The following is a 109,702-nucleotide window of genomic DNA, read 5'->3' as shown; positions in this document are numbered from 1 at the left end:
CAAGGACTTTAGCCGATAGGCCACCGCGGCACTGAGCCATCTTTTGCTGCTTTCCCAGGCACGTTCCCAGGGCATTGAATCAGAGGGAAAGCAGCCAGAACTTGAACCTGTGTTCTGATGTGAGCTGGTTGGAATTCTAGCTACTCTACTTCTGATCCAGCTTCCTGCTAATTGTTCTGGAAAGGCAGGGGAAGATAATACAAGTGCTTGGGTCCCTGCAACCTTATGGGAGACCTGAATGAAGCTCCTGGCTTCATCTTGGTCCAGCTCTGGCTGTTGTAGCCATTGAAAGAGTAATCAGTGGGGCCTGGCGTGATAGCCCAGTGGCTAAATCCTTGCCTTGCTTGCACTTTGATCCCATATGTGTCCTGGTTTGTAGCCTGGCCCCTTCACTTCCCATCCAGCTCCCTGCTTGCGGCCTGGGAAAGCAGTCAAGGACAGGCCAAAGCCTTGAGACCCTGCACCCATGTGGGAGACGTGGAAGAAGCTCTTGGCTTAGCTTCAGCTGTTACGGTCACTTCGGGAGTGAATAATGGATGGGAGATCTTTCTCTCTGTATCACCTTCCCTTTGTATAATTTGATTTGCCTTTCCAATAAAGTAATCTTTAAAAAAAAAAAAAAGAAAACAAGGGAGAATAAATGGGTGGGGGCAGTATGGTGGCTCAGTGGTTTAGGCTGCTCCTGGCTTTGCCAGTGTTTCATAATGGAATACCAGTTTGAGTCCCAGCGGTTCCACTTCTGGTCCATCTCCCTACTAAAGCAACTGGGTAAGCATAGAAGATGGCTCCAGTGTTTGGATTCTGGTAGATCAGGATGGACTTCTGACTGCTGGTTTTAGCCTGTTCCAGCTCTGACCAGCCACTTGGGGAGTGAATTAGTAGATGATAGATAACACACACTGTCTCTTCTATCTATGTTTTTCAACCAACATGTATGAACTAAACAAATAAAGTCTGGAGTAGTTAGGAATACAGTTTATTGTGTTTGCCAATTATACAGACATCCCATTTGCAACGGCTTCTTATTCAGCTCTTTCCTATGCATATAGAATTCACCTGCACATAAGTATTTAGTGACTTCTAAGATGTATGTGTCTACAGTTAAGCATTTCTGAAGTTGAAATGTTTTAAAATCAAAAGTGTTGTAATTTGGCACAAATGTGAGTTGTTATCAGTCCTTGTGTGTTGGGAGGATCTGGAAGGGTGTGTAAGGGAAGAAAGGATAGTTGGTCTGGGGTGAGGGGGTACAGGGTCCCAGAGGGCCACTGAGAGCTGGGTGGTTCATTGGTGATGGTTCATTGGTGATGGTTAGTTTTTGGTGCCAGCTTGGCCAGGCTGTGATGCTCAGCTGTTAGGGCAAACACCAGTCTGCTGTGGCCCTGAAGACTTTTGTATATGTGTAGGCTACAAAAGAAGTTACAAGCTAGTCATCCTCTGTATTGGTCATCCTCTGTATTGGGCATTCTCTGTATTGGCCATGGCCCCCATGCAGTCGGTTGAAGGTCTGGAGAGACGACCCACTGAGAGTCCCTGGGGAGGAGTCATTTCTACTTCAAGATTGAAACTTGGGACCCTGCCTGCCTGAGACACCCACCTGCTGCTCTGCCCTACACATTTAGGACTTAACAGTCCCCATGAATTATGTGAGCCAATTTCTTTGCATGAACCGTGCCTCTAATAGAGATAGGCATCTCCTAAACTCGTATATATACTTGCATACAAGGAGGTTTTCAAAAAGCTCAGGGAGAATGCACCTTATGAGAAAAACACATAATGGATTATAAAATGTTTGGCACCAAAATACATCTCTCTTTTAAAAATTATTATTACTTATTTGAAAGGCAGACAGTCAGGTAGAGCTTTGATCCAGAACTGGATGAGCAGCTGGGAACCCCATCTGAGTTTCCCACGTGGGTGGCAGGGCCCCAAGGACTTTGAGCCATCACTGTCACCTCTCAGAGTGAGTGTTCCAGGGAGCTGGATTGGAAGTAGAGCCGGGATTGAACGTGGGCACTTTGATCCAGGGAATGAGAGGCCTAGGCAGTGTCTCAAACCCCAACACCTATTTCTAAATGTATCTTTTAAGCATTTTTTCCTTAAATTTGGAAGGCAGAGTAAGAGCAAGAGAGAGCACATGCATGAGGGAGAAACTATTCTTTCTATTTCTCTTAATAATTCTGGCATGAGACTGTGGAGCAAGAATTAGAAAGCACGGCTTGTCACAAGTTTAGTCCAAACGATCCAAGACTCTGTCCTGTCTGCTTCAGATCTTCAGCTCTCTGGTGTCTTTGGCCACACAACAGGACGAGCCATCTCCATGACTTTCTGCTGCAGTGGCTCCTATGGGTGTCCTCATCTTTATGAATGCCGAGTCTGTAAGAACAGCAGGTTCTACGGAGCCTGGTACTCCATCCGGGTCTCCTACATGGATGGCAGAGGCCCAAAAGTTTGGTGTCATCTGCTGTTACCTTCCTAGGCACATTAGCAGGGAGCTGGATTGGAGGCAGAACAGCTACAAAAAGCAAAGCAAACAAGCAAAAAACTAACTTTGCCACTAGTCACTAGTTAGTCTCAGAGACTTGGCCACTAATTTCTGCACATCTCATGTTTTTCTAGTCCTTCCTTATGACCCTCAGAAACCTTTGCTGCTAGTCTTACCCTCCACGCTGATAATTCTTTGCTTGTTAAGTCCCTTGGGGCCTGCTGTTGTGGCACCGTGGGTTAAGTTGTACATCAACATCCCTTTATAGGAGTGCTTGTTCAAGCCCCAACTGCTCTGCTTCCAATCCAACGCCCTGATAATGTGCTTGGGAAAGTCGTGGAGGATGGTCCAGGTGCTTGGGTCCTTACCACCTATGTGGATGACCCGGATAGAGTTTGTGGCTCCTGGACTCAGCCTGGGCCAGAACCGGCTGTTGTGACGATTTGGGAGTGAATCAGCAAGTGGAAGATCTCTCCCTCTGTGGTACTGCCTTTCAAATAAATTAACCCCCCCACCTTTTTTTTTTTTTAAAGAAAAGTAAAATGGTTCCTTGGTGTTTTGAGTGCTGATATAAATATCCATTCCAGGAGAATCTTGGTCAAGTTTTCTTTTATGTAATTAAAGACTACTAATATGGTAGAATTATTTTCCCCTATCCCAGGAAACACATAGGATTGACAACTATGACTGGGACTTTTCCAGTGAAATCACCCAGGCCATCTTTAAATGATATTCTAGAACCCCCCACATACAACAAGTCAGTTGGAGATATTGGGGTGATGGAGGAAAGTAGGAATATTACAACATGCAGAGCAAGGAGCTGATCAACTATTATTGCTTAACTACCAGGCTCTTTGAGGGGTTGGGGATAACTTACGGCTCTTAGAGACAAGAGCTGACTTTGAGATGCTTTGTGGGTCTCTGCTGGATCCCAAGTTCTCATTGTCCCTCTTTGGACAATGGTGTTCTTTGATGACACCATTTTTGATTATGACAACATGGCCTCTAGTTAGGTGTTAGTCATTTCTTGTTTGGGGCATCCCAGATGAGCGTGGATTTGAGTCACACAGCTCCACTTCTGATCCAGCTCCCTACTAATATGTGTGAAAAGGCAGCAGATGATGGCCCAAGTGCTGGGGCCCCTGCCATCCATGCCGGAGACTCAGAATGAGTTCCAGGCTCCTGGCTTTGGGCTGTCCCAGTCCAACTGGAGTGAACATTTGAGGTGTGAATTAGTGGAAAGAAGATCTCTCTCTCTCTCTCTTTCTCTCTAACTCTTTGTCACTCTGCATTTCAAATAAATAAACACATTTTTAAAAGTTGATTTGCAAGTAAGATGTTTAAGAAAAGGTTTTATTTATTTTTCTTGGAAAGGCAGATTCACAGAGAGGAGTGACAGAGAGATCTATCCTCTGGTTCACTCCCCAAGTGGTTGCAATGGCTGAAGATGAGCCAAGCCAAAGCCAGGAGCCAGGAGTTTCTTCTAGGTCTCCCATGGGGATGCAGGATCCCAGGCTTTGGGCCATCTTCAACTGCTTTCCCAGGTCACAAGTAGGGAGCTGAATGGGAAGGGAAGCAGAGCAGCCAGGGCATGAACTGGCACCTACATGGGATCCAGGTGCATGCAAGGTGGGGATCTAACCACCAAGGTATCACACTGGTCCCTGCAAGTAAATTTTACTTTTTAAATTAAAAGCATTTTTATTTTTACCATTGTTTACATAGCTGAGAGGGATGCACATCTGTTTGGGTCCCCGGTTAGGGTGGGCAGGGTCAGGGTATTGGGGAAAGTGGGTGGGACAAATGTTTCAGCTTGGGGAGAGGAGGGAGCCACTCCTTACTTTCAAACTACATCAGCACCCAAGGATGGAGGGATGGTCATGTGATCACTTAGAGACCCTGATGTGGGAAGGATGTTCTGAGGGTGTTATTTGAGCAGTTTTGATAATTCTGAGACATTGTTGGCTTTATTATACCAGGGTTGAGGAAAGTCTTTGCAAGGTTTGTTGGCTAAGTCCATGTCATTGTGCTTCCCCTGGACCCAGACACTATGTTCTTGGCCAGGAGAGTTGTTGAACCTGTTCTGCTTTTCATCCTCTGCTGGGGGCACCCAGTGTCCTCTGCTGGCCCAGATGAGCTGGCCATCATGTTCTTCATGCCTATCTGGACATGCTGTCCGCTGCACAGGCATCTGCAACTGAGGAGGCCCAGTCCCTGAACATGCATTGCAAGTTTGGGCCAAATATCTTGTGATTTCTCTCTGTGGCCAGGGTCTGAGTCCAGCGATCTTATTGGGGAGTCCCCCCCAGAAATCTCATTTGGGGTGACCTCAGGCTTGACTCTTGTGTGCACCAACTAGTGTAGGTTCTGGTTTAATCTGTCAGCAGCCAATGCACACCCTGATGAATGCAATTATCTGGTTCTACTCCCAGCCCCATCGCTCAAGCAAAGTGATGGGTGCTACAACTTAGCCTAGCCCAGCTTGCCACAGGCCCAGTCTTCACACGTACCAGTGGTTACTGCAGTCTAGTCAGGTCAACCCCCAAAAAGCCCCACCAAGTCTGCCCCCAGCTCCACTATTTGCCCTGTCTGGCATATGATACGGCCTAGCCTGATCTATCCCACATTCCATCTGGCCCTCATGCATGCCCATGGATGCTGCAGCTTAGTTCAACTGGACCCACCCCCAGACCCAACCCACACATATGCTAAAGGATGCTGCCACCTTGCCCAACCTCTTACATTCACCAGCAGGAGCTACAGCCTAGCAGATTAGTGCCTTAAGTTCCCCTATCAGGCCCACTCCCAACCCTGGATCTTGCGCTTGCCAGGGGGTAGAGTGGTCCAGCCTGACATGACTTACAACCAGTCCTAGCACTTGCCAATGGGTGCTATGGCCTATCCTGGCTGTCCCACACCCATTCTAACTCTCTTACATGTCTAGCCCAGCTTGACTGCCCTCAGACTGGCTTGCCCTCAGTCCCAGCTCTCATGCTCACCAGTGGAAGCAGCAGCCCAGCAGAGAAGACTCCAAAGTTCCCCTACCAGGCTTGTTCCCAGGGCTGGGTCTTGCATTTATTAGCAGGTGCTATGACCCAGTCTGGGTCTGCCCCTAGTCTCGGCATTCACCAGCAGTTGCTACAACCTGGCTTAGCCTGACTTACCTCTAGTCCTAGCTCTTGCCAGTGAGTGCAGCAGCCTATCCCAACCAGACCCGTACCAGCCCCTACGTGGACTGGAGAGTGTTGTGGTCTAGCCCAGCTTGGTCAGTGCACTGTTTTGGCTCTGTTATGCCAATGTGCATTGTGGACTGGCCTAACCCCGTCTGCCCTCAGGTCTGGCCCATATGTATGCTTGCAGGGGCTGCAGCCTAGCCCAGCCCATACTGGATTTCCCCAACTCTGCCTCTCACATTTGCCAACAGGAGCTGCAGCCTAGCATGGGAGTTTCCCAGCTTCCCTTACCAGGCCTGCGCCCACCTATGGGTTTTGTGTATGCAGGTGGGTACCATGATCCAGTCCTGGCATTCACTGGCTGGCCTCACCTGACTGGCCTGCACCCATTCTGGCTCTCACCGGTGGGTGGGTACTACATCCTAGCTGAGCCTAGCCCATCTCCTGACCAGCTCTCATGTGAACTGGCATGTACCGTAGCCTAGCCCAGCCTAGCCCACACCAATTTTGGCTCTTGTGAGCATCAGCAGGTGCTAAAGCCTAGCCCAGTCTGGTCCACCCCCAGACCCAGCCCACATGCCTGGCAGCTCATCCCTGGCTTTTGCACTCACCAGTGGAAGTTGCAGCCTAGCAGGGGAGTCCCCAAAGTTCTACCAGGCCCATTCATAGCAACAATTCTTATGCATGCTAATGGGTGCTTCAACCCAGCCTGGTGTGGCTCATTGTGGTCTCAGCTCTTGCTGGCAGGTAAAGCCTAACCCAGCTGAGTGCGGTCCACCCTGGCCTAACGCTTGTGTGTGCGCCAGTGGGTGCTGTGGTCTGTCCCAGCCCAGCCTGCCCCTAGACCCATTCCATACAAATGATGAGGAATGCTGCCTGGTCTGCCTACCCCACCCAACTCCACCCAACTCCCAGCTTCAGCTATTGTGCTCCTCAGAGGGAGCTGTTGTCTAGCAGGGGACTTTCCCAAATCCCCCTACCAGGCCTGGTATCTTATGTGTACCGGCAGGTGCCACAGCCTTACTTGGCATGGTCTATCTTCTATCCTGGCCTTTGCAATGCACCAGTAGGTACTGGTAGCCTGGCCTGGCCTAGCTTCCTCCAAGCCTCAGATCCCACGAGTGGCAGGTGAATTCCACAGTCCAGTCTGGCTCCAGCTCTCCGCAAACTGGCTGGTGCTACAGGCCCACAGAAGGAAGCCCAACTGTGCCCCACCCCCCGCCCCCCAATCTGCCCTTAGATCTGGTTCTTTCATGTTCCAGTGGCTGCTGTGGCCCAGCCTGATGTGACCCATCCCCTGTTCTGACGCACATAGGTGGGTACTGTGGCCTACCCCAGCCAGGCATGCCCCCTAGCCTCAGCTTTTGTGTGTGCCAGTGGGCAGTAGGTGATGCTGTTTAGCCCAGCCCAGGTCTCCAATGCCTTGGCTTGACCCAATATGCCCTCTGATTTCCCCCCTTTAACTGCTCTGTCTCAGCTCCCTTGCCTACCTGCGAGTGCAGTGGATGGGTTTGTAGAACCCCCTAAAAGTCAATCTTCCCCTGTCAAACATGCCCTCAGTTGCTTCTACTCCAACATGTCCCCGGACTCCCTTCCCTGGGCAATTGACAGCTCTCCTGCCTGAAGGCTCCAGTAGCATGGCCTGGCCCTGTGCTCCCCACCTTCCACATATATCCTTATCTTTTTAAAAAAGATTTACTTATTTTTATTATAAAGGAAGATTAGTCTTCCTTTATAACAAAAGAAAAAATGTCTATTCTAATTCTATTTTTCTTTTTTTTTTAAAATATTGGGATGGGAGGGCCTGGCATCATAACTCGGTGGTTAAATCCTTGGTTTGTAAGCTCTGGGATCCTATATGGGCGCTGGTTCGTGTCCCAGTTGCTCCACTTCCCATCCCGCTCCCTGCTTCTGGCCTGGGAAAGCAGCAGACGATGGCTGAAGCTCTTGGTGCCTCGCACCCATGTGGGAGACATGGAAGAAGCTCCTGCTTTCAGATAGACTCAACTCCAGCGATGATGGCCATTGGGGAGTGAACCAAGGGCTAAAAGATCTTTCTCTGTCTCTCCTTCTTTCTAAATCTGCCTTTCCAATAAGAATAAGTAAATCTTTAAAAAAAAATTAAGGGAGAAGGGCCAGCACTATGGCAAAGCAGGGATAGCTCTCTATGGCACTGGCATCCCATATGGGTGCTGGTTCGAGTTCTGACCTGGGATGGCCAAATTGCTTAGGCCTCTGCACCTAAGTGGGAGACCCAGAAGAAGCTTCTGACTTTGGACCGGCCCAGGTCCTGCTGGCCATTGCGGCCTCTGGGGAGTAAACAAGTGGATGGAAGACCTCTCTGTCTCTTTTTCCTCTCTCTGTAACTCTGCCTTTCAAGTAAAATAGATCTTAATATTGAGGGAGTAGGTGAAATGGACAATGTGAAAAAAGAAAAAGTTGCAATTCAGAAGGTGGTTGAAAGAATTTTAGAAACCAGATTTTAAAATTAAAAATCAGTCTTCCTTCCTTCCTTCCCTCCTTCCCTCCTTCCCTCCTTCCCTCCTTCCCTTCTTCCCTCCTTTGTCTTGGAAGAGGGCCTGCACCACCCACTGGGATGGGGCCTAGATCCTAAAGCATGGGGCTGGGTGATCTGGGGACAGGTAATGAGGACCGTATAGGGGACACAGCCATTGGCATGACTGGACATTTCTGGCTCATGAGACGGACCTACTAGATAAGATAGGGAGAGAATTCCAAACTGGGGATAGGCCAGACCTCCATCCCTAATCAGCAAGAAGTAGATGTGATGAATCTTCATTTTTCAGCAACCCTTAAGATGAAGGGTCAGAAATCTTTGGGGCAGAATGAAATGGCAGAGGTAAGTAGCTAATTTAGGGTTATAATTTAGAAGCCGTGCCTCTTCTGTCGTAATTCTATCTGGCTGTCAATCAAATGACCCCGTCTCCAGGATATACTTTCCCTAATCTGGGAACTGGGGGTGGTTCCAGGTAATTATTCCCTTTCCAGGCTTGTAAAAGGGGAGGGGTGCTTCTCCCACAGACATCATTTATGGAACATGGAATCAAACCAGGAGAAGTTTATATCAGACTGGTCCAACAGGCTGCAATGGCTCAGCTCTGCAAGACTGTACTGCCTTCCTGCGGTAGAAGCAGCAGAAGATGACTCAAGGACATGGGCCCTGCCACCCACATGGGAGACCCAGAAGAAGCTCCTGGCTCCTGACTTCTTCTGCCTGGCCCATCCCTGGTTGTAGCAACCATCCCCAAATGGCTGTAGTGGCTGGATCTGGGTGGATCCAAAGCCAAGAGTCAGGAGCCAGGAGCTTCTTTCAGGTCTCCCATGTGGGTGCATGGACCCAAGCATTTGGGCCAACCTCTGTTGCTTTCCTGGGTGCATTAGCAGAAAGATTGCTCAAAAGTGGAGCTACTGGGACTCAAACCAATGCAAATATGGGATGTTGGCACCACGGGTGGAGGCTTAGCTTGTTATACCACAACACTGGCCTCCCTCCCCTGCTCCCACTTCCTCATTTTGTTTGTTTGTTTGTTTTAAATTAAAGCAGCTTACTTATCAAAGTTTTATTTAAGTGATGTGAACCAGTAAGCCTTTGGGTCCATCTGTCTTTTCTGCATCACTCATCTGGATAGAGTCCATTGTTTCTCTGTATGGGTTCACTTTGACATGGTAGTATATAAGCTTGCACACAGGAATTGCTCTGAGCTTTCCTTTCAGAGCTGTAGTTAGAAATCCGCTGAGTGTCTACTTCTCATTTGGGACCTAGGGAGGGCTGTTGGCCAAACTGTATGCTAGCAAAATATTTTTTCTTGTTTTTTTTTAACTGAAAAAAAAATAATTTTATCAAATATACTCCAGGGGATGCAATCAATAGAGCTATGATGACCCATTTCTATTTACTGTCAGACCTAGCAACCAAGAAACAGGTTTGAAACAATTGTTCTCGGTTCTTCCCTGAGATGCCCACCTGATCTGTCAGGTGTATTTCTTCATTCCACTTGGCTAACATGCTGACCGCTGGAAACAAAAGGCCAGAAACAAATCCATCAGGTTACAGAGCAGTCTTGCAGGGCTGTGATCTCTTCAGCTCCGAAAAGTGTGAGTCTCTTTAAACCCTGCTGGCCACACCCGAGCCAAGAACTCTTCCCTCGGGACCCTCACGAGCAGATAGCTAGCAAAAGTATCTCCACACTTCAAGCCATATTCAAATTCAGTGCTGTTTTCACCACGCTCCAAAAAGGACCTTGAACCAGTGACACCTGGTCCACAGGTGCCTGAGGCTAACAGGTGTGACTGTGGCTTGGGAGTTGGGGTGCCACTGGTGAGACGTCCCCTGGGGACCACAGTTCCATCATGGTCAGCAGTTTGTTGTAGAGCCCTCCAAAATATGAGTCTGCTGACCCAACACGCAGCAAGCCAATCACTGACATTGGAGTGGTGGAACAAAGTGGGCATTTACTGCAGCAAAGGACAGAGCAAGGAGCCGGATGGCTGTTCCTTGATGCCCAGGCTCCCTGAGGAGTTCAGGGTAGGGGATCTTGTGTGCCAAAGCTGGGATGGTGATGGGGAGGGGGTGGTACATGTCCAGCCTGGGTTCTGGTCTCTGATTGGTCCAGAGGTCTCATGGCTCTTCTTCGATTGGTTAGTGGTTTTATGTTCTTTTGGGAATTGTGATAATGGCAAAAATGGGCTTCACTGAGAAGGGAGTTGCTTCTTGTTGGGGGCCTGACATCCCTGGGAAAACTCTCAAGGCTGAAAATGAAGGTGTTATTGGAGGATGAAGGATCCTCTGGGGCTGGCTGCACCACGTCTCAGGGTAATGAGAGTTTCAGTAAGAGATGCATTTGCACAGAAACTGTAAGGGAGGGCTGCTGAGGGACTGTGGGAAAGGAGAGCCTGATCGTGTTTAGCATCTGCAGTAAAACACCATGTAAGGGTCTGGCATGGTAGCCCAGTGGCTAAAGTCCTCACCTCACATGTGCCTGGGATCCCATTTGGGCATCGGTTCTAATCCTAGCAGCCCCGCTTCCCATCCAGCTCCCTGCTTGTGGCCTGGGAAAGCAGTTGAGGATGGCCCAAAGCCTTGGGACCCTGCACCCATATGGGAGACGTGGAAGAAGCTCCAGGCTCCTGGCTTTGGATCAGCTCAGCACCGGCCATTGCGGTCACTTGGGGAGTGTATCATCAGATGGAAGATCTTCCTCTCTGGCTCTCCTCCTCTCTGTATATCTAATTTTCCAATAAAAAATAAAATAAATCTTAAAAAAGAAAACATGTAAGGGTTTTATTTCAAAGGTGCCTAACAGGACCCTGGTGTGATAGCTCAACTGACTAATCCTCCCTCTTTCAAGTGCCATGATCTCATATGGGCACCGGGTTCACGTCCTGGCTGCTCTACTTCCCATCCAGCTCCCTGCTTGTGGCCTGGGAAAGCAGTAGAGCATGGCCAAAAGCCTCGATACCCTGTATCACTGTGTGAGATCTGGAAGAAATTCCTGGCTCCTGGCTTTAGATTGGCTCAGCTCCAGCCGTTGCAACCATCTGGAAAGATAGATGGAAGATCTTTCTCTTTGTTTCTCCTTCTCTCTGTTAATCTACCTTTCCAATAAAAATAAATAAATCCTTTTAAAAACTTGTAAAAAAAATTTCATAGTTGCAATGAATAAAATATTAAATGCTCATAAAGGCTTCACTGTGAACATTCTTTCCACCCCAAATTACGATTTCTTATTACCTAATGTCTTTTTAAGAGAAAGAGGTGAGCACATTTAACCTTCTGAAATGGCAGCTTCCCTCCTGGAACAAGCTATCCTCTTGACCAAAAAGCAAAGCCTCTGTTATCTATTCCTATTAAAAAAAAAAAAAAAACAAAAAACAAAAAAACAGAGATGTTTCCTATCTTTGAAGGCTTCTGAAAAAAAAAATTAAGTTTCCATAGAGGGAGTTGAAATCTACCTCCCAGCCTCTGAATGTACTTAAGTTGAAATGATTTGAATTAAAAGTAGGTAGCCAGTGCCGTGGCACAGTGAGCTAAGCCTCTCCCCGTAGCACCAACTTCCCATATGGGCGCCAGTTTGAATTCTACCTGTTCCGCTTGTGATGCACCTGCCTGTCTGTGGTCTGGGAAGGCAGTGGAAGATGGTTCATGTGGGAGACTTGGAGGAGGCTCCTGGCTCCTGACTTTGGATGGGCTCAGCTCTGGCCACTGCAGCCATTTGGGAAGTGGACCAGCAGATGAAAGACCTCTTTGTGTCTATCTCTGTAGTTCTGCCTTTTAAATAAAAAGTAAAATGCACCCCCTCTTTTTTTTTTTAAAGGAGTGTGATACAGTTACTCATTGGCACATCTGGTATCCTCTTTTTCTTTAAAGATTAATTTTTATTTTTATTGGAAAGCCAGAAGGAGCATATGGGCTGCCCCAGCCCTGCAGTGACTGCAGCTCCTCCACAGCACTAAGCTATGGCTTTGAGCCTCTGAAGCTAGAATGTTCTACAGACCTTGGAAAGCTGTAATGGGGATATGCCCTACCTGGGAAGCCAGAGGATCTCAGAGAACAGAAAAAAAAATGAACCCTTTGACTCCAGTGACAGGACAAGTCCTGTCTGATGGACAGCTTAGCCTGCTGCCCGGGTGAGAGCTGCCCTGAGGCCCACAGAGGGGTGAAGGGCTCAAGCTGGGGCTTGGGCACTTCTTGTCTTTGCCCACTGAGCATCCTGGAGGTGCCAGATTGGGTCACGTGTTCTTCTCAGTATGTGAATCTGGGGGACCCTTGCTAGGGCTACCTCTTTCCAAAGGAGAGACCCAGAGGGATGGCAGGGAAGTCCCTCTGTTTAGCTAGCCATTATTCTGCAATTGTGGGCAGCTTGCTTAACCTGTTTTTCTTTTTAGAAAAGAGGATGTTGATACGGAACTATTGTGAAATTTAGGTGAGATAATGACCCTGTAAATCGCCAGGGACAAACTCAGGGCATAATCGGTGCTCTGTGTTCAAGAACAGCAGCTCTGGCCTGCAGGGCTACGCCTTCCCTCCATGGAAACCCAGGACAATGGAACATTGCAGACACACCTGTTCAGCCATTTGAGCCCAAAGAGAAGGATTCTAGGGGGTCAATAGGTACCTTCCTTGACCTGTGCCTGTTGCTTTCTAATTTCTGGAGTTTGGGCAGAACCCTCGAAAGCTCATGGAAAAAAGCCTGGCATGAAAGTTTGGTCTGAGTTTGAGAGTGGGCCAAGAACCTAACAAGGTCCTTCCATTCTGGTTTATACCCACAACAGCCGAGGACAGCTCAAAGAGTGAAAAAAAAAAAAAAAAAGAGGGAGAGAGAGACAAAGGTGCGCTTGCGGGTGGAGGTAAGATGGTGATTCTTCTCCGTGATCTCTGTGTTGATGCAGAGATATGCATTTCTGGAAGCTTGCCAACGCTGCCATTCCCGGGGCAGCAAGATGCCTGCCAGGCTGCAGGAACACAGCCCTGGTACTTCAACACCATCCTGCCCCGGCTGCACCACACCTAGGAGCAACAAAACACCTCACACGTAGTCATTCTGCTCCTTGAGCCATGTCACCAGGTCCAAAGTCCAGGCATTGAAGTGCCTGCCTGCAAGTAGTCATGCTTTATCGCTGCCCGTGCTGTAGGCAGGGCAATTGTGAGCCCACAGCAGCACTGGGGGCACTCATGTTTCTTATTCTTTTCCCTTTTTTTTTTAAAGGCAGAGAGACAGAGATCTTCCATCTGTTGGTTCATCTCCCAAATGTGCCCCCCAACAGTCAGAAACATGCTCCATGCCACAACAGGACTGGCCCAGGACAGACCAAAACCAGGAACAAGGAACTCCATCCAGTTTGCTCACATGGGTGTCAGGGACCTGAAAACTTGAGTGATGATCTGCTTGCCAGAGTACACGTTGGCAGGCAGCTGGAATTGAGCAGAAAGGTGGCTCAAACCCACATAGCCTGATAGGGGATGCAGGTGTTCCAGGTAAAATCTTCATTTTTTAAAAAAGTTATTTATTTTTTATTGCAAAGTCAGATATACAGAGAGGAGGAGAAACAGAGAGGAACATCTTCCATCCGTTGATTCACTCCCCAGGTGGCTGCAATGGCCGGTGCTGCGCCGATCTGAAGCCAGGAGCCAGGAGCAAGGAGCCAGGAGCCTCTTCTGGGTCTCCCACACAGGTCCTGGGTCCTAAGGCTTTGGGTCGTCCTCCACTGCTTTCCCAGGCCACAGGCAGGGAGCTGGATGGGAAAGCAGGGCTGCCAGGTTTAGAACTGGCACCCATATAGGATTCTGGCGCATGCAAGGCGAGAACTTTATCTGCTAGGCCACCGTGCCGGGCACCATTTTTTAAATTTATTGATTTTATTTGAAAGACAGATTTTTAAAATATATTTTTATTGGAAAGGCAGATTTTACAGAGAGAAAGAGAGACAGAAAGATCTGCCGTCTGCTGATTCACTCTCAAATGACAACAACGGCCAGAACTGAGTCGATTTGAAGCCAGGAGCTTCTTCCAGGTCTCCGACGTGGGTGCTGGGTTCTAAGGCTTTGGACCGTCCTCAGCTGCTTTCCCAGGCCACAAGCAGAGGGTTGGATGGGAAGTGGAGCAGCCAGGACATGCACTGATGCCCATAAGGCATCTAGGTGTTTGCAAGGTGAGGATTTAGCCATTAAGCCATCATGCTGGGCCCTGAAAGGCAGATTTTACAGAGAAAGGAGAGACTGAGTGAGAAGGTCTTCTAACCACTGATTCACTCCTCAAATGGCTGCAACAACCAGAGCTGAGCTGATCTGAAGCCCGGAGCCAGGAGTCCGCTCTTGAGTTTCCTTCATAGGTACAGGTCCCAAGGCCCTGGGCCATCTTCCATTGCTTTCCCAGGCCACAATCAGAGAACTGAATTGGAAGTGGAGCAGCTGGGCACTGCAAGGAGAAGGATTAGCCTGTTGTACCTCTGTGCCAGCAATGTTCCACCTCCTCCCCAGCAGCAGGTGGCATCTTAACTGCTATTCACATGTTGGCCCTTACTGTGGTCATTGTTAAGAGGCATCACTGTAGCTCAGTATGATGGCTCAGTGGCTAAATCCTCACCTTGCAAGCACCAGGATCCCATATGGGCACCGGTTCATGTCCTGGCTGCCCCACTTTTCATCCAGCTCCCTGCTTGTGGGCTGGGAAACCAGTAGAGGATGGTCCAAAGCCTTGTGACCCGGCACCTGCATGGGAGACCCAGAAGAAGCTCCTGGCTCCTGCCTTTTGATTGGCTCAGTCCATCCTGGCCGTTGTGGCCATTTGGGGAATGAACCAGACATCGGAAGATCTCTTTGTCGTTCCTTCCCTTTGTAAATTTGCCTTTTCAATAAAAATTATAAATAAATCTCAGGGGTAAAAAACGAGGCACCGTTACCTCTGGGCACATGCAGGACCTAGAAATGAAGACTTTTCTGTGCTTGGAAGTCAAACTCCTGCAGTATGTGAGTGGCACGATCACATGGCACAGCTGTGACCTGGGCCTTGGCATTCTCATTTCTGGCACAGCAATCTCTACCTGAGGGTAGGCAAGACAAGCAGCTCTACCCAGGGGGAAGCATGACTTACAGGCTATTGTAGAATTCTTACTGTGTAGTTCCAATTGCTGCTGCTAGCTGCTACCTAGGAGCAGGTGCAAATGTGGTCCCAGGAGCTATAGGAAGGAGTGGGAGTTGTGGGTTGCCCCAAGTTGTCATTCTGGGGAAGTGGACCCTGACCAAGTGCTGGACAGACTGGGGCGTTGGACCACACACAGGAATGGGCAGGGATGGGGACAGGCCCAGCCAAGTATCCAGAACCTACAGCTTTCTGCATCTAATGTCTTTTGTTCTTAGTCTATGCAGTTTGGATGGGGCTTCCTTACTTCCCCAGTGCCAGTGAGGATCCTGTGACACCTTGGTCTCAGCGATTGGGGTGAGAAGGTGGAGCAACATTACTCCGGTGGGGCACTCAAGAATGTTCTTGAAGTCATTTCCTGAAACCTGGAAAAAATAAAAAAAAAAGAAAAAGAAAGAAAGAAAAGATGAGGCCTGGTGTGGTAGCCTAGTGGCTAGGGTCCTCACCTTGCACATGCCAGGATCCCATATGGGTGCAGGTTCTAATCTAAGCGTCCTACTTCCCATCCAGCTCCCTGCTTATGACCTGGGAAGGCAGTCGAGGATGGCCCAAAGCCTTGGGTTCCTGCACCCGTATGGGAGACCCAGAAGAAGCTCCTGACTTCAGATCAGCTCGGCACCAGCCATTGCGGTCACTTGGGGAATAAATCATCAGATGGAAGATCTTCCTTTCTGTCTCTCCTCCTCTCTGTATATCTGACTTTCCAATAAAAATACATAATTCTTTAAACATATATATTAAAAAACAAAAAGATGAACTCTTGCTCCTACCTGCGATGTCCCACTCCATGGCAAGCACCAATGGAACCACCAGCTGGAGGTGATGGAAGTTTGTGGGGCTCTTGACTGTTGCACGAGGAAGCAGAGTTGGCCTGGCAGATGGCAGAGAAGACAACAAGTTTGGGGACCCCAGTGACATCCTTTGCATGCCTGGACCTGGTTACTCCAGAAGTTATTGCTTCCTGGATGCCTCCCCTCCCACCCTGTGCCTTATTTTGCTTGAAATGTATCTGAGAATGTTGTCATTTCAACTAAAAGTGTCTGGCTAACTAACAAAACATTGCACTGTGTTGACTCACTGCTCCAGGAGAGTCGGCAAGGGAAGTCCCTGTTCCCTTACGCTGGGATGTGGCAGGAGGGAGGAAGTAGAGAGAAACTGTCAGAAAGAGCTAAGATTTCCCGGGAGCTGAACAAGGAAGTTGGGAAGTGGTTCACCCTGGGGAGGAGGGGACCGACTGCTTAGAGCTGGAGGGACCCCTTGTGTCCCTTCTAGGCTTTGTCCAGACAAGTGTCCTTCAACAAGGGGGAAGGGGAGGATGATGGGGTGTGGCATGGGGGAGGGGAGGATGTCTTGGAGTTGGAGGAGAGATCCTAGAACTGGAGGAATCCCCTTGGGAGAGGGACTCCAAGAATACAGAGAGGTGGGAGGCCAGGCCAGTATCTGGCCCCTCAGGGCAGCACTGCATCTCATCCCCACCAGGCACTGGCTTCAGTCACTGCACCCATAGGCACAGGTCTGCAACCTGCTATGGCTAACGCATTCCTTTGCTTTGCACTGGAGACATTGCTCCCCGATTCTGTCATGAAATAGCCCTGGATCTACCAGTGGGGCTGCTGTAAAACCCAATGCTATGCAGCTACAACCATTGTTTTCTCAAGAAGTGGATGTTTCTGGGCCCAAGACTACAAACCTGATTGAGGCTTTTGATTCATGTTCCAGGAAAGAACGGTTATGCCTTAGCCAGAAAAAAGACATAGAGATTTCCAACCGAGAGCAGGCTGATGGCCGAGTCAGTGCGGGAGGTGACCTGTTTCTTGGGAAAGCAGAGCCATGCTGCAATATCTATAATGAATTAAATTAAGACCCTCACATGTGGTGTTGGTGCAGTATGCCATGTGGCATTAAACAGATTTGGCCGTCTGGCTCCCTGGAGACACACAGGACACAAAGGCACCAAACAGATGACATAATGGGGGTTATCAGGGTGCTTCCTGGCAGGCAGCCGAGGGGAGCAAGTGTGGCCATTGTCGCAGATGAAGGGTGGTCGCAGTGCAAGTCTTCAGCGCCTGTATTTTATTGCTGGAATCTTCCTCTCAGTGGTTTGGAACCACAGGCGTTGCAGCTAGCTTGCTGCTAGAGGCAGGAATGGTGTCCATCGGGGGAGACAAGAAAGAGGAGAGAGTGGCTGTGGGTGACAAGCCCCAGGCGCAGGAGCAGGCTCTCGCCCTGCAGCCGCAAGGGGGAAAGTACCCAGAGTGAGGAGTCTTCAGGAGGCCGATGGAACTGAAACACCTGCATGAGGGCTGCCAGCCTCCCTGGGGTTCAGTGGAGGAAACCACCACAAAGAAACCACTCAGCAGGACTCTGAAGTCCCTTTAGGGGATAGGAGAGAATTCAACTGACATATAGACAGGTTTTAAGCTCGTTGTAATGGCGTCAGTCTTTGTCTCCTCCCCTGGGCAAAATGGATCATCTTTGCAGGTGTTCAGTGCTGAGGTGTTTTTTTTTTTTTTTCCCTCTGCTGGCCATCTTCCAGCCCTGGTTGTTTTTTGGCAGGTCTGACGAAGACTCGGATTTTCTGTTGGTTTGTGGAAAGGACCAGAAAAACTAAGTCTTCTTCCAAGAGGAAACTGACCTTTTTAATCTGACAAAAGGGTAGAGACAGAGGAAGGTGCACACAGGAGGCAGATTTATGTTCTGTGCCTCTTCCCATTAGCCCCCAGCCCGAGTGTCTGCATGGGCCTCTCTTCTGTTTTATTAGCGGTAAAATCAAAGGCCTCCAGGGAGGAATGGGTGAAAGCCAGAGCAGCTTGGATTATTTATCACCTGTGTCGGAGAGTGCGCCTGTGTCTAGAGATAAGCAGAAGAAACAGTTATTTCCCAGACTTCATGGGCGTTTGCTTGGTCTGCTAATGAAGGGGTATCACTTGCAAGCTTTCCAAAGTGAAAATTATAGGAAAGTCTCACCTGATGGGAAAGGGTAGTGGAGGAGGAGCCCTGAGATTTTTGGTGTGGAGGACCTGGCGGGTTAGAGACACACTTCCCGTGTCCGGTGGAAGCCAAATCAGGATTCTATCTCTGGGAAGCCACATCATGGAGTAAGAGAACTTGGGCGGTTCTTCATCCAGCTCCACTTACTAACAGGCCCAGGCAAGACCCAGCCACCCTTTACTCAGCTGCTTTCTAGCAACCGAAGACCAATGAGATGGTTAGGTGGAAAGCAACACACACAAGTTCAGCCACCCACGAGACCTTACAGCCACTCCAGGCCAACTGATTGAAGGTGAAGTCTGCACTTTCCTTACTTGTTTGTAACAAGCTCAGGCAGTCTTAATCCCCAGGCAGATAAGAAAGTAGAATGAAACCATTTTCATCGGGCTTTATTTCTAAGCAGGGCTAGGTGCGATTAGAAACTGATTAGATAAATATATTTAATCTGAAAGTGTTCAGATCTGGCATCAGGGCTTGGCAAGTGGTCCTCGCTTCACACCTGCTCCTCTCCAGTTCCTGCATGACTTCTCAGTGGCAGCTGGGTGACCCAGAGCTGCTTTCAAAGGCCTTGCATGTGTCTTTTCTGTTCTGTTATGCTGCCCCTGCAGGTCCTTCCTCTTTTTCTGCCTCTGTTCCAAGTATCTTAAATAAATATTTATTTATTTAAATGCTTATTTAAATCAATAAGAGAGAGGGAGACAGATCTTCTATCCCCTGGTTCACTCCTGCAAATGACTATACAATAGCCAAGTTTGGAACAAGTAGACGCCCAGAGCTTCATCCAGGTCTCTCAAGTGGGTGTAGGGACCCAAGCACTTGGACCATCCTCCGCTGCTTTCCCAGGCACAGTAGCAGGAAGCTTGATTATTGGAAATGGAGCAGCTGGGACTGGAACCAGTGTCCGCACGGGATGCTGGCACTCAAGGTGGCGGCTGAGTTACAGCACCAGCCTCAGTTCAAATATCTTAATTGTGATTCCAAAGAGGGGAGAGAAGGTATCTGCCTTCAGACCTGTCTTCTGCCTCAGAGCCTCACTTGTTCTGGAGCCAGGTGTGGCCAGGCACCATGTCACCAACTTCTATGGATGATGACGATGACAACAAAAGGAGGGGACGCAATTTGCGTAGGCAGGAGCTCCGCTCTTGGCTTTTGTGGCACTTCAGCCTTCTTCCCTGTAATGTGAGGCGTTCCAGGCTAGCAGCATGCTGCTGTGAACAAAGAAAATTGTCTTGCATGGTCTCCTTAGATGAGCCATAACTTGGCAAGGCTGAAAGCAAACCACATACCCATGGAACCTTCTTGGCGGGACCCCCTTTTGCCTCCCTTCCATAGGAGGCACTCCCAAACTCCAGTGCAAACAAGTCCTCAGTAAGCTTGTTCTCGGACATAACGTCTTTCTCCTCCAACTTTTGCTTGGATCGAGATATGTAAGTAGAGGGACGTGAAGAAACAAAACCAGGTGTAAGATGAAGCTGTAAACTGGGAGCTACATTGTGCTCAGTAGATAACAGCCGCTGCTTGCCACACTGTTAACCCACATCGGAGTGCCAGCTCAAGTCTGGCTGCCTGGCTTCTGGTCCAGTTTCCTGCTAATGCACCTGCCGGGCTGGCTGAAGATGGCTCGGGTAGTCAGGCCCCTGCCACCAGTGGGAGAGACCAGGTTAAAATTTTTGGCTCCTGGGTCCGGTACAATGGTTCAATTGGCTAATTATCTACCTACAAGCAACTGGGATCTCATATGGGGACTGGTTCTAATCCTGGCAGCTCACTTCCCATCCAGCTCCCTGCTCGTGGTCTGGGAAAGCAGCAGAGGATGGCCCAAAGCCTTGGGACACTGCCCCCACATGGGAGACCCAGAAGAGTCTACTGGCTCCTGGCTTTGGATTGGCTCAGCTCTGGCCATTGTAGCCATTTAGGGGAGTGAATCAATCAACAAACAGAGGATCTTTCTCTCTGTCTTTCCTTCTTTACATAAATCTACCTTTCAAAAAAAATTTAAAAATAAAAAGAATTGTTCCTGGTTTCAGTTCGGTCCAAAACTGGTTGTTGGAGCTTTTTTGCAGAAGTGGATCAGCAGGCGGAAGACCATTCTCTCTCTGAAACTCTGCCTTTCAAATGAATAAACAAACTTTTTGAGAAAGGGAGCTAGTTAAAGGCAAATAAAGATTAGGACCCCTCGCCTGTGTGGCTGTTTTTAGACAGTTCATTTTTGTAAGATTTATTTATTCATTTTAAAAGGTTTTTTTTTTTTATTTATTTAAAAGGCAGACTTACAGAGAGAGAAGGAGAGATAGAGGGATCTTTCATATGCTGGTTCACTCCGCAAATGGCTGCAATGGCTGGAGCTGAACCAATTCGAAGCCAGGAGCCAGGAGCTTCTTCCGGGTCTCCCACACTGGTGCAGAGTCCCAAGGACCTAAGCCTTCCTTTGCCACTTTCTCATTGGAGCTAGATTGGAAGTGGAGCAGCTGGGACTATAAACGGTGTCCATATGGGATCGTGGCACTGCAAGGCAGAGGATTCGCCTATTGAGCCACTGTGCTGGCCCTAGATTCTTCTGAGGGTTTAAACAGAGCCAGGGACATGGCACATGGTTGGAGGAATTAGGATGCTTTTAACAGAAGTATTTGCAATAATATGGGAACATTTTCTTAGAGGTTTCGAATTTCTCACATTTACACTTTAAAGCAGACATCACACTTCATGAGCACTTCCGGTCAATGATGGAGGTCTCCCATAATATGCTCTCACCCAGCCTGCTGGAGTTTGTAAGCACGCTCCCTGAGGGCCGTGTTTCTCAGCACATATTCCTGCCTTCAGCAACTTGTGCACTGGCTATGCAACATTCTGGGTGCTGTTGAGAAGCCAGTGCAGAGATTTCATTATCTCCCCTGAGGGTTCAATACCAGTCTCCTTCCCCAAGGTATGAAGAGCAAGAGGCACAGGGGGATACATTTGGCTGCAGAAGGGTGGGGTCTATGAAAGTTAGAGGAGGGTGGAATCCTCAGGCAGCTGCAGGGCAGGCAGCAGGGTGGTCAGACTCATGCACTGTGGACTGACACACATCTGAGCTCAGAGCCCAGCCTCTCCATTTACCCGTGCTGGGGGAGGGGGATGTATGGCTTTAAACTTAAGCTTTCTCTTCCGTAAAAATGGGATGCTAGAACTTTCCCAATGGCTTCCTTGTTGATTTGAGGATGATGATGTGTGGCCACTGTTTCTTCACATCTATTTTACATTTTCTTGTCTATTTGATGTCTTCTCCCAGGCCCCAGACAGTTCTGAGTTCTGTCTTGTTATCTGATTGTCCTGGCTTCTTTAGAAAAAGAAATCAATGTCCTTGACTGAAGACTTAATTTCTCAAGGCCTCTTTGTTGACCCAGTGGAGAGCCAGGCATTTGCACTTTTTCACTTTGCCGCCCTGGGTAGGCAAATCTAGGGGTCTGCGCTCTGAAAGAGACCACTCCAGGACTTGGAAGACAAGGTCCATAGAAGATGCATGCTGTGGCCCACCTTCCTTTTGTAATTTGCACAATAGGCCAGAAGATGGGGCTCTTGGTCCTGGAGTCTGGGGCCAGAGGCTCTGACTCTAACCACGAGGGGGACTGTAGGAGTATCATGCCCTCCAGAGCTTCAGGAATAAGCTCTCCCTCCTGGTCCTTGCCCCTACCTTGTCCATTTCACTGGGACCACAGCCAGGTCTGGTCATTGGGGGAATGGAGAGGGTGGGCACATATTCCTGTTGGCCATCATCCTTGGCCCCTCAGCCACCCTGCTCCCAAGGTAGATTTTGATAGCACAGAGAGGCGTCGTGGCCATGAACTAAGGACTCAGTTCCACTGGGGCTGGACTCACCTCCCTAGTGACTCAATAGGAACAACCCTAACGTGGACTGTCCCATTGGCTCACTTGTTTATTGTCCCCACGCTGCACTGTAAGGCCCAATTCAAGGCAAGCACACCACCCAGGGCTGGTGATGGGGCCCCAAAGAAATGTGTTTCGAATTAACAAATGCTTGAATTCCAGCTTTAATTAGTTGTCTGACCTTGAGCAACTGGCTTAACTTACTCTGTGTTTCAGTTTTCTTGATTAAAAAAAATATATGTGAAAGAAAGAGAGAGAGAGAGAGAGAGATCTTTCATCCAGTGATTCACTCCCCAAACCAGGCAGCAGTTAGGAGCTCCATTTGGGTGGCAGGGACCAAGTACCCAGATCATCACCTGTTACCTCCCAGGGTGCACATTGATGGGGAACTGGAATTACAACTCGGGCATTCTGATACGGGATGCAGGTGTCCTGTGTGGCATCTTGATCATTGTGCCCAACACCTGCCCTATATTATATTTCAGGATTTGTCTATTGCTTAAGTGCTCTTTGGGCCCGAACATAGTTGATGTTCAAAAATTTTAAACTAAGTATTTATTTTTAGATGAAAGCCAGGGTCACAGAGGCAGGGGGAGGGGGTGGAGGGAGAAATAAAGAGACAGAAATCTTGCATATGCTGGTTGACTCCTCAAATGGTTGCACTGGCCAGGACTTGGTGGTCAGCTGGAAGCTAGAAGCCTGAAACTCCATTAGGGTCCCCCACATGGGTGGCAGGGACCCAAGTGCTTGGCCATCCTCTGCTGCCTTCCCAGGCACATTAATAAGGAACTGTATCAGAAGTGGAGCAGCTGAGACTCAAACTGGAACCTGTAAGAGGTACTGGCATTGCAGGCAGCAGTTTAACCTGCGGCACCACCATACCAGCCACCATGATCAAAACATTTTTATTAGATTGTATTAAAAGCACCCAAAGGGACTCAAAAGTTTGTAGAAAATGCAATTAAAAATGTTTATTGTTGCATAAAAACTTTGAATATTTTTTCCTAGTATACACTTTGCAACCTTTTTGAAGACCCCTCTTACATTTGCTAACTACTTTCCATGAGTTTAGCATTCTTCAACGTTCTGTGACGTAACATTCCAAATCACAGGACCCTTGTTTGAGCCCCACCCCTCTGTTCCAATCCTGCTTCCTGCAATGTGTGCCTTGGGAGGTAGCAGATGACGGCACAAGTACTTGGGTCCCTGCCATCCATGTGGGAGACCTGGATGGAGTTCTGGGCTCTTGACTTTGATCTGGTCCAGTCTTTGTCCATTGCAGGCCTTTTGGGGAACAAATCAGCATATAGAAAATCTCCGTCTTTCTCTGTGTCTCTGCTTTTCCTACAAAGAATGAACCTTAATTTTAAAAATCAGTGCCTCCAGGGCCTGGTGGCGTGGCCTGGCGGCTGAAGTCCTCACCTTGAACACACCAGGATCCCATATGGACACTGGTTCTAATCCTGGCAGCTCCACTTCCCATCCAGCTCCCTGCCTGTGGCCTGGGAAGGCAGTCAAGGACGACCCAAAGCCTTGGGACCCTGCACCAGCGTGGGAGACCCCCTAAAGAAGCTCCTGGCTTCGGATTGGCTCAGCTCTGACCATTGTGGCCACTTGGAGAGAATCATCAGACAGAAGATCTTCTTCTCTGGTTCTCCTCCTCTCTGTATATCTGACTTTGCAATAAAAATAAATAAATCTTGAAAAAAAAAAATCAGTGCCTTCAGATACTTGCGTGGCCACAGCCGGGTATTCACTGTTAAGAAAGGTACAAGGATTCAGGGAGGAGAGCCAAAGGATGGTAAACATTAGGAACGAGGGAATTAGCGATGAGATGGACAGGGAGTGTGGCTATAAACTCTAAAAATTTGGTTCTGTTCAGGGACGCTGACGTTTGGCCTTGGTATTTACCCATCTCATGGCCAAGGCCAGCAACAGCATGTGGGAAGCAGAACTTGCACAGGTGATAAAGTGTCCCTACAGGAATGAGCTGCCTGGATACCCTCTCTGAGAGGGGCTGGCTGGCTGTCCTTGAGCCACCTTTTCTGCGGTTGTATGCGGCTAAGCAATACTTTCTAACTTGGCCCTGGCCAGCGGTTCTGTGGACCAACCGTGACCAGCTTTCAGCCATTTTTCTGGAAAAGTTGAAAGTGCTTGGGTGCAGTTACTTCCACCGGTCCTCGGGAGCTGGAGTCTAGCTGCGGAGGAGTCAGGTGGCGGAGCCGCCAAGCCACAGCTTGCAGGCAGCTCCTGGATGCTCTTTCTTCTGGTGGCCGGCTCGGGGCTTTACCAAGGCCCTCCCTGGCTCCCTCCGTCCCCACTGGCTTCCCACTCAAGAGGGACGCTGCCTCCCTCTCCCTCGCCCAGAACTTCAAAGCTCTTCTTCCAAGGATTACAATGAAAAGAGGCGACACCCAACACCTTCCGCAGCTTGCAAGCGTCAGGTGCAGCCGCCAGCAGCAGCAGCATCCAGAGCTTCCCGGGGCCAGCCAGAGGCGACCAAGGACCTTCCAGCCCTGAGGCCCCTGAGGGGAGGGAGGCGGTTTCCACGGCAACCGGGCCCGGGGCGGTAGCTCCGCCCCCATCGCCTGTGGTAACCCGGGGTACCGCCGGACGGCGTCCTCCGGTGCTCCGCGCCCTGATTGGCTGCCCGGGCTGCTCACTGGCTGCGGCGGACGCCTGGCGGGCCCGTGGCGATGGAGTCGGCGGCGGTCGAGGGGTGACCGCGGGCTCCGGGACACGGGGGTCGCCGTCCGGGTGATCCGCTCACACCCGAAGCGAGTGCGCCGCGGGCCGCTCGGCCTGGGGCGGCTGGCGAGCTCGGCGCCGCCATGCCGGCCGGCAGCAGCGAGGCGGACGGCGTCCTCAGCTATCAGGTAGGGCCCCGCCTCCCGCCCCTCCCCGGGGTTCGGCCTCCCGGTCCTCGGGCCCACCCCTCCTTGCTTCAGCCCCGGAGCCGGGGCTTGCCGGGCCACTCCCTGAAGGCGACCCGGGAGGGCCGGTCCGGGGGTGGGGGGCGCAGTGAGAGGGTGACCTTGGGCCGAACCGGGAGCCTGCTCCGTCTGTGCCGCATCCCTGGGCGCCGCCGAGCTGCCCTGAGGGCCGGCGGGCGGTGACCTCGTCCTTCCCGGCTCTTAACCTGCCGGGAGAGGCCACCATGCATACCCGGAACGCGGGGACCAAAGAAAGGGTAGCCAGGGACCTCGCTGTGGAGGGGGCAGATCTGGTCTTTGTTTTGTTTTGTTTTGATTTTCCCCTGGGGGCTTCCACAGAGGAGCAAGTGCCGGGAAGGCTGCTGAGGCTGGGACTCCCATTGCCCCAGTGAATGGAGACCAGGACAGGTGCCAGGGAGAGGAGCGCGAATGGGGCAGGAACAGGTGTTTATTTAGGGAGTGGGAGAGTCAGATTTCAGTAATTGGTAGGTAACGCAAGGGGGAGGGGAGGGGATGGCCAATGGCAGGAAGCACAAGGGACCAACACAAACAGTAGGTTCTCTCATCTGAGGTCAGCCCTCCTGCAGAAGGGGTGGCCTGGTGCTGGTGGCTGGCCCCTGGGAACCTCACGTTTCCCAGTCTGCTAAAATAGGAATGATAGGTAGGATTCGCTTTGCTCCCCCTGCAGAGATGCTTGGAGGACCACAGAGCTTGCGTCTGTGACTGGTCATTTTTTGCAAAAGCACCATTCTTGTGTGTTGGTGATTGGGGTCAAATTCTCTCACTCTGTGCCCCCTTCCCTGTGCTGTGGAGATGGTGGGATTGCTGTCCTGGAAAGAGGGGCTTGCAGGAAGGGTGGGGGGAGTCGAGGCTGAGGTAGAGGCTAGGAAAGGGACGATGGACTGGTTCAGGGAGGATGACAGGTTTTGGAAACAAATACCAAGTTGACGTCATCCATGGTTTCCAGGAGGCAGGGAAGACTTGCAGAGTTTGTAACAAAGTGGGCATCGGATGCCAATTTCTTTCCTTTTCTTCTTGTTCATGGTTTGTTACTGGGTCTGTTCTGTAAGGACACCTTTTCTTTGCTCAGTCGAAAAGGAAGCGATAGTCAAGCTTTTATTATTGCCTTCACTTAAAAGGCAGAGAGTAGGAGAGCTAGGTAGTCTCCCTTAGTGGGCCCATTCCCCAAAATGCTCACAAAACCCTGGTCTGGGCTGGGTTGGGCTGGGCCAGTCCAAAGCCAGAAGGTGAGAAAACTCCGTCTGGGCCTCCTAAGTGGGTGGCAGGCACCTATGTTGTGGGCCAGCACCTGCTGCCTCCCAGGGTGCAGGATTCTGGAAGTCCAGATCTGAACCCAGGCACTCTGACACGGGACGTCCACAGCAAGCAGCACAGCGCACGGCCACCCTGGCGTCTCAGATCTTAGACGGTCTTCCTGGATCTAATGCTGTCAAGGCCTGCTGTGTGTGCTTCCCCTGGGATTCGGTGCTTGGCAACAGTTGGCAGCATTCTTGCCTTCCTGAAGCTTCCCGTCTAGTGGGAAGAGAGAAGGAAGAACCAGTTTTTTAAATTATATAATCACCCAGTCATAAATGGAGACGTGCTTTGAAAGAAAGAGAACCAGTTCTATGTGTGTATAAGCACTGGTTGCAGCTTTGCTGTCGGATCAGAGGTTTTGCTGAGGAGGAACATTTTGGCAGAGGTCTAAAGGATGACTAAATGCCCACAGAGGGAGAAGGGAGATGGAAGGGCTGTGGAAACGGCAGAGTCAGAAGTGCTGCGGCAGGACAGGGCACGTCTGGCTGCAGGACCTGAAGGCCGGCCATGCCACTGGAGCCCACACCGAGGATTCTGGTTGTTCCAGGAAACAACAGGGACGCCATTGGAGGGGGTTAAACAGGAAAGGGAAATGGGACAGGAGATGGAGGGTGCAAGACAGCATGGATGAGATCACCAGCAGATTTGCCCTCTCGAAGCTTTCCTTGGGGCTGGCATTGTGGGTCAGTAGGTGAAGCTGCTGCCTACAACACCAGCATCTCATATGGGTGCCGGTTCAAGTCTCACCTGCTCCACTTCCAACCCGTCTCCTTGCCAATGCACCTGGAAAAGCAGTGGAAGAGGACCCGAGTGCTTGGGCCTCTACCACCCAGGTGGGAGACACTGAGTTCCTGCTGGCTCTGGCTGTGGCCCAGACCCAGCAAGCCATTGTGTCATTTGGGGAGTGAGCCAGCAAGATCTCTGTCCTTTCCTCCCTGCCTCTGCAACTTTCCCTGTTTGTGGTAGAGAGAACCGGCTGGAACAAATGAGGAGACCATGTGCTTAACATGCAGAAAGTATGCAGGCTGTGTTCCTGAGAACAGTAAGACCTGCAGGCTTCCAATAGAGTTCTGGGGAATTAATCATTTCTGAGTGTTCCTGGGGCAGGAGAGATAATAATTGCTTGCTTGACATGCAGTTGGTGAAACTTTGATGGGTGACGGGGTGAGGCGAGTCCCAATGGAAGCAGCCAGAACTCATGAAGGCTGTAGTCAGGCAAGGAGCAGATGGGCACTTGAGCTTTAGGAAAGAAAAAAGAATGAGGGGAAAACAGGAATGACCTACAGGAGGTGCAGTCACCTGCAGGGCACTGCTGGTTGAGCCTCTGTGCGCCAGCTAAGCTGGGCAGAGGGGAGAAGGACCTTGCAAAGTGAGTAGATTGTATTTGGTGTACACACAGAGGTTCTAGATTCACATCTAAATATCCTGAAGCTATGCCATATTCTGCCCTAGCCTTCTAACAGTTCCCTCTGCTTTATTTCTCTTCTCCCTTCTAAGAATTTATGATTACTTTTACCTTAAAAATTATGTGTTTGAGAGAGGTCAATGGAGGGAGACTTCATACCCAGTGGTTCCTTCCCCGGAAACAGCTGGAGGTCTCAGGCTGGAAGCCAAGGACTCTATCTAGGATCTCCCATGTGGGGGCAAAGAACCCAACTGCTTGAGGCATCACCTGCTGTTCCTCAGAGCCTATCATAGCAGGAGCCAGGAGCCAGAAGTAGGTGTGGAACATAGAACTTCTGAAATGGGCCATAGAACGTGTTAACTGCTAGCCTGGACAACTGTCCTTTGTTTTCTTTCATAGGCCCCGCATATGGCTCACACATGGCAGCCTGTGGGAGCTTTTAAAAACACAGATCAGAATGGGCGTTGTGGTGCCAACCCAGGTGGCAGCGCCTGGGATCAAGTCCCACCTCTGCTCTCAATGCAGCTTCCTGCCTATGCCTTTCTGGGAGGCAGCAGAGGATGGCCCAAGTACTTGGGTTCCTGCCACCCATGTAGGCAACCCGGATAGGATTCCTGGCTTCTGGGTTTCCCTGGTCTAGACTGGGCTGCTGCCGGCATTTGGGGAGTAAGCAGACAGATGAAAGATCCTTCTGTACTCCTCTGTCTTTCAAATAAATAAACATAAATAAACTTAAGAAAGAAGAGGCTGGGATTGTGGTTAATAAGGTCAACCATGGGTTAGCAGTAGATAAAAAGCTGCTGTTATGACACCACTGGTCCCAGTGGCTTCACTTTTGATCCTGTTCCTGTGAATGAAGTGTGTGTGGATGAGGGGTGCGGGGAGGAGGACAGGGTGGGACTTTGGTGCAGCAGAGAAGTCACCACTTGGGAAACCATATCAAAGTGCTGGGCCTAGTCACAGTTGCTCTGTTTCCAAATCGGCTTCCTGCTAACGCACCTGGGGAGCCATGGAGGCTGGCTCACATGCTCGAGTCCCTGCTGCCCCTGTGAGAGATCTGGATGGAGCTCCTGGCTACTGGCTGTGGCCTACCTTGGCTCTGGCTATCACCGCTGTTTGGGGAGTAAAGTGGGTCTCTTTGCTTTTCAGATAAAATGAAAATCTTAAAAAAACAGCCAACAAACAAGTGCATCAGATTAATGTCATAGCCTGTCTTCCTTGCATGTTTGAAAATAAAATTCAAGCGGGCCCAATGCAATGGCCTAGCAGCTAAAGTCCTCGCCCTGAAAGCGTTGGGATTCCATATGGGTGCTGGTTCTAATCCCGGCAGCTCCACTTCCCACCCAGCTTCCTGCTTGTGGCCTGGGAAAACAGTCAAAGATGGCCCAAAACTTTGGGACCCTGCACCCACGTGGGAGACTTGGAAGAGCTCCTGGCTCCTGGCTTCGGATTGGCTCAGCTCCAGCCATTGCAGCCGCTTGGGGAGTGAATCATCAGATGGAAGATCTCTCTGTCTCTCCTCCTCTCTGTATATCTGACCTCCCCCCTCCCCACATCCACTCCTTCGTATGGTCCTGTTTTCTTTTCTGAATATCAAAATAGCTAAAGCCTTCTGTTTTAATTTTCTTACCTTCTCACATAGAAGTTCCATGAGGATTAGGGACCAAGCTCAAAATCTTGTCTGTCACAGTGTGGTCTTCTAGAAGCCACATTCAGAGTCAAGGTGCCCAGAGCAGCCGATGCTCGTGCTTGATGGCACGAGGCGCTGCCTTCACAGCTGCTCTGCCCTTGCTCAGGTGTGGCCGCTGGACAGTCCCCACCCATCCTCTCCACCTCAAGTACGCTGTTTTGACCTTCAGAGGCTGAGACGGCATGGAGTTCTGTCAACATTCATCACTCCGTCTCGGCAGCTCACAGCATCTCCCAGGTTCAGTCATTTCTCCCACTCCTGTCTTGTGGGCTGTCCACGTCTGTCTCCAGGTCGCTTGTGTTGTTACTGGTGAGCTGACATGTTACCTCCCCCTGCCGAGTGCTGTGCTGTTTGCTGTGCAGCATTCCACTTGTAGATGTTGCAAATGCATCTTGAGGAAACCGAGACTTACAGGGGCTAAGTAGTGTCTTCCAAGTGGCAGAGCTGTCCGTGGCTCAGCTGGACCGCCTCTCTCCGGAGGACATGCCCTTCATCATGTGCGTTGCAGCAGCCATGTCTTTGGCATCTCAGTCTGTGCCCGGCAAGGTGCACCAAGGCTATGTTAGACTGGAAAGAGACCCCACTGAGTGAGGCCAGCTAGGGAGCTGGAGGTGTCATTTTGGCTGAGCTAATGACCTCTGGAGGTGGTTATTTAAATTTGAAGTCCGTGAACTCTAAGGGAGAGAGCAGCCCTAGGGAACTAAGCTCAGGCGGTTGTCAGGGGAGTGCTGTACTTTAGACTGGAGCTTGGAACCCCTTGAAGCTTCACGATTTTCTCAGTCAGCACTTTGAGAACCAAGCAGAAGGAAATGCTGGCGGAGAGGTTGGAGAGACTGACATGCTGTGACTCTGAGCCAAGCAGTTCTGGGAACTAAAGAGCAGTTCAGGGAGCTGCAAGGGGCAGAGGGGAGAAAAGTGAACGTGGGAAATTTCCAAGGCCTTTTGTAAGCACCCCAAATGGAAACTTTGTTGAAATCTCCAGCTCTGGTGCCTGGTGACTGGGACCTGCTGGAGTTCAGCACGTACTTACTGAGTGAATCAGTGACTGACTTGTAGAGAAAGAACAACCTCTGAGGGTCATGGTCCATGAATATCTGTGCGATGTTAGGGAGAAGAAGTAATAACCAGACACAGCAGGATGTGACCCACCGTCTGCCACCCCCTCCCAGTTGGCACACAGCAGGTGTTCTTGGGAGGACTGGGGAGTTTAGGGCATTCTCTTCCTCTGGCCCCACCGGCTATTCTCGGGAGCAAGACTTGGTGGGCAGTGCGTGCTGCAAATTTACTTCCTTCCTGTCCTGGAGATAATGGATGTAGTTTATGGCTTGCCTTGGCAGGTCACAGTAGCCATCCAGGTGCAGGAAAGCTACTGTATTTGTTCTGAGGGTGCTGCTAGGTAACAGCAACAATTCCTAGGCAATGGGTTGTTTCCCATAATGCAGTAGCAAGTTTATTCTGGTGTTGATAGTTAAGAAGTCATAATGTATGTACAGTACTAGCCTTTATTGTCTCAGTCGCACATTGACCACAGGTTTACTGGCTGACACGGTGCACATTTGGCATCCGACCATCGCAAGTGCCATTCAGGCCTCACTGCGCTAAAATGTTGACAGGGCTGTGTCCTTCTGGAGGGTTGCTTTGGCTTTCCATCTTTTAGGGACTGCCTCCATCGCTTGACCCATGATTCCCTGCCTCCATCCTTTCTTCTCTCCTCATGGCCAGAAACTTAGTGTGTCGTAGCTAACTTAGCATCTCCGGTTCTTGCTTGTGTCCTTATATGTCTCTCTCTGTCCCTGCTCTTCTGCCTATCTCTTCCATTTCTAAGGCTCCTTGCGATTACAGAGATTGCATGGTGTTGACATAATCCAGGATAATCTCTTTATTGTAAGGTAACGGAAGAGCAAGCTTATTTCCTTCTGCAACCTTAATGCCCCTTTGCCCTTCAAGGAACTACTCACAAATTCTAGGGATGGGATGTGTACTGCTTTGGGGGAGTGCTGTTCTCTCTAGCACACTGTACTAATCAGTCATCTGCACTGCTCCACACAGTGTTCAGTGGCACTGTAGGCCCCGAGCAGGCTGCTGCCAGGTCAGCATGGCAGGCTCCTGGGCACTCAGGAGCTCAAGACTGCTGAGCAGGGTCAGTGTGGGGCAATGGCACAGGTTCTCATGGAGCCTGCCTTTCCGCTGTGGAGTGTCTACACTCAGGGAGCGACTGGGGGCATTAGAAAGTTGGGGAGCCCTGGGTCAGGTTCAGAGGCTCTGCTGGATGCAGAGGAAGACGGAAATGAGTGAGGAGATGGAACATGAGGGTTCCGGAACACTAAGGATCGAAGAAAGTGCTGATAGGAGTCTTGGGCTGTTTTCACCGTGGGTATTAATCCATGGTGACGTGACCCGAGTCCTCCACAATTGCCTGGTTCTTTGATTTTGCAGTGTTAGCACATGGTGTGAGCAGCGGCACAGACAGGTTTCAGTTTGAAGTCTTCCCTTGAGTGCTTGTAAGAGTGTGCCAACCCTTAAGACTCTTTTGAGGGTATGCGGAGCACAATGTTAGGTATGCAGCAAATGCTCACTAAGTATTTGCCGATACTGTTGTACTAGTTGTATTGGCTTATATTTGCTGCTTAAAAGCCCAGCACATCATCTCTGTATTTGCTGATTTAAAAGTGGTTTGATGGGGCGGGCATTCAGCCTGGTGGTTAAGCTTAAGTAATGAGCCCTTGCCACGCCTGGGGGAGACCTGGATTCAGTTGCTAGCTGTTGGCCGGCCCTGTCCTTGCTGTTGGGGCTTCTGGGAGCTTGAACCAGTGATGGGAGTGCTCTCTCTCTCCTGTTTATCAAATAAAGAAGTAATTAAAAAAACAACAACCTGTGCTCAAAAAATGATTGACTATGCCAGAACTCAGTACTAATGGTTTTGGTTCTGATGAGGACGAAGGCGTGGGGGAAAAGGGAGGTTTTATATAAAATCTCTCTGAAAACATTGGATCTCTAGGGAAATGAACGCAAGGTATCTTCGAGGTAAAACGTCAGAAACCTACTGCTAGAAAAGAGATGGGATTGAGCTGTGCAGGTGCACATTCCGACAGGTCCGGAGTGGAACTGCAGGAGAGGTGTGTGGGAGAGGGCTCAGGGTGTGCTGTCCACTCCGCGCAGCTGTGGCTGCCTCCAGGGCCTGGAGCCCGTAGGGAGGACAGAGCTGCCCCTGCCTCTTCATTTGGTCATTCACAGGAGAATCTGACTGGCTACTCAGCCAGAGTTCATTCATTTTTCAAGGTTCAAAATACTACTTTCCTCAAGGCTTATCTTGCAATTTCAGTGTCTGATGTGCCTTGATTCACTATGTCTAACTTGACCTTGTGAAGTAGGTGCCCCACGTCAGTGTGCGTTTAGTGGGTCCTTGTCAGCAAGACAGGAGGAAGCACCGAAAAGAGGATACTTAGAAATAGCACGTTTTCTCTGCGTTTCCCTTTTCGTCTCTTTCCTCCTAGCTGTCTTTTCCTTTTTCTTTTTAGATTATATAATGTGATTCTCATGATTCAAATCTTTGAGTCACAAGCCTTTTCAGATGAATTTTATGCACGCTGCTAGAAAATGCACATTCGCATATGTTACCACAGATCCTTGAATGTCACCTGCAGGTCCCCTAGAACTCCGCAGAACCCAGGGTGAGAAGCCCTCTGCACCAGAGCAAGTACTAGCCAACAAGCGAGGACTCGGCGGCAGACCCAGATCAAGGAAGCCTAGCGTTCCTTTATTTTCATTTTTAATGATTTCAAACAGACTTTGCATATGCTAGAAATGTATGGAGCCTTTCCAGCAAAGCAGACAGATTTGCAGAATGAATCATCGTGTACCCGTAGCTCGGCTTCAGAACTGAACACGTCATCTTGTTCCATCTGTGTCTCCATTCATCCGCCAGATCCCAGACATCTTAACCATTTTATCACAACTTCAGTGTGTCACTCAGGATTAAAAGCCTTTTAAAAATAACGTTAACTGCTATATCACAAGATTATCCAGCTTTTAAAAGTAACAATTATCCCTTAATAGAACCAAACATCCCTTCAGTTGCTTAAATTTCTGTGCCATATAATTCTTCTTCTATGTGAATGCTTGGTTTATTTGAACCAGGATCCAAGTAAGAACCATACAGTCGCTTTTTTTTTTCAAGCCATACTTTTTCAGTGTTTTGACTATGACTCCCCCTACCCAATTCCCCTGCCTTTTTTTTTTTTTTTTTGAAAAACAAAGAAAATACAGTTTTTCGGAGGTGTGGGCTTTCGTTGCCAAGCTAAAAGAAAGAGACTAATGAAGAAGCCAGTTTGCCAGCTGAATATTTTTGATGCTCAATCTCGCTTGCTCTTTCTGTGTGGCTTGCTTTATTGGTGGAGTCAGCCCGCATTTGGAATCCCACCATGCTCTGCACTGTGTCAGGTGTCTGAGGACATAACCAGGTCTTGTGATTGGTGGAGCCCTTGCTGTAAAAACCAGTGGGAAAGCCAACGTGAGTGATTCTTCATATGTATAATAACACATACTCAACATATGGTTTTATGAGAAAATAATAAATATCGAATAAAAAGTTCACAAAACTATGCATTCGTTGACTTTTATTCATGATGTGTTGAGTGCAAGATAAGTAGTCTATGCATGAAACTCAGTTACCTGCCTTCCTGGGACTTAAGACAAATGGAAGCTACTGACACTGGTAAGCTGCTGCGCTGGGCTGTGGCAGAACGCAGGGTGGCACATACGTGGTTGCTGCTGTCAGCAGCTGCATGATCTAGAAGGTAAACAAATACTGAATAAATCTGAACGAAGCCAGATTATTTTCCACTTAAAGCTTATTTCTTAGAAAGCATGTCAGAACATAGCTGGGTGTGCTCCATCCTGTTGTAGTGACTCCAAGTCCCTAAGGAGGAGAGGAGCACACAGCTGTCAGAGGGGCAAGCGGCCATTTTGCATAACAGCGTTTTCTAAATGTGGAAAAAAAAAGATTCCCATTGTGATTTTTACATATGCAATTTTCAGTTTCATTTGTAAACATTTCAGTATGTATCCCTGAAGGATGATTCCTTAAAAATTAAATATATCACCTAAAGGGAAAACGAATTTTTAAGTATCCTGAAAGTTCTAGTTAGTATTCAAATTTACAGTTGTCATATAGGTTTCATATGTGTATATACATACATATATACATAAATCCTTTGTATGTGTTAGTGTGTGTATACATACACTTTATTTGTTTAGAACAGATTTATGTTCACAGTGAGACTGAATGGCAGGTACAGAGGTTTCCCTCCTACTGCTAAGCCTACACCTGCACTGTCTCTCCCGTTGTGAGCGTCGAATGGTCCTAGCCATTGGAGAATAGGCATTCACTCACCACTGTGATGCCCAGGTGTGGGTGAGGGGCGGCCTAGGATGAGGCTGAGAAGGAGAAGGCAGCTCCGTGCCGGCCAGCAGGGACAGATCCACCAAGGTCGAAGGGAGCCTGTAACACCTTAGAAGGCACATTTCTTTTGTCCCCCAAATCCCACCTCCACAGCCCCCTAATAAAAACAACCCCTCACATCTGCTGGGCGCGTCTTCCCTGGCCTGCTGTCTATACCGGACCAGGAACCTTGCCTGGGAGCGTTCCCAATAAAGCTTCTTTTAAGCTGAGCTCTGTTCTGTGTGGATTTCTGGTTCTGAACATGAATTCCAACCTTACAATCATTATCACCCAACATTCACAGTTTGCATCCGGGTTCACTTTTGGTGTTGGTCGTGGTCAAAAGTATCTTGACATATGAATATTAATATGAGTATTTTAACTGCCCTGGAAAATTCCCCTTCACCCCCTGCTGATGGTTTTACTGTCTCCTTAGATTTGTCTTCCAGAATGCTATGCAATTGGAAACATACAGAGCTTTTTCAGATTGGCTTGTTTTACTTCATGGCATGCATTTAAGGTTCTTCCAGGTTTTGATGGCTTATTTGTTTTTAGCCCTGAGTAATATTCCATCACCCTGCGGAATATCTTGATTCTTTCCACATCTTGGCAATTATGAATAAAGCTGCTCTAAACATCTGTGTTCAGGTTTTTGTGTGGACATAAGTTTTCAGTTCTTGTGGGTAAATACCAGGGAGACTGATTGTTGGATCATATGGTAAAAATGTGTTCCATTTGGTAAGAAACGTCTGTACCATTTTGCATCCCCACCAGCCGTGAACAGGAGTTTGTCTTCAGCCTGTGGTGGTGCTGGCGTCCTGGCTCTTGGCCACCATAGTAGGTGTGTCGCTAACTGAAAGACAAACCACAATCAAACACCTCACACCTTTCCAGTTGGTTGGTTTGGATCAGGATCCAAATGAAATTCACATGTTGCAGCTGGGTCACCGTCTCCTTGAACCGAGCTCTATTGAAGATGGAGTTTTGAAATGTTGCCATCTAAGTGTTAACGCTCGTGTTACTGGCTGGGCATTTTTTGCCTATGCCTTTTGTGTGGCTGGAATCTGGATTTTGTTGATTATTTTTCCATGGTGCTGTTTTCATGGAACTCTGTTTCATTGTATTTTCAGTAAATTAGCATTTGGAGTTAGAGACTTGATTAGATTGAAGAACAATTTATTTGATCCTATTGTCTCATGGTTGATGGTATGGTCTCCCATGAGGAGCTGTGTAATTCTTTTATTTTTTTGTGATGTTAGCAAGACTGTTAAAAATTATTACAACCCATTAGGGTTTGCAAAATGGCAAAGCTCTGTGACTCCTTTTTTATTTACTCTCTTCCATTGTGAGAAAATTTTCTCATCTAGTCGATGGTACCATTTTCTGGTATAATTTAACCTGGCAAGCCAAGGTAAATTATTTACTAGCTTTTAAACAAATGAATTGGTTTATTTATGTTATCCTCCAATGGTGACTAATTAATTTTTGTAGTAATGTGAACTCATGAATCTAAACATACTTGATATACCCAATCTCTTGCAGATATTACCATTATTGTCCTATTTTTGGCAGAGTACCTCTTTAAATTTTCCCCCGAGTTCTTTTAAGAATTTCACTCGTTTTGTTTTTATTTGAAAGCCAGAGGGACAGATGGCAACCTTTCTCACCTGTTCCCGCCACAGAGCTGACAGCAGCCAGGAGCTGGCCAGGCTGCAGGCAGAGGCTCCACACTCCAGCCAGCTCTCTCCCATGTGGATGGCAGGGATGCAAATGCTTGAGCCTCCCAGGAAGCGCGTCAACGCGAAGCTGGAGCAGAAGCCGAGTGGAAGGGACTCAAAGCAAGTCATATGCTCCCCTAAGGGATGCAACTGTCCCAAGCAGCTACTTGACTTCCTGGTCCTTCTGACATGACGAGACACTAGCTGCCTTTGGGAACCTCCTTAGTGCCTGATGTATCGGCATGATTTAGTCTCCTCTTGTACAAGTGCTGACTCACACCTGAGACGCCCCCATCCTTCAAGGAGTTCTCCTTTTTTCAAAAGAAAACAGTATTTTAAGAGACCACAATCTGGGGTCCGGCGGCATGGCCTAGCGGCTAAAATCCTCGTCTTGAATGCAAAAGGATCCCATATGGGCGCCGGTTCTAATCCCGGCAGCTCCACTTCCCATCCAGCTCCCTGCTTGTGGCCTGGGAAAGCAGTCGAGGACGGCCCAAAGCTTTGGGAACCCTGCACCCGCGTGGGAGACCTGGAAGAAGTTCCTGGTTCCCGGCTTCGGATCGGCACAGTAGCAGCCGTTGCGGCTCACTTGGGGAGTGAATCATCGGATGGAAGATCTTCCTCTCTGTCTCTCCTCCTCTCTGTATGTCTGACTTTGTAATAAAAAAAAAAAAATCTTTAAAAAAAAAAAAGAGAGACCACAAACTGGGTGCTGATGATACTCAATGCTACTGTTTTTTTTCACTAGGCTTTATAGGTGTACACAGCAAGAAAATATAAATTCATACATTTAAAAGCTTTTAAAGATAGAAATATTATTTCATGTTGATATTTCCAGTGTGAATTCAAGACTCCCTGGCTTTTGTTTTCCTCCTATCTTGTAACTGATTCCTCTTTCTGTCCTGCTGAGCATTCCAGTTCCACAACAGATTTAGGGTACATAGTGAACTCATTTATTCTTTTTTTAAATTTATTAATTTTTATTGGAAAGGCATATTTACAGAGAAGGAGAGACAGAGAGGAAGATCTTTGTCTATTTATTTACTCCCCAAGCAGCCTCAGTGGCAGGAGCTGAGTCAATCTGAAGCCAAGAGCCATGAGCTGCTGCTTTTTTTTTAAAAGATGTATTTATTTTTATTTGAAAGTCAGATGTACAGAGAGGAGGAGAGATAGGAAGGAAGATCTTCCGTCTGATGATTCACTCCATAAGAGGCTACAAGGGCCGGAGCTGTGCCAATCCAAAGCCAGGAGCCAGGAGCCTCTTCTGGGTCTCCCACGTGGGTGCAGGGTCCCAAGGCTTTCAGCTGTCCTCTGCTGCTTTCCCAGGTCATGAACAGGGAGCTGGATGGGAAGTGGAGCAGCTGACACATAAAGTAATGTCCATGGGGAATGTTGGCACTGCAGGCAGATGACTAGCTTGCTGTGTCACTGCACTGGCCCCTATTAATATTATTTTTATTTAATTCAGGGTCTTGTAAGGGCTTCAAATGTTAGATGCCATGGTAGTCCTTTTAACAACACTTTGTTGAGTACTTTGAGACAAGTCTGTGCTGAGTGCTGGTGAAGAAGGCACATACAGTCCCTGACTCAAGGAGCAGAAAGAGTGCTTCTCACTAAGGGAGGGTTGCAGTGTGATGTGTAGATACAGAAATATTGGGGGGTGGGGGACCCAGGCTCAGTTTGGATATCTAGGATGGGGCCAGTTAGAGAAGACTCCTAGGAAGCACATTTAAGCTGAGATGTAGGAGGTGATGTGTCAGTCTCAGGTGCTGCTGGTGCGAGTGGGAGTGGTGGGAGAGTAGCACTCAGTGAACCAGGTAGGGGTGGTCCCAAATAGGGAAGAACATTCAGGACAGTCTACAGGGCCGGAGGGCGTGGGATACAGGGAATGAGAGGTGTTTGAATTTGGGTGACATCTCAGAGCAAGACCTGTAGGTTCTTGGTAGACATTCAATATGTGTGGAGCCAATGAATAAATGAGCTTGGAATTTCAAACGTAGGCTAAGAAGTGAGGGTTCTTGGGGCCGGTGTTGTGGCCCAACAGGTCAGGCTACTGCTTGACATGCTGGTATCCCATGTCAGAACGCTGTTCTGTGTCTAGTTCAGCTCCCCTGCTACTCACGTGGGAGACCCAGCTGGGGTTCTGAGTTCCTGGCTTTAGCCTGTCTCCACCCCGGCTGTTGGGGACTGAAGCAGTGGTTGGAAGAGTTCTTCCACTTTCATTTGTTACTCTGCCTTTCAAACAAAGAAGTCTTTTTTTTAAAGGTTTATTTATTTTTATTGGAAAGATAGATCTGTAGAGAGAAGGAGAGACAGAAAGATTTTTTCGTTGGTTCACCCCCTAGATGGCTGCATTGACTGGAGCTGAGCCTATCCGAAGCCAGGAGCCACATCTCCCGTGTGGGTTTAGGGTCCCAAGGCGTTGGGATCATCCTCCACTGCATTCCCAGGTCATAGGCAGCTTGCTGAATGGAAAGTGGGGCAGCTGGGACACGAATCAACAGCTGTGTGGGATGTAGACAGAGGAGGGGGATTTGCCAGCTGAGCCATCAGGCTGGGCCCTGGCTGCACAGGATTGGGGGGAGTTTATTAAAGGAATGACAGTGCTGTGAGTAGAAATATATGAACACAAGGTATTAATTCTAGAAAGAAGATTAGTTTGATTTTAGACACAGAGATCTTGGTCTAGTGTCTACTGAGAACTGAGCCACACAGTTTCAGATGCTGTTTGAAATGATGAGACTCGAGCAAGGGACACAACAGTTGGAGAGCTGTTCCCTGGGCCCTAGAGTCACAGGAGGATGAGTGAGCGTGGAGTGAGGTGGAAAAGCCCTGATCGGAGGGGCAGAATAGGGGATTTCATGAATGCTTTGATCAACAGCCTCAAATGTGCAAAGGGTCACCAAATGACAAACGCCACCACCTGATACAGACTTACGGGTGGAGTGGGGGCAGTGAGGAAGGTGTGTATTTTGTACTCACAGGCCCTGGGCTCAGTCCTAGCTTAGCCTTTTACCGCTGTTGGGACCTTGTGCAACAGTTCCGGAATCGGAATGTTCTCTGCCTCTCAGGTTCACGGCTGACTACTTGTATTTGCATCTCGAAAGTTGTTGTATCTCTCTCTGTCTATCCTTTTCTCTGTAGGTCCGCTTTTCTAATAAAAAGAATCTTTAGAAATAAAGTTATTGTGAGATTCAAATTTCAAAATACAGGTAGACCATTGTTTCCTTCCCCCGCCCCCCAGCCTCCCCACACATGTGTCCAGTGTCTCTAAAGGGACTTCCATGGGTGTTTGTATGTGTTACTGTGACTTATGGTTTATCTGTGTTTCAACAGAGAGCAGACGAAGAGGCTGTGGTGGACCAGGGCGGCACCAGTACCATTCTTAACATCCACTATGAGAAGGAGGAGTTGGAAGGTGAGCACTGCGTAGGGGTCAGAGGATGGGGAGGGGAATGGACCCAGTTCTGCCTCTGGGAGCACGGGGCTGCAGGCCTCGCTCTTCCCCAGGGCAAGGATCATTTTATTTCTGTTAGCCTCAGTGTCTTCATCTGCCAAATAAAAATGGAGCCGTGATACCAGAGCTGCCCGACAGCGCTGTCATGTTGTTGCCTGGGAGGCAGTGCTGTGAGCAGTGTCACGTCCAGTGTGGACACTCACAAGTAACTCATTCCTTAAGTCTGTGAAGCGCCTGACCCTTGACAACTGCCTGCAAGTGTAACTATAGATAGAAAACCACCACTCATTGTAACATCTCAGGTTTGCTGTGTAATCGTTTTATCCCATGTCCCGTATTAGCTCTCCTTAGCCTGATCTCATCTGAACAAGGGAAGGGAAAACAGAAGCCCACCTGTAATGTACTCTTTTTATTTTAAAGACTTATTTTATTTTTATTGGAAAGTAAGATATGTAAGAGGAGGAGAGACAGAGCGGAAGATCTTCTGTTCACTGATTCACTTGCCAATGCTTGCGATGGCCGGTACTGCACCAATTCAAAGCCAAGAGCCAGGAGCTTCCTCCAGGTCTCCCACGCGGGTGCAGGGTCCCAAGGCTTTGGGCCATCCTTGACTGCTTTCCCAGGTCACAGGCAGGGAGCTGGTTGGGAAGAAGGGACGCTGGGATTGGAACCAGCGTCCATATGAGATCCTGGGCTTGCAAGGTGAGGATGTTAGCTGCTAGGGTACTGCACTGGGACCATGTGACATACTCTTTTAAGAACTCACAGTGCAAGATTCTGTCAAACCCTAGCCAGTGAAAGGGGAGGAAGTAGCACTTTGATTGACAGGCTCTGTCCAGTTTACCCTCTTAGAGACCCTTCCTACTGGCTCACTCCCCCAACCTTCCTGCCTAGCCGGTGTTTGGTAGCCTGCTTCCCCATTTCCCATGGGACCTACTTGGAGCTCTTGCTGTGTCTTCCTGATTTGATTAGGGAAGGCATGTGTTTAGCCCAGGTGCCCAGAGAAGGCACCTTGGGCCCTAGAACCTTGCTCAAGTCCCTTGCAGCAGCCCCTGCACGGTTGCAGGCCAGGACACAGCAGCACTGTGCTACCTGGGGCTGTGGGTGGGGCCCTCTCTGCGCTCTTGCTTATTCCATGGTGGGTTTGTCATCCAAGCTGCAGGGCCCCCAGGCAGAGGAGGCACTTGGCCTTCAGGTGGGGAGCAGCTGCAGAGGCTTACTCAGCTTCTGGGGCTGTTACCAGGAGAACTGATGTGGGTGGCTCTGGGAAGGTCATTGGTGTTTGGGTATATCAGGGTTAAGTTTTCCCAGGTATTTTGAACTGATGTGGGGTTCAGCCATGAGGTCAAGTGGGGAAAGGCAAGGATGTGTGCCGATAGGTTCCCATTTATCCATTGGCCCCGTGCATTCGGCGCTAGAGTAGTCCCCTTTTACAGGCTGTCCTTTCCCTCTTCGTAGTACCCCCACTGAGCAGGTGTCATCACTGTTCTGCACGGGGGAGTCTGCACTGGGCTTTTGCTCTCCCCATGCTGCAGCACTGCTCACAGGGAGGACACCCTCCAGCATTAACCACGCAGTCTTGGTACTCCTATCTCGTCATGTCAACATTTTAAGTGTCTTCTTAAAGATTAATTCAGTGGTGCTAGTTTTGTGGCATAGTGGCTAAGGCCCCTGCCTGCAGTGCTGGCACTCTGTGTAAGCACCAGTTTTCATCCTGGTTACTCCGTGTCCAGTCCACCTCCTTGTTAATGCCCTGGGAAAGCAGTGGAGGATGGCCCAAGAACCTGAGTGCCCTTGTACCCATGTGGGAGACCCAGATGAAGCTCATGGCTTTTGCCTGGCCCAGCGCTGGTCAGTGCAACCATTTGGGAGTGAACCATTTGGGAATAGAAGACCTCTCTCTGTCTTTTCTTCTGTGTGTGTATGTATAACTCTGCCTTTCAAATAAAAAAATATGTATTTTTAAAAAATTAATTCAAGTAGTTTAAGCATTTATTTTCTTATTTGAAAGGTACGAATAGATATGTAGAGAGAGACAGAGATCTTGCCCCAAAAAGCAGCAGTAGCTAGGACTGGGCTGGGCTGAAGCCAGGGGTTAGAAATTCAGCCCAGTGTCGCGGCTAGCTGAGCCGGCATAGTAGGCACGGCGAATGTCCGAGCGAAAAGCACCGACACACGGAGACCATGATGGTGTTACAAGTGCTGGGCGCCGTCTCTCCCTGAGCCGTCTCTCCACAAGCCTCTTTATTACCATATTATCTCCTCTTTCCCCCAAGCCCATCAACAGGACAATAGGACGCCAATGAGTCTGCAAAGGCTAGGTGCTACTGCCTTAGGCCCGGTTCCTGAGTGCTCAGCTTAAGGAATGTAAATCAACTCCTTAGCCCACAACAGCCCAGGTCTCCCATGTGGGTGGCAGGGATGTCACTGCTAACTCTTAGGGTGTGCATTAGCAGGAAGCTGGGATTGGGAGCAGCTCCAGGACTTGAAGGCGGACCCTGTGATATGCAATGCAGGCATCTTAACCACCACCCCAAGGGCTGGTCCCCATGGAAACATTTCAATCTGTTCCTTCAGCCCTTCCTTCTGTCTGGATATTTCTCTGTGTCTGTCTCTCCCCTCATTGCGCCTTTAGGGCCCATGTTCTAACTGTCATTTTTTGTTTGTTTGTTTTTTGTCCTCCTATGAATACCCCCTGGACCTTTGCTCCCAGCAGGGAAGTAACCATTCACGAGCACGCTTGTCTCCTTGGAAGTAGAATAATAAGCCTGGACAGGTGCTTCTGGTTCCCGCAGTCAGGGTTCCATCCACAGTGGCTCCTGAGTCACTGGCAGCAGGACTGGCTTCTCCGGGTGACACAGTAGCTACCTTCCTGGAAGCCACTCAGATGACAGCATCTTTAGAGGACAGTGTGTTGGAAAATGGTCTTTTTTTTTTTTTTTTCATGAACCTTTCTGAAAACTAGAATCTTATTTATCTCTACACTTTGAAAATGTTTGCAGTTGGAGGACACGTGACACCCAATCCTTGAGTGTGGTGACTCTAAGAGGGAGAACAGGAGTAGAGGCTTGCTGTGGGGCTGGCCAGGCTGTGGGTTGCTGTCTGACTCACCCTGAAGGGCAGCCTGGGCCGCGGGTCACGGTGAGGCTGCATGCAGGTTGCCATTGCCTCTGGAAGGAGGAGAACAGAGCCAGTGCCTTTGTGTTCTGATGCGGCAGTGCTGTGGCTTCAGGGGAGTGTCTGGGGCTTCTTTCCCCTCTGGTCTGTACCCTGTGCCCACATGACATAATCCCTTCCCCTACCCCTTTTCCAGAGGGGTTTCTGACATTTAGTCCCTGAATATGTGAGAAGACTTATAAATAGAAGCCTTCCTTGGTGAAGGTTAATCTTACCAGGAAGAGAAGGTGCAGTAATACCGTGACACTGTCTATTTTCATTTGTTTTTACGTAAGGGGAAAGACGCACAAGCCAGCGTCGCCACAGCTTGCTAAAGGTAAACTCGGGAGAACTCAGTCAGACACCTGCCTCTGGGGACTCTGGCACCAGGGGAACTCAGGACAATTGCTTTAATCAGAGGAATGGCTTTTTCCACTTTTTTTTCTGGCAGATCATTAATAGCTGATTAACAACTTGATTTATGATTCCTACAGGAAGTTTAATGCCTTCTAATGTTTTCTTTTTAAACAAAGATGAGAGCCAGTTGACCATTTTATAGCTGAAAAAAAGAAAGACTTGCATCTGTTCCACATGTTAGATTCGCCTTTGTGGTTGTTGACTGACTCAGCCGCTCAGCTCAGAGGAGCCTTGTGCCCTTTGCCAGATTCTAGTGACGTCTGAGCGTGCCTAGTGCATGGTGCCCAGGTACTGCGCTGGGCCTCGGACACCTAGTCACCATACGCAGCGTGGGGTATGCTGTGATTATTTTCCTGCTTGGCGAGGTTTGGCACGAGTTTACTAATGATTGTTCTCTGTATGGGATAAAATCTTACCTTTTAAACATATATACCCAAATTATATCTTTCTCATCAGTTTTACTAAATTAGAATACTTTATACAGAGCCCCCCAAAAGACTAGGTTTGACACTGACTGCAAAAAGAGTGGGGAATTGTCTGGGAGGAGATGGGGTTGGGTAAGTTAGAGGTAGGTGAGACAGCCCGAGACTGTGACTGGCGAAGTCACCACAGGGTAAAGGAGTGAGGTCACTGGCCTAGAAATCAAGGTCAGCTCCCTGCCAGTTGCTTGGACCTTCTTGGAAGAAAGCATCTTGCTCCTCTAAGACTTCAGCTGTACCTTCAGAACTGGCGGACGTCTGCAGGATGATTCCCCAGCTATGGCTCACTCCTGCCTGGTGGGGATTTAGAAAGCAGAACCACACCTGCTTCCTTGGCAGCCATCGACCGAACCCCCTCTGTGGTCCCTTTCTGCTGCAGGAAGCAAAGACAGTGACAGGACCTGAACCATTCTGTCTCCTCTAAAGACCGACCTAGCACAAACCATCCCCAAGGACTCCAACTTTAGAACCTGGACTCACCCAGTGTCTAGGCACTCGCCCAGGGTGCCACTTGGTCTGACTTCTTTGCTTAATTTTAGTGGTAACAATGAGGCAATTAACCAATAAGGTGACATCTAATAACATGGGTTCAATTAACCCATGCATTTCCTCTCTAAGCTCCCAGCCTTCTTGGCAGTGTGAACCAAAGGAATAGTGGAGGCCCTTGCCTGAGCCGTTATCCTCTGGGGATTTGCAGGGAGCAGGCTTGGGAGGGCTGCATGGAAAGCTGAAGATTCTTCCTCAGGGAGCCATTCAGTAGTCAAGTCTGGCTCTGCCTGGGTGCGACAAGTGTTATAGTGCCAGGACACAAAATGGAAGCCAGTGAAGGTACTTCTCTAGAGCCCAGGTTTTTCATGGTCCAAGGATCCTGCATGCTCTGTCCTTGCCTTTGTAACCCCTTCCTCCTCCTCTCCTTCTCCTCTTTCCCAGCCTGCTCTAGCCCTGCCTGCTGTGCGTGTGCCTTGGAACCAGCCCTGCCTGTACTCACCAAGGGGCCTGTGTGTGCACGTTTTCTTCCTCTCTCTGGAGTCCCCTTCTCTCACGCCCTCCCCTGGCCTCTCCTTCTCTGGGGTCCTTCCAAGCATCTTAGCTCAAGTCTCCGTGCTCCAGCCCACCCCTGCCCACATACTCTGACATTATCTTATTTGATTTGCAGCAAACACTGTTTGATGTGATTTTGTTGTCTTGTTTTCCTGACTAGAAAATGTGTCCTGGGGCCCCTGTGCTGTTCACTGCTGAATCCCCTGCCTTTGACAGAACCTGGCACAATTAGTTGATACTGGTTTGCTGCTGATGTCACCAGAGTTACTCTTCACAGACATAGATAGTGGGCTATTATTGCCTGCCGAATGATATGTGGGTCCTTGATTAAGGTGATATTCAGTGTAGTCATGCTTGGATTGGACGTACTTTATAGTTCACACGATCATGTCAAAGGTCAGGAATCTTGCGTCTTAGCTGGTGACCTCCTCTGGTTCCATGTTTGTGTTTCTGTCAGTTTGTAAAATTGTTGTAGTCTGTTCAGAGATCTGTCTATCAAAAACGCCCTGAGATGTGAACAAGGCAACCCAGGACTGCCCTGAGGCAGGACGAGGGTCAGAAGTGTGACTCCATCAGAAACCAGATAGAGTTGGTTCTCCTGCCTGTCAGCGCTCCAAGAAATCTCTGATCATCTGTTTTCCTAATGCTGTTTCTGTTCTGGAGGGCAGAACACAGCAGCGGGGCTGGGCATGTAGAGGGGTGGAGAAGCAGGAGTTGGAGCAGCACCCAAGGCACTGTGATCCCATTTGGAAGCGGGTGCAGTGTCCCGAAATCCTGTAGCTGGAGAAGGAAGCAGAGCAAGGGGTGACAGTCCCTGCTTGCAGTCCCCTTCTCTGGGCTGGCTTCCCGTATCAGCCTTCCACCCTCGGCTGGCGCAGGGCCTTCTGCACCTCATACGCCCTGCTGAGAACTTCGTCTGCCCCGCCATACTCCACGTGGACTCCGTGTTCCTTCTGTGGCTCGTTCAGGTGAGAGGCCCTCTCAGGCCAGCCGGGGTGCTCCTGAGGTGGTTCCATTCCCAGGAGAAGCCATCTGCTGATTACTGTGGCATGATGGCTGTGTGATCAGATGCTGGGGACCGCGTGGGGATTCTGAGAGGAGGCCAGGACACAAGGCTTGGAGGTAACTGCCAGTGAGTAGTGGGAGGTAACGCAGATGGCCGGTCCTCCAAAGCAGTGTTTGAGAAGTGCGTTCGCCTAGGGCCCTGGGGTTTTAGGCCGAGGAGATAGCATATCTGATGATGGAATCAGAAATAATACTGAGAATGAAGATGCATTTGTAGTGAATCTTGGCTGAGTGGGCCAGCTCAGCCTGCAGAAAGCATGGGTACATTGGGGGGTGGCAGTGTGGTTCCACCAGAGATATGTGAAGTGACAGTGGGTGCAGCAGCCAAGGCCGTGAGGAAGAGATGGGGTTCAAACCAGACTGATTCATTGTTGGGGTACATGCAGATGTACCTGTCTCTAGATTCTTCCCCACTCCCCGATTGTTTATCCTGCACACACATGTGGCGTTTCCACATGTATCTCTTTTGAGCTGATTACGGAGGCTTTGGGAAAGTCTTTTCTTTTCACATTGAGGTATAATTTGTCCTAGACTAGCAAAGAGGCTGAGGCCTGAGCAAGCGCATAGGGTCCTGAACTCATTGGAATGAGCTGTGACTAGCAGTGTTGATGTAGGGGCAGAAAGAAAGCCGTGGCTTTGTCAGAGCAGAAGCAAAAGGTGTGACATCCCTACACAGTGAGTGACAAAGGGGTGCAGCTGGAGACGTAGGGAACAGGGGTTTCATGGTTGGAAAGTTGAGAGAATGACAATCCCTTGGAGAGAAACATGGAAGAAATGGGTCTGAATATGATATGGGATGGAGGATGGTGAGTTGGCTGTGGGACATATTGAATCACTGTCGGTCAGGAATTGGGAGTCTTGTAAAAGCTTTGAAATCAGAAGAGTGATTAGCAGTCAAAGCAAGGATTGGGGGTAGAAGCACAGGGAACCTTCCTTCTGTGAGCTCTGGAGGGCTGGAGAAGCAGCACAGGGGGAGGAGAGTGAGCCAGGAGGCAGAGTGGGACAGGAGCCAAGGGTGGCCAGAGCACCCAACAGGCAGATGTGCTCAGAGATGGTGGCAAGCTTGGGGTGGGCTCTGGGAAGTGAGATGGGTAGAGGAGGAAGAGAGCTGATGCTTAGGGGCTGTCTGGTCCCTAGTGAGGTGGGGTCAGAAGCCACTTGAAGAGGTGGGCACTTGGCCTACTGATTATAATGCTGCTTGGGACTCCTTGGTCCCGTATCTGAGTGCCTGAGTTTGATTCCAGACGCCGCTCTTGACTCCAGCTACCCACTAACATGCACCCTGAGAGCTAATGGCAGTGTCCTTGGGTCTCTGCTGCCTTGTAGGAGACCTCAGCTGAGTTTTCAGTTCCCGGATTCAGCCTAACTGCCCCACCTATTCTAGGCATTTGGGTAGTGAATCAGTGGGTGCCACCTGTATGTGTGTTACATGTCTGCCTCTCCAATAAAAGTTAGCGAATGAATGTAGAGGATTAGCACAGCTCTGGGAAGTTATCTTTCTAAGTCAGGAGAAGCCTATGGAAGGATGTGGAAAGGGAAGACCAAGGGTAGTAGATGCAGGAGAACTCCAGAGGGGTGCGAGATGATGGGGTTGGAGCCATGCTTGTGGCCTGGCAAAGAGGAGGCCCTGGGGGAGGAGATCCAGCCAGACGGAGCTGAAGGAAGTTCACCTGAGAGGGCCTAAGTCTTCTCCCTAGAACTGAAAGCAGGATCACTTATTCAGAGGAAGGGATTATGGGTAAGCTTGTGGATTTGAAGATTGTGGCTAAAAATTGGGATGGTGTTCTGATGTAGGGAGTGGATCTGAGGTCTTGGGGACAGAAAAGCAGCAATTGGGTAGAAACTGGGCAAGCCCAAGGCTCTGGTGTTGTGCATGGGGCCCTGAAGGCACTGATTCTGGGCCCCTGGGTTGGCAGGAAGGCAGGTGCAGCAGGTGGAGGATCCAAGCAAGTAGGCTGATGGAGGGAAGAGGCAGTAGGAGAGGAAGAGCTGAAGAAGAGTGATACTAGGTCACTTGTGTTTTCTTGTTCTCCTTCACGGTATAGTATGTAATATTTTTTTGGGGGGGGGTGTTATTTGGCCTTGTGGATAGGATACCCGTTTTCCACATTGGAGTACCTGGGTTCCATACCCCGCTGTGTCTCCTGACTCTGGCTGGCTTCCTGCTAATGCAGACCCCGGGAGGCAGCAATGATGGCTCTGGTAATTGTGTTCCTGGCACTCATCTGGATGGCACGCCCAGCTCCTGGCTTTGGCCCTGACCCAGCCCTGCTGTCCTGGGCACTGGGGAGCTGAAGCAGCAGAGGGGAGCGTGTGCATGCTGCCTCTCAAATTAATAAAAGTGTTTTCTTTAACACTAGCCTCATGTTCCTTTTTAAAAAAGATTTATTTATTTTATTGAAAAGGCAGATATATAGAGAGAAGAGATACAGAGAAAGATCTTTCATCCACTGGTTCTCTCCCCAAGTGACCACAATGGCTGGAGCTGAACTGACCTGAAGCCAGGAGCCAGGAGCTTCTTCTGGGTCTCCCATGCAGGTACAGGGTCCCAAGGGTTTGGGCCATCCTCGACTGTTTTCCCTGACTGCAAGCAGGGAGCTAGATAGGATGTGGAGCAGTAAGAATATGAACCAGTGCCCGTATGGGATCCTGGCACATGCAAGGCAAGGACTTTAACCTCTAGGCCATCATGCAAGGCCCATTCCTAATGTTTTATAACTGGTCATTCACTGTCATTCTAGATTGTATATTCTATAATACAGAAAAGAAAAAGCAAATAACAGTAGCTGATCTTAGAATATGCTTGCCGGCTGCCAAAAATTTCTTCTGGGCATTGTTTTAAGCATTTACATGCAATCATATTATTCACTGCTTATAAAAACCCTGCAAGTTTAGTTAGTAAACTTTTAGTATGCCTTTACAAAGACAAGTCCCAAGGGAAGGTGTTTGGCCTACAGGTTAAGATGTTGCTTACGGTGCGTACATCTCAGTATTGCAGGGTTGGGTTTGAGTCGCAGCTCCACTTCCAAGGTGTTGGGTTAGGGTTAGGGTTGGGAGGTGCCAAGAGATGGCTGAGGCCCTTTGGTTTCTGCCATCATCACTGCCTCTCAGGGTCTGCACTAGTGGGAAGCTAGATTGAGTTTCTGGTTCCTGGTTCTGTACCTGGGTCAACTCTGGGCATTTGGGGAGCAAACCAGTAGATCGGAACACACACTCTTTCTCCCCTTCCTCCCGTATCCTGTCTTTCTCTCAAGTTTTTTTTTTTTTTTTTTTTTTTTTAGAATTGAATCATTTAAAACTAGATGATCTCAAGAGCATGCAATTAATAAGAAGCCTGGGACCCAGGCAGACTGATTTGAACTTGAAGTGTGTTCTTAATCAGTTTTCTAATCTGACATTCTGCAAACACCGAGGACAAGTCTCGCAGAGCAACGGCATGGCCTTTTTAAAAAACCACTCAGCCACTATGTCCTCGCATTGCAATCGTGAACAGAGTATTGACTTCTGCAGCCTGAAAATCACATTCGTGCACATTATGCTGATCCCTATGAGGTTTGCCCCCGCATGCCAGGGACAAGAACTTCAGTCTGGGACCTGCATACCTTTATTCCCAGAAGTCTTTGATGTTCCATCATTCTGCACCTGTGATCAGGCTGAATAGTTCTTGTCTTTTTCCCATTAACGGTGTGATGCTCCTTGGCCTGAGAGAGCCTCTCCACAGACCTTCTGTTCCTTTCCAGGTCACAGGACCCTGTACGTGGGCGTTCGGATGCCCCTGGGTCGGCAGAGCCATCGGCACCACCGCACCCACGGGCAGAAGCACCGGAGACGAGCACGGGGCAAAGGAGCCAGCCAGGGGGAGGAAGGCCTGGAAGCGCTGGCCCACGGTAACCCCCTTGCTGGAGAGGGCGGGTGTCTGTGCCTGGGAGCTTGAGGATGCCGGAGGAGAGTGGGACACACCCCCCTGTGGTAGGGTCTTCAGAGCTTCCCTCTGGGAATAAGAAGAAATGCTGTTGATGAAAACTTGGCAGCTCTTGCCCACCCAAATCAGTACCATTGCCAGTGAAATCATTTGCCAAAGAATTAACCATTCTTTTTCGTTAGAGTTGCTTCCTGTTTGGTGTAGGTTTTCTTCAGGTATGTATCAGTTATTTGATCACTATTGTGAAACACCCAAAGCAAGCTAACTTACAAAAGGAAAGGGTTTATTTGGTTCACGGTTGTGAAGGTCCAAGCCCAGAATCGAGCAGCCCCTTTGATTTGGCCCCTCGAGAGCTTGCAATGGCGGAGCACACGCAGAAGGCTGGTGCAGCAAGCCGGGAGCACGCAGAGAGGATGCTCCTACTCGGGCTTTTGTAGCAGCTGTCCAAGGGCAGGGCCCAGCGACCTAAAGGACCTCCCACTCGGCCCCACCTTGTGGCTTTGAAGTTGAAAGAGCTCAGGAGGTGAGGAGCCAAACCATAGTCCACCATACGAAGTGGACTTAGTTCATAAACTTTTCCTCCCTTGAGACTGCTTCCACAAAATAGCTTTTTCTCCAAGAATAAAGAGATCTTTTTGATCTACACTCAGGATTTCTTTTACGCAGCCCTGAAGTGAGTTTGCAGGTAGGAAACTATTTGTGTTTCAAGTCCAAGGCTAGACACAGACCTTCCCCTGCTTGATTTCCTAGACACACCATCGCAGCGTGTTCAGTTCATTCTTGGTACCGAGGAAGATGAAGAGCATGTACCTCACGAGCTGTTCACAGAACTGGATGAGATCTGCCTGAAGGAAGGAGAAGACGCCGAGTGGAAGGAGACCGCCAGGTAAAAGAACCGCCTGAACTGGCCCGGCTGCTGAGCTGCTGGGGAGGGCACAGATGTGTCTGTCGGCAACGGACACACCGGCCGGCCTCGTATTCTTGGGAGAAACACAGGACTGAAGCTGTAGACTCCCCTGGGGGCGTCTTGGTATTGATTGCTTTCTGATGCCATAGCCAAGGTCAACAGTGCCACGTTCAAGGTCAACCCTGGTGTTACTGGTCTGCCTTGGAGACAAACAAAGCTGAATTGATTGGAGCCTAGTCTTGAAGAGGTCCACACAGGTGAACCTTAGGATCATTTGAGTTTAATTCACTGGCAGCCCCAGAAGCCTTGAGATTTTTTTTTTTTTTAAAGATTTTATTATTATTATTGGAAAGCCGGATATACAGAGAGGAGGAGAGACAGAGAGGAGGAGAGACAGAGAGGAAGATCTTCCATCTGATGTTTTCACTCCCCAAGTGAGCCGCAATGGGTCGGTGCGCGCCAATCCGATGCCAGGAACCAGGAACCTCTTCCGGGTCTCCCACACGGGTGCAGTATCCCAATGCTTTGGGCTGTCCTCAACTGCTTTCCCAGGCCATAAGCAGGGAGCTGGATGGGAAGTGGAGCTGCCGGGGTTAGAACCGGCGCCCATACAGGATCCCGGGGCGTTCAAGGTGAGGACTTTAGCCGCTAGGCCACGCCACCGGGCCCAGAAGCCTTGAGATTTTAACTTCTCTTGGACAGTACAACACAACAGAGACTCTTGGGTTTATGCTAAACTTCCTAGGGTCACTGTGTGGTAACTATACTTACCTGAGATTCAAATCCCAGAAGGGCCTCAGTATTAACCAGAGCTGTGTCCCAGCTCCTGTAGGGACCGACCAGTGAACCTTACAAATGCTACAGAGCCAGAACCTTGGGGAGGAGGCAATATGGACAACCGTCAGAGCAGACTTCCAGTTTGTCCGGGCATGGGTCTTCCTGGATGCCCGCTGTATGAGTGATGTTTTGTAATGGTTTGTTTGAACACAGAGGATTAATCAGGGCAACTGCTTACTACCTGGTGCCCCATTAAAACACAATTGGTCTTTTGTCATTCAGTCTTTGCAAACTTCTGTAGGTCAAACAGGCACTGATAAAAAGAAAAATAATATTTTATTACTATGATTTGTCAGTGTGTCCTATTGATAATATCTATTTTTGATTTTATATATATATAATTTGATTATCTATAGAAAGTCGGAAAATAAAATAAGTGAAAAGAAAGTGAAAGTTACCTGTAATTCCACTACTCTATGGATAATGAGTGTAATATTTGGTGTCTTATGCGTATAGCAGCCAAGAGAAGGGATTTGATCTTTCGGTGTCAGATCCCACAGAGAGGTCAGATGAGACGAGCAATGGCAGCACCTGTGGGTGACCCACTGCAGGCCTAGTGAAGGTTTTGTCCATGCTTTTCAAATTTTCTTTAAGTGAAACTGGAATTGGGGCAGGCATTTGGCAGAGTGGTTGAGCTGCCTCTTGGGATGCCAGTGTCACATACTGGAGCACCTGGGTTTCAGTTTAGGCTCTATCCTCAACTCCAGGTTCCCGCTAATGTACACGCTGGGAGGCAGCAGGTGAAGGCTCCAGGCCCCGGATCCCACAGTGGGAGACCAGAACGGAGTTCTAGACTCCCGAGGTTGTGGGCCTTTGGGGAGTGAACCAGTAGACCGTAGATCTCTGTCTTTGTGCATCAATCTACCTTTTAAATAATGAATAAATAAATAAATAAACTTTTAAAATGTTATTTTAAAAATAAGCAAAAACAAATTGGAATTGAACTGTACTGTCTTGCAGTGTTCTGAAACTCGCTCTTTTCACGTTCCAGTGTCCATTGAACATACACATTGCATTTTACGATGTCCAGTACAGCTGTTTTTCTCAGCAGTGTATTTTCAAGATATCTTTTGAACGTTCTTGACTGTCTATCTTTAGCATCCAGTTATTTGTAATGCTTTCAGGTGGCTGAAGTTTGAAGAAGATGTTGAGGATGGAGGAGAACGCTGGAGCAAGCCTTATGTGGCAACCCTGTCACTGCACAGTCTCTTTGAGCTAAGGAGCTGCCTTATTAACGGAACCGTCCTCCTGGATATGCGTGCAAATAGCATAGAAGAAATTTCAGGTAAGGTTAGTTGAGGGAAAAGAGGAACTTCTGGGCAAATTAGAGGACAGAAGGAAGTACTTGTGTGTCCTCGGGCGAGTCACAGCCTTTCCTCACCTCCCAGCGAAGCCCCACGTCACCTGTTTCACAGGCTTATTATGGACGACAAGGGACATGCCTTTAGATTTCCTTTTGTCTGCTGATTTAGTAAACAGTTGGTGACTACTATGCGCTTGATAATGTGCTAGGCACAGGGAGCAGAGGAGGGGACCTTCAAAAAGTGGAAAATGTGTTAGTCAGAAGCAGTGTGTAAGGTTTCAGAAAAGCTTTTTGCCCCAGAATAAGCTGATTTTTAAATTTTGTTTCACCGGCAACTCTTTGCAATCCCCTTGTAGAGATGGGACGGTTGCTGCCTTGGAGCTTTACCTGCTGCCGGGGAAGTAGTCCTGGGGCGGCGATGACAGCAAGTGCAGCAGAGATGTGCTGGGTGATGATTAGAGAAAGGAGCAGGGGGCAGTTTTGCCATGAGGAGAGTTAAGGAGAATGAAGATCTTTTTAAATTAATTAATTAATTAATTTTTAAAATATCATTTTATGACATAGTTTCATAGGCTCTGGGATTCCCCCAGCCCCTCCCCAAGCCCTCTCCCCATGTTGAATTCCTCCATATTGTTACAGTAATACAGTTCATATCCAGTCATGATTCCTTCGTTGTGGGCAAGGCTCATGCAGAGAGTCCAGCATCTTACTGTCTAGATAAATTCAACAGTTTCATTGGGAGACCATTCTTGGTCTGAAAGTAGAGCTGGTAGAATATCATTTCCTCCAATGAGATGTCACTACACAACTTCAACAGTAGGAAGAAACATTGAAATGAACAACATCATGAAGTTAATTAACATGGTATTGAGTGACCAATATGTTAGAAAATGCAAGTTCTTAACCACATCCTGTAACGACTTCCTTGGCATCTCAGTTTTAGTATGTACACAACCAGCTGCTATAAACCGTTTTTTCCCTCCCAAGCTAACATGTTTTTGAGTTTAACCTAAATCAGAGTGGCACAGGAACAGTGGAAGGATCAACACTAACATCATATATGTAACAGCTGAGGACAAACTTAACATCAAAGTTTCTATGCAGTTACATTTTGTTTAGTATTAGCAGTCATAAATTGATAAAGTATTTGGGGGAGAAAATTAACCCACAATTTAAAATTTGCAGTATATAATGGTTAATTAAGCATGGTTTTATAGAACTTTGCATTTTAACAATTGAAGAATAGAAAAGTTTCAGGCAGGTTAGCAGGGAAATCTCCAACAACCCAGTGAGTAAGGAAGAATTAAAGATCTTAAAGGCAGATGGGCCTGGATCAAGCCATAGCACTTACCTGGCTTCAGCATGATGTTCAAGGCAGAAGTGTGTTGTGATGTGATGGAACGTTGAGGGACTATGTTTTAGGAACAGGGTTGGAGAAACACTTGTGTAGCACATGGAAACTTCTCCTTTCACTTGGCTGTTCAGCTGGGCAGGTTACAGATATTTCCATTCAAGTATTGAAGTTGTTCTGCTCTCTAGGGGCTCACAGAAACCCAGGGCAGGAGTCAGCTGATGGAATCCTGTGTCTCCACCTTTTCAAGATTTCCAAAGTCCCACTGATTGCCTGGGAGAGACAGAACTCACTGGGATAAAACCAAAGTTTGGTAACTTTTGTTTGTGTGGCTGAAGGAAAGATCCTTGTGTTAGGTAGAAATCCTGGGAGATTTGCTTTTCTTCTACTTTTTTAAAAATTTATTTTTGAGGAGAATCAAGATGGCCCAATAGGGTAAGGATATGTTTAAACGGACAGAAAAACATTTAATCAGGATGAAGCAGGGAGGACATAGTCCAGGAAATAGGAAAGGACAGAACAACAGCAGAGATGTACCTGGAGACTGACAGACACAGGAAAGCAGTGGACACAACAGTGTGGTGTTGCAGTGACTGATACTCCAACAGCATTCAGCTAACGGCGATCTGAATTCCACCAGCAGCTGGAACTCCACCAGCAACCAGGTGGGAAGGGACTTTGGGAGCTCGGGAGATGAACCCAGACAAAGAACTGCCTGTCCTGCTGGTCCGTTTGATCTGACCAGGAGCAGAGATAGAGCAGCAGATCCCAGACGGGCAGTGCAAGAACAGTGTGGATTTCACAGCCCAGTCAGCCCCCTAGAGCTGAATTGGGCGCCATTTTGCGTTAGGAGGCAAAGGCAAGGGAAAGGACGGAGCATATGCTGAGCTGGGAGTGAACTCATTTCTGACTCAGTGAACTGGAGCAATGTGGCATTCTGCAGGTTCCACACAACAGGTCTGGGTAGCCCATAGATCTAACGGCCAACAGATCAAGAACTCTAGTAGTGGTACGTCAGGCGCCATTTTGCACACTGTGGCAATAGCTTTAGGACTGCAGGGGACAACAGTGAACTGCGCATGTGCTGAGCTCACGAGAACTCACTGAGTTCTGTGGATTCCACTGGTCCCGCAGGAAAATAATACCGACTGTGGCATCGTACGGGTCAAAATAGGTCCGTGTGGCACCCAGACCTAATGTCCAATAGGTTCCAACAAGATCAGCGCCACCAACAACCTAATTATATGGGACACCTGGTGTCTCTCTAATCCCAGGATCTACTTCAACCAGAAATGGGAGAAAGGTTGCAGAGACAACGGTGCAGCCTCAGCACGGTATCACAGGAGGTGGAGAGTGGTGAGCCAGGAGCTGGGGCTGTGGAGACCATGGTGGAAATCTGACATAAGAACCCAGACCTGGAACTCACTGGAGGTTGTGGCACAAGTGGCTGGAAGCAAAAAGTTGTGTACCAACTGCAATAAGTAAAATCGCATTGTAGACCTGTGGGTAACACAGCTTAGAAATCTGCCCCAAGGAAAAGACTCTGCTAACCAGAAGTACAATGACCAAGAGCAAAAGAAGAGACAAAAGCACAATGAATATTACCGAAAACTCTCCTGCAAAGGAGCAAAACCCTATGCCAACCTCAGAATTAACTGAGGGAAACATTGAGAAACTGGGGGACACAGAATCCATAAGACTCATTTTAAAGCTTCTGATCAAAAATGAGAAGCTCATTCAAGAGTTCAAAGAAGTTAAGGAAGCAATAAAGCGTATCAAGGCTGATATATCAGAAATTAAGAACACAGTAGAGCAAATTAAAAGTACAATGGAGAGTCTCCAACATAGAATGAAGAAAGCAGAAAAAAGAATCTCAAAATTGGAAGATATTTCCTGTCATCAGGGGGAAGCAAACAAAAAGCTGGAAGCAGAGCTGGATCAGGCCAAAAAAAGTATTCAAGAATTGAAAGGCACTATTAAGAGGCCTAATAGAAGAGTTATGGGAGTCCCAGAAGGTGCAGGAAGAGAAGCTGAGTTTGCAAATGTATTTAATGAAATAATAAAGGAAAATTTCCCTGATCTGGAGAAAGGATTGGGAAACAAGATCCAGGAGGGACACAGAACTCCCAACAGGTCTGATCAAAAGCGATCTTCACCACGACACATGATCATCAAGCTCTCTTCAATTGAACATAAGGGAAAGATCCTTAAATGTGCACGTGAAAAAAATCAATTGACATATTTAGGAAAGCCAATTAAGCTCACAGGAGATCTCTCACAGGAAACTCTACAGGCAAGAAGAGAATGGAGTGACATATTCCAGATTCTAAAAGCAGTAAGTTTTTGGCCCAGGATAACATATCCAGCAAAGCTTTCTTTTGTCTTTGAAAATGAAATAAAATTCTTCCACAGTAAAGAAAACTTAAAAGAATTTGCCTCTTTCAAACCTGCCCTACAAATGATACTTCAAGATGTTCTCTTGACAGAGAAGAGGAATAGCACCTATCAAAACCAAAGGCAAATGGGAAGAACATCCCAGTAAAATGACAACAGAAGACTAAATCAATGAACAACCCATTCCTAAAATGACAGGACCAAAGTACCATCCATACATATTAAACTCTGAATGTAAATGGCTTAAGTTCAATCAAACATCATAGAGTAGTAGACTGGATTAAAAAACAAAACACACCTGTTTATTGTCTGGAGGAGACACACTTCACCAACAAAGATCAGCGGAAACTATATCGCATGGTTTTTGTTGTTTTCTGTTAGTTTCATCTCTTCAAAACACTTTCCTCTGATTAAATCATTCAATGACTCATAGATCATACAGTAGCATCATTTTCTTCAAGAAGTTCTTGATTTTCATTTCTTCAGCTACACGTTAGTCATTTAATACCTTGTTATTTAACTTCTTGGTGTTGTTAATTTCTTTTTTCTTCCTGATGTTGATTTTGTTTTGTGGCTCTTCATTTAAGGGGATGTATAGTAGCTGTGTAATGGAGACTGTCATATCTAGTAACATGTCATTTAACTTCATGGCATTGTAAATTTCTATTTTTCTATTGTTGATTTTGTATTATGACTGTCATTTGAGGGGATGTACAGAAGCTGTGAAATGGAGACTAACATCCAGATGAGAGGATGCAGTGTAGTATGCATTTCTGCTTCCAGACAAACATGGACTTACAATGAAACTGTTTACTACATCTTGACAATAGGATTCTGAACTCTGCCATTGTCCATGCCCGCAATGAAGGACATATGACTATGTATGAAGAACTACATGTTAGTAATGATATAGAGGAACTTGGTGGGGGGGGGAGGGAAATGGGAGGGGATAATAATAAAAAAAATGTAAAAAAATTTATTTTTGAAAGGCAGAGTTAGAGAGAGCAAGAGAGAACTTCCACCTGCCACCAGTTTGCTTCCTAGATGCTCACAATGGCTAATGCTGGGCCAGGCTAAAGCCAGGAACCAGGAGCTTCATCCAGGTCTCCCACATGGGTGGCAAGGGTCCAAACACTTGGACCATCCTCTGGTGTCCTTCCCTGGCCATTAGCAGGATGCTGGATCAGAAGTGGAACAGCTGGGACACAAACCAGCACCCGCATAGGATACTGGCATCACAAGCAGTGGCTTTACCCACCATGCCACAGTACCCTAGCTTTTTCTTTATAACAATACTCATTAAAACTTAAAAAATTTTTACTTTAATATTGTTTACAAAGTTGGAAGGGATACATGCTCATGTGGGCCTCCGATTAGGGTGGGAAGGATCGAGGTGTGGAGGAAGGTGGGTGGGACAAATGTTCTTTTCTTTTTATTCTCCTGATCTTCTGAGGGAGGGAAGGAGAAGGGACCACTCTTTGCTGTCAGACTACATCAACACACGGGGATGGGGAACAGTTATCTGATGATGCCTTAGAATTCCTAATGTGGGAAGAATGTTCTGAGGGTGTCCCTTGAATAGGTATGATAGTTCTGAGATATTGTTGGCTTTAGTGCACCATGGTTGAGGAAAGCCTTTCTGAAGTTTATTGGCGGACCAAGTCCACCTCAGTGTATATCCATAGACCCAAATACTTGCTGCAAAGCTTGGCCAAGAGAGTTGTCGAACCTGTTCTGCATTCCATGCTCTGAAGAGGCACTTGATGTCCTCTCCTGGCCTAGATGAGCTGGCCATCATGTCCCCCTTGTCCATCTAGTCATGCTGTCCCTACACAGGCACCAGCAACTGAGGAGGCCTAGTTCCAATACGTGCACTCCAAGGTTAGACCACATATCTTGTCATTTTTCTCTATGGCTGAAATTTGAATCCAGTGATCTAGCTGGGGAGTCCCTCAAGAAACACCACCTGTGGTGACTTCAGACTTGACTCTTGTGTGCACCAGCTAGTTCAGAGTCAGGTTCAGTCTGTCACCTGCACCAGCCAACACATATGCTGGTGATGCAGCTGCCTTGTTAGTTCCTCCCTAGCCCCGTCTCTCAGGTGAACTGACAGGTGCTGTGACCTAGCCCAGCCTCGCCTGCCACAGGCCTGGTCTTCACACATTACAGCGAATGCCATTGCCTAGTTGGGGTGACCTCCAATAACTCCCACTAGACCTGCCCCCATTCTTGGTTTTTGCTTGTATCAGATCTAGCCTGGTGTGTTCCGCATCTCATCTGGCTCTCTTGCTTACCCGTGAATGCTGTAGGTTAGTTCAGCCTGCCCCAACCCCAGATCTGGCCCACATGTATGCTGATGGGTAGCGCTGCCTTGACCAGACTGGCCTGCCCACAGCCCTGGCTCTCATGCTCACCAGCGGGACCTGCGGTGCTGCAGGGTAGTACCCACAGTTCCCCTACCAGCTCCCCTTCCAGCACCGGATCTTGTGCCTGCCATGGGGTACTGAGGCCCAGCCTGACGTGACAGGCATCTAGTCCTGGCACTTGCCATTGTGTGCTGCTGCCCAGTTTGAGATGGCCTACCCCATTCCCAAGTGGTTACAACAACCAGGACTCTGAGCTGGGCTGAAGCCACATGTTAGGAACTCTACCCAAGTCTTCCGTTACGTGGCAGGAATTCAAGTACTTGAGTCATCATCTGCTGCTAGGTGCGTTAATAGAAAACAAGATTGGGAAGCTCAGCAGCAGCTAGATTGGGACACAAGCTGGCAGTCCAGTATGGGCAGCATTCCAAGCAAGGGCTTACCCATTGCATCACAACACCTGTTCCCCACTGCCCCTGCAGCCTTTGAAACTGTTTATACTTATGTAAACAACAGGGAGCCACTGGTGAGTTAATGACAGCTAAATTTGGCATGTTAGAACTAGAATGATGATAGCAAATACAGAGGGTGGGTGAGTTGGAGGGTGAAGTGGGCTATGGTAGTTGAATATACCATCAGCGGCTGTTGACTGTAGGGGGTGGGAAGGAGCGGAGATAGATCCCAATGAGATTGAGGTAGCAGAATTGTTAAGACTAGTCTGGCAAATGTTTGGGGAAAATAAAAGGGAAAGAGTCAAGGATTCTGGATTTGGTTTTGCAGATGCTAAATTCTAAGGGTTTGTGGACATCTCGATGGAGATCTATTGGGTAGTTGGAGCCAGCACTTAGAAGACTGTAAGTAGCTGATACTTACAGTCTTGAAAATAGTTGATATTATCAAGGGAGAAAGATCAGAAGGCTGTGACAGAAACAGGGGAACTTCAAAGTTTCAGGGTGGCTTTAGGGGGCTTGTGGATAGGTTGGAAGAAGTAAGGCCGCCAACGACATGGAGAAGGAGTGCTCGTAGGGATTGGAGGACAATAAGGAATAGTCATACAATCTGAATTGCTTCCAATGGCTTCCCATAAACTTGGCAGATTAAAATAACATCTTTTTTTTTCTTTTATTCATACAGTTCTGGAAGTCAGAAGTTCAAAATCAAGTTATTGGCAGGGCCCCATCCTCTCTGGAAACTCCAGAGAGAATTAACCCTTGTTGGGTTCAGCTTCTAGCTTCTGGTGGCCTCAGAGCTTCTTGGTTTGTGACTATATGTCTCTAATGCCTGTCTCCGTCTGCACACGTGTTTCTTCCAAGTCTCTCCCCTGGGCATCTTCTTAAAGGATATTTGCCACTGAATTTAGGGCTTACCCTAATAATTGAGATGCTTGATTTAATTACATCTGCAAAGACTCCCTTTTTACAAATAAAATCACATTCACAGGTTCTGGGGTGGACATTAGGATGTAGACATACCTGTCGGAGGCCACCATTCAGCCAGCTCTAAAAGCCAAGAGAAGAGATTTCAATCTACCAGAATCAAATGCTGCAGAGAGGTCAGGTGAGAGGAGGACTGGAAGCTCCATTGGATTTAGCAACAGGAAGGTTAGTGATGGTTTTATCACAAGAAGCTCCACTGCCATAGCCAAATTGCAAAGAGCTAAGGATTTTTTTTCTTTAATTTTTGTGAACTTTTAGATGGCAAGAGAAAGAAAAAGGGAGATCTAGGGTGCTGGTTCATTTGTTTCCTCAAGATGGAGGATCCTGAAGCATGGTCATAATGTGGGAGGAAGGAACCAGTCAGTAAAAAGGTTGAAGAAACCTAATTGAAATAGATTTTCCTCGTTCATTGAATCTAGTACTTGGATAGTCATGGGGCGGGTGAAGTTATAAATTGAGAACAGGTGGAAGTTTGGGGTGAAGTGTATAGGATTGAAGTGGAAGTTCAGTTCTAACTAATGTTAGTGATGAGGATAACTAACCTGTGTCATCAGCTCATCTTATTTTCCATAGCAGTCTTCCAAAATGGGATGATAATATTGGCACTCCACATTACAGATGAGAAAACTGAGTCTCAGAAAGACTATGTAACTTGCCCAAGGTTGCATAGCTAAAAAATTGTAGGACGGTGGGTGGAATGCGTGCCTTTAGCTAGCTGCCTGTCAACACCAGGCACTGGGGTTTCCCCTCTCCATTTTGTGAGACGTGACAAGTTAAAGGCAGATGCCTGATGGCAATTACCTGGGATAAGCCCCTGGTTAATTAATTTTTTTAGGTTCTGCTTTCAAATAGCCATTTGATGTCCTTCAGTAATAGCATTTATTTATTTATTTATTTGAGAGTCAAACCGGCAGAGAGAGAGAGAGAGATCACTTCTTCAGCTACTGATGAATGCCGCAAAAGCTCACAATAGCCAGGACCGAGAGCAGGGGCTGGGAACTCAATCTGGGTCTCCCACAGGAAGACCCAATTACTTCAACTGTCACTGCTATCTCTCGGGGTCTACATTGCTACAAAGTTGGAGTCAGTAGATGGATTTGAGTATCAAGCCCACGCAGTCTGATACGGGAAATGAGTTTCTTGAGAGCTTGTTTGGATGTTCTAGCAGGGGAATGTAGCTACTTGTACACCCTTGATCAAAGACCAGTACTCCTATAGCGGGGATGGTCATCCTCTTCAACCAAGCGTGCAGCTTCAGGAGGGACGCACATGGAGTGGTGAGGGAGGAAGGGGACACCCACCTAGCCAGCCAGATCAGCTGAATCAACCCTGGTGATCAATGGGATGACAGATGTGGCAGCCAGAGTGTCCTCACATCGGGAAATGAGTTTCTTAACCAGAGTCCCAATGGCCAGGCTAAAATCCTGCCCCTATTGTTCCTCCTGACAGTCATACCAATGTTAAAATCTTGGAGGAAGAGACTGTGGGGGGCGTTTGGGAGATGATAGAACAAAGCAGGTAATATTTGAAACTTTCAGCCTAGACCTAGCTCTTGGAGGCCTTGGGAGTCACCAAAGATGGGAATTGGGAGGGGACTCAGAGCCCGGGCTTGGCACAGTGCTGCAACTCAATAAAGAAATGCAGATGGCCTTGCCAGTGCAACAGCTGTGCCTCCCAGGGGAGGGGACTCTGCCATCTCTGAGCCTCACATGCACTCAGGAGCTCCTGGTTCATGGAGCTAGAGGGTGACTAGACCCCCATGTCCAGGTCTCTGCCATCTCTGAGCCTCACATGCACTCAGGAGCTCCTGGTTCATGGAGCTAGAGGGTGACTACACCCCCATGTCCAGGGCACCACCCAAGCTGCTTGTATGGTCTGCAGGTACAGAAGAGCGAGCTCTGAATATTGGTGTTGGTGGCGTCGGGGGCGCTGTAAGTTCTAGCCCCTCGCCCTGGTTCAGCCACTCACTCACAGAGGTGGTAACTTTGGAGAACACTTTTCCATCCAAGACCTCAGCTGCCCTGCTTTGTAAAATGGGGAAGAACAATAAAAGCTTCCACCTGCTAGCAGGGACTCTGAAAAAAAAAGGGCACACTGGTGGCAAAGCCCTCAGCAGGAAGTTGGAGAGCACAACCAATGGCCAGGCCTCTTATGTCCCCAGGTTTGGGAGGGGTTCCCTAAGATGAGGAGTCCCAGGGTCCCTGCTCCTTCCAGTCCAGACCAGGGACTGGTGTCAAAATTAAATCCTAGCTCTATAGCCTATTAGATGTGAGACCTTAGAGAGGAATTTTATAGTGCTCAGTAGTTTTAATTCATAATAATAATAATGATTTATTACATGAACAAAGTGTAACTTTTCACAGCCATGGTCTCAGACAGCTGTTTCAGACCCTGGCGCTGAAATCATACCTGCCTCCCCCTGCCTCTCGCCTCCTGCCCAGGCCCAACCCTGTGTTGGCCTCCAAGGGCTCACCAATCCTCAGGCTGTGTGTTCATGTGAGTGCCTGCTTTACAGACCTGATCCTGGACCAGCAGGAACTGTCCAGTGACCTGAATGACAGCATGAGGGTGAAGGTGCGGGAAGCCCTTCTCAAAAAGCATCATCATCAGAACGAGAAGAAGAGGAACAATCTCATCCCCATTGTTCGTTCCTTTGCCGAGGTCGGCAAGAAGCAGTCCGATCCACACTTGATGGATAAACACGGTAGGGTTACTGGGAGGGGTTGTTCTCTGTATTAATATAACATTCAGGAGCTAGTAGGAGGTGCTGAGTCACGGGGAAGTAGGGGCTGTATCTGTCTAGTATGTTTCTACGTCGCTTTAGACACCTAGGATGTTTGGTAAGATGACTGGCTGGCACTGGTGCACAGCTCTCTTGCAGTGCTGCATTTCTGTGGACCTAACACAGGGATTTGCCCCACCCCTCCAATGATGTACCTTTTGGGAGATATTCAGGGTCAGGATAAGTTGGGCCAGAGAAAGTGATTCTAGGAGGGGGAGGTAAAATCCGGTTGTGTGAGCCCTTGAGTCACTCATGAGCTTGTCGTCACAGCTTTACCACCTTGAAAAGTGTGACCTCGGGTGGTCTACCAAACCTCTTTATCACCTGTAATGTAGGGGTAACTAAAGGACCTACTCCCCAAGTTTATTGTGAGGCTTCCATGAGTGAAGCCATGCCAAGGCTGTAGTGCAGCGTGACAGATGGACACTCCATGAAGTTTGGCTATTGCAGGGGCCAGGGAGGCTCTCCTCTCTGTTCATCCGCTGGCCTCCACATCTGCTGCATCCCTGGGCAGAGGATATGCCCAGGTGTTCACAGAGTATAATATGCCCAAGTGTCCACAGAGTGGAATATGTCCAGGTGTCCACAGAGTATAATATGCCCAAGTGTCCACAGAGTGGGATATGTCCAGGTGTCCACAGAGTATAATATGCCCAGGTGTCCACAGAGTGGGGCATGCCCAGGTATCCACAGAGTGGGATATGCCCAGGTGTCCACAGAGTGGGGCATGCCAGGTGTTCACAGAGTGGGGCATGCCCAGGTATCCACAGAGTGGGATATGTCCAGGTGTCCACAGAGTATAATATGCCCAAGTGTCCACAGAGTGGGATATGTCCAGGTGTCCACAGAGTATAATATGCCCAAGTGTCCACAGAGTGGAATATGTCCAGGTGACCACAGAGTGGGATATGCCCAAGTGTCCACAGAGTGGAATATGCCCAGGTGTCCACAGAGTGGGGCATGCCAGGTGTTCACAGAGTGGGGCATGCCCAGATGTCCACAGAGTGTAATATGCCCAGGTATCCACAGAGTGGGGCATGCCCAGGTGTCCACAGAGTGGGGCATGCCAGGTGTTCACAGAGTGGGGCATGCCCAGGTATCCACAGAGTGGGGCATGCCAGGTGTTCACAGAGTGGGGCATGCCCAGGTATCCACAGAGTGGGATATGCCCAGGTGTCCACAGAGTGGGGCATGCCAGGTGTTCACAGAGTGGGGCATGCCCAGGTGTCCACAGAGTGTAATATGCCCAGGTGTCCACAGAGTGGGACATGCCCAGGTCCGCGGGGTCTCTGCTCCATCCTTCAGGTTCACGATTGCTGCTTTACCGGAGACCTAAAAGAGGCTTGCGAATGTGCTGAGGAAGAAGAGGCACAAGTGGCAGGACCCTTAGCACCGAGTGGTAGGCAGGAAACCAGGGAGGAGCAGAGCTGGTTTCCTGGCCGCCAGTTCTCCGTGTGGACTGTGCAGGAGCAGATATGGCTAGGTGATGGTGGACCAGGTGTGGAGGGGAAGAAGGCAGTGACTCAGGGGTCTGTTTGATTTTTTTTTTTTCCAAATAGGTCCAACCGTGTCTCCCCAGTCTGTCCCGACTACACATCTTGAAGTAAAAAATGGAGTGAATTGTGAACACAGTCCCGTGGATCTAAGCAAGGTGAGCAGAGACATGGGTGGTAGGCGTTGAGGCTTCCATTTCTCTCCGGTGAACTCGAGTGCAGTTGCAGGAATCTGGCTTAGCTTCAGTGTCGAGAGGCTCGCATCACAGAGAGAGCAGATGTGGCCCACCTGCCTCTGCTCGTGCCAGTGTCCTGGGCAGGGCTGACCCCCATACTGCAAACACACGCCAGCCCCTGACGTCCTGGTCTCCTGCAGTGCCTCCCACCTACACAGATTTTGCCAGTACAGTATTTCGGCTGCTGTCTTCTCAGCTGCCTGTTGAAACTTGTGGACTCTGAGGCCCGGGCCATCACAGAAACTTGTAGCGGCTTCTGCTCCCAAGCCCCTCCTCACTCCAGTGCATTCTCAATGCTGTCTCTCTTGCCTTTTTTAAAGTTCTATTTTATTTGAAAGGCACACTCACAGAGGTAGAAAAACAGAGGAGAGAGAGATTCACTTCCCCAGAAAGCCACAATAGCTGGTTTGGGCCACATGGAAGCCAGGAGTCCAGAGCTACTTCTGTGTTTTCCATGTAGGTACCATCTTCTTGGGCCATCTTTTGTTGCTTTCTCAGGCCCCTTAGTGGAGAGCTGGATCAGAAATGGAGCAGCTAGGGCTCGAGCCAGCACCTGGATAGCTAGTGTCACAAGGTAGTGGCTTCACATGCCATGCTACTACACTGGCCCCCAATGCTGTCTTTTGAAAACACTGTAGTGTCGTGCCTCTTCCTCCGCTCAGAGAGCTCCACGATTGATCTAGAAAACCTGAAACCACTGACAGAGCATGTGAGTATTTAAAAGGGAAAGACTGAGACCCAGCCCTTCGAAAGCATCCGTTTGGGAGGAAGCAGGGGGCAACTGAGGCAAACCAGAATGTCTGGATTTAAATTCTGATTATACACACATACACACACACACACATATATATATTAAAGATTTATTTATTTATTCTGCAAGACTGAACAGTAGTGGAAGAGATAGTGCAAGACCTTCTGTCCACTGATTCATTCCTCAAATGGCTGCAACAGCCATAGCCAGGAGCCTGGAACTCCACCCTGGTCTCCACATGGCTGGCAGGGGCCCAAGTACTCAATCTGTGATCCTCTGCGTCTCCAGGGATGTGGGCAGGAAGTGAGATCGAAAGTGGAGCAGCTAGAACGGGAGGCTTGAACCTGCACCATGATATGGGATATGGCATTGTAGGCAGGGGCTTAAGCCCAGAAAGTCCCAGAGCTGACAAGTCCCGGCTGCTCCACTTCCAATCCAGCTCCCTGCTAATGTGCCTGGGAAAGCAGGGAAAGATGGTCCAAAGGTTTGGCCCCTGCTATGCAAATAGGAGACCTGGATGGAAGTCCACTCTCCACTGGCTTTGGTCTGGTCCAGCACTGGCTGTTGCTGCCACTTGAGGAATAAACCATCAGAGGGAAGATTTCTGTCTCTCCCCCTCTCTTTCTGTAACAGTGCCTTTCAAATAAATAAGATAAATCTTTAAACAAACAAATCAAAAAAGCTCTTTGATTCTGGGTAAGTCGTTTTCCCCTTTGTGGGTTTCAGATTGTTTCATTTAAAGGGAAAATATGAGACTAACGTAGTGTATACCTTCTAAACCTTACAGGAATTTCATAAGGTTCCAGTAACATAGCGTGAAGAAACATGTGCTGGCCACAGTGTGACGTGTGAATGGGAAGCCCGAGGGGGGTGACTGAGGGTTCAGGCGCTGGATACAGCCATCATGGGGCTCTTTTGGACTTCCAGGTAGACCTGCATTTCATGAAGAAGATTCCCACGGGGGCAGAGGCTTCGAACGTCCTGGTTGGGGAGGTGGACACCTTGGACCGCCCCATCGTGGCCTTTGTGAGGCTGTCCCCGGCCGTGCTTCTCTCAGGCCTGACGGAAGTGCCCATCCCAACAAGGTGACGGCAAGGATGAAACTATTTCCAGGAACAAGCGGAACAGACAAGCTAATGCCAAAATTTAGTATTCATGATAGTAGGAACGGTTTTTCATTTTCCCAGCAATCTGGAAAAACTGGAATGTATTTGATTAATTGCCATGCAGAGGAATTCTAGGACTCGGGGGCTGTGAGTGCGCAGCACCTGTAGCTTGGGCACAGAGCATTACTGCAGAGTACTAACATGGCAAAGGCCAACCGTGTGCCTTGCCCAGAAGCCCTGGTCTTGCTGACCCAGATGCAGGTCTCCGAGCCAAGGCACAGGTATCCCTCCCTACAGTTCTGGTGGGGTTTGTATGCTCTGCAGATATGCCTGTTGGTTCCCAAGACTGGCCCTGCGCACTGAAGCAGGGGACGCTGGTGACTCAGGGCCCACTGGTGAAAGACGCAACGTCAATTCCTCTACAAGGCTTCCTTGCTGTTAGAAAAAAATCAGTGGGAGCCAAATAACCCTGACTTTACACAATAAGGCCAGCTTTTGAAAGATTAGCTTTACTTGTCTGAAAGAGTTACAGAGACAGAAGGAGAGAGGGAAAGAGGAAAGGAAGGAAAGAGAAAGTGAGATTTTTCCACTAGTTCGCTCCCTGAAGTAGCTGTGACTGCCAGGCTTAGCCCAGGTCGAAGGCAATAGCCCAGAACTCTGTTCAAGTCTCCCAAGAAAGTAACAGGGCCGCAAGCACTTGGGTCATCTTTGCTGCTTTCCCAGTCATTTCAGCAGGGAGTTAGACTGCAGGTGGAGCGGCCAGGACTTGAACTAGTGCTCATGAGTTAACCTGCTGTGCCACCATGCTGGCTCCTATAAGGTGAGTTTATTTATTTATTTATTTTTAGTATCGTTCCTACAGGCAAAAACTGTGTCGATGAAAATGCTAAGAAATATAATCACATTATTGAATGATACCACACAGATAGCTACCAGTGCCCAAAATAGAGGTATTAGGTTGAGGCAATTCCCAGTGCGCCATCATTAGTATGTCTCCTTTCTGTTAGACAGGAAAGAAGAATTTACGCTGTTTAGAGAGGATTATTCTGTTTGCTCACCCTAATTTCCCCCCCTTTCGTGTTTTCCCAGGTTTTTGTTCATCTTGCTGGGCCCAGTAGGGAAAGGTCAACAGTACCATGAGATTGGCAGGTCCATGGCCACCATCATGACCGATGAGGTACATGCCCTTCGTTCGTCTCGTAAATGTTGATTGAGTGTGTGAGGCCCTGTGATAGTTTCAGGGGCAGAAGTCCTGGCGATTGCAATGTCTGCTGGGTGGCAAGTGGCTGGGGCACTTCTCTGAGAGCCTCCTCTGGAAGACTGAGTCTACTGCGGGAGTTTTTCCTTTTGAAGTCATCAAGAATGCAGAAAAATCTTTCTGTCTGGGAAAATTATCATTGTGACGTGTGATCTATGGAGAGTTACGTTAAGGCTGACCTAACTTTCTAGATAAGATGGTTAACTAACTGCATCCAAGCAATTTGCATAGGAAACTTTACTCCCATACCAAATGAATAACCAGTTTGCCTGACGCCATGTGGGGTCGTTTGAATGCTCTGCTGGTCTGTGCTGAGACCATGCCAGTGTTTTGTGTTGAGCCTGCAGTAGGGTTCTCCACGGGAGTGCCTTAGTCAGTGTAGCGTTGTGTGAACCGTGTGTCACCAGCTCTTTTCCACTGGAGAACTTATCTCCTTACTTGTTAGCAAGTTCATCTAGTTTTATCAACCATGAAGATCAAGACATTTTTCTACCTTTTCCCTTTTTTTTTAGCTTCTTTGTGTGGATAATAGAACTGTACAACTTTAGTGTCATGTCTTACCTCTCTCTGTCTTTTTAAAAATATTTACTTATTTTTTTTAAAAAAGATTTATTTTTATTGGAAAGTCAGGTATACAGAGAGAAAGAGAGACAGAGAGGAAGATCTTCCATCCATTGATTCATTCCCCAAGTGGTCGTAATGGCTGGAACTGAGCCAATCTGAAGCCAGGAACCAGGAACCTCATCCAGGTCTCTCACACGGGTGCAGGGTCCCAAGGCTCTGAGCTGTGCTCAACTGCTTTCCTAGACCGCAAGCAGGGAGCTGGATGGGCAGCAGGTCCTCCAGGACATGAACCGGCACCTATATGGGGTCCCGGCACATGCAAGGCAAGGAATTTAGCCGTTAGGCTTCTGTGCTGGGCCCAAGATTTATTTATCTTACTTAAAAGTCAGAATTACTGAGAGAGAGAGAAAGAGAGCGAGAGAGAGAGAACCCCTTGTTCACTTTCTCACATTCCCGAAACTACTGGAACTGGATCTGGGCCGGTCTGAAACTGGGAGCCAGGAGCTTCCTAAGCGTCTCCCACATGGGCATAGAGACCCAGGGCAATAGGCGATGGGTCCTCCTTTGCTGCTTTCCCAGGCCAGTGGAAACTGGATAGAAAGTGGGACAGCTGAGGCAAGAACTGGTGTCATATGGGGTATTGGCACCATAGGTGGAGCATCAGCCTGCCACACCGCCATCCTGGCCCCTACCCATATTCACTTCTAAAGTTATTTTATCCTGGAATTTCTCTAACATTTTCTTCCTCTTACATCCCCATGGCAGAGTTAAAAATTCATCACCATATCCATTGATGAGAGTTTTAACTAAGATTGCTTTGAGCTTCCTAAAGGTCTTTTCTTTCCCCAAGATCTTTCATGATGTGGCGTATAAGGCGAAAGAACGAGATGATCTACTGGCAGGCATTGATGAGTTCCTGGACCAGGTGACAGTACTTCCGCCAGGAGAGTGGGACCCATCCATTAGAATCGAGCCACCCAAAAATGTCCCTTCCCAGGTAACGTGTGCGTGTTACCAGTAGTGGCTGGTATTGCTTATTGAGCGCCTCTGTAGACAGGAGATTGTGTGGCTGTGTGCTGAATAAGCCAAAATGGCTTTTCAGGGCACCTACGACATGAGAACAGTTAAAAAAGCAAAAGCAAAAAAAAGAAAAAAAAAAGATGAAGCTACAGGAACAGAGATTGGCTCAGGTGTGATAGGGCAAGACAGGATTGCTGGAGATGAATTTGAAGCCACATATTGAAGGATTGGGATGGAATGAAAGACAGACAGGTGAGAACACCTGGGGTAGTGTGTCTAGTCCAAGGCCAGCTGGTGGGAAGGGTAACTTGTAAAGAAAGAGCATGTGGCGTTCCCATGTGCTTTATGACACTTTGCAGGTGGGAAGAAGACTCAGACCACACACTGCAGGTGTCTGCCTGCAGCCTTCCCAGCCACCGCCCACCCCCCACCCCGACACTGTCATCTGTAGTTGGACACTTGACCCACATCATCCCCGAGGGCTGTGTGTTCGATGAGGTGAAGTGAGGACCACACAGAAACTGATCTACAGCTGAAATAGGTCATTTCAAATGCCCCCATTTTTCTGTTTCTGCACCAGATACAGAAGGCAGCTGCTGTTGAAGAGGAAGATAAATTAGCCCTCCCCGCAAGGAAAGTCCATAAATTGTATCACATTTGAAAGCGGCAGGCAGTTTTGGTTGCTTTGGGTCACTTCTTCTGCGCTCGTCTTTGTTAGGACAAGATAGAAGCTGACGCTACTAACTTTATGGTCCTCTGTTAAAAGGAGAAAAGGAAAATGCCTGGGGTTCCAAATGGAAACGTTTGCCACGTAGAGCCAGAACCACATGGGGGTCATAGCGGGCCGGAGCTTCAGCGCACTGGGAGGTAAGTTTCCCATGATGTCACTTACTGCCAGAAGCTGCACAGCGCAACGAGGCATCTTTGCTTGCAGCCTTCTCTCTACTTGGGATTTATTGCCTGGGTGATTTTTTTCAGATGAAACTTATGGCTGTGCATATATTGTACCTATGTCAGACGCTGTATTCATGCACTGGAGTTTCTCAGACCAGCGGCATTTTCTGTCTCCCTTCCAGTTCTTCCCACATCCTTTCCTCCGACGTGAGCCCTGTTCGCTTTCCTCATGTTCTGACTCCTGTTGGCATCCTGTGACTCAGCCTAGGTGTCGCTTCCCTTGGGAAGCCCTCTACGACCCTGTTGATGATGTCAGGCGTCTCCACTGGCTGGTCCCAACGCTGAGCTCTGACCCGTCTTGCCCATGATAGCCCCAATCCTAGGTTATTATTGTCTTTCCTATTAGCCTGTTTGCTGCCATTGGCAGGGCCTGCGTCCTACTCCTGGCACCTGGCACAGTACCACGGGCAGAGCAGGTACTCACCATCTGACACATGAATGGGTACTTTTGAAACAATGCCATTCTGTAGCCTGGACTGGACTAAGTGTATGTAAATGTTGGGTGATCATTTCAGATTGGGAAGATAGGAACATTTTAGATGTGTGTGTCTCTCTGGATGAATAGGCAGCCTGTTCTTTTAGGCCAAGATTTTTTTTTAAGATTTATTTATTTTTATTTGAAATACCAAAGAGATAAATACACACACATGTAGAGAGACAGAGACAGAGAGAGGTCTTCTATCCACTGGTTCACTCCCCAAATGGCCGTAACACGCAGAGCTGAGCCAATCTGAAGCCAGGAACCAAGAAATTCTTCTGGGTCTTCCACATGGGTACAGGATCCGAAGGACTTGAGCCATCCTCTGCTGCTTTCCCAGGCCATCAGTAGGGAGTAATATAGGGACATAGAGCAGCTGGGACTAAAACTGGTGCCCATAGGGAATACCAGTGCTGCAGGTGGAGGATTAGCTTGCTATGCCACTTCACCAGCCTCATTAGGGCAAGGTTTTAAGGACAGTTATCCAAGGAAGAGGCTCTTTGTTTAAGGGGAGGGAAGCAAGCCCCAGACTAGAAGGTTTTGTCTCCAGGAAAGAAGGTGGTCAAGACGTGTGATATGTTGGGCTGGCATGACCTTCCAAGGTGTCTGGGGGACCGTGGCAGAAGGTGGGGACTGTGGCTGCGGCTCTGTGAATGGGCTGGCTCAGCAGGACCTGCAGGACAGGGCTGAGACCACGCAAACAGTGTCACTGTCTCTACTGGCTTGCTTCTGCCTGCCTTTCTTCCTCCTCCCTCAGCACTCTGCCTAGTGGAAACTCAGGGTTGCCTTGGAATTGTGGGCAACAGCCCTTTTTTTCCCTAGTCTTGGAAATTCCAGAAGCCAGGAGAGGAGACTGAGACCTAGGAAGTGTGGTACATCGCTAGCAGGGTCCTGGTGGGAGTATATGTTCTGGTTGGAGGAATGTATTGGGGAGAGGAGGCAGAGAGCTGTGCCCTGGGTGGGAAGATTAATGGACAGAAGGCCACTGGATGAAAGGGGTCTTGGGGGGAGAAGTGAACAACCTTCAGGGTTGACTGAGGGCTTTTCTTCAAAGTTGGGAGAGGTGTGAATTTGTTGGGGAAACCTGCTACTGAGAACAAGTCAAGAGTAACACCTGCCCTTGGATGGATTCCAGGCAGGAGTTCTCGTTTACTGTGGCATGGACTGGTAATCCTCCAGACACACCCCAGGATTTCATGTGTTTCAGAGGAATGGATTTGGGCCCAGTGTGATGGCTCAATTGGCTGATCCTCTGCTTGCAAGTGCCAGGAACCCATATGGGCACCGGTTTATGTCTCAGCTGTTCCACTTCGCATCCAGCTCCCTGCAGTGCAGTATGGCCCAAAGCCGTGGGACTTTGCACCCATGTGGGAGACCCAGAAGAAGCTCCTGGCTCTGAATGAGCTCAGTTTCGGCCATTGTGGCCACTTGGGGAGTGAACCAGCAGATGGAAGCGCTTTCTCTATGCCTCTCCTCTCTGTAAATCTGCCTTTCCAATAAAAAGAAATAAATCTTAAAAAAGAAAAAAGTAGTGGAGTTGAGGGCAAGAGGGTATCTCTCAGACAGAAACCTGTGCAGAGGTGGACTTCGAGGGTCACAGGCCTTGAGGGGGCTCGTTTATGCCCAATTGCACAGGAGGGTTGAGGAGACCAGTAAGCTGGCTCCCAGCGGCTGCTAGACCAAAAAATGGTGCCTGGTGTCCCAAGACCATCCACAAACCCTAAGTACCTTGCCTCACAAAGTCAGAAAGGGTTTGAAGCAGCTCTGCCGTAATGTCATGTCAGAAACTTCTGGAATTGACAAAGATGACAGGATAGGTTGGATCCTCTTCTTGAGCTCCTGGTGTTTGCTCTGAGTGCCTAGTAAAGGACCTCAAGATGCCTGACCCGCCTCCCCTTGTAGCTCCTTGGGCCTGGTTACCCACTGCCTGTGTCAGGGATCACAGCTCCAGGCCAGCCCAGGAGCCTTTTGCAGCCTGCCATGTGAACTTTCCTTCCCTGTAGATGGGTGTCCTAGAAGTTTCTGGACCTTCCTAAAATACATTAGCCTGGGCTTTGCAAATATTCAGACCTTAGTTGTATCTCTTTGAGATGCAGAACCTACTGTATACATATCATGTTGTATGACCATGGCAAAACTTAAGTCTCAGAGCCTTGGTGAGGCACAACTCCTGTGGTCTGGATCAGACCCTGCAGGCAGTTGCTCTACCTGAGCTGGAATGCAGGAAGGTGTACTCCAACACAGATCACAGACTGGTTTCAGCTCTCTCCTCTAAACCCAGACCCAGACTGCCGCTAAGTGCTGCTAAGCTGAGAAAAAGTGAATGCCAACTGCACCTGCCACCACCAGAGGCCAGGAGCGTGTCAGAAATGTAAGACAGTGGCTGCTGTGGCCCTGGACACCATGGTACCTGGCTAGGGAACATGGGGCATGGCTTCTGGGAGGAAGCCTACTGCCTGTGCTTGCTCTCCTAGTGCGCACGACCCAGGCCGCCTCACACTCCTCCAGCCTCCTGACTTCTTCCGTGGGTCGCTTTTTTTTTTTTTTTGCTTTAGCTTTTTCTTACAGAAAACCTTCAACATATGTATATTGTTAAATAACACCATAATGAATTCAGCAATCCATTAACTGTTGCCAGCATTTTTGCCAACCTTGTTTCATCTGCTTTGTTTCCTACTCGTATTATTGGTTTTTTTTTTCTAGATTATTTTAAGCCAAATCACCAATACTGTAATCATTCACATTGAACTCTAACTGGTTAATATCATATACAAACACAGATGAATTCTTTTTATGCTTGGGATAATCATTAAGATTTTCTCTAAGTCACACGTTTGGTTGCAAATAGAATGCTTGTTGGCTCTAGAGAGCGCTCCTATACTTGGTGACAAATTAAAGCCAAAGCATTTCCTCATTGCACAGCACACTTTAAACGCTTTTATGAAGAGGGACTGCACCTGCCATTTCTCCACAGGCTGTTTGGGGGCTTGGTGCTGGACATCAAACGCAAAGCCCCCTGGTACTGGAGTGACTACCGGGATGCGCTCAGCTTGCAGTGTCTGGCCTCCTTCCTCTTCCTGTATTGTGCCTGCATGTCACCAGTCATCACCTTTGGGGGACTGCTTGGAGAAGCCACCGAGGGACGCATAGTAAGAACTTTTGAGTCACTCTTAATGGTTTCCAACAAGGCTTAAAATATCGGGGTGGCAGCCAGGCCCTTAGAAGAGCTGGGGATGGACTGCCCCGGGCTTGCACTGAGGTCGTGTTCTCATTCCTAAAGTTGCTGTGGTCTTCTGACTTCCTACCAAACAGCAACACACTCCTTCTCATAGAACTGACTCTTCCCTGGGTGATCATTTTCAGGAACCGGCTGCCCGGTGAAGTGCCTGTGGCCCCAAGGATAGCAAAGGGATATATTGCTACTATTTGAAAATAAGAGTTAAAGCAACTGTGCTTGATAACTTGTAGTGTAGACAGGATCCTTGTCCTTGCCATATATTTTAGAAATTCTCAATGGAGTCACTGCAGAATAGTGGTAAGGAATTCATTGCAGATGGATTTGGGCATTTGAATGATTAAAGAGGAATGATTAAAGAGAGCCTTATGTGGTGTATGCTGATCTCTCTTGCTAAGACAAAATGCAGGCGAATCACTGCCAAGATACACATGAGGGCTAAGACAGGAGCTAAGACAGGAGCCCACAGAAGCCAGCGCTGTTCTTTGCTGATGGGCCGTGGACTCATTGATGGCTTTTGTCTCCCTCCCAGAGCGCAATTGAATCGTTGTTTGGAGCCTCCATGACCGGGATTGCCTATTCCTTGTTTGCGGGACAGGCCCTCACCATCCTGGGGAGTACCGGACCAGTGCTTGTGTTTGAAAAGATTTTGTTCAAGTTCTGCAAGTAAGACCTTTGCTTTTGTGAAGAGTCTAACTGGATGTGGTTGTTGATGTGGAATGCCCGGGTTCAAGGCGGGTGTGAGCAGGCAGGTAGTGCTTAGAGTCGTCCTGCCCCCCAATATCGGAAACATATCTGAAATAGCAAATTAAAGAACTTGATCAGTGTCACCAGCCGCTACTGAAGTCTTGACTTTAAAATTTTTTTAGAAAAAAATTTCCCTAGCTAATTCAAACTCCTCCATTTCCATTTTCATTGGCGAAGAATTATTCTATTATTTGAAAGATATATTTAGAGAGGGAAGTGTAGATAGAAAATGAGAGATTTTACATCTGCTGGTTCACTCCCTAAATGGCCCTAATGACCAGGTCCGGCCCAGGCAGAAGCTGGGCACCAGTAGCTCCATCCAGGCCTCCTGTGTGGGTACAGGGCCCAAGCACGTGGGCCATCTTCCATTGCTTTTCCGGGCGCATTATTACGGAGCTGGATTGGAAGTGGAGTGGCCAGGATTTGAACCAGCATCAATGTGGGATGCTGGCTTTGCAGTAAGTAGCTTACCCTGCTGAACCACAATGGCAACTTTTTTTTAAAAGATTTTATTTTATTTTATTACAGTCAGATATACAGAGAGAAAGAGAGACAGAGAGGAAGATCTTCCATCCGATGATTCACTCCCCAAGTGAGCCGCAACGGCCGGTGCGCGCCGAACCGGTGCGCGCCGAACCGAAGCCGGGAACCAGGAACCTCTTCTGGGTCTCCCACGCGGGTGCAGGGTCCCAAAGCTTTGGGCCGTCCTCGACTGCTTTCCCAGGCCACAAGCAGGGAGCTGGATGGGAAGTGGAGCTGCCGGGATTAGAACCAATGCCCATATGGGATCCCGGTGCGTTCAAGGCGAGGACTTTAGCCGCTAGGCCACGCTGCCGGGCCACACAATGGCAACTTTTAAGTCAGATTTTTATTTAGAAAAAAAAGAAAGATTTATTTATTTTGAAAGTTACACATACACAGAGAGGGAGGGCTACAGATCTTCTGTCTGTTCATCTAGTTCTAAGATAGCTGTAGCTGTCAGCTCTGGACCAGACTGAGGCCAGCAGCCAGGAGCTTCATCTGGATCCCCCGTGTGGGGTGGTAGGATCCAAGTTCTTGGACCATCTTTTCTGGTCTCCCAGGCCGTTAGTGGGGAGCTGGACCAAAAGTGGAGCAGTGGGACTCAAGCCAGGGCTCTCATGGGATGCCAACATCGCGGGTAGCGGCTTTATTTGCTATGCCACCATGCAGACACCATACCTCTTCATAGTCTGGTTGCTAATGATCATGGGAGTTCAGCGATGCCCTGAATTGACTTTTTTTTGTATAATTTTTTAAACTAGAAGTAGGAGCACGTGGGACTCGGTTTATTCCCTTTGCCTTATTGCAGGAATAACACCTTAATTATATTTGATGTGAATGACAGCAGTGCTGTATGGCAGACAGCACATCCTTATCGCGGCCGTCCGAGGGGCGTCAGTTAGGAGGGAAGTGCAGCCAGACCTGGGGATAACCCGAGTTGCACGGCTGCCCTGGACGCCCAGAGCTGGATTAGCCACGCTTCCCGGGCAGGCTTGCTGACAGACGTGGGTCCTGTTTCAGAGACTATGCGCTGTCCTACCTCTCCCTGAGAGCCTGCATTGGATTGTGGACCGCCTTCCTGTGTATCGTCCTCGTGGCAACTGATGCCAGCTCCCTTGTCTGCTACATCACCCGCTTCACGGAAGAGGCGTTCGCCTCTCTGATTTGTATTATTTTCATCTATGAAGCAATCGAAAAGCTGATCCACCTGGCAGAGACCTACCCTATCCACATGCACAGCCAGCTGGACCACCTCAGCCTCTATTAGTGAGTGTGCTTTCTGTTTGCTCTTGTCATGGAAAGGGCCAAGGGCTTGAATTTCATTGCTGATGTCATGTGCCCGGCGGCTTCTGATAGGGCAGCACCCCGGGCCTCTGGGCATCCAGGTTCCTCTGGGGATGAGCAGACTGAAGGGCTGCCAGGGAACAGCAGTTGGACGTGATGACGGAGCAGTGCTACCCAGCGCTTGTCTTCTGGGTCTAAATGTTCAAGCCCAAATAGACTGCAAAGGTAGCAGGGAGAATTTGAATTACTCATCAGGATTGCTGTTTGCAAGGACTTGTGAGCCCCTCGACTATGTCCCTGCCCCCAAAAGCATGTATGGGCAACTCTTTAGGTGAATAGATCAATCATACCTTTAAAAAAGATTTACTTTATCTATTGAAAGACAGTTACAGAGTGAGGGAGAGAGAGAGATCTTCCATCTATTGGTTCACTCCCCAAAGGACCAGTCAGGGCTGAGCCAGGCCAAAGCCCAGAGCTGAGAACCAGGCACTTCATCATGGTCTCCCACCTTGGTGCAGGGGCCCAGGACTTGGACTGTCTTCTGTTGCTTTCCCAAGCACATTAGCAGGAGACTGGATTGGAAGTGGAACAGCAGGGACTGAAACTGGCATCTCTATGGGATACTGGTGGTAGTCAGTGGCTTAACTTGTTATGCTACAGGGCCAGCCCCAACTGCCTTTCTGAGTCAAGAGTTTCTCCCACTGTATCCTGCAGACCTAGAAACATGTGTACTCCACAGATTTTAGCTCCAGAGACTATTCTATTTCAGGATGCAGCACAATGTTGGGTCAGACGGAAACTTGAAACAGTCTCTGACTGGGTTTTCAGCCGTGTCGGTGAGTCCAGTCCTGCAGGACATTTCTTGTCTGTGACAGTATTCTCCAACTCCCAATGGGAGATCCTCGTCCCATAGCCCTGTCTGTCCAGCTCTCTCCCTCTGGCCGGCCAGCCTGTTGTGAAGGATCTGATTGCAAAGCACAGTGTCATCCTGAAACTGCTACAGAAGAGAGGGTGTGTGGTGAGTGGAGCCATCAGCCCACTAGCCCCGTTCTGGCAATGATGCATTTGGTAGCCTTTGAACGTCCCTGGATAGATCCCAAGCATACTCAGATGGGTAATTGCTCTAAGGAAGCAGTGGTTAGGAGGATCCTCTCCAAAGCCTTGTCAGTGTAAGGCACATCCCATTCATTTATTCAGCAGAGTTGTTAGGCACCTGCTGTGGGTCATGCACTGTTCTATGACCTGGAAATGCAGTGGTGAGCATGACCAAGAATCTCCCCTCATGAGGCTTATGTTCTTTGGGGAAAAGATAGCCAAAAGTGACCAGTCCTGCATGGGGTAGGCCTTAGATGTAGAAACTGATTCTTAGACCCATGGTGGTATTTCCTTAGTTGCATTCTGTACTTAGTTTCTGTAAAGCAGGCATAAAGCCAGAAAGAACCCTTCGATTGTTTGAGTGATTTTATATTACTATATGTGCTATATATGTGATTTTTTTAATAGTTTTTTTTCAAAGATTTTAAAAAAGTAAATAAAAGTACATTAAGGTTCAAAGCAAAATTGAGTAGAAAGTATGGTTTCAATACATCCTCGCCCCTGCACCCGCACAGCCTCTGCCATCACAGACCTGCTGCCCCAGAGTGGCGTGTTGGCTATGGACAGTGAGCCCTGTCACAGTCACTCACAGTCCAGAGTTGATACTAGGGCTGACACTGAGTGCTGGGCCGTCTATGGGCTATGACAGATGCGTACTGTGGTGTCTGCCATCATTGCTGTAAAGGCCTCCATGATCCTCCTGTTTGACCCTCTCTCCCCAGTTCCTGATAGCTGTTGACTTTTTTTTAACTGTCCCCATAGCTTTGCATTTTCTGGAGTGTCCATATCACTGGAATCACACAGCTAAGTGACCTTTTCAGATTGGCCTTGTCCCTTAGTGTAGTATGCATTTAAGGATCATTCGTGGCTTTTCATGGCTTGACAGCTCATTTATTGATTGATTCATTTATTAAGGATTTTTTTTTAATTGGAAAGGCAGATTTACAGGGAGAAGGACAGAGGAAAAGATCTCATCTGGTTCACTCCCCAAATGTCTGCAACAGCTCAACAAAGCCAGGAGTGCAGAGTCTCTTTCAAGGACTTGGGCCATCCTTTGCTACTTTCCCAGGCCATGAGCAGGGAGCTGGAAAGGAAGTGGAGCAGCTGGGACTCAAACCAGGGCCCATATGGGATGCCGGTGCTTGTAGATAGAAGATTAGCCTATTGAGCTGCTGTGGCAGCCCAGTTTATTTTGTAAAAAAAAAAAAAAAATTTCTTTCTTTATTTAAAAAGTTGAGTTATGGGAAGAGGGAAACACAACACACAACACACACAACACACACAACACACACACACACACACAGATTGAGAAAGAGAGATCTTCCATTTTTTGGCTCTCCCCAAATGACTGCAACAACCAGAGCTGGGCCAGGCCAAAACCAGGAGCCTGGAGCTTTTTCCAGGTCTCTCATGTAAGGTCCAAAGTTCAAGTACTTGGGCTATCTTCCATTGAATTCCCAAGGCATAAACAGGGAAGCCAGGACACAAACTGGCACCCATGTGGAATGTTGGTGTTGCAGGTGGTGACCCAATCTACTGTGCCACATTACCCGCCCTAGCTCATTTGTTTTTAGCAATGAATAATATTCCGTTATCTGGTGTACTGCAGTTTATTTACTCTTTCATCTATCTAAGGAAATCTTAGCTGCTTCCAATTCTGGAATTGATTTTTAAACCTAAATATGGAGCTTTGTAATTTGCCCAAATTGATTTTTATTTTATTTCCCTCTGTTATTCTAACCTGTCAATATGTTTTTTGAATGTTCATTGCATCACTGAATCTTAGAAGGTGTATTTTGTTTAATATTATTAAATTCACAGATGAAATAAAGTTGATAATAGTGGCTCTGTGAGTTGACCACACAAGGAGGCAGTTCAGGATTAAAGCATGCTGGGATTAGGAGGCAACATGGCGTCAGTGAGTCAGGTCTGGTCTGGTCTGGGTTTGTATGGAGGAGGAGGATGGGGAAGCAAAGGGAACTGCCGGGACACTGCAGGCCTGGCCCCGTTGTTAGCAGCTGGGAAACGGCCTAGGATACTGCAGTATCAGGAGGAGCTCCCATCACACCTCCAGCGGATTCCCACTTTGAGCATGAGAGCCTGATGGAGTCTGAAGGGAATGAGATATCCCAGCTTAGAGGAAGTTATTGAGAACTGACTGAGGGTGGCAGGACCTCTTTGCTGGACCGAATGTCACAGCAGGAGCCTGAGAGATGGAAACCAAGCAAGACAACTCCTGGACACATCACAGGCCAAACATGGCTGTCAGCACATTTGGCTGATTTGTTGTCCGTCTGCTAATGACTAGCAAAAAATCAAGGTGTGGTTGAGTCTACGGGTGAGCCTCATGTTAGGGATATTAACTATGCAAAGGAGAAGTGAGGCGGGGATAGACAATGCCTTGAATCCAGTCAAAGCTAAAAACCTTTAGGTGCATATCTGGATGCTTCCCTTAGAAATCTGTTCCCCCTCCCTCCCTTCAGCTGCAGGTGCGCTCTCCCAGAGAACCCAAGCAATCTCACCCTGCAGTACTGGAAGGACCAGAACATCGTGACTGCGGAAGTCCAGTGGGCTAACCTGACTGTCAGCGTAAGTCTGGGAGCTGCAGGCGCCCTCCCGTTGTGACCATGTGACTAATGGGGGGAAGGAACCCCTATTCTTATTGACTCTTCTTTTCCCTTCCAGAAGTTCTGTTGTACATAAAAGGAAAAGAAAATTACCCCACTGATTCATTCCCCAGATGCCCTCAATAGCTGGGGTTAGGCCAGGTTGAAGCTGGCACCTGGCAGCTCCTCTAGATCTCCCACACAGGTGACAGGAACCCAAGTACCTGAGCTCTTGCTGCTGCCTCTTAGGGCACACACTGCAGTGCACCCTTGCTGTACCCTTGTACTGCTTGCTGCAGTGGGCAAGCAGGGCTGACTCTCCAATCCAGGTGCTCCGATATGAAAGGCAAACCTCCCAAGCACATCCTAACCAGCATGCGAAACACCTGCCTCTGATTCCATCCTGACATGTCTTAGGACTGTAAATGGTCAACCCTCCGGGGGCCCCAGAGATGCTGTGGGCCCGCGCTCCCAGTGACCATCAGGTGACAGTGAGAGGGGCAGCTTTTACTCTCTCCCCTCTGCCTCTCGTCACCCAGCGTGCTGCTTCTCTCCCTCCAGGAGTGCCACAAGATGCATGGAGAGTTCGTGGGGTCTGCCTGTGGCCATCACGGCCCCTATGCTCCGGATGTGCTCTTCTGGTCCTGCATTCTCTTCTTCACCACCTTCATCCTCTCGAGCACTTTAAAGACGTTTAAGACAAGCCGCTATTTCCCTACCAGGGTAGGTGGCACGCTCAGGTGCCCCCGTGTGGTAGGATTCTGATGTTAGAGGGAAGCCTGCTTGCACTGTGCACTGCCTGTGTGCGCGTAGGAGGGCAGGGAGGCAGCCCACATGCCCGTGAACCCCCTGTGGTGAGGCAGCCCCTTTCATAGATGCACTGTGTGGAATGAGGATACATCAGAGTTTTTTCTAAAAGATACCAAACCTCATTTCTGGAGGCTGTTAAGTTCTACTTCCAGAATGCTGAGGCAGTTAGCATGCAGTCACCGGCTCCTGAATATGGGAATATGGTCAACTGAGGTGATTGTCTTGGTTGCATTAGGAGGCTGCAGCGTCTGTTCCTAGGAATGGCTCCTGTGACCATACTGACCACAGCCGCCAAGCTGCTCCTGCCTTGGTGTGCATGGCCTTGGCCTCAGTAACCTTCTGCTGATGCAAACTGTGTTGCTTGTGTTATGAGCAGGACTTTTGCTGGTTGGGGTGAGGCAGAGCTTGAGGCCTAATTCAGGGTAGCTGGAGGACACACTGCTGGAAAAGGGAGCCCCGGCTAGGAGGAAGTGGTGGCGTGTCCGTGAGTGAAGTTTCAGTCAGGCACATTTGCAGAACAAGGTATGTGAATGGGGTATGCCCCATGACAGATGCACATGCGTAGCTGAAATGCATTCCAGCTTTCAGGAAACCCACATGGTAGGTAAGGAAGAAATACCTTCAGTAAGCTCTTTTTTTTTCCCTTGTCTTTTTGTCTTGGCTGAGCAAATGGTGACTGAATTGCTGTTGTCCTCAAGCCTGGCTTAAGGTTTATGAGAGGAGATGCAAATGGTGAAAGATGTTATCTGCAGTCAGATGGGTAGGAGAGACGTGGGTAGGAGAGACAATAGTAGGTAGTAGGGTGTTACCGGGGGAGAAAGGCATTGTAGGTCAGAGGAGAGAGGGGCTCCTGGGGCCCAGGGTGCTCAAGATGGGCGTCGTGGTGGAGAGCTTATACAACGTGAAGAGAACAGTTAACGACAACATGGAGGGGTGTGTGAAGCAAAGCCAACTTTGCCATAGAGGTGTACTCTGCTGTGACTGTTGGAAGGTACAGGCCAATTGCTAGGTGTTGCATTTTATCCGGGCTGCACTAAACCTTATAAGAGAACAGCCCATCCAGGGTAGGTTAGGCATGGAATGCAAATCAACCTACAAAAATGGACATTAAGTGCAATGGAGAAAATCAAGCAGGGAAACAGTTCAGGAATGTTGGGGTGGAGGGTGAGGGTGGTTTCCAGAAGGATCATCCGAGAAGAGCTCATGAAGATGACGGTGTCTGGATGAAGGAGGTGGAAGGGTGTGTCTAAGAGGTTGCCCGGGGAAACAGCCTCTTGGGTAGCAGATAGGTGGGAGTGAGCCTGGCACGTGGAGGCAGTGAACCTGTGTGACTGGAGAGCATCAGCAGCCGGAAGCAGAGAGCGGCTGACCCCAGTCCGCCTGGACCTCCTGGCCGAGGAGGCCTTTGGGCCTTGGACTCAGTGACAACTCTTACAGGAGTGACGTGTGGCCCTCACCTTACTGCTCTTCCAGCTGCAGTGGAAGAAACTGTGCTCAACAAAGGTAGCACCAAGTTGGGGTGCTTTTGCAGTTACCCCAGCAAGAGCCCATGGTGCCTTCGACATGGGGGAGGTCCTTCGACATGGGGGAGGTCCTCCTGTTTTCAGTGAGCTACAGGAAGAACTAAAAGGACTCGCAGTAGGGGTTGGACCCTGCGCACGAGGGAGCATGAGGGCCCGTGCTGCAGAAGTTCTTGGCTGGCACCATGGGCCTCAGCGCGTCCCAGGAAATCCTATTCCAGGTGTGCAGAATGAGGGGCCGCCCCTGAGCCGGCCTGCCCGAAGCAGAAGCCGTCAGGTAGCTAGCTGTGCTTGCTAACACATGGTGCCTGGTTTCAGTCCGCGGCACCGTGAACACGTCCTGAGGATCGTAAGAACTGGTACGATGCTGATTCTTCTTTCTTGTGCCAGGTGCGCTCCATGGTGAGTGACTTTGCCGTCTTCCTCACTATCTTCACAATGGTAATTGTTGATTTTCTGATCGGAGTCCCATCACCAAAGCTTCAGGTCCCCAGCGTGTTTAAGGTAAACAGACTTCCAGGTGCTGGGCACCCTCGTATACCTCCACAGAACTCCATCTGAGGTTTTTCTCAAAAGCCCTTGCGTGTCTTTGCTGTGAGAGGGGTTTTGCAGTCACAGGAATCTGTGCCTTATTCCTGATACTGCCTTTTAACAAGGCAAGCTCTCTAGGCTTGGCTGAGTTCCCGTGAGAAAAGTCAGAGCAGAGCAACTAAGGCTGCTTAGGGGACGGTACTGTTTATTATCACTGACACCACCTACATTTTTTTTAAAAAGATTTTATTATTATTGGAAAGCCGAATATACAGAGAGGAGGAGAGACAGAGAGGAAGATCCTCCATCCGATGTTTCACTCCCCAAGTGAGCCACAACAGGCCGATGCGCGCCGATCAGAAGCCGGGAACCTGGAACCTCTTCCGGGTCTCCCACGTGGGTGCAGGGTCCCAAAGCTTTGGGCCGTCCTCGACTGCTTTCCCAGGCCACAAGCAGGGAGCTGGATGGGAAGTGGAGCTGCCGGGATTAGAACCGGCGCCCATATGGGATCCCGGGGCGTTCAAGGCGAGGACTTTAGCCACTAGGCCACGCCTCCGGGCCCTACTTTTTTTTTTTTTTTTTTTTTACTATGTTATGATTTAAAACAGGGCTAGGCGTTCGTCCTCATGGTTAAGACTCCAGTTAAGATGCCTTTGCCCCACGTCACAATACTTGGGTTTGAGTCCCAGGTTTGGCTCCTGACTCCGGCTCCCTGATAACACAGAATCTGGAAGGTGATGATGATGGCTCACATAGTTGAATCCCAGCCATCCCTGGAGAAAACCTGGATTGAATTCCTGCCTCTGGCTTGGCCTTGGCCCAGCCTTGGCTCCTGTTGGACATCTGGAAGGGAATCTGTCAATAGGAGCAAGCTTTCTCTCTCTCTCTCTCTCTCTCTCTCTCTCTCTCTCTCTCTCTCTCTCTCTCTCTCTCTCCCTTTCCCTGTCTCCAGAAATGGAATGTAAAGGAACCTCATCTGAAGTCCAGAGCTTCTGGCCACAGCTATCCTGATGTTACTTGAGCCCTGAGCAATTGTCCTTTTTAAAAATAACTCTATAGCCTAGAGTGTTTTTCTGGAGATCCATATAAAAAGTAGTACAGATGACCAATACATGGGCCTCAAAATCTATTTCAGGGGTACTAAATAAACAGAAAAGATGGAACAGCCAGCATCAGTTCCACAGCTCCCCTAAGGGGCTATGGACTGGAGAGAAAACCCGCATTACTCAGGGACTTAGCAGGATCATACCTCATCATACGTGGTGAGGAGAGACAGGCCGAATAAAAGCAGTCCCCGACTTGGAAATCCCCATAAGTTGGCCAGCATCGTCTTTTCTCATTTGTCTCTGTCTTCTTGAAAGAGGCCAGATTAAAAAGTATCTTCTTCCTTATTGTTTGAACATTTTTAATTTCTTTACATTAGCTGCTTTTCTGCCAAGTTAGGAATGTGTGGATCAGCAAATACCACCCTTCTCTCAGAATATGTCATTCTTAGCTTTGTGTAGAAAAGTACAAGTCACTTGTTCTGTGATAACTAACTGGGGCTGGCCCCACAGGGACAATGGGTTTGTGTGAAAATAGGTCATTTGGAAATGTGAGGTAGTTCTTAGGCTCCCTGATGGGTACTTGAATTTCTGGGACACCCAGGAAAACCCCAGCTGTACAAAAGGGAAAGGGAAATGGAAAAACGTCAAAGAAAATGTTGTTCAAGGCAAACTCTACTTCCAGGAAACCAAGAGGGAATTCTCTTCCTTTTCTGCTTCCCTGTTAAAATAACATGGTCCCCAGCTCCCAAAACCCAATCTAAAAACTGATGCTATCACTAGGGCTTCTAATGTCATGCAAAACTGAAGACATATTTTTATTGGTCTGAGAATATAACTACCATTTACAACATTGTTACTTAGGAAACAGATTCTATAAACTTTTGGAATCTAACCGATTCATAATTCAGAACTTGGTATGACTGAATAGTCTTTGGACCTGCAGTCCTTACCATGTGTGGGTCAGTTTGGGCCAGTTGGCATCCCTTTTAGTAGAGTTTCTTCCAGACTGCATACCACTTGCAAAACAGGTCAGAGTATCTCCTCCCGAGTACCCGGGGTGGGGGTGGGAAGGAGTGGGGGCAAGGGGAGCAAGGGGCTTCAGAATCTAGGAGAGTTTAGATGGGTCATGAACACCTCTACAAGTGAACACACAGTGGTCTCACAGGGGCATTGCGGAGAGTCCTAGGTCAGACAAGTCTCCAGATTGAGTGATTCTGGAGGCTTCTCAAGTCCCTGGTATCCGTGCCCCTCTCTCACCTCCAGTGGGAGCAGGGCCTCAGGGACAGGGCACTCTAAGCCCAGGAGATTCCACGGAGCTGACTCTGCCCTGCTTCTCTGTGCGCTACAGACACACAATGCGTGGTTTCTGAAGACAGCAGTGAGTAGGAGCGTCAGAATTGCTTATAACTGTCTCTAGGAGTCATTAAAGTGTTGGTGGTTAATAATACTTTGCTTGGGTTCATGTTGAAATAAAATCGCTCTATCAGTGCACGGGAGTATGAGAAGTTAGTGGAAGGAAGTACAGGCTGAATGTATATTCCACACTAAGTTGATAAGTGAGGACTGTTTCAAAAGGAGATTTGGGAAAAGCAATTGCTACATTTCATGCATTTTTTTCTAGGATTTTTATTCAAGAACAAAAAGAGACAGATATTGTGATCCAGTTGTTTTTGTTTTGCCGTAATGATTATAGTTAACTTGAGCTATATAAAGAATGCCTTGTTTTCCCCTCAGCCCACGAGGGATGACCGCGGGTGGATTATTAGTCCCATCGGACCCAACCCGTGGTGGACTGTGATCGCTGCGATTATCCCGGCTCTTCTCTGCACCATCTTAATCTTCATGGACCAGCAGATCACGGCTGTCATCATTAACAGGAAGGAGCATAAGCTCAAGGTAAGACGGCACTAGGGTGGAGAGTCACACTGCTTTTATTCTAAGGGGAGCCCATCTGGGGGATCAGGGTGGAGTGTAAGGTCAGGATTCAGATCAGCGAGGGTTTCCACCTCCTGCTTCAGCAGCACAGAGTCATCTAGAAATGAGTCTCCATGGAGCACTGCAGTGTGGCGAGCGAGAGGCTTAGTGTGCAGTGCTGTCCTCTGAAACCTGTGGAGAAGGCGCCACTCGGGCCCGGGGCCGCTGTTGGCCAGAGGCAGGTACAAGGACTTTCAGACTGGACCTTGACCCAAAGGACCCTAAAGCTCAGGGGTTGGTCCTTGTGTTAGTGAGACGTCTCATGCTTTCCACCCCTGTTCTTCTCCTACTCAGAGCAGGTGGCCGCGCATCTGGCAGGAATCTGGGCATGTACCAAGGGAAGCCAGCAAAGATACTGCTCTCCAGTTCCTATAGTACCGATCTGTCACTTAAACTGCTCAAGATGTCGCTAGCTTTCCTGCTCCAGGGAGGATGGAGCTTTGCATGTGTGAGACTCAGAACAAGCTGGACACTCTTGCATGATGTATATAGGCAGACTAAAATTCCTCTTTTTCTTCTCTGTTCCCTCCTAAGAAAGAGGGGACACAAGACCTCTCTGGGATCCCAGCCCCCTTCCTCCTTACCCGTCTGCCTGTTCGGCCTTGAGTTCAAGGTTGTGTGTCCTGCTACAGCCATCTCACTGAAGGTGACAGACACTCTGCTTTCCTGCAGAAAGGCTGTGGCTACCACCTGGACCTGCTCATGGTGGCCATCATGCTGGGCGTCTGCTCCATCATGGGCCTGCCCTGGTTTGTGGCTGCGACCGTCCTGTCCATCACGCATGTGAACAGCCTCAAGCTGGAATCCGAGTGCTCCGCCCCTGGAGAACAACCCAAGTTCCTGGGCATCCGAGAGCAGAGGGTGACCGGCCTCATGATCTTTGTGCTCATGGGCTGCTCGGTCTTCATGACAGCCGTCTTGAAGGTAACTGTTCGTTCCTGGTGGGTGTGGCACATTTGGAGGGAGTGATGTGTTCCAGGAATGCTGCAAGGTTCTGGGAATGCAACCAGGTGCCAAAGGCAGACACACCCACACATACTCCTGCCCCAACAGAGCTTATTCTGGTAGGGTAAGACAGATATGTAGGTAAGAAAGTGAGTTAGGAGGACAAGCTTGATCATTACAAGACGTAACAAGCAGTAGAAAGGACAGCCAGCATGGGACTGGTGCCGAATGGTGCCACTACAAATTGAGGGTGCTCAGAGAAGGCCTGCGCAAGGAGAGAAGGTTTAGGGATGAGATGGAGACTACCTTGCCACGAATGGCAGGAGGAGGTGTGCAGGAGAGAGCAGCAGTGGGGCAGCACATGAAGTGGGAAAGGGAACTCTTCAGGGCCACATGGCTCGAGGGGGCAGAGTCTGGGCACGAACCACTGAGACATCGCACAGTGCGTGGCAGCAGGACACCAGTCGTGGTGACATTGGAGGGTCTTTTTTTTTTTCTCCCTCCAAGATTTTTTTATTTGAAAGGCAGAGTGACAGTTGGGAGCAGAGAGGCAGAGAGAGTATCGGTCTATTGGTTCACTACCCAGATGGCTGCAGTGGCTGAGGAAGAACCAGACCTCCCAAGCCTGGAATTCCAACCGAGTCTCCCATGTGGATGACAGGGACCAACGGTTGACAGGAGTCCCATTAACTGCTGCTCTCCCAGGCACATTAGCAAGGGAGTTGAATTGGACATGGAGCAGCCAGGGCTTGAACCATTGTTCTGGTTACGGGAAGCTGATGTCACATGTGGTAGTTTAGTGTGCTGTATCACAATCCCAGCTCCCTTTGAGATGTTTTAACTGGAGAGGGAGACACTCCACTTCGTATTTTTTAAAAGGTCACTCTGGTTGCCGTCTCTTTTAGGGCTGGGGGAAGAAAGAAGCAGAGGAACCTGTGAGATATATGACAGAGGTTTTTGATAAGGAAACTGGCAGCAAGAGCAGCTACGGATGCATGGCTTCCGTGTGTCTTGGTCTTGCTGCTTGACTGGATGTGGAGTGGGGTGAGGAAAGCGGGAGAGTCCAAGGTGCTTCTTGGTCTCCTGACCTGACCTCTGCTGGGCAGTGGTGGCGCTGGTTAAGATGGCAAAAACCCTTGTGGTTTGGGCAGGGGTGGGACTGTGACCAGATTTTGAGTGGCATGCCTGGGAGCCAGCCACCTTAGAGGCTAGAGAGTGGCCCTGGGTGGAAAATGAGAACTTGGCAGTGAACAACTCAGAGATGGTGTTGAAAGCTACGGGAGTCGATGAGATCACTCAGGGAGGAGGGCAGAAGTGGAAGAGCAGCCAGAGAGCAGGGAGGGGAGGTTGGATCGAGGACACAGCAGGTGAACTCAGAGGTAGGAAGGTGCCAGGCCGGGGAAGCCAGATGAGGGGAAGATGTCAAGGCTGAGGGACTGGCCAAGCGCCATCAGAAAGTTGAAGCAAAGCCAGGGGCACTGGAGTTTGTAACACAGAGGCCTAGCGAGACTTGCCAAGAGCAGATTCGGCGAGTCACATTTGTTTTTGTTGCCTTTAACGTGATTTAAAAACTGAAACAAAAGCAGCAGCTGACAATGGTTTTTCAAAACCCCTTTGCTCTGAAATGGAGGGGTCATAGCAGCTTAAGCCATGGGCTGCCCTCACCTGTCTGTCGTCTCAGGGGGTTGGGTGTGTTTTAACGTGGACTGGAAGTACTGCCTTTTACTGACCAGGGTGTTAAGGGCAAGAATTTGAGCAGTCATCTCAGAGAGAAATCTGGCTGGGCACTGCAGGGCCGGAGCCCAGGGGCAGGTGCATGGAGAGCGGGAGAGCAGGAAGTAAGAAGTGTGTCTGCACACAGCTCATTCCAGAGGCTTCCCTGGGAAGTGGAACCAAAAACCAGACAGCAGCTGGCATGAAAAGTGGGACTAATAGATGAAAGAGACCTTGAATATGAGAAAGAAATTCTGTGTTGGGGGGCGGAAAGGGAGCAGGACTTGCCTCTGGGAAGATGAGGTGAGAGATCAAGTTCCCTGGCTGTGTTAGCCTGGCCCTAACCATTGTGGAGCACTGCCAGTCCTGCGTGAGCCAGTCCTGCGTGACTCCCTTCTCCCACTTATTGATGAGTCCTGAACACTCCAGGCTGTCATATAAATACCCTTCAAGGCTGAGAGCTGAGAGCTGAGAGGTGTGGTACGAAGTCAGAACTGCCTTCCTGGCTCCCTACTTTCCTCTCAGCCTTGCCACCCATTTCTCCCGCCTCTCCCTACCCCTCTACTCTCCATCCTTAGCCCTCAAATCCCTGCTCTGGGTGCCACCTGGAGGAGCCCCTAGATTGTGGCTCCTCTGGGATTGTACCACAAAGGCGGGGTGTCCCTGGACCACCCATCACTGTCCCAGGAGGTCTCCTCTGGGGACCAGGTGATGGTTGTGTTGGGACATCTGGCTGCTCCAAAGGTTGGACAACGTCAACCCTAATGGGGCTTGTCTAATTCTGAGTGGAGCTGAGAATGTTTGAGGATGCTCTTCAGCCTTAAGATGAAAGCACGTTGCTTAGCCTCAGCTTGCTTCGAAGGTTGACCGTGTTGATAGAAGTTCTGTGATGGGGAAAGTCATATTCAAGTGCAATTCGAATAGTCGAGTGTACTCTTAACACTATCAATACCCTCCCAATCATCCCATCTCTGATAGTACGATACTGAGGGATACCTCCCTCTCCTGTCCTCAAGTCTCCAGTCTAGGTGAACACATACCAGCCCTCTGAGAAGGTGATTGTGTCATCTCGGAAGGGTCGGATGCCACCCGTTCTGTAAGGAGAGAGAGTGTGTGTCCACCTGCTGTCCCCGCGGAGGAGGAGGGACCAGGCTAATATGAGAGGAGCCTGGCGTTTAGCTTATTGCGATCCTGTAGTTTCACAACGAAGTGATGCTGATCGTTGTCAGCCTCTGCTTCTCCTGCTCAGACAGAAGCTCAGCAGAAACTGCTGTGACGGTGGGAAGCGCTCTGTGCCTTGTTTCATTCTCGGAGATTCCAAAGTGTGATATTTCACTACATGTATTCATTGAATCATGTTCGCACCAGCATGGGGCAGAGCTGTCTCCTCAAACGCTTGTCATTTCTTTGTGGCAAAGCATTTAGAAGGGCAGTTCTTGAAAACACACAGTGCACTGTCAGTATTTACTACGCCCCTCCTGTGCAGTAGAACCCCAGCTTGTTCCTCGTGCCTGAATACGACTCGAGAGCCCTTGTCAACATTCTTCACCCCTTCCTCCTGCCTGCTCTCCCTTGCGACAGCCTTGCAGCTGGTGTCACCTCGGGGTGCTGTGACACCGAGTCTGATGCCTGGCCTTTCTCCCCTTTGTCCGCAGTTTATTCCGATGCCGGTGCTCTATGGAGTTTTCCTCTACATGGGAGTGTCCTCGCTGCAGGGAATCCAGGTACGGCCTGGCTCAGGAGGCCTGTGTCTGCTCACCGTGAGTTCACCTGTGCTGAGCAGGGAGGCCAGCCCCCCAGTTCCTGGGAACTAACTTCCTAGTCTCACTACTACTTAGAACATGTGGACCCATGTAATCAGAGTGCAAAGACTCGCCATGTGGCCTGGCTTGGGGTCATGGTTCCAGTTATCCATAAATGATTCAACACACAGTTATTTGACAAATGTGAAGCACAGGCGCTTTGCCAGGCACTGGTAAACTTGGATCTGAAAGGCTGAGTAAGAGCCAAACTGCCTTCTACACATGGACAGCTGTGGGGGTATTGCCAGGCTGAAGTGTGACAGAGGGAGCTGAACTCTGAGGTTCATCGTGAAGACACCGGGGAGTGCGTGTGTGTGTGTGAGTGGGAGGGGTGGGGAGTGTAGGAAAGCAGATGTCACTTTGTTATACACTTGTCCTCTCCTGCCCATCAACTCGCTCCTCTGAATCCTCAAACAGAGAAAATGAGCAACTTGTCGTCATTAACTTGGCTATCCAGAAAAACATGAACTTCAGACAGTTCATGGAAAGTGGAATTAAAAGTATATTTTAGAGTAAAAAATGCATGTGTATGTATGAGTGGGTCTTTAGATGAAGTTCATGGAGCACGGCATTGTATGTAAAAATAATGCAGGGACTGATTCCTTGTTTCTATGAGCTGTTTCAAGTGCCCTCATGTAATAGCTTGACTTTATTGGTGGTAAATTTTTGTGTTCAAGGAATGGCCAATGTTCACTCTTTTCAAATATACTTTTAAATTTATTTGAAAGGCCACTGGCTCACTTCCTAGACACCTGCAGTAGCCTGGACTGGGCCAGGCAAGAATTCAGTCCAGGTCCTCTGAGGGACATCACCCATTGCTTCTCCTACACTCACAGGAAGTGGAGCTGGACTTCAGCCCAGATACTGTGATGTGGGATGTAAAGTGACCCAAAAGGTGTCTTACCTGCTACACCCATCCCCATGGCCATTCCCACATACTGAGTTCTAATGTGACCTTGGACAAGTAGTTAATATTCATCCCTCTATCTTTGTCTTCCTTTTTATAGTACAAGAATGATCAGATTTTCTATATCTAGAATGTTACAGGGTTTCAGTTTGGATAACCAATAGCTCCAAACCTTTCAAAGAACAAATCATATTTTCTTTTGATAATACATAGGAAGGCATAATTGATTAGCTTACTTGTTTTCAGCATTCGCAGAGACAGAGTCTCGTCTGAAGCCACAGTGTGGGATGGAGAGAGAGGTTTGAATGTGGAATTAGAAAAGACAAGCTCAGGGGCTGGCACTGCCACATGCCAGACTAAGCCGCCACCTGTGACCCTGACACTCCATATGGGTGCCAGTTTTCAGTTCTGATCCAGCTCCCTACTGGTGTACCTGGGACTGCAGAGGAACATAGCCCAAGAACCCCTGCCATCCTTGTGGGAGGCCTGGGTTGATCTGCAGCCTGGCCCAGCCCCAGCTTCTGAAGCCATGTGCACACTGAACCAGTGGATGGAAAATAATCTCTCCTTTTCTCCCTCTTTTGAACACTATCTTTTCAATAACTAAAAAGAAAAAAAAATTCTTTTCCTAAGTGGATCCAGATCTTGACACTCTGCTACTTCATCAACCCACATGACCTGTCCTCCTTAAGGTCCCCACCACTTCAGTCTGGTGGAAACTTTTTTCTGTCTTCAGGGTAGGTGCAGGAGGTGACATGGGGCAGTGCGGGGGAGGTGACAAGGTTCCTGACCCCCAGGAACCTGCTGCAAACCAATGCCAGCTCCTTCTTCCTGTCAGTTCTTTGATCGTCTGAAGCTCTTTGGGATGCCGGCCAAGCACCAGCCGGATTTCATCTACCTGCGGCACGTGCCGCTGCGCAAAGTGCATCTCTTCACCCTCATCCAGCTGACCTGCCTCGTCCTGCTCTGGGTCATCAAGGCGTCTCCTGCAGCCATCGTCTTCCCGATGATGGTGAGTCCTCGCAGCCCACTGTCACCCAGCCGTTTTCAGGTACCATCATGGCTTCCATCATGGCGAGTGTGCAGTGTAGTACACTACCCTGCTGGACTGCCGTCGCCACCACCTGTCTCCTGAGCTCTTTTTATCTTACAAAGCTGAAACCCCACAGCCATTTCTCATTGACTCCCCCTTCCCCTGTGTGCCCATTCCCTGCCATCTGCCAATCCACTCCCTGCCTCTGTGCACTTGAAACACATGGCAGGTCCTGCTTGGGGGCAGAGTCATACAGCGTATCTTTGCAACTGGCTTATTTCACTCTGTCTGACATCCTCAGGCCTCACGATGTGGCTCCTTGGAGATGACTGTCTGTCCTTTTTAAGGTTGAGTAATATTCTCTTCTCTGTGTGAACCCCATTTTGCCTGCCCGTTTACCTGTTGCTGGACACTTGGGTTATGTCTACTCTGTGGCTAGGGCAGCTAATGCTGCCGTGAACAAATGCCTGGTGTGTGTCTGCTTCCAGTACTTCTGCCGTATAGCCAGGAGCAGAATGGCTGGATCATAAGGGAATTCTGTTTTTCATTCTTATTCTTAATCCCTTAGAACCAGACCTTCCTGGGAAGTGCCTCAGTTTTGTCAGAAGTGCTAACGCATTGACTCTGGGGATGAAGGTTTTTGGTTAAAGAAATAGCAGATCCCTAGGAACATGTGGAAGGGGTTCCAGGGAACCTATCAGTTATAAGTTTATTAAAAAAATAGTTGCTAAGATTAGAGGACAGTGTGCTTCACTGTTAGCAGCCTGGCTTGTCACCTGCTTTGTCTAGATACCAGAGGAGGCCAGTAAACACCAGTGAGGCCAGACAGGTGCTTTGGGGTTAGTACTGGTTTCCCCTTGGGCAAAGATGGTCTTCCAGGGAAGAAAGTGGTACATGAGATAGACCTGTTTCTGTTGGGGAAGTGAGGTGTCAGGTCTGAGGCAGGTCACTTGCTCTTTGGGCCCCTACTCCCTCACCTCTGAAGCGAGTGACAGGCCAAGCCAGAAGGCAGAGACAAGAGCCCCTCATGCCACATGAGGCAGGCAGAAGGTAAGGGTGTTGTGGGGAATGTGCAGGCAGGGGAGCCAAGAGAGTGAAGACCGATCTCCAAGGTGCCATGTCCCACTGCATGACACGGCTGGGCCATGCTCCTGCTGGGCCTCCTGCACCCTCCCCCGGAGCTGCCCCGTAGTCTTTCCTGCCACCCAACCCAGGGCAGGGCAGCCGTTGAGGACATTGGCAGATATTGCACTTCCCTTGTCAAAGAGAGAATAAAATTAGTTGCTGTCTCTGCTACATGGTTGTTATACCGAGAGTTTAAATAATGCGCACAGAACACGTATCCCTTGATACCTGGCACGCAAAGCATGTTCGCGAGTGGTGGCTGGAAGGTTGTCAGGACTCAGATTTCACTCATGCGGTCCTGGTCTAGTGAGGTTATGAGGACACCAGCCGCTTGAACACACTTTTCTTCCTCTTCAGGTTCTGGCCTTGGTCTTCGTCAGGAAAGTCATGGATCTCTGCTTCTCTAAGCGAGAACTGAGCTGGCTGGATGATCTCATGCCAGAAAGCAAAAAGAAGAAGTTGGACGATGCAAAAAAGAAGGCCAAGGAGGAGGAGGTCAGAGTTGTGGGACCAGCTTTTGCCCTTGGGGTCTCGCCTTGGGGAGCATGGGAAGTGAGCTGCCAGCAGGGACGTGCGAGCTTGGGCTGGGCTCCGCTGAGCGTGCATGGAGGCTCCTTGCTCCTTGCTGTCCTTCAGTTTTGGAGTTGACCATTGTTTATTTTCCTCTTTGTCTGCAGCCCAGACTGGGCTCACATCTAGAGCAGGAACATGGGTCTGCTCTTGTTATCAGATGAGACGACAAAGCATGGGATTTTCTGGCACTCTTGGTTATGGAGTCAACTTGAGGTGCTGCCATGGTGAAGAGAACTTGTAGAGGACTGGTTATTCCTCTCGTTTCCCCCCAGCACCCAGCCCCTGGCCATCCACACGATGGACCCGAATACATGCCAAACAGGGGATGTGTAACAAAATGAAAATACCATACCAGGAATTTAATGAAATATTCAATGTCATCTGAAATACATTTTTTAAACAATATTTATGATCTGAAATGCAGTGACAAAGTTCTTTCACCTGCTCCTTCACCTCCCTGAACGGCTGCAAGGGCAGAGGCTGTGCTAGGCCCATGTGGCGAATTAGGGACTCCATCCATGTCTCCCATCTGAGCGGCAGGAACCCAAGGGATCCGGCCATCTTCTGCTGTTTCCCAGATGCAATAACAAGGGTTGGAGGCAGAACAGCCAGGACTGGAATGCAGGTTTTGCAAGTGGTAGTTTAACCCATTGCCCTACAAGTTTGATCAATGATCTTTGATGATACATATTTTTAAAAACTTTTCTTTTTCTAATATCTTGTATTACTAAATAAGCTTTAATAATCATGAATAGAGGGGCCTGTGATAAGGTGTAGCAATTAAAGTCACCATCTGAGGTGCTGGTGCCAGGTGGAGTCCTGGCTGCTCCACTTCCCATCCAGGGCTCTGCTTGTGGCCTGGGAAAGCAGCAGAAGATGGCCCAAAGCCTTGGGACCCTGCACCTACATGGGAGACGCGGAAGAGGCTCCCTGCTCCTGGCTTTGGCCTGGGCCAGCCCCGGCCATTGTGATTATCTTTTTGCGTAAATATATCTCTACCTTTCAAATAAGTAAATTAAAGGAACTATCAAGAATCCGCTGTATAAAATGTGAGGCTTTCAGACATTCCTCTCAAAACAAAATCTTAAAATAACTGCTGAGGGCTGTGATCCCATCCTCACTGCTCAAGGTGGACGGAGAGACCTGGACCTCCTGGAGTTTACGTTCTCATAGAGGGGACACAGGAGAGAACAAAACTACTTGTTTATAGTGTTCGAAGCTTACCATATATGTATGTAATTTTAATGCAAAATATGTTTTGTGAAGAAAGTCGGGGTGAGGGGTTAGGAAAGCTTCTGATCAGAGATATCTGATATCTGATCAGAGATCTGAATGAAGTGAGGGGAAAATCCTGAGACTTCTGGACCTAAGAACATTCCAGATGGAGGGAATCAAGTATGCAGAGGTCCTGAGGCTGGGACGAGCGTGGCGTGCTTGCGGGCAGAGTCGGTGGGTTTTGCTCTATTGAAGGTGGGCGGAGTCTAAGACAGGAGTCCAGGACGACTGATAGATTTTTGACCTGAAGACTAGATGAATGGTTGTACTAGGGTGTGAGATGGTGAAGATGAAGGAAGAGCGGGCTTAGGGCGGAATCAAGAGCTGTCTTTCGGATGTGAAGTTTGAGGTGGCTGGCAGACATTGTATTCCCTGTTTTTCAAACTTTCTGAAATAAGCATTGTTTTATAAAATGATAGTCTTTTAAAAGCTACATGAAAGATGAAAGCTTGACTCAAAATTTTGTCATCTCAACACACAACATCTTATGTTCATTTTTTTATATTCTCTTCAAATGCTTAACAAAGTTTTCATATAATCCTATTATAATTATATGTGTGTGTGTGTTATATATGTATCTGTGTGAGGATAATTCAAAAAATTCATGGAAAACAGAATTCAGAGGTTAATTTATTCCCATGCAAAAAAGTCTTAAACCATACATAGTTTCTTCATTATATATACACTTCCATGAACTTTTTGAAGTCCCTCTGTATTATGTGTATAAATTTTGATTTTTTCCCCACCAACTTGACCTCATATTTCATGTTTCTATATAATAATGATGTTTATCTTAATGAGTTCTATAGTATTACATAGCATTAGATCGTACTCTATAGTATTATCCCCCAAGTGATTGAAACTTTTCTTCATTAAAAATTTTTTTATCTGTTTTAGGTTTTATTGCTAGTCATGCTACCATAAACATCTTTATGCCTACAGGGTTTTTTTTTCTCTGTAGTTATTTCGTTCAAGTTACTGAAATTATCTTTTACAACATGTCATTAAAAATGATTTAAACACACACAGAAAACTACTCTCTCCCTTTCCCCACCGCCTTGTGTTGGCAACATGTGTGTTTGAGTGAGGCCCTGAGCGGTCACGGCCCAGGGACTGCCACTGGTTGCTGTTTCTCCAAGCTCCATCAGAGGTCCCTTCTCCCCCTCCTCTTTTCCCCACTATTCAGGTTTTGTTCAGTGTATTTCTGCATGTGATTTAACATGTTCTTCCCCAGAAACTGGTCATCAGGGGGGAAGATCTTACTCAGGTTCTGCAGCTGCTTTCCAGTGCTATTCCGTGTGTCTGTATCTGCTTATCTCTCTGTGATGAGTCAAATCTATGAAAGAACCTGACTACACTCAAGTCAGTGTGAGAGCAGATTAGGTAGGAATGGTGGTGGTCGCAGAGTCTTCCTTGAACTGATGCCTGCCTTCTTTCCAGGAGGCGGAGAAGATGTTGGAGTTGGGAGGAGACAAGTTTCCCTTGGAGAGCAGGAAGTTACTGAGCAGCCCCGGGAAGAGCCTCAGTTTCAGGTAAAACTCCCCAATGCGCAGGAGTTCGTCCCTGGTGCGAGAGCTTGGCCACCACGTCACCGTGTGGAGGCACTGTCGCTGGTGCAGCTGTTGGCGTCTCTGCTTCCATCTTTTCCATCTCATTTATTGAGCTCCTGCTAGACGCCAGGCACTGTAATTTGAGATGCTGGGAGACACAGGGAGAGGCGTGGCACGGGAGCCAATGTTTGGAGAGCTGGGGGTCTTCTCGTGGCCAGGAGCGTCCCGCAGAGATGTTTGCCACCTACTGTACCTGGACAGCCACTCATGGATGTGAAAGTAGGAGCTGGGTGCCTCCAGTGGGCTACTGCATGCCCTCTGGACACTCAAGAAGGAGAAAGTCCAGCTGGGAGAACACTTCCATGTACCCTGGGGCTCTTACCTCAAGGACTGGGTAAGGCCTTGATTCTCCACCCACCTATTGTTTGACCTTGGCCTTAAATGGTCAGCTGTGTGAGCTTTGGTTTCTTTATCCTGAACTTGAGGGTGTTCCTCCATTAAGATCAGAGTGTGGCTGACAGTGCTGAGGTAGTTGAGTGTGAGGCCTTCTTCAAGCACAGGTGGAGTGCCTGCCAGGGAGTACCAGCAGGTGGCAGCGTCTGCTGCTGCCTGTGACCGCCCACAGTCGGACCCTCCATCAGGGCCGCTGCCCAGCACACCAGCCCGGCCCCGAGCGCCACCTCGTGGATCTCCATTCCATCCACGGTGGCTGAAGGAAGAATGGCCAGATTCCGTCTTGTTCCCCCAGCTCCTGGGACGTGTTAGCTGGGCTCCCCACACGCAGCCTTTGCCCTTCTGCCTGGGAGGAAGGGAGTGGCCGTGACAATGATGGATTTCGCATGTATTCCCCTGACACTCACTGGCCAGAGCACTCATTTCAGATGCGACCCCTCCGAGATCAACATCTCTGATGAAATGCCCAAGACCACCGTCTGGAAGGCTCTCAGCATGAACTCCGGGGCTGCAAAGGAAAAGAGGTACAGGGCACTCTGCCTGTTTAGTCCTGTCTTGGTCTCTAACGGTGAAAATGACAGTCTCATTGAACATAAACCCGGTTCTACTGGTACAATTGAATTTGTGTCGTCAACAGCCCTTCCCAGACTGTCGGCAGCCCCACAAGAACTAAACCTAAACATCAGAAAGATTTTGTCCGAATATTTGGGCCGAGAAGCTGCCCATTTACATAGGTCCCACAAGGTTAGGGGCTAAGGGTTTGCTGTATCTGCTTAGCTCCCCCGCTCTGGCTCTCACCTCAGAACCCGAAGGGCGTCTGACTACTGCAGCCACGCAGAGAGGAAAGGGCTAAAATAATCCAGATGGGGTTGAAGTACTGAAACAGACACCCCAGTCCATGATAAAAATGATTGCCAAGTAGAGACTCAAAATGCTAAATTGTGTTATTTTAGAAATAATTATCAAAAATGAGTCCCTGTAACACTGGGCAGTGTGTGTGGCATGAGGCCCCGGGAGCTGCCTCACCTGGGTGGCCACTCTCAGAATGAACCAAAGCTTTGAGCAGCCGTAGCCCGAGTGGGCGGGAGCTGGGGCTATTTCTTCCTCCAATGGGTTAATATCAAATCTGTTATGCATGGGAGTGAAATGGAGACTCTTTCCTTCAGAGGAAAATCCAGGCAGCTATTAGGATGTATAACATACATGATTATTTTTTTGAGAACTAGTCCGCTTGTAAATGAACTCCAAATATAGCCAGATCCAAGTTGTGGTGACATTGTCAATGTGTTAACAGTGGGCCTGCATCATGCACTGCCTTTTGGTCTAATTGTAACACTTTTCTTCAGTCTCTTCAACTGAGCCTCTTGGTGGGCCGTGAGGCACATGCCCCAGGGAAGATCTGGTTACAGAGAAGCCAGACCAAATCTGGTCCCATTCCTGGTCATCTCAAAGCCATGCGGCAGCATCCAGTACTCACGGTGTGCCCTGGAGGGCATCCGGCCATCCCATGCCAGCCGCCGTCACCAGATGTGAACAAGGAAGCAGAAGTCACTTCCTGTCGCTCCCTCTCTTTCTTCTCGTCTCTTCAGAACTGTCACCATTGAAGACTGAGCTTCCTGTCTGCCAGATGTCATCTGTGACACTCTGCCTGTCCCAGAGGGCCCTCTCCCTAAAGGACAGGGTGGGCAGGGAGGGGGTGGCTGCGGAGAGACCAAGAGAAATGGGCAGGCTCGCGGGCAGCCCTGGGCCTGGGTCAGGTGTCTGGCCGGTGAGACCACAGCTGTCGTCATCGGGAGGGCCAGCCGTCCAGGCACGGGTCGTCGTACATCATGCTGCAGCAAGAGGTTGCCTTAGAGCTAGCTGCGTCTCCATCACGCCCAGCAGCAGCCCTGCACACGGTCCTCAGTGAGTGCCTCCGAAGAAACGGGCTAAGAGAGATGCGGAGTTGTTTAGCTCGGGGTGGGCAGAGGCGCCAGGAGACCGCAGTGATGCGTGAGGGTGGGCGGTGGCTCTTGAAGGTCCTTGAGTGAACTGCACTCCCATCCTCACGGGAGGAGTTGGTGTAGATACCTGCGAGAAGTTCCTGGGCGGAAAGTTTGCTGTGGTATCTGCTTCTTAGACATCTAGGAAAGGCCCCGTGACAGTTGTTGGCGAGTAGAAGGGAGGATGTGGTGTTTCCGCTGACGTTCTGTGGAGCTGTCTGTGTTTTGAAGATACGTCTGGGTTGCATCTGGAGCGGGCCAAGTGCTTGTGGCCGTCTTCCTCAGCTGTTCCGTAGGGGGCTGTCACACGCTCAGTGGTGCCAGGGCATTGCGGCCACATGGCTGCTTCCTCGTGGTGGATTTCTCTTAGCTGTCGAATGTCCTGCCTCTCCGACGTGAAAGAGCGGCACTGGGAAATGAACTCTGAGCGATGAAACTGACTTCGGTGTTTAGCTGTGAGCTGCACTGATGGCTCTCGTGTGATGAGCGTCAAGGGTCTGCAACACAGAGCCCACCTTGCTGGGTGCAAGATTGTGGTCCAGAGAGTCTGTTCTGCCCACTCTCTCATCCTGGAAAATCCTGCGGGGAGTGGGCAGTTCCCCTAGTATGACTTTCTTCCACAGACAAAGAACTGACTCCTTTACTTTATTGATATTTTTTAATCCCTTTGACTCTTAAAATATATGCGTATATTCTAGTCTTATTCTCTAAAGACCTTTGGTATGGAGCAAATCCTGCATTTTTCCCCTCTTGGGGCCACAGTTACTTCAATGCAGTGATGACTTTTAAGGTACTTGACAACGGGAACCGGCCAGCCACCAAGCACTGAGAACGGAGGCCCGTCAGCCTGCTTCCTTCCTGGGTTGACTAATTTCTGTCCATGAGGCTCTCTCTCAGGGCCCATCTTGACTTCCTTTCGCATGGTATGGACAGGATCGGGTGTGGCCAGGATCGGGTGTGATGCTTTGAAATACGTGGGCATTAAAATCTCAGTGAGCCACAACTCCACATTTTGTGGCTTTAGTTTTGACATAAAAATTATACACCTTGACCTTCCTGATTTGGAAAAATTAGAAGCCACCTGTTGATGGGAAAAGCTCTCTCGCTGGCTTCTCCCCGTCTCTCTGGCTGCTTCCTTAAACTTGCCTCTCTTTTCATCTTCTTTGTTCTCTGAGAACACGCACCCTTGTTCCCACTCCGTCATGACTCTCCCATCTTTTCCTCCAGCTCTGTGTGTGGAGACCTTGTCAATACTCAGTCCATTTCCCCAGCTTCGGCATGGCCAGGGAATGTTAACAGGGGGAACATCCGCCACGAAGCCAGATGACAGGACCGCTGAGACACGTCTCCCCAGACACAGGGATATCTTCTAATGCCTTTTGCATGCTGAGCTGCCAAAGAGCAGGGGCCCTGCCTTTGTCAGTGCTGGACAGTGTGGTTTCAGAGCCACCTATGGGTGCACTGCCAGTCCTTCCTGCGCCATACCCTCCCAGGTCACTTAGCTACCTGGAAGGTATTGCCAACCTTTTGAAGCCACTAGATTTTTCTCAAACAACAACCAGTCTCCTTTCTGCCTCATTCCAGTGCTAGGAACCATTCCCCAACCTTAGATTCTCCTCTTTCCCAGTCCCCCAAACACACACACACACACACACACACACTCACACACACACTCACACACACACCTCAGCCCAGCCCAGCCCAGCCCAGGCTGCGTCGGTGCTCAGGTAGACATGGAGGGGCTGTCAGGTCAGGCAGTGCTGGGGGTAGGAAGCTGGGAGTGGAGGCAAAGCAGCCATCATGCATGTGGGTGAGCACATACCCGCTCTGCGTGGAATAGCAGGCGTGCAGCCACAAGCTTTGCCTGTTCCTAGTAAGCTGCTGTGTGGGAACTTGGGGGAAAATATATGGCCATTCTTTCATCCAGGGAGGTCCCGTCTCACACTCCTCTGACACGACAGCATGAGGACAGACTCATGCAAGTTCATCCACAGAAAACTCTCTGCTCATGTCCACCACGAGGAGAAACTGAGCCAGGGTAGGAAGCACGCAGGTGCTTGGGTGATTGCCACGGCCAGGCCATGCAGAGATGTCGGGGGAGCCGAACCTCGGGGCGGGTCCCTGGTCGGCTGATGGTGTGCAGCTAGGAGGGGATGGAAGATGGGCATCGCAGATGATGGAAAGTAGGAACATGGTCTGAGGGGAGAGAGCTAGTGCCACTAAACGGGAGGCCACCTCCAGGCCAGGACCTGTAGGGGACACATGGTCTAGGAGAGTAGCAGAAGCCAGCAGGATATGCCGGGACATTGTCCAGTATGTTTGGTTGCAGGAACTGTGGGAGCCTGGCTCTTTGTGGCAAGGGACAATGTCCAACACATGAGGGCACAACACACAACTCCTGGGCCAAGAGCCTTGTTCATGGTCACTGGCCTGAGGACAGAAGGGGTGACAGGCCATATGCTCATGTCAGACATGTGGCTGGCTTCTAAATTCATCATAAATATCCGATAAAGATCTGGCAGATGTAGAATCCCAGGTGTGGTTGAGAGGTCAGGCCATGGCTGTTATGGCCTACCCCAGAGGGTGCTGGAGAATCTGTAGTTCTGTCCATCCAAAAAAAAAAAAACCCCAAGTTCCTAGTTCTGCTCCATCTCCTGCTCGGCTTCCCGGACTTGACTGTGAGTGGAGGAGTCTGTGGCCTGCTCAACGCTGCTGACGTTCGTAGCTGTGCTCTTGGGTCTCAGGCTTGCCAGCAAGCGGGGAAGCCAGGCCCGCGCGGGGAAGCCAGGCCCGTGCGGGGAAGCCAGGCCTGTGCAGGGAAGCCAGGCCCGCGCGGGGAAGCCAGGCCCGTGCGGGGAAGCCAGGCCCGTGCAGGGAAGCCAGGCCCGCGTGGGGAAGCCAGGCCCACGCGGGGCCTGCAAGCAGCCCCGCGAAGAACCAGGCCGCGCCGCAGCTGCTCCCTGCCACTGGGTCGCTAAGCCCCTCAGCACGTCCCTTGCAGCAGAGCTGGGCCCCTCCTGCTGGGCACCTGAGCAGTCAGCTCTGTTGCTTTCTTCCTGCATTTTCTTCAGACTTCTGAGATTTTTCAGGCCATGTCTTAGTGGGATATTCAGGAACTCTGTATTGAATGTTCTCCTCTGCCTCTTGGTTTTTTTTTTTTAAGTCTACGTAGCAGAGCCAGGAGAGGGGAGAGAGAATCCTTACCTGCTGGTTCACTACCCAGATGCCTACAACAGCAGGGGCCAGGCCAGGCTGCAGCCAGGAGCCAGGCCCCTACATCCACGTCCCCCACATGACTTGCGAGGGCCCAAGTGCTCCAGCCGTCACCTGCTGCCTCCCAGAGCGCACGTTAGCAGAAAGCAGAACTAGGTCTCCATCCCAGGCCCCCTGACGTGGGATGCCGCAAACACTCACGCTCGGCCTGCCCATCTTCCCTTCAGTTGCCGCTGCTCCCTTCAGGCAGAAGCCCTCGGAGCAGGCCCAGGCTGGCCGAGAGCCGTCACCATCCACCTTCCTCCCCTTCTCCTGGCGCAGCCTCTCCCGACACCCTGAACTCCTCTCCCTCTGCTTGTGCTCCATCTCTCAGGTTCTCCTTCAGAAGCAAGAAGCTCCAGGTCAGAGGGCAGGAGAGGTGACAGCAGGCAGAAGTTGGATGGCTCTGGAGCTCCTGATAAAGGGGCTTCATCATTAGGCTAATTCCTGACCCACATTTCGGTGGGAACGGGGAAAGAGACGTCCCGGAGGCAGGCACAAGCCGTGCGTCCACCACATCCATCCTGTGAGCTGCTCGGCGCCCCTGGTCCCAGAGCAGCGACTGTGCTGAATGGGCGATTGGCTCAATTCACGTTGCTTTATCAGAACAGAGAGGTCATTGTCATAACCCAAAGGGGTCATTGTGTCACATGACGTAGGAAAGGAGTGTCGCCGGGATCAGCCGGGCGGAGGCAACGTCCAAGAGAGGAAGAGGCAACGCAGCTCGCTGAAGTCTAATTCTCTGTCCGTCGTGGACAATGCTGGACTTTGTCTTTAGCTAATAGCATTAATATTTCCAGGCCAGGGGTTTGGAAAGCCACACCCAGGCTTTTCCAAGCTCAGCAGGAACCAGCAGAACATGGCTCCCAATGCCAGGCCACAATCCACCTCGCACGCAGGTCTTTGACCATGTGCAATAATGTGCAAAACAGACGCAGCCAACTGAATGTACAAATGGTTTCCTTTCCTAAGAAACCCGCCCTTCTTCCTCTCCTTCTCGGGCTCCCGCCACCTGCAAAGGCGCCTCGCTCCCTCCTGCCGTTCCGTGTCGGTGTGTGTCGCAGGGTCGCTCAGAGCCCGGGGCGCACGGAGAGCGGAGCCCGAGCTGCTCCCTCACCCAGGTCGTCTGTGTTCTTTCCAGACACCCTCATGTAGAGCTGGAGATATTTTCATTTCAGAGATTCTAAGTCAGATATTTTAGGTGTGGGAAACGTCCCCCGTCCATGCTCCGTGGTGTAAATAGAGAACAGCCATGTTGTCATGCTAATCCTGTAGCCGTGTGTGTGTGTGTGTGTGTGTGTGTGTGTGTGTGTGTGTAAAAGAGAGAGAGAGAGCATGTGTGTGTGTGTGTGTGAGACAACCCCATCTCCGCATTGCCTCCCCTGGGTCTGCGTGTGTGAAGCTGGGCAGGCACCATGAACACCAGCCTGGCCCAACTCTCGAGTGCTTGCCTTGGTGGTGAGGGGGATTGGTAAATAAAGTCTATAGAAACCATCCATGCCGGTGCTGTTCCTTCTGCCCAAACCCAAGGTGGAGCCTGTGCTGGCTAACTTCAGAACCCTGGGGGTGGTGGGGTCCACCCAAGCGGACAGAGCCCCAAAGGAGCTGCTTGCTCCTTGGGCCTGGGAAATGGGACCAAGGCACAGAAAGGCCACCTTGGTGCCCCCGCCAGGCTGAGGGGTTCCCCTGTCCACTGGTGCGGACTTCAAAAAGGATCTTCCAGGGTGTGGGGGTGCGAGGAGGGGTTGGTTCAGTTTGGGGATGGAGTTGCTGTGTTTTTCTCCCTCTCATCCTGTTGTTGGAGAAGCAGAGGAAAGAGGGAGGGACAGTGGAGTAAGTGGGAGGGGCCGGTGAGCAGGCTGTGGGTGAGGGGTGCCCACCCTCACTGAGAGCTCCCTGAAGGCCAGGGTCCAGTGGGTGCCTGGTGTGAGAGCCAGCCAGGCTGGTCCTGTGGGCTGCAGCCACAGCGCAGGGCTCAGGAGCCCCTTGGCCATCCCGGCTCTTTTATTTAACACCCAATGTGTAAACACAGGGTGTCTTTCCTGCTCCCGGATACCAGGCTAGATGGCAGGGTGCACCCCAGTACAGCCGTTCTGTGGAAAATAAATGGGTCCCCCATCTACCTGCAGCTCTGGCATCCAATGTGGGCACTGATTTGAGTGCTGGCTGATCTGCTTGCCATCCAGCTCCCTGCTTGTGACCTGGGAAAGCAGCTGAGGACGGCCCAAGTCCCTGAGCCCTGCACTTATGTGGGAGGCCCAGGTGAAGCCCAACCTGGACCATTGCAGCCAAATGGGAAATGAACCAACAAATAGAAAATCCATCTCTCTCTCTCCCTCCCTCCCGTCTCTTTTCCCCCCCACTGTATAACCCTGCCTTTCCAATGAATAAGTAACTCCTTAAAAACAGAAAGTGCTTAGAAGGCCCCAACTCATGGCAATCACATAGGTGGGGGCTCCCTTACGGGGACTCCGGGGCTGGTCAGGTCTGCAGTGACCACACAAGCCACAGGTCACAAGATGGCTGCCAAAGCACCACGCTGCACAGCCAACCCGGACTCCAGATGCTGCCAGCACTGGGATGAGGGCATTTCCTGGCTCTGCTCTTTGTCCCTCTGCCTCCCCCATCTCTTAGCTCTGTCCCTCCTCTCCCCGTACCCATCCCTCCTTCCCCTCACTCAGAGGGGAAAGTCTCCGTCTGAGACCCCACCTCCCACATCCTGGATCAGAGCTGGGTCACTTGCCTTCTCCGAGCCTGAAAGAGAGAGGGGGCTGAGATTCGGGGGTCTGGCTGCGGCTCCTGAGCTCTAGGATTCTCTTGGACTGACCTGTCTTCCTTGACCATGCCTGCACAAGAGCAGGATTCTTTTAGCAGACAAGATAACCTTCCCCAATGACTAAATATCCTAAAGTGTCTACTACTGACCCCAAGAGACCCAAGATGCAGCTGGCCTCCTGCAGAGCTGGAGTCAGGCTCAGGTGGTGGTGGTGGTGGTGGTGGGAGTGTGGTCAAAACCCCAGGGGCTGCCCTGAAGGTCACGGTTCTCCGTCCTGGTTTTTACTTTAGTCTCTACCCTGGAGACTTCCACCTGCTGGGGAACAGCATGTACAGGTCAGGCATCAGCTGCTGCAGCTCCTCTGTGGCTGCTTCCCTCCTGCCACACCCGTCGCCACCTGCCATCACAGCTCTGCCACAGGGTGGTGGTGGAGTCTCTCGCCTCCAGCGTCACAGCCTCACTCACCCACGCGTTCTCACAGCCTCCATCCCCCCACCGCACACAGCCTCATTGCCTCCAGGTTTCCCAGATCCAACTCCCAAAGCCAGCAGCATGACGGGCCCCTTTCAGCATTTCTCCCGCTGGGGCTCAGGAGCCTGGTGGCCTGGAATCACCTTGAATGCTAGCTGTTGAGAAAGGCGCCTCAGACCAGGGCTGTACCTGTCAGCTTCTCTTGGGAGGTGGCCAGGGCCCCAGGAGGCCCAGTAATGATGTGTCTGTGACGTTCAGCGCTGTGTCTGGCTACAAACCTGGCCCCAAGCCTATCCTGTGGTCAAGTTTCCCTACAGCGAGTGACATGGGCACACACCTGCCAGCTGTTGCGTGGCTCCCTCGTCACACTAAGAGACAGGAATAGCATCCCTGCCAGCAGGTGAGGGTGTAGCGGAGGCCCTTCGTGCGAGGCAGTGGGGCAGTTCCGGCTTTGCCTTCTTCGCTGTCTGGCCCTGGGTAAGTGGCTTCCTTGGTACCTCTGTTTTCTCACCTACAAAGCAGGAGTGATAATACCCCTACTCGGTAGGGATCCTGGGGGAGACTCGGGATTGGCAAACATGCCAAGGCAGTCTCTCCCAGCAGGGTCGGACCCTCCCTCCTCCGGCCCTTATGGCCTGGACCCCAGCCATGGAGTGAACCATGGAGACAGTGCCACGGCAGGGGCAAGGAGCCCCAAAGGCAGGGGCAAGGAGGCATAACTTGCATGTGTTAACCTGTGCGAGACAGAGGCTTGCTTGGGCCCCCTAAGCCATGGACCCGGGTTGCAGCATGCTTGCTCTCGGTTTTAAGATCACCAAGGGCTGGTGAACGGCATATCAGGCTAAGCCATCGCTCAGGACATATGCATTCCTTGTTGGAGCACTGGTTCAAGTCCCAGCTGCTCTGCTTCTGATCCAGTTTTCTGACAGTGCCCCCCCGCCCATGAAGCCAGCACCAGATGGCCCAAACTGCTAGCCGTGCCCTGCCATCATTGTGGGAAACCAGAGTGGAGTTCCAGGCACCTGGCATTGGCCTGCCCAGCTCCGGCTGTTGCGGGTCTGTCTCTCCCTCTGTATCTTTCTTTCAAATAAATCAACGACATTGTTTTACAAAATATCATCAGTACCTTATTTGGCCCCTGATTATTGGTGTACACATGAGGGGAAGAGGCGAGGCCCCCAGTCTCCTGAGGGTGCCAGTGGTTGTGTTATCAGCATAGCCCTCAGAGATCACAAGAACAATGGCTGTGTCCTGTCTTCCCTAACAGCTGGGACAGACAAGGAAAACTACACCAAATCTTTCCTTCCCAGGCAAAATGCGAACAACACAGCCTTCTTGCCACTTGGGGCTTCGTGAGTCGGCCTCTGATCCTGAGCCAAGAAGGCCTCTGCATTCCGCCTTATTGGAAAGCAGATGTGTAGAGAGGAGAGGCAGAGGTCTTGCAGGTGCTGGCTCACTTCCCAGCCAGAGCTGATCGGAAGCAGGGAGGCAGGAGCTTCTTCCGGGACGCCCCTATGGGTGCCTCTGCTGCTTTCCCAGGCCATCAGCAGAGGGCTGGATTGGAAGTGGAGCAAGCCAGACCTCAAACCAGCACACATATAGGATGCTGGCGCTGCAGGTGGAACAGCATCCTACACCACTGCTGTGAGCTCCACCCTTCCCCCTCTGCCCCTGCAATGTATTCTGCTTGAACGGCGTGCGCACCACTGCCTGCACATACAGGAAGCTGCTGTGCCGGGCAGAAGCAGTTTTCCCAGAGGAATCAGTCACATTGGCACCTGCTGTGTGTGTGTGTGTGTGTGTGTGTGTGTGCACTTCACAAATGCCTTCTCTCTGCTGATCGTCATGACTCATCCATGCAATGGGTATGCTTCCTCCTGTAGGCCAACAAACAAACAAACAAACAGAAGCTCAAAAAGATTAATTAAGTTACTGATGGCTGCATAGTTCTGAGTAGCAGAGTTGGGGTGGAGAAGAAGGACGGGTCAGGCAGCCGGATTTGTTTCTCTGGAACCCCTGCTGTCAGCCTCTCCACAGATTTATTCACAAGGAGGCTGTATCTAAAACATTTCCTTGATGTATACATAGGAAAGTGTTGTGGGCTAAGGAGTTGGAATGGGCAGGAGCAGGAACTGGGCTTGTGGCTAAAAACACATAGACTAATTGGACTCATCTGTGTCCAATATCCTGCTAAATGAGGATGTGGGGGAAGAGTATGTAAGGAGAGGTGAGGGAGCAATAAAGGAAACTTCTCAGAGACTTCCACCATCTCTGGTCTCCTGTCAGTGCTTCATCCCCAGACCCTCTCCCTGTCCATGTTACTGCCTCTGTTGGCCTGAGCAGGGAAGGATAACTTTGAGGAGAAGCCAAGAAAGCAATAATTCAGATCCTACATGTGCAGTGAGGTGGCAACAACCCCTGGTTTAGAAATATGTTCCAGAAGCATTGCTGAGGATGTCCGCCACCGCTCTGAACAGCCCAGAGGGCATCAGGACCACTGCACAGACGGGCAGGCGAGCCCAAGCGCCATGCTTGCACTCAAGGGACTCCGCGCGCCTGCTGGCCCCTCTCTCCCTGGGCTCCGGTGGAACCACCATTCCCCTCCCCACAGCGATCAGACACCATGGCACACTCTGTGGTCCTTCAGGAGGCTGCTGGGAAAGCAGAGATGCCCCCAGCATGGCCATAGGTCGGGGAACTGTGAAAGAGGACAGCTGGGTGACCTCATGTCCCTCCTGGGCAGGAGTGGTGGGGGAAGAGATGCAGGGGACTCACGGAGCTGGGGCGGAGCTTGCAGGACAACACAGAGCAGTGGTGAGGGCGGGGCTTCTAGGAGCTGTTGGAGCAGGGTAAGTCCTCTGAGAGCAGGGAGGCTTCCCAAGGGGAAACTGGGATGGGAGGAGGGAAAGTGGGCAGGTCCCAGAGGCAGGAGCCAGCGGGAATGTTGGGAGGTCCAAAGCCTGCAGGGTGCTGTGCAAGCAGCCTTGGTAGCAGGCGACCTTCCAGGCCGAGCTCCAGGACCCCATCAAAGGG

The 109,702-nt window shown here is 49.4% G+C and overlaps 1 protein-coding gene across 2 annotated transcripts; it reads left to right on the top strand.

Moving 5' to 3' along the window:
* Positions 1-24,832: 24,832 nt before the first annotated feature.
* SLC4A8 (solute carrier family 4 member 8) lies at positions 24,833-99,739 on the top strand. 2 transcript variants are annotated; one of them, XM_058673076.1, is made up of 25 exons: positions 24,833-25,045; positions 40,009-40,090; positions 50,028-50,174; positions 50,960-51,095; positions 53,078-53,238; positions 63,316-63,504; positions 65,142-65,233; positions 66,990-67,147; positions 68,258-68,345; positions 69,841-69,987; positions 70,777-70,877; positions 74,417-74,591; positions 75,210-75,343; positions 76,967-77,212; positions 80,809-80,914; positions 81,493-81,654; positions 83,652-83,765; positions 86,573-86,734; positions 87,485-87,736; positions 91,126-91,194; positions 93,018-93,191; positions 94,695-94,832; positions 97,626-97,717; positions 98,617-98,712; positions 99,535-99,739. In XM_058673076.1, exons 1-25 carry the CDS (start codon positions 25,001-25,003, stop codon positions 99,545-99,547), a joined length of 3,279 nt encoding a protein of 1,092 aa, XP_058529059.1. In that variant the 5' UTR covers positions 24,833-25,000; the 3' UTR covers positions 99,548-99,739. The 2 variants fall into 2 exon arrangements, with proteins under 2 accessions (XP_058529059.1, XP_058529060.1); XM_058673077.1 differs by lacking the exons at positions 24,833-25,045; positions 40,009-40,090; positions 50,028-50,174; positions 50,960-51,095; positions 53,078-53,238 and adding an exon at positions 60,857-60,965.
* Positions 99,740-109,702: the final 9,963 nt, after the last annotated feature.

The sequence above is a fragment of the Ochotona princeps genome, chromosome 15 (assembly GCF_030435755.1).
Source record: "Ochotona princeps isolate mOchPri1 chromosome 15, mOchPri1.hap1, whole genome shotgun sequence".
Lineage (NCBI taxonomy): Eukaryota > Metazoa > Chordata > Mammalia > Lagomorpha > Ochotonidae > Ochotona > Ochotona princeps.
The sequence above is the reverse complement of the archived record's forward strand: the minus strand, read 5'-3'. Positions and strand labels throughout refer to the sequence as shown.

What these genes read in the sequence shown, in the direction of transcription:
- SLC4A8 (XM_058673076.1), top strand. Translation starts at nt 25,001, where the DNA reads ATGCCGGCCGGCAGCAGCGAGGCGGACGGCGTCCTCAGCTATCAG. An exon ending in ACGGCGTCCTCAGCTATCAG is followed by an intron (nt 25,046 to 40,008) that starts GTAGGGCCCCGC and finishes GTGTTTCAACAG; the next exon opens with AGAGCAGACGAAGAGGCTGT. An exon ending in GTCCCGTGGATCTAAGCAAG is followed by an intron (nt 65,234 to 66,989) that starts GTGAGCAGAGAC and finishes TTGGACTTCCAG; the next exon opens with GTAGACCTGCATTTCATGAA.